Here is a 144,179-nt window from a genome sequence, read left to right as displayed (position 1 = left end):
AACAGTAACAGCGAATGCCTTTCTTATTTTCAACCTCATTACCATGCATCCAAATGGTTCGTTCGGTTCGCCGTCAATCATGCGCCGAGCGCATTTCTTCGGGCCGATGCAGCTCGGGGCCAGCAACAGAGATTCATCTTGCAGCGACGCTCACTCGCGCTCACGGTCAGTCACGGTGGAAATTTTACGATGGAATGTTGGCGTATTTACTACTATTCGCCCTGCTTGCCACAGCACGTGCCAAATGGTTTACAATTGGCGCAAAAAATATTACCCGCCCGTCACACCGTGGGCAGGTGGGAAAAGTAAGCCAGCGGGTGGGGTGAACGCTGGATGGAGTGCGCGGCAGGGCACGTTCAATATGAATTCCTCGACACAAATCCGTCGATGAAAAAGCGCCCCGTCGGGCCGGGTCGGGGTGCATGGTGTTTGGTTTTAGCGATGCGATAGTTTTGATCGGCACTTGGAGGAGGCGGTCGGGACAATACGAAAATAACTTTAAGCCGATCCTTACGTTCTCGGTTCGCTGCTCGGTTTCGACGGCGAGTTCAGAAGGCAGATGGGCAGATTTTGCCTAACAAACATCTAAAACGCGGTGTCGTTGGGTGAGGCAACGCAAGGGGTAGGAGTGTTGTTGTTGTTTTTTTTTGCAACCTCCCCCTTTAACGCGAGATGGAGCAGATCCGCTATCGCGAACGACCGCAAACCGTGTGGCAAGATGTTGTTAAAAAGGGCTGGCAGCCGCGTTGTTGATGCATCCGCGCGAGGGTGGATTTAAAGTGGTTTTGGCCTTAATTTCTCTTTCAGCAAGTGATTTTCTCACTGGTCGAGGTACAACGGTTCTGCGGGTGGTAGTTTGGGATTAACGATTATTTGCAGTCAAGAATATGCATTTGAGTGAGTGTGTTGTTGCTTGCTACTATTTTGCATATGTTTGCTTCACTTGAATGGCAGAAATTGTTATAAATAGGACAAAAAAAAGGATATATTTCAGTCGAAACACTACTAAGAACAACTCATTCAGAGCTCAAATTATATACAAAATAATAAAAAAAATATTTATTAACTGATGTACGTCACTGTTTGCGTCTGTTATTTATTTATTTTCTGTTTTATTTGGATTTTTGGAATCATTTTTTGGTCAGTACTTTACTTATTTTCTGATCAAAAGGGATATTTAAAAAAAAACTGAAAATTGATCGCAGCTCGTTTAATGTTAAATAAGAAAACTAACAAGGCAGTGCTGATCTGGTAGTTTGGTTTTTTTGGATGTTTTGTGTGCCTAATGCCATGAGAACTATTTTAGAAATAATAAAACTTAAAAAAGATAGAAATTAAAAGATTTGTTTTTGTTAAAAATAAAATAGAGTTTCAATAAAGCTATTAATTATCGAACAGAAAACTCGAAACATAAAGCGACCTTAATAATTTATCTTAATTTCTAAAACACTTCACTTCCTTACACTTCTTAGCATCTCACACGCATAATCTAACACTTGTACACAACTTTTTGCAACACACTTCCACACACCAACACTAATAGAACTAGCAGCATCACACGTGGAGGCTCGACCTACTAGCAATCATTCCCAACCGCGCACACCGTTTCCACCGTTACCGCCCCCGGGGTGCAGGACATAATTTTTCATTCCCATCCGCCCGCACCATTTCCTTGGCTTAGCGCATTGGAACACATTACGTTTGCTGCTGCTGCTTCTGCTGCTGCTGGAGGCACGACGGCACGATGTGCTTATAAAATTGGCTCACCGTATCCTTTCACGGTTGAAGGGCAGCGGGCACCGGGGCTGCTGGCCCATGCGTGCCTGTTAACTTATCGGCCGCGTTTAGGAACGGGTTATTTCCCAATTTTTCACGGGTGGGCACTTTTGGCGGTGAATTGATTTGGTTGTTTGGTTTTTCTTCTTGTCAGGAGTTTTGCTCACTAACCACGAAAGCTCACTGTTGGGTGTTTGCCGTTTTCCAATTTCATCACATTCGAAGCCACGCAGCTATCCACGATTTACATTGTTTTGCTTTTATCCTTCACGCACACGCAAATTCACGCACACCTTATGCTTGCTGTTTTTGGGGGATTTTTTTTTTGGTAGCCTGAACTCGGGACTTTTTTTTCCTTCTTCGTTTTGGTTCGTTCCTTTCGCCTTCCGTTCGCGGAATAAAAGCGCGCTATGGTTTTCCCGGGTTTTCTCCCCGGGACCCGCTTTCACGTGAGCGTGGCCGAGGCGAGCACGGCGCGGGAGCGCGTATTGTTTTTCGATTGTCACGGGCCGAGCTTCCTGCGGCAACTGATCTTGCGGTTCGTCCCTGCGTTCGACAGATTCGCTTGCACACGCGAAAGCCGAACTCTCCGTTTGCCGTGTCCGGGAAAAAACCGGGGTACACCCGCCGCACGGTGCGAGCGGTGCGCATGTGTTTGTGCGTCCCCGTTCGGGCATCCGAGCGGCCGGGCGAATCGACCTGCCTACCTTCGTCCTGGTTTGCGTCCTTGCTGGGGGTGCGGTGCGGTCGCTTCGATCTTGGGCGAGCTAGCCGAAGCTGAGCGGGAGGGAGCGTACGAAGGGAGCGAGAGAGAGAAAGAGAGAGAGAGAGCAGCCGAGCGAAAGCCAGGTATACCCTCCAGCTCGCCCCCGGTTGTGACACAGAAAAGTCGCCGGGAAAAAGTCGGACGCTCGATGTTCTCGTTGCTCGGCATCATGTCACACTGCACTGTGTTTGTGTTTTGTAGCAGTTTTTTTTTGAAATATTTTTTATGGTTTTACTTCTACTCGGCACTACACACTTCAATCGCACTGACTCCATCAGAAGAAGGATTCGCATACGTGCGAAGGGAAATGAAATAAAATAAAAAGCGAAACGCGAAGAAGTGAGGCAGCTTGAGAGAGATAGAGAGAATTGTGGGAAAGCCCGAGTACGGTCGCAGGTCCACGTGGTTTGGTTGAAATCGTGGGCCGTACGTTCGAATGCCGAATTGCCGAAGGACGCCGTCAGGCGAACGAACGATAGGCACTGGAGGGTCGGTGGGATTTATTTTTGTTTATATCGTCGATTGGGGTAGCAGTTTCCACAATTCGTTGTGGTGGTTTGGGGTGCTTTTTCATGTTTGGATTTTTTTAAAGCCACCGCCTTTTGGTTCTTTTTTCGGGGCAAGGGAAGATTGGGTGTATGTGTTGCGAATGCCTATACGTTGGTAAATTATTGTGTGTGTCGCTTAAAAGAGCTTTATTGGTTAGCAGAAAAACCGTTTAAAACATTAGATATAAGCAATTTGATTTTGAAAAATGATTGGATTTGTTAAATATTAAAATAAATATTAACGGTCAATTCGATGGTACAGTGGTGCTTTCCGTCAATCCCGATAGAGGACACTATCGAAGTGGAGTCGTGCTGATAACGATCGGGTCGAGCAATCCCGATAACACGAAAATTCCCGAACGTGGCAAAGGTTACGATCTTTAGCCATTCTTTCACCGATCCCCGAACCAAGCGACTGATTTTTTAGCTACAATAAACTAACTACGTTGCTTAAAAAACGCTTGTGTATTTCATATTTATTGTACATTCGGGTGAACGAAAGAATTCTGTTGATAACGTTTCAACATTCTAAAAAATCATTCGCTTTCGATTAATTAATTTTCTCCACATTGTGATCCCTTGCTTCACCCGTTGCCGGCTAATAATGATTCCTGAGGCAAATCGGAATCACCGTGCTGAAGTGAATACAAGACAAATTACTGTGCGAGGAAATAGGTTATAAGGATTACGCGCGTGTTTAAGAAAAGGACTACGGATTAAGTTAAGTTAATTGTGTTGTTTCCTTGCGCATCTCACCCGTTGCCAGCGATATAAAGTTCCTGAGGAAATTCGGAACATAGTTGTGCTGAAGTGAACTTGCAACAGGATAAGTGAACCATACAGAGGACTAATTCGTAGTGCTTCAATAGTTTATGTGAAATTATTACGTTTCGCCAAATGGATATGAAATATGTTGTTTCAATATGTGTTGTGTTGTTAAAGTTGCTTTGGATAATCATTGCAAATGATTTAGGGAGAAGTGAATCGCCATTTCTATCGGGGGAACAAAAGGTCATGCAGTGCACATCAACCAGGCAGGGGATGGCAACCTATTAGTGCGCAAGAAAATATTCAGGCGTAAAAGAGCTAGAAGAAAAATAGCAAAGGATAGTTCAGGCATTTACCCCAAAATGCCAAAAGTATGTGCGGTCGTGAACAAAACACCCAACTGCCACCATCGAATTGTACCAATAAGAGTGTTTGCCTGGCTCGCAAACACTGGGGCCAGTGTTAAATATTAAAATAAATATTAACGGTCAATTCGATGGTACAGTGGTGCTTTCCGTCAATCCCGATAGAGGACACTATCGAAGTGGAGTCGTGCTGATAACGATCGGGTCGAGCAATCCCGATAACACGAAAATTCCCGAACGTGGCAAAGGTTACGATCTTTAGCCATTCTTTCACCGATCCCCGAACCAAGCGACTGATTTTTTAGCTACAATAAACTAACTACGTTGCTTAAAAAACGCTTGTGTATTTCATATTTATTGTACATTCGGGTGAACGAAAGAATTCTGTTGATAACGTTTCAACAGGATTAGTGAATCTTTGTAGCAATTAAGACAAAATGTTATTGAAATAAATTATTTATCAATCTACATAGAGCAAGAAATTAAGGAAAAATAAAAAGAAGAAAAGTCATAGAATGGTTGCAAAATAAAACAGCAAAGTGTTTTTAAAAGCCAAACCAATCACTATTTCATAGGTTTACTTCGAAGACACATGAGAAAATACGATAAAAATAAACTAGAAAAAATAATACACAGCTTATAATGTAGGGCAATTTGCATAACTTTCAGGGTGGTATATAGAAAACGCCTGAACTTATGCAGTTTAATATAAATTTATTGAAACGCCTAAAAGTATGCAATTGATTCAAAACGATAGTTAAACGATACAATTTTCCCCGCTCGGGAAGGCAAATAAACATTTTCTAAACCTTCTCAACACCTTGTTAGCACCACTAAACCAGCTGGATAGCGAAATCAAAGAAAGAAAGGAGAGAAAAAAACAACGAGAATGAGAACAAGATGGATTAAAACCATGCTCCGGTTTGGTATCGTTTGATCGCCACTAGCACTACGAGTGTGCATGTGTGTGTGTGTGCGGTGGTCTTATTTGCTACCACAAGGGGAAACCTTCCCTCCATCAGCACAGTCTCCCCGCTGGCCACAAAATGGCACTCATTCGGTACCACATCCAATTTCGGAGCTGGCAAACGGTCGCCCTCAAACGGAGCAAACCCCCCCCCCCCCCAACAAGGACAATGCCACACCAAACCAAGCGATCGGCAGCTTTCATTGAGCAGCTTTAACTTGAATGAAGTTGATTATCATAACGTCGTTTGGACGGACGGACGGGGTGTAAGTCGGCGCTGTACGATAATTGGGAAAGTCTCCCTTTAACTCCCTCGAGCAAAGTTGCGTTTGGCTGTGTGCATTGTGTTGTGTTGTGGCCAATGGCACGACTGGCTGGAGTGTTTACCGCCGCAGGGTGTACCCGGTTGGTGGCGGTGTCCATTGAGCGTTGGTATAATGTTGCCCTCCACCTTGTTTGGGGTGTTTCCTCTCCCCTTTTGGAAAGCTCACCCCGGGCCAGTAAAGGGCGGATGTTTTGGGCTCGATTTTCAAAGCAGCTTTTTCTTTAAATGTCATCAGCACGTGGAACACCCGGCAGCAGAATAAAACAAAACCAACGCAAACCAAATCATACCCCCGGGCCCTTCGCGCAGCCAGCTTTCGCTGGGCGTGGGGTTTTGGGGCGTGATAGTGGGTGGTGCGCAAACTATGCTCGGGGCAGCAGGAAACCAACCGACGACGCCACGAGGACGAGGACGCATTTTATGACGCCAGCCTTTACGACTCTCGACGGCGAGCTGCACTTTGCCCGGCCGCATCTTGGGCGCTACTATCACGGGGCGGGTGGCACATGCTCAGCCACACCAGATGATTGCCGGAAATGATGAATAATAGACAATTTTATTTTGCCTCGTAGCTGCTTCGCTGCATCGGACGCGGAGTGGTTTGGAGCCGGTAGTGCGGAGCGTGATGGCATGAAGTTGTACCTAGCTACAGCCGAGGCCACCTTACGCTCGGCGTGGGCGTACCATGCGCCTCCACGGTCGAACGAAAGGAACGACCCAAACGCTCGGCTGGGGGTGTGTGTGTGTTTCGCTGAGTAAATATTTATACCATTAGGTGGTGATGAAATTTGAAATAGAAAATTAATTAAAAAACGGCCCCCGGTGTCCATCGGCGGACGCGTGTGTGCAAATGTTTCGGGACGTTTTGTGATAGTTAAACAGGTCCACAACTTACAAAAAAAGGTTATCTTTTATTAAAAATTATCGTCCCGCACAAAACCCCATTTTATGTATATTGGGCATAAGTTTATGCAAAAAGCTTTCGTTAATAGTGTCTGGTAACGGACTCATGAAAGAAGTGCCTGGTAACGGGCTCCCCTTGGCTCATGAAAGAAGTTTGCTGTTGATCACTCACTTCACGAGGCTTTTCATATTACTATAGACACACATACAGTTTTTGTATGAAATATTTGAAATTTAATTTTTAAATATTGTTTTTATTAAGGAGGAACGGTCCAAAAAGGCCGAATTGCATAAAAGAATTGTTTATTGTTTTGAAATAAAAAGTAGGAAACAATTAAATTAAAATTAAATTTATTAACATACAAGCTTATAAGAAAAAATATCATACTGGAAAAATAAACAAATGAAACGCAAATAACCAATAAGACACCAAACAAATCAGAAATAAATAAAAAAAAGGTTATGTTTGACATAAAAACAACAAGACTGAATAAAACATTTGAAAACTTGACCTTATTACATGCGTTTAATAAAAGCTTTCTCTGAACTAACTTTTTATACGTTTCTTTTTTCAAGAATATTGTGGCATTTCGTTCAAATCATGTAGTAAAATTCTAAAACTCTTAACTTCATATATGATTAAAAAACCATAAAGCTAATAAGCTAACTGAAGGGTACAGTTCATCCTTCATCGGTTGCTCTCAATAACTCAATTTGACCGGGACAATAAAGCTTTGGTTTTTTCTGCGATATTTCCTCTACATCCGAAGAAGTTTTGGTTTACAGCAATATTTTTAGAACCTCGAAGAGCATCTTCTTATGTAGATGAACTGTGTCCATAAAAGATTATGCAAACGAAGGGATGTTAACTAAATAATGGTTCTAGAAGGGGGGTTTTAAAGGAGGAAAACATCGTCTTCTTCCCACATTTTCTCAAACCCACGCCGAACCGGAGGAGGGCTGTTTGCTTAGACCTATCTTGGCAAAACATTGAACCATTGAACATGGAAGAGAAAAGTCTAGTCTTTGATTTTAGTTTTTTGAGGCACATTTAATTTTTTTCTTTCTTTTTCCCCCCTCCCGTTCGTTTGCCGTTGGTAGATTCTAATGGCTTGAAAATCGGTTTAGATGTCACTGCTCGTCCGCTTTCACTCGGGACTTGGAGAGCATTCAAGAAACTATAAATTATTTATTTATGCCATTGTTGTCAGCAGAAAATATATGCTCAAAGTGCTGAATCGGTTCGTTCATTCGCCGTCTTCGTAGGCTGCCGAAACACACACACTCACTTTAAAGACAGTTTAAAGTGCAGCATACGTAATAAGTGGCAGTGCAAAGTTTTCCCAGCTGCTATGTGCTAGGCGGAGCGCGTTTATTCCGAAAAATAATATCCCTCCTCCCGAACGATAAACTCCACACGAACAGATGAGCTTTTATGCGCTGCAAATTTGCTCCACCGCGGGTGCAGCTTCGTTCGAAGCTGTTTAATGCACCTCTGCAGCGAGATAAGGTCACGACAAATGACTAAACTTTCCAGCTGCATGGCTGCTTGCCTGTTTGCCTGTTTTGTGTTTGTTGCTGTAGAAGGTGGCAAAAAAAAAAGAAAAAAAAACAACCCTTACCGACTACCTCACTTCACCGAAAACAAACAGCGATCTGCAGGATGGGATAGTATAAATTGCATTTTGCTCACGATGCAGCTTAAACTGTCACGGGGTGCTAAAAAAGGGAGCGACAAAAAGTTGGTTACCATGCGGCAATTAAATGATAGCTCTGGCATCCCTCCATCCCGCCGGGCAGCTGGATTAGAGATGAAACAATCACGAGCCTGGACGGGTTAGGTTTTGTTCCCTTTGGGGTTTTGTATTTTTGTTTTTTTTTCGTTTTTCTAGCCCACTCTCCCAAAATGAAATCAAATATAGGGGAACGTGAACTTCTTCTTCTTTGGCTCAACAACCGATGCCGGTCAAGGCCTGCCAACACACTTGTGGGGTTGGCTTTCAGTGACTTATTGATTTCCCCCCATAGCAGGATAGTCAGTCCTACATATGGCGGCACGGTCTATTTGGGGCTTGAACCCATGACGGGCATGTTGTTAAGTCGTACGAGTTGACGACTGTACCATGAGACCGGCTAACCGGCTAAGGGGAACGTGAACAGTGGGTTGGAAAAACGCCACTCCAACCCACTACGGCTCACTGTCGGCCGTCGCGCAGCAGCGCTGGTTAGCGGAATCGATTAGCGAAATGAAAGCTTTCCCCATTAGGCGTTCCTTATCACGGGAGATGGGGCTGATGGGAGAAAATAAACCTTACGACTCGTGCTGGTGGTTGCGTGGAATTCTGGGTCATAAAAAGCGCAATATGTTAACGCGATAATGATCGGGAGCGGGCATTTTCTGTGCGCCTTTCGAAGGGCTCACTCCCATTTTTTTTCTTTTGCTCTCTTTTCGAAGAAGTCGACGCGTTCAGAACGGAAGATTGTTTAATTCGGGGTATTTGAGGGGTGCGTTCAGAATGATGCCCCGATTGGTGCCCGCGATTTACGACACAAATATTTGGCGATTGAGTCGGTCGTGTGAATCGAGTGTCTTCGACTGTTCCTTCGATGTGTCCATTGCTCAATCCTCCTACGGGCTGTGCGTTATTGGAATTGGCATAAAAGCATCGATTGATCAAAAAAAGCTAAAATGTTGCAATCGTATGAATTGCGGGACGGAATGATACATGTTGAACGAAATTTAAAAAAAGTAATTTGTAATTGTATCAACCATGAAATCTTACTAAAATGTCTCTTCTTAATTAGATATTTTCATTAGCAATCTGTTTTGGCGCCTAAAGATATGCAATAAGATTTTTTAGAATTTGTTAAAGTAATTTTATGAACAATATACTGTTTGAAATGAAGTTAAAACTTATATATTTAAGAACAGAAGCATCAGTAGTTTAATCATACAAAATCATAAATCAAATAACTGTAAATAAATATTGTTTTTGTATCTTCATAGCTCCTAAATGTATGCATTTTGTGCCTAAAAGTATGCATCTATTATCTGATGGTTTTAGCTGAAATTTCAGCCTTTCACATGGAATAAATTCAATATTTTGTTAAGTATTTTTTATACAAAAATGGCAGTTACCTTATTTAGACCTCAACCTTTTTGAATATTACGTATTCTTTTTGAAAATGTATTTTAATATTTTTACTATGTTAAAAAGATCGTTTCAAACGGGTTTGAATCTTCATGACAAAATACTGCAATTATACATTAATTTATACTTATTATAAAATACTTTATTCAATAACAGTCTTTCCCCGAGTTACGCGAATTTTTATTTTTGACAGTTCATATGTCAAATCAGTGCAATTTTCTCCGTTAAAGCAGTACAATCAGTAATGACAGAAATAACCAAAAATCATTATTTATATATTTAGTATATTTCGGCTGTAAAACGTGATATTAGACTTCCTCTCGAACTTGAGGAAAGACTCTACATATAGGAGTTTCTAAGTCACTTTCGAATGTGCACATAATAATTCACCAAGATGTTTTTCAACAGCGGTCAAATGCTGTATTTGCATCATAATAAAATATCAATTCATACACATGATTTTCAACACACCACAAATAACTGTCAGACTCAATCCAGCTTGAGACGTGATGAAAATCAAGTGGAAGAACTGAAACATTATTGTGATGTAAAGACTTGACAGCTGTTGAAGCTTTTGCAGCTTAAGCCACGCAAGCAAATTTTCTTTAATTAGAAATTTGACTTTGATTTAAGTCTTGTGTGATCTAGATTTCCCATACGATGACGATGAGCTTTTTTAATAAATAGTCCCAATTGCATTACTTTTCTGCATGAACGAACTAGAACCGAACCCAATCCAGCGACAACACTTCAATTTGATGAAGGGCCAAATTTTACCCCCACCAAACCCAATCCCGGTGATGCAACCAGGGCGATAAGACAGTGTGATTAGTTCCCTAAACCGCGGGCCGGTTCCCCAGGCATACTAATCATCCAGTGTCACGCACGCATGGTGACAATGGGAGTGTAATCAAATCACCACCAAGCGAGAAGACATAATCCAAACACAATGTTACAGCGGTAATCGATATCGTTGTCGCGGCGCTGTGTAGGCCAGCACGGCCCATTTCCCACAGGATCAAAGCTGTCAGCCGGGATGACAGGTCCGTCGTCTAGCTTAGGTCCGATTAAAGGTAGAACAGGGGGAGTGTGTCTGTGCGGGAGAGAGTTTTTTTTCGTGCTGCTCATTCTCGCTCTGGGTTGGTGAAATGCAACCATCAACCTGGTTTTAATGTTCGCGAGTTAATGGCCAGTGAGGACGGTCTTTGATAACAGGCACACCTTGCAGTTTTTTGTCGGTTGGCTACCGACAGGGTTAGGGTTGGAAAATGTTCTAGCAAAGCAAAGGTGCCACACCTAGGCTGGAACACCTGCCAAGGATAGTGTAATACAGTTAGAAAAATCGAGGAAAGTAGAAAAGTATCCATTTTTGTATTTGTGTGTGTGTCTTCCCTTTTAGACAATCTAATGGATCTGTTTCCCGAAGCTGTCACTAGCTTCGTGATAGGCAATACCAAGGCAAAAGGAGACGTTACTGATGAGCAGGTCATTTGCTATGACTCTGATAGCTTCAGCGTACTGATGTGCTAGATGACAGCCTGAAGGGGGTATGATTTCGCTTCACTTTTATGCTTGCGAATTATGCACATCATTACACTGTTTTGGAAAAATTGCAAGCTAATGGTGTCACTCTCACATTGCTTTTATGATCCAGCAAGTAGTAATGCATGCAACACGCAATCTGCATGTCGTGCGTGATGCCGGTAAAAGGATGGATGAGTCACCCGGACACGTTACTGTAGGTCAATGTTGACCTAACATTGGCGGGACGGTTCGTTTTCCCCGGGCAACAAACAGCTCCCAAACTACATTGTGGCAATATGCGTTTGGAATCGTTTGCTTTACTTTGTCGTCGGGTGGCTGTTGTTTTGGGTGTGATATTTTTATGATCCAGCCATATATTCCAGCAGATTGTGTTTATCGCTGGCCGTAGAAGAGCAGCCGAATCAACATTGTACGCAGTGTACGATTGTGTGCTGGCAGTGAAATGTAGATGAAATGTGGCAGGCAACGATAACGAAGGGTGGCATTTATTGTGCGAGTAGAAATTGTTTCAAAACCATGTAATTTTTATTGATTAACGTGTTTGCGCCAGCCTCAATTTTGAGCATACGTTCGAGAACCTACAATTTTCCAATAGTACACTTAATGTGATGATTTTAGTGGAGTTTGCATGCATTAAGTATTGGCCGAAAACGACACTCACAGCGCTTCTGTTTCTCGACACAAGGAAGTGGCATTTTTTGGAGGGGGGTCCAGAGTTTCCAGGCTCACTCCAAACCGTAACAACCCGAACCCAGTTCCACGCCAAGGTTGACTGACAGTTAGTGGAAGCGCTTGTCGGATGATGATTTTTTCCGTTCCGTGTTTTGACTCGCACGAAACGTATGAAATATTTACAATCGTGCGGGTCTGCGGGAATGAATTGATTTTATGTCGGACGGGTTCAGCCAGTGCTCCAATGAAAAAGCAAAACCAAAAAAATCTCTCTCGTTGTCGGTACGTCACGCTACGCAAGCACCGCGCACCGCAAGGGTAGTGCAGGTTGGGTTGCGCATTCGTAGGTAAATTATAAATATTTCCATTAAGAACAGGGAACTTCAAAATATGATTTTTATAGCGAGCTATCGATTGTGAATGGGAAGTTGATTTTTGTTCTCGTTTTGATAATGGATGTTTCATTGTTTATGTGTGTGTGCCTGTGTTTTACTGCTGTGAAAGGTTGCTGGGTGGAATATTGAGTGACGCACTAGATGTTTAATTTTAAGTTTATAAACTGGACATCACAAGAACATGATAGGCCGCCTTTCTTTGAGATAGAAGGAGGTAATCATATGTTTTTCTTTGCCAACAGCTTGTTGAAGATAATTTGATGTTTTGCTGTTGTTCTATGTTTCATATTAAGGTTATGTATGTGTATGTAATATGTGTATGTATATTATAACTTAAGCTACAACAACATAAGATGAAACGTCACTAGACACTCAATACAAATATTTCAGTTTGTCGTTTTTGCACAAGTATTTTACAACAAATGGTAAAAACACATGACTCATACTCGTGCTGGAATTTATCAAAAAGCATACCTACCAGGTCCTGGAAATTATATCAAAATCATACGGGTTTTGCTATTGATTCCATACTGCTCCTGAAGCTAATAGTGGTCCTAGTACTGCACCTGACGCTATGCCAGCCCGGGAATGGATCTCGATCCTATACCGATCCTTTAATTGCTCACAAATCCGTACTGGTCGTCCAGAGAATCTCCAATCCATGGCAGAACTAATATTGAGCCCATACCGTTCTTCGGCCTAAAAACAGTACAGATTGGTTTTGCATGGTTGGAGGCTAAAGTCCCGGGGCTTGAGAAACTTTCTCAACGTTCATTTTCTCAGGCACTCATCAGTGCATTTCAGAAGACTGCGTTATCAACGTTTGTGAAATCGGTACAAACTCTATTTGAGAGACTTTTGAGAACCGTTGAGAACGTTGACGAAGCTACAATTGGCTATCTGCAAAAATGGGTCATTGTGCTATACGCTTATGGGTAATTACGTTGCATGTTGTTTTCAATGCTATAATTGGCTAGGGTTATAAACATGTGGGACCAAATCCTTTTTTCCTATTTAAAACTCCAAATCTTGATGATGATCATTAGATGTTTTTCTTTGTTTATATGAGAATTTAAATTAAAAAAATATAAAAAAAGTCAGCATTGGTTTGAGACACACGCGCGTAAAAGTGAATATTCGGAAGATCTATTTGGGGTAATTTACAGTTTCGACTCGTTATAGGAGGTCACAACAAGATTCACTCATTGTAAGTGGTCATTTTCCGATACATTAGGGTCACCTGCTTCGGAAAGGTAGTGCCCTAGAGCCAATCATTGGCACTAGTGGAACTGGCCATATGCATGTCGCAGTCGTGTTCTGATAAGTAGTGCGCCGGTTCTAACCGTTGGTTCTTGGCGAGCTACGCAAAGGATGTTAGGAACGTGTGTTGTGGTAAGAGGTGAGACTTATCATCATCATCAACATCATTATCAATAAAGCTGGAGTTACTGTTTTAGGTTCTCTTTAATGGCAATAACTGACGACGATCACTGGCTCGCGAGTTGAGGCCTAGTTTTGAGGTCCTAAGAAACTATAATGAGTGATTGAGTGATGTTTTCTCGGCTTGAGAAAGCCCCATTGTACCGCGGCTTAAGAAGCTGCTGTTTTATTCTCTATTCTGGGTCTTATTTTCAGCTATTATCCCAGTAATGACGATACTAGGTTCGTATGCAGCTCTAAGGTAATCCTATTTCATGAATAACTTAAATATTTTGGCATCGTCAATGGTAAATCTCATGTTGTGGGAATATTTTGTAGTATGACAAACAAATCGCTTTTTTTCACGTATATATTTGTTGCATCAACATATTATGACGCTTCAAAAATCCAAACCAGACATCAAATAATCGCGATTAAATTTAAAGTATTTTTTATGAACATATACCAGAACATATTTTGAATCAAATAGTATAATCTAACGTGTTGCCATGGGCCAAATGTTGTCGTAATGTTGAACATATTTATAACCATAAATTGTGCTTTTTAGTTGACACGTTTTTCCTCACTCGGTTTTGAGCAAAAAAAAAGCTTTCATCAGTCGCCGCCAGATGCGCTAGTGAAAATCGAAACTACACTAGCGAGTACGGACAGTGTCTTCCGGCCTTTAGAAAGTATGTAAAGTAAAAGTTCAACTATTGAATTTTTACTTTACCTCCTAAGCAACAAAAATATAAAAACACGACTAAAATAGGAAAGAAATTCATTTTTATGCTTCACAAAACACTCCAAACTTATTCGGCGTATTTTCCATAGCCAAAGCGGTTGTCATTGTATGGATGTATGATAAGCTCAAAGCTTCCAAGAAACCAAAGCTATCTTTGTGAACAATAAACACTTCCTTTGCTTGCCATACGACATGAAAAATGCATGCGTCCGCTCAAAATGTTTGTATTGCACTGATATCAATCTGTTATACGTATGACTTCGATTCATCGGACGTTCGTTGCGGAGTCAAACGTTTCTCGCAATCCCGGCACAGCGTACAGCTCGTGAACAGCTGATTTTGTTTTGCTTTCCCCACACTCACGGACACCCGGCGTAAAGTGCGCCTGCGCTCTGTAAAACAAATCGCTCCTTCTCGCTCTCTCTCTCTCTCTCTTCCGCTCTCGAGCACACACGCACACACTCGTTCGTGGGGTTTCTTGCACCTTAGTGACCGAAATATAAATAACAGCACACACGCAAAACACACACCACTGGGTTGCTTTCGCCCGCTGGTATGATTATGAGCAACCAAACCTAAATGCCTTTTGGGTAAAATGTGGAGCAAAAACTGAAATCACTTATCACTTATGCATAGCAAACCGAAAGCCCTGCGGGGTTGCTGGGGTACTTACTCGGTATGATGCCATCGTCCAGCGGGGAAAGCCGGTTGTAATTGCGTCGATTCCACCACCGCCGGATACGCCCGAAAACTCGCGAAAAGAGCGCCTTTACTAACGCAACCAGCTGTGACACTATTGCAACTGGGTCCATTACTCAAAGTTAACTGTATGATGAGAATGTTTGTTTTGTTTTTAAATGGTTTAACACTAAAAAAACGAGACTGATCGCACTGCCTGCGCACACTTGATAGAACATGCGCTGATCTCGATAGAGCACTGCTACTTAGGTTCCTGATGTTGTTTAATTTTTTATTCCACACACCCTCGTGTTTACGCTAGTAAGTCATCTTTAATTGTGTGACTGTTGATGACAAACACAAACATCACCAGCAACAGGCCAATTGCGCGAAGGAATGTGGGATACGGCACCAATACAAGCAAACCGTTTGCGTTTGCGTTTGCGATAATTTAATTTGTCACCACTGGACTGCAACTGCAAATGTAGCTGTGGATCAAACGTTACACTGCACTGAAACCGCTGGCTGCACTTTTAGCTGGAGCAAGACGAAACAAAAGCCCTGCTGACTGCGGTTTCTTTTGCGATCGAACGCATCCAAGCGTGCGATAATGGCTCAGTGGTAGTCACTGAATCTTGACGGAATCCGTGGCTCTCCGGGAACCGAGCTGGCGGTGGTTCGATTGCAGCTTATCAGCCGAACACGAACGTTTTACGCCTGGGCAGACGATAGACGTCCGGATGCGGAGCAAAAACGTTCCTGTGTACCGACTGGGGCAAGATAAGAAGTCGCGACTACTAAAGCGACTCAAGCGGCTTGCGCTAGCGGAGAAGCTCGGCATCGGTTCGGACTGGGTAGCGGGATGAAAGTGGGGAATGCTAAGGAAAGTGTATACCAACGTTCATGCTGCAGTTTGGGGGGGTAGTAGTGAACGTACAGTAGGATACTAAGCATTTAAGTTCGAGAAAATGCAAACGCAAGTGATTTTACAACATTTTTTTTTTAGGAATATGTTTGATAATTATTAAAAAAATCATATTTTGTTTTGTTTTTTTAAGGGAAATAAATGTTATGTGTATTGTGATCAACAAACGGCTCATAGTGATTTTCCGCTCCCCTCAAGAGCGCGACATCTATTCGAACGCAAGAAATCTTGTTAGTGCTGCTAGCGCCATCTGTGCGCGACTAGCGGAAACCATAATTTGAAATTTGAGAAGAAGCTCACTAAAGGCCGGGCTACATTGATCGTACTCCGTAGTGTAATTTTTGTGAACGCGTACGCCATCTAGCAGCGGCGGGTTGAAGCTAGATGCTGACATAATTTATCTGTCAAAAAACGTTTTGGGTCGAGGAGGCTATAATTTTACCCAATGATGGATAGAGATTGGAAGATGGGGAAAAATGTTGCCCAGCGCTTTGTATGAATGACGATTTGTCCAGCAACAACAATTAACGGCCTACTTTGTTGCAATTTATGGACGTTTATCAACATTTCCTACGGCAAACAGGTAGCCTGATCGAAACTTGATGAGACACCAAGTATGAATAATTTTGGCACTTAAATTATACCGACATCTAGCTTGCGCTGGTCGCCGCCAGATGCGCTAGTGAATATAAAAATTACACTTGCGAGTACGATCAATGTAGCCCGGCCTTAACGGAAACTAAGCGCATTGAAATGGTGAATAGCTATGGGTTTTTTTTTATTTTATTTTAGTTTTATCCATCGTTTTCAGAAGTTCCCAGGAATTCCATTTACATGTCATAAATCTTTCTACGTTCCAAAGACATTGTGCCAAAACATGGAGCAAGCAAAGAATGATAAAAGTAAAAACCAAACTCATTCACTACACACCCACTCCCATAACCGAGCATGATTTTGTGCACAAATAGGCCACAGAATCAAGTAACTGGCGCGATAGCTTTTACGATTACACCAATCATTGCACCAAAGATGGCATTTCTTTCTGCAAAACATTCGCCGTTCAATCCGCACCCAAAAAACCTTGAGCGGTTCTCGCGATTGGCATGCTGCCAGGCATTTCTGCTGGCATTTTCTGCTGTGAAAGGTAGGTTTTTTTTTTGGCCAGCATGCACCCACCGCAAATTAAGCATGCTTGTGAACACACCATAAAGAAATGGGCTATGGGATTTTTTTCCCCCAGTGCTTCCCTCCATTCATTCACACCACCACCCCGGACGAAAAGTTATGTTGGGGAAACTTTCAATGATGACAGTTATTGGATATTAGAGATGGTGCGCGGTTCGGTTCGTGGGGCTGCACAAAGGGAGGGTGGAAAACAGTTCCATTTCGGGTGGGCAGCAAAATGTATGGCAAAGTTTAAAACTAGCAGAACACAAATCGAACTGAGCACGGCTGCAGGGCGAGTAGAGTGATTTTTTTGTTTAATTTCCTTTAATTATGTTTTTTTTTCTCGTGTGCTTGCAAAACTTGCCCTCAAAGTGCTGAGAGCTCCATTAAGCGTAACTTTTTTATGTGGTGAGAGAAATGGCAGGACAATGAAACAATTAATGCAAGTCGCAACAGCAGGAATTCAGCTGAGGTGTGCGTTGAAGTTCATTATTGTGAATTTTTTTGAAAAAAAAACTAAATTTTCGATAAGCGTTGAAAGGATTTGAGAATTAAATATTTCGGTAGATTCGTTCGTTTAAATTCAACCGTCGAAAGATGTCTTTTAAAAATGTTGCAATAATCCCTACCCATCTAAAAAATTCCCTAAACGCTTTGAGTCAAAACTGAAGCAGCTTGAAGAACGGTAAAGATATCGCGGAAGGTTCCTGCCCGTCGATGTCTGAATGGTAAAATCGCTTAAGATCCTATCACGCGTGCTTTAGTGCGCAACGTACTACAAGAGCTAATCGCAGTGTTAGCCATCGTTTGGTGCGATTTCCATTTTCCGTACACCAGCACATAACAAGTAGGAAGAGCCCTGAAAATTAGCTCCGAAAGCACAATTGACGTCATTTGCCGGCGTGAGCCATCTCGCACCGATCACGCAACACCGAGTGCCGTTGAAGGGATCTGTGCGCCTTCCTCGCTGTGCGCCCTGCCATCGGCTGCTGTCGTACACTGTTGCGAATAATTTCAATTAAAATCTAATTACCCGCTTAAAACGCTCTCATATCGGATGCAAGCGGCTCAAGTGGCTGGTATGAATGAAAACCGGAACCAAACCCCGGGCGGGGCTGGGAAGGTTGGGATGGCAAACGCGTGTGCGTGTGGATGGAAGCGGAGAAGGAAGGAAGGATGGACGAATCGCTCCCGGGACCGGCACCGGGATGGAATAACCGATCATGGTAAATTACGTATTGATTGAAACAAATGTTATTCCATTATGTACGCGCCCGCCGGTGCGTATGCTTCAGCGGTGCGGATGGGTTCCACCTGATGGGAGCGCACTAAGTGCGTAAAGGTATGCAATGTGCAGTACGGCGGTTAAGCTTCACTGAGCTTCGAGTGTGTGTGTGTGTGTAGATCGCGTAACATCGATCTGTGAGCTATTTTTATGATGCATTTATTTGTACTGCTTGCGGGTGATGGGACTCGAGGGTTGTGCATCGCTTTACCCGCTCCAAAAAGCGAGAATTTAAATGCATTGAATAAATGGGAATGCAATGCACAGTGATACGGCGGACAATGCTTGCGCTGAATATGGTTGGTGCATTTGGTCTGCTTGGTACGGCATTTTCATCTGAAAATATTTGGAAGGGTAACAATTTGATTTATTCAAATGTGGTATTGATACATGCCGTTTCATCTATAATGCGTTACATTTTTTCAATCGAGTTTCACAATTAATAATTAAATCGTGGTAAATATGTAGATGATGATTTCACGCACACGTTGTGAAGTGTATGGTCGTAGCATAAAATGAACATAAACTGAAGCGTATGATTTTTTTGTATTTAAAATACGACACAACTTCATGTCCATCTACAGACTGAATTCAAAGTCGAGAATAAAGTAGCTTCAAAAGGTAAATTAAATGCCCCTGTTGTCCTTTTGTTTTAAGTGCATGTTACGCACGGTTATGATCAGTTCATTTTTATTTCGATCTGGATTTAAACTTTTCAAGAGCTACAGCACACAAGAGCAATTAAAAATACCACGGATACCACCATAACAGACTTAACACTGTGCAGACAGGGGAAATATATCTTATAAACTTACACCGAATGTATGACGATGATGCATTGCCCCTCTTCCCACCCATAACCGGAAGAAACTGTACGAATGCCACGCCGGGCGCAGCACCATTGCTTTCGCACTCCTAAACGAGAGTAATTAATTTAATCCGAACGATCTACCTCAAGTTGCTCTTCCTCTCTTTGCGTTGTTGCTGCTGCTAGGGATAGGGCGTAAAGCATCCGGCTCTAATTGTAGAGCTTTTGAGATCGATGTTTGGAGGTTGTTTTCTTTTCCGGAAAACTGATGCTGCTGCTACTGCTGCTGCTGATGCCGATACTGGATAGAGGGTGAAGTAATGGTGAAATGTTTGATTGAGCGGTTTTTTTGGCTCACGGTTTTGCGCGGGTGTATCGCGAAAAACGCGGGGTTTGGGTAATGAACTAATTCCCGCATCGAAAACTTTCTCTGCTCGCAAAACTAGCGTGAAACCTAGCCGAAAGCTATGGTTTCAGGATTTGTCCGGGGAGCTCCAAGGATGAGTAAATGAAAAGTGCTAGGAATATTTTGATTTTCACTAGCGCACCTGGCGGCGGCTGACCGAAGCCGTTTGGTCAAATAAACAATTTGAATCCGCTTCAGAAAATTTGTTATTTTTCCATGTTTTTCCTAAGACTGAAATGGAAAAGCTTTGTAAGTGATAGATAAACATGTTGTGAACATATTTCAATCATTTTCGCATCATAAAACGGTGAAAAAACTAGTTAAATCTGAGATCCGACATGACCATTCCCTCGATGACAAAAAAAAGCTTCCACCAGCCACCGCCAGATGCGCTAGTGAAAATCGAAATTACACTAGCGAGTACGGACAATGTCCCCCGGCCTTAAGAAGCAAACGATTTCAATAACCATTAAAAGTAATTAACCATGAAAATACATGTAGAATAAATGTAAATAAAACAACTTAAGAGTATTTATGGAAAGAAATGACAGAGAGGAATGTAGACCTATGATAAAAAAGAGTATAAAGGATAATTAAAAAAAGTCATCAAGTAAACAAATAGTTAAAAAAATGAGCAATTAAAGCATATGAAGAATAGATGATTTTAATAAGAAATACTATCAATGAGATTTGCAAGAATGAAATAATGTAAAAAATCACAAAACAAAATAAAACTTTGCAAAGAATTAATAAAAATCTTAAGGCCGGGCTACATTGATCGTACTCCATAGTGTAATTTTGATTTTCAGTAGCGCATCTGGCGGCGGCTGGTGGAAGCTTTTTTTGGTCGTCGGGGGAATAGTCATGCCGATTCTCAAAATTAAGTAGTTTTTCTATCGTTTTTTGTTGCGAAAACTGCTGAAATACTTATACAACATATTTATCTATCAATTACAAAGCTTTTCCAGTCCAGTTAAAGTAAAAAACATGGAAAAATAACGTATTTTCTGGAGCGGCTCCAAATTGTTTGGCAAAATGCTTCGGTCAGCCGCCGCCAGATGCGCTAGTGAAAATCAAAATTACACTACGGAGTACGATCAATGTAGCCCGGCCTTTAAAAATAATTACCCATGAAAATAAATGAAGAATAAATGTAAATAAAACAACTTAAGAGTATTTATGGAAAGAAATGACAGAGAGGAATGTAGACCTATGATAAAAAAGAGTATAAAGGATAATTAAAAAAAGTCATCAAGTAAACAAATAGTTAAAAAAATGAGCAAATAAAGCAAATGAAGATTTTATGATTTTAATAAGAAATACTATCAATGCGATTTGCAAGAATGAAATAATGTAAAAAATCACAAAACAAAATAAAACTTTGCAAAGAATTAATAATAAATCTTACCAAATTGAATAATTAAATTTTCCTCTCGTCATTACTTCATATATTATTCCGAGAGTTCACAAAACGTATCGAGCAATGTCGCTGCTCCCGCGCGTACTTTTCTACTTCTAGCACGTAAGTTTCTGCATCTCCTCCACATCCCCTGCCTCTTGCAATCCACGTGCAGCATTTACGCGGGTTGTATGATTTTAGGAAGCAAAATGATTGATTGAATTGATAAATACCCGCGCTTTGATAGATTGAGACAAGCTGATACACACGTTTTACACCCGTTTTGGCAAATGGCCGTTTTGTGCTTCCCGTTTTACCTCTCGATCTCTGCCAAACGCGCTCATAGCAGCAAAAGAGGGAACGAAACTGAGAAACAAACGCAACCAAAAGAGCAACCGTGAGGGACAGGTGACCTTTGTTGCGAGTGCCATGTGATTTTGCGTCAGTCGGTGGTAAGTGGGAAGCGCGCGTACGCACTTTGCCCGTTTGCGTACTTCCCTACGCAACGACACAAAGTAGGCTCGCGTGACAGGTTTGATGTGCGATGCTGACGGAAGTTTACACATGTCATGCTGGGGCCGGCCCTGCGTTCGGAAATCGATAGCCCCGGAACAGGGCCCGCGAAGCACCAACGGTGCGGTGCGGTTGGACATCGATTTCCCGATGTGACGAAAACGGGCGATAGCACGGTGGCTGTGCGCAGGCAAATACTCGCCGGGTGAGATAATTTCCGGCAATCGTACACGCACACAACATTATATCCGCAAACACACACGCACTCACAAATCAACCAGTAGGCTAGGAATCAATAAAAAAGAGCGCAAACCGAAAGACAGGGGAGCAACCATTCGGTTCGGGCGACATTAATTAACATCAATTAGGTTGCGATTTGTTATCAGTTTAGTGGCAGAAAAGTGGCGCTCCCGATGGGATTGTGTTTATCTGTTTTATTTTTCTCTCTCCTCGGGCTGCTTCTGCACACATCATCAACGCTCATTAGTTGATTGTTTATGTTTGTTCAGTGTGTATGGGCTTTTCGTTTGGGTTTGTGCGCGCATATGGTATGAATCATGATGAAGCTACGCACGGATGCTAGGTGGGGTTATTTTTTTATTTTTTCTGCATGATCAAGCCTGCTAGTGATTCATTGTGGGATAATTATTGACGACTTTGCAATTATTTCAATGATTTTTTTTTTTAATTTCTAAATGATTAATCCATGATTAATCGTCCATTCTTGAAAAAACAGGTTCATTTTCAGGTTCCTAGCAGAAATTTAAGGCTACGAGTACTATTTAGCTCTAAATTCAGGACGACGGAATTTAGCTCCAAAGATCCACTACATCTTACAATAAATGCATATAGCTTTCTAAATAACTTTATCGATCTCAATGGTTGTGTAAATTATCTTTAAATGATTCTACGAAGCACATATTGAGGATCAGAAGCTTTTAAGTTATGTATTTATCTATTTATTTTTTACTCGTTTGCCATATTTACATGTTTGTAATTCGTTGTCGCTATATTTTCTATGGTTTAAATTTCAGTTAGGTACAATGTTAACCAGTGCATGTAAAAACTGAAACTAAACTGAAATATCGGTCAGTCTAGGATATATGACTTTATTACTAAATAATAATAATAATTTTCCTATTATGTATGTGAGGTGAGGAGCAATAATAGTGTTTTTTTTATAAACTTATATCAACTTTTCTGCACCGATGCATCATTATTCAGTAGTATATGAATATTTATTTCATTTAATTTTGACAGGAGCTTTAATAAATTCATTCGTCAATCTGTCAAATGTCTTGGTTTTGTCATTCAATAAAGATAAAATAAATAAAATAATGTTATGAATATGATCAATAAAACAAGCTGTCAATATAATGCAAAAAGATGTAAAGAAGAACTCAAAAAATTAAAACAAAGTTACCAAAACACAATCAACGTATTTAAAACAATAATTTTTCATAATAATTGTTCTGTGCCCAGTTCAGTGTATTAGCCTTGAATGGAACCATTTACCATTCAAACACTACGGAACAGGCCAAAGATAATTTCAAACTACCGAATAAAATAAAATATATTCATGCCGTATCTCAAAATTAAGTAGTATTTTCAGTTGAAATACTTGCACAACATGATCAATTGCAAAGCTTTTCCAGTTCAGTTTAAGTAAAAAGCATGGACAAATAACATATTTTCTGAAGCGGCTCCAAATTGTTTGCCAAAATGCTTCGGTCAGCCGCCGCCAGATGCGCTAGTGAAAATCGAAATTACACTAGCGAGTACGGACAATGTCCCTCGGCCTTAACAACAATAACTTCACACAAAGTCCTCAGCAAAACCAATAGCTTCATCGAAATAAAAAAAGATGAATCCAATTAACACATTGCCCTAAAATACTTTATTCCTTTGAAGTAATTTCGAATCAACGACTAAAGATTCGGCAGTTCGTAGCACACTGACGCCCACAAGTGGTGTAGAATTTGATAACGCAGACATACGCCAACACCGGCTGCTGATGCCTGTGTGCAAGTGTCGCCAAATCCTCTTATAAATGATTGACGGTAATGCATTTCCCGGAAAGGTTCATATTTTCCTGTGCTAATGAAGTGATAATGAGAGTTGAATTGAAACTTCTGATATATTTATTTAGAGGTATTTTATGTTGTGACGAGACGAATGTGTATGCTGTTTGAAACAGTAAACTAAAGGATATCAAAAAAATATTGAAAAACGTTTCCCGTTTCAGTAGTAAATGTATCTTTTAACAACACTAAATACAAATTATCATAAAACCATAAGACCAAATAAAGCTCCTCGCTTCCCAACACAAACACCAAATCTCCCTTTCTCGCTCTTTGTGTCTCGCCTTTTCAATACACATCAGCACCAGACCGGCTGCAGACATCATCATAATGACCTCTAATGATCGGCCTCTGCCCGCACCGCACCGAACCTAATGAAGCGGATTTAATATCATCCCAAACAGTGCGCCCAACGTTAGCCGTGATGCAATTTGGCACGCGCTCTTTGCTCTAGCTACCCTTTCGCCTGTCCCGACATGTTGCACGCAGTTAGGTTCAATGCGAATGTGTACGTAAAATGATTGATTTTAAGCTTTGCCGTGTGTATGCTGGACAGAAAATTAATTGAACACAGTGGAACGTTACGACGGGAGATTGTGCTGTGGTATCGTGCAGTACCGCCAAATGGTTCAGCGTTAGCCCGGTACCCTGACCGTGACCACTGAGATGGATGCCGTGCTGCGTAATGATGATGCGCTCTGATTCTTCTTTTCATTTAAAAGCTTCACAAAACGCAAATGCTTTTCCTGTCCCATGGGCGCCAACACACCGGGTTACGTTGGCGGACTGAGTGTCTGGTGTAATGAGTGCATTTAAATGTGGACAGCAAATGGATGCACAGTTAACGAGCTGGCAATGGTTGGTGTATGTGCAACAGCTCGCTCGGGCTTATCATTTGCACAACGAAGGGATGGGGACTGTAATTGAGAGTTAAACAGCTACATTTAAGGATGCATTTCAATAATTACTCTGTTTGTTATGTTTGTATTGGGTGCTACACTTACCTTCCATAGAAAACTCAATAATACGCAATACATGTAACCGAACATTGTGTTTCTTTCATTGTAAAAAAAAAAATGAAACAAACACGAGGAGTGCTTTTTTTTCATAAAAACATTCTCCATTCCTTCGTCTGCTTTATTCCCAACAAAAACGGCCTCTCAATTCCTTCGATCGCTACAGCGGTCCTCTTTTCCTTCATTGCTTCTCTTTGTTTTTCACACATCGCCTACTTTCTCACTTCACACCTAACTTCCTCATAACATTTGCCGAGTGGGCTGCTTCACTGTCATTTTAGTTGTTTGCTTTGCTTACCTGCACTACCACTTTGCTGTGAGAGAATGTGCCATTTAGAGGAGTTGCTTCCGATTCTATCGATTGTGTTTGTGAATTTCTTTCCTCCACTGTTTTCAATTTTCCCTTACTACCTTTGCTTTAGTGTACTTTACATTTACCCGCTTACTTGTTTGTTTTGGTTTTGTGGTTTGCTATTTGTTTTGCAACAGTGTTGCAACATAACATTTGTTTTATATTGAGAGTGTATGTGAGTGTGTGTGTTTCTTAAACTTGTTCTCTTACTTATATTACTTTACACATTGTTACGTTTGTCTGGTTTTTGGTTTGCCTGCTCCTTGCGCTATTAAACAGCCCTTTAATAGGTTTAGTTGGCAAGCATGACACACTTTGATCGGCTTACGTTGCTTTGGTTGAGATTTTGATTTATTATTTAATACTTCTTAGCTTATCGTGTGAATAGTTTGTGCTTTCTTTTCTATGCGTGGTGGTTCGCTATGCTTTTCGCGGTAGTAACAGTTGTTTTTCCTCCCTTTAACGACAATTTTTCCTCTCGGGAGTAGTGAGGGAGACCGTCTTCGGGGGGGGGGGGGGGGGGGGGTAAGCTTTTCATTCCTTCTAGGGACAAAAATAACAAGTAGTTTTGATTTATGCTACAACTTGCTTCCATTGTTTCTTTTGCTGTTTGTGAGTTTTTGTTTCATCCGTGTTTTTCTTCTTCTGTTGTGTGCTAATAACATCAGTGTTGTGTGTTGCTTTTTTGATGCAGTGTTTTATTTAATGTTTCTATTGCATCCTTTTTGTTTGTGTGGATGTGTTTTGCTTTCTTTCTTTTACTTGCGCAACCCTTGCGCATGAGTTTGATGTGCGTTGTGGGATGTTTTATTAGGTTTCGGTTGGAAGAGATTGTCTCGCGGTTTCATACTCGTTGGTTTTTTGGTGTCTATGACACATCCATACACACACACACAAACAACATACATACCTACACACAGTTTTTATTTCTTTTGTTGTTGCAAAAAACGGAAGGAGTCAATTCACGGACATTGAATGCAATCACGGACAGACGGCGCTGGCCGCGGTTTACTTTTCTACTGTTGCCACCATTGATTCATGGTGCTAACACTGGATGGTGTTTACAAGTTGATTTTGGGTGTCTATTTAGGTTCTTTCTATTTATTTCGCAACAATTGTTCAACAGTTTCCGACGCCTAGCTCCTCAGTATGCCCTTCATAAATTAGTGCACATGTATCTCCTCACTCATCTCGTCAGATGTTAAACATTTGCATTGCATTATGGCATAGAAACACACTTTGAGAAACTAAAGTTAAGGTTAGTTTGCTTCAATTAAGTATCTGATTGATCTGCGACGGCTGTGGCAAAATGCCACATTAACTAGACAAAGCAAACTAAAGGCACGCAGAGTAATCGGGGCGATGGAAGTATGAAAGGTAATTAAGGCTTTTAAGGGCTAGCAGTTTGAACCGAACAGTTGAAGTTCTTCCGATGAACATGTTCACAAGAACCAGGGTGTTCTGGTTGTTTGGAAAACAACAATATTTGAAACACTTCTTTTTTGCCTCCCATTTTGAAGCCCTACTGCACAGTGAGTATCTGGTCGGAATCTGGTGAACGCTAACTGCTCTACACAGATGGTACATTTTCAGACAGCCTGCGAGTATGGTGGAGCAGAGTACCGCCCCGCAACATTCCCCATTTACAAAACCCTTTCAATCATATCAACAACATCACACGTGTTATCCAAAATGACACTTTGATTGTACGATGATAGTTTCATGCCAAAACCAAAAAAAAAAAGCGAGAACAAAAATCCACATCGTTTAGTTGCATCAGCTGGTTTGGAGTGGCGGTGCCTTTCAGTGAGGAAATGGCAAAATCTTCGTGTTGCAGGAATCATTTTTCTTGTCCACTCTGTTGACACAGCTGTGGTAAACGGTACCAACGATGTTTGCACCAGACGAACAGTGCTACAGCAATGCATTCGACAGGCGTCAGCAGCAACATTGATTTATAGCAGCCGAATAGGAGTACCATTAGCAGATGCAAACGATTTGCAAACATTTAGGCGCATAGAATAAAACGCCCCAATGTATGCTCGGCTGAAAGTTGGTAGTAGAAGCGCAACCTTAGTGTTTGCAATGAAAATGATGTTTACGCAATTAAAGCATGCTTTTTTTCTTATTCGATAAAACACGCAAACGATTTTTACACGCGAATTAACAAGATAACGACGTTCCAGTGTAATTGGATCGGGGATGTTTGAGGGCATAATTGGTCACGGTGCTTGGGCATTGGCTTCCCGAATTCTGCCTCGGGATGCGGATAGCTTGATTGATTGTTGGTAATTCCGCTCTCAAAACAAAGCAAAAAAAATGCTAAGCCAAAGATTTTGATTAACATTTGTGTTTTTTTAGTTTCGGCCTGCCAGTGGGAAGTATTTGTTGGGCTTTGGTGGAGCTTCTGAGACGCCAACCGCCGGCATTTACCTGCCGGTGTGGTAGATTTGAGCGAAAAGATTACCAGCATTGCGAAATGTGCCTTCTGCTTCGAGTTTTTTTTTCTTATCAAAAAAATAAAACCGTCGCTATCGGTTGGGGACGTGTTTGGACGATTTCGATCATCCCTGTGGGTGGTGTAGGTCCTGGCTTTGTTTGAAGATTTGTAAATTTCCTTTTCAGTATTTGCCTTGACTGTTCAATTCGTGAGCTCGCCTTAGCTGCCCTTTTCATGGGTGGGACGCTGGTGGGCGACTTTGCTCACTTTGCACAATTGGACGGGCTCAAGCCGCGTGTACATAAAAGAATAATAAAATAATAAAAAAAAAACAATATAATTTTGACCGTTACGAACCGCCATCTTCACTAGCGGTTTGATTGGTAGGTACGGTGGGTGCGGTGCTGCAATTGATGCAGGAGCCGTTTGTCCATTTGCCAGCCACCATAACGAGCAAACAGAACTACACGGTGATGATAAATTAGATGAACAAACGCTCGTGACAGCCACCCTGTGGTGCCGGCGGTGCAATTTCGACAAAAGTGATATTTATTCCAATTTCCATTAGGTTCAACGTAAGGTACGTGATTTTTGAGTCTGTGCGCGCGCGCATGTGTGTTTGTGTATTTGAGAGCAAATGGTTTTGTTTTCGATTCTTTGAAATATTAGCAAAGCAGAGCAAATTAATCATATTAAATGTCAAAGCAAAAGCAATATTAAAAATTGTTTTCCTCCCTGTGAGTGCCGTGATTGCCCTGAGGATGTTGTTTCTGTTTTGCAATTTTGATTTTCAGGATTTGTTTATATTTCAATTTGATTTAAAGTTGAATATTAAAATCTGAATAGGACTTTTGAAATTTCAACAAAATTTCATTTTAAATTAATATACTTCAATTATTCTATTATTAATAAAAAAAATTGATAAATGTTACATTTTCTCCAAACTAAGATAAAGATAACGAATATAAATTACATACTTTGCATTATAGTGTTAATATAAATGATAATTAAGCAAACATTATTTTTAATAAAAGCCAAAACATCAAAAATCAGGAGTTGTCTACAGTAAGGTAAATATGCTAAAATTTTTGTTTCAGGTGTTTAAACTAACAAGAAATGTATAAAAAAAATCAAGAAATATATAAAAAGAATATGAATATTAAACAATAAGATACACAAGAACTATATTTCCCATTTGTATATAGTTCAACAAATAAACAAACCAACAAATAAAATTGCTTTTCAGCTTCGTGGTAGGCAAATCAGTTTTGCATTTAACCCTCAGCATTGTATGCGATCAACGTCAACTGTTGCTTTATGCTGAATGGAAGAAAAAGCCCCCCTCAGAATAAGCACATTCGCTACGAAACGAACGACAATGCTCAATTCCACGTATTTGCTGTGGTGCTGAAAATAGTACACACCAGTGAAAAACAGAAGCAGACCTCCCGGCCAGCCGTGACATTCCAGCGCTTGGGACAAACAAAAAAAAAGCCGCATTCTGCTGAGCAATGTCGATGAAATGTCACCCCAAAATGGCCCAAACTGCCGCACGCCGTGGGTTCTTTTGATCTGATCTGACCAACTTTCTCCATCCCTGATCCCTTTTGCCCTGGAGTGATGTTTGGAGTAGCATCACCATCACTTTCACCCAGTGTGCTGTCAAAAGAGCTTTCTAGCAGCCTACCAAAACTCCTACCGGAGGGGGGGAGATAAAAGAGGTAAAAAAATAAACATCTGCAGTCTGTAAAGGTTTCTCCAGTGTTGTGGTTTATCTGTCCGACGATTCGGTACCCCTTGTACAGCGGTTGCCTTCACCGTATCTCCGATAGCGCATGGAGAAATGTTTTTCCCGTTCAATTCTTTCCTTTTTTTTTAATTATTTTTATTCTTCAAAAAGCTCTCTATTGTGCTTACTCGTTTCGTGCAAAGAACGGAGCAGCGAATAGGAGTGGGTTGTCTTTAATATCTTAGGTTTTTATTTATTAAATGAAGCCCAGCAAGTGGGCGCACATCTGTGCTGTCACACACGTGTGTTGACACACTCACACACACGAGTGCAGCCACTTTATGATGTTGTTTTTACGGTACAGAAAACAACCGAAAGCTCCGTGTGCTTGTCTTGCCCCCTCGACAATAGATATATGAACTAATCAAAAGCCATAACAAGGTTAAGTAGGCGAATGAAGTTAAATGACGCTTCGCTCCAAGAGGGGTGGTGGGCGTTTCTTTCGAAAGGGACATATGAAAGGATTCAGCAGAATTTCCATTACGCTACGCGTCTCCTGTATTGTGGGAGCGTTGCAAAAAGACGAAAATTTAAATTAACTCCCGACAATAAATCCCAATCTCGAGCGGCAGCAAACAAAAGAGGATGCGCCGAGAAGTGGCAAAACTAATCTTCAGCTTACCAACCAGCGATGTGCCAACACGGTAACTCATCCATTAAATTGAATATATTGCATACCTTCGCCCAGAGCCTCTTCCCGCGGGTGCTTTTGTTGGGCTGTTGCTGCTGTTGTGCGGGCAAGAAGCACAGGTAAGATGATGAGATTTAATTTTTCTCTCGGTCTGTGCAAAAAGGGAAGCAGCAAGGGTCGAACCAACCGAACAACAGGTCGGTCGGTTGACGGCTTCAAATAGGATCATGTCGTGTAAGCCACGCCGAAAAAGGTTGTGTCCTAGGGAATGGCTCCCTTCCCCATTTCGGGTATGGTGAAGCATCGTGTCGAAATACTGTTGATGTAACGATATGGGTATGATGGAATCCTTTCTACTTCTTTTGTTGTTGTTTTTTGTTGCTTTTTTGCAGCGTCGTACTTTGACCTTTGCCGTTGGTTTGGGCGATTTTGGACGGGAAAGGGAATGGTAAAATAATAATCCATTCCGTTGGCAGCAGTCCGGACTTGCCGACAGACAACCGACAAGCTTCCGCGAGCATTGTTGAAGAAGCAACAACAACAAAAAAAAACTCGATTAACGAAGCTTATCACATACGGCTCGTTAAGACGCTAAGAAGACATTCCATTTCCTTCTGATCCGCTTCCCAGCGACGGGGTGATTCAAATTTGAATAATGAATACGAAAAAGTTTGGCTCGAGTTGAATACGCTCAATTCATGGCAGCAATCGTGGGAATGAAATTCATAATGTGGCTTCCAAATTTTTGACTTTCATTTTCGAGGGTGTTGCTCTAGTCTCCTCTTCATTGCATTGAAGTGTGCGGCATTGATCTTGCACATCATTTTCATTAAATTAAGCAAAAAAAAACCAGATGAAAGCTCACAAAACTGATGGTTGTCTTCACGTGCAAAGACATCGGCTCGGGTTGCAAATAATTCATCGTACATGGGGCAAAAAAAAAACATAAAACATGGACCACCTTGCGCCTTCATACCGCAAGGGAGCAGCGAGCAGTGAGACTGAGAAGACTTTCAAACATCCTTTCATATTGCCCACGGGCCACAGGCGCGCACACACGGTTTCCCCGTACCATTGTGGTAGAACTCTCGTTCTGCCGCTTCGTTTCTTTTCACTTCCTAGCCTGTTTGTTGGTTGGGCAAGAAATTATTTACATGGCACCTGGGTTGGTGGTGTACGCCGTTAGACGTGCGGACCGTGTTCAGCACCGACTCCGATGCCTCCTGGCGGGTGGGGCGACCGAAATACACACGCGCACAGGAATGTTGTAATGTTTAGATGAATTTAATGCAAAAATACCCAAGCTGATTGGAAAGCTAAACATCGTAGCGGACGGTGAGCGGGGTGTGGTTTTGTGCGGAAAACGTAGCAAAAGAAGGATGAGACATTCCTGGAAAAAGAATGCCACGTTGTCGACGACCCACGCGGCTACACCATGTGCCATCCGAAATGGTGAAAGGTGTACAAATGGGAAAATTTTGCACCTTTAAAAGGGGATTTTGTATTATTATGTACGTGATAATTACACAATATTTCATATTTGTTATGATAATGTAATAAAACAAAAATGACACATGTAAATGGGATTTAAATGTCAAAATGAAAATATCGCTAAATATCTTAGTAAATCGAGCACTATTTGAGCAATGCTCGATCAGTTTTCGAACAGTGCTATTTTTTTATTAAAAAATTAATATTTCTAAAACACTTTAAACCATTAAAGATACAATTTATGTCTAAACAATGAAATTCATCAAAGATATTAATTTTGAGCGTCTTTAATTCATTCGGTGCCGTGACCAGGATACACATTATTCCCCCTAAAATGCAACTTGCTTGTAAAACGATACTGAAATTTCATTTGCTTACCCTTTTCCATACAATTCACTGTACAATTCAATGGAACTGCAAACCATAATCGATTTGCGGGAAAGTCACTCAAAACCGCCAGCAAAGTATGAAACCCGGAGCCGAACCACCGTGAGCAACCACCGGCATCCGTTGCTGCGGTTACTTTGAACTCCCATCCCGAATCGAACGAAGGTTAATATCCTTCTCCGGGCTGCTATGTTTTTTTTTTTGGTCCGGTTCAAATTCTTTCCATCGTTACATTTCCCGCCCTCCTTACGGTAAGCTCGAAAGAATTATCCTTTTCCCGGGGATGGATCTTTTGATGAATCAAAATTGGAACCTGCAAGAGAAAGTCTCGTCCTGTCTTGTCAGTTATGTTTTGCTGCTCTTCGTTTTCCTTCAAAGCCGCTCGTTAAAAGCGAACAGCAAAAGAAGAGCGTAACCATGCCTTACAAAACCGTTAAAACCCTGTCAACTTCAGCGATCGGGGTTTGAAAGAGGGGGGAAAAAACGCTGAAAGCAATCCTTATGTTGGGTGTATTTTGCCACTCCCGCACATGTACACGTGTGCCACAAAGGTTCGTACAGCGAGCGGGTTCTGCATTTATTGCCTGCTATTCTTATGTGGCAAATACGGCAAGCTCGACAGCAAACCACCATCACCTCTCCGGAGCGTTTCCGGTTCCGGTGCGTCACAATTCGGTAGCTTCACGATTAACAGTTCGAGCAGACCGAGCAGCGCAGCGAAGACGGGGTCGAAGATTCTCATTAATTTAAGATTTCATGTTCACTTCTTTTTTTGGTTGGCGAAGTTCACTCGACGAAATTGGATGCCTTTCGGCAGGTTTTGTATTGCCGCGTGGTTGGCTATTCTTCCGTTTCAGCCCGTCAAGTGCTCCGTTGGTGGCGCTGGGTCTGCTGTCTGCGTTGCGGGGGAATCGATCCACTTGATTCGAGAGGCACGTGTGCTAAAAAGGGCGGCAAGCCGGGGCGGGTGTATGATTTGTGATATGACAAATTATGGTGCCGAACTTCGAACCGTTTCGAAGGATTATGTCTGCGGTGTTGTTTGTTTTTAGCACACGCGCGCCACGACCGCCAGACGTATTATGTTTGCGGGTGTATATATATATATATATATATGTTTTCTTTCATTTACTGAGTGTGTGTGTGTGTGTGTTTATGTATCTGTTTGGAGTACACAATGCAAGCTCTCGTGTTGCAAAAGCAAACGGAAGCACCCTGTACCACTGCGTGCGGAAGCTAATCGAAGCGTGCGGGAAGCACGACCGGCCTCGCCCCGGCAAGGGTAAGAAGGCGTTATTTTTCGCCACCAAATGAAGTGTGAATTCTTTGAACTCTTACAACCGGATGGTGTAGTATTTGCGATGAAACGATAATAAGTGGAGAAATCGGAGCCATTTTTCCTGCCCGATCACCGCAAAACGCGGGGAAACATGGGGAGTATTGATTCACAGAACCGATGGCGGGCCGCACATCATGGTATGGCGTGTGTGTGTGTGTGGTGCGTCTCGAGATCTCGGCGCCGTTACAAATGAGCAGATCGGGATTACGGCAACCCGGCAGAACAAATTAACACACGGATGAGATGAAATCAGCGGGCTGGCGAAAAGCGTTTGCCGTGAGCCTTTTTGCGTGCGCGCCGGTGTTGAGGCTGATCTGGTGGGCTTGGTGGTGATGGTAATGAAGTAAAACTTTGCCCTTGGGTCGAGCATGAACTTGAGCAGCCGAAGCGATCCCTAGAAGAGGAAGTTGTTGCTTGATGGGAGGATTGCTTGGTTGCCGTGATTAGCGGAAGTGGAGAGATTCGTTGCGATATTGAGATGGAGCAAATTAATTTTTCCCTTTTTTTCATTTTCAATGTTATTTTGTTTGCTTGCTTAGAGAAATAATAAGCATAGATTTATTAGACACCTAGATACTTCACAAATTTCTTGTTTTTTTTTGTGAACAAATGTCTAGCAGAATAGTCTAATAGTTAAACGAATAATTGTTGTATGTGTCTTAGTTATCAAAAATTGATTAAGCATTGTCACCAACCGCTTCCTTAAAATAAGCATATTTTGTTTTAAGGGTTCGTTAGACAGTTTTGTGACTCATAAACATAAAAAATCCGGTCTCGTAGTACAGTCGTCAACTCGTACGACTTAACAACTTGCCCGTCATGGGTTCAAGCCATAAATAGACAGTGCCGCCATACGTAAGACTGACTATCCTGCTATGGGGGGATTAATGAGTCACTGAAAGCCAAGCCTGGGTAGTAGTGGGTAGTAGTGGGTACAGACAGGCCTTGACCGACAACGGTTGTTGAGCCAAAAGAAGAAGAAGAAGAAGAAGAAGATAACAAGGACAACTTAATGATACTTAAAAAAACTTATACAAAAAATTGAGATAAATTACTTATTCCCTTTGTTTTATTTTTATTGCTGTCACAAATGGTGCCGTGACCAGGATAGTAAAACAGTTTTGAAAGCTAGCACAAAACAGGCTTACATGATACATTTTGGAACCATATTAAATCGAAATACTACAACCATGATGGCAAATAAGGATTAAATTATTGTATTAAGTAAATATCTAAGTTCCTTAGGAAAACGGGAACTAAGGAACTTAGTAAATTTCGCTTCTAATGAATACGATTGGATTTAGTGTCCAAGCTAAACAAAAACAATGAATTTTTCACATTTTAAAGGCATATTAAAGCTTCCAAGCTAGTCGCATCCATTAATCAAGTCACTCTTTAAGAAATGTGTAATGCTCGCAGCACGCGTATCACGTTCCTAGTGACACCTGCCAAGAAAACGCCGATTATCTTAAGCGGCCGAGCAGGAATGTGACTTCAATCGAGCAGTGTACATGCCGCACATTGGAAGTATAGTTCCGGTCCACATTCGGAAAATGCGAAAGTTATGCAAAGCACGCGTGTGTGCTTTCGCTAGTGGGGAATTCAGGCTTCAAATGACTGCTCTGTGCGCGTGTGTAAGTGAAAATTTGAATAATGCCATCCAAACACATTCCGCCAGCCCGAGGTGTCGACACAAAGTGTGTCGCCCCAAACTGTGTCGGTCACGTGCCACCAGTAGGCCCTTTCGGTTTCGGTGCCGCGTTGCCACTACACGGTGACACTCAAAAGTGAGCAACATTCCGCGCGGTAATTAATCAAGGAACGTGCGTAATTGGCAGCGAATCAGATTTCGCCTCAGAACCTTCGCCATCATCGTGCATGCTTCGGCCTTCGTTTCGTGCCATTCTAACCACAGATTAATCTAAATTAGTTTTGACTGTTTGTACGCCTGTGCGTGTGTGTGCGTGTGTGTGAGTCGTGATGCCTATTGGAGTGATGTTTGTGTATCTGCTAACCGCACACACGGCTGTCTATCACATCGAGCTGCTTGCATTGCGTCGTGCTGCTCGCTTGCCGGAAAATGGGAATACAACTGGGAAGCGTTTTTAGGTGTTTATTTTCATCGCCATGTTTTGTATTTGGTAAAGGTGACGGTTTTTTTCCTACCTACGGTATCAAAAATATACACATATAGGACTATCTATCAAATGGGGATTTCTTCTAACGATATTTACACTCCCACCACGGTCGGTCACGGTACAAATGATTTGCAGAGCATTATTCTTAGCGCCACCTCTTCAATCTCAGCACAAGTCGAGGTGGAGGGCTTAATGCTTCTCTTTAGTCTAACCCACGGTTGACCCCGTTTCTTTAGTTTATCTCCGTGCAGTAAAAAAAAAAGAATGAGCAAAACCTAAATGACAAAATGTGTAATCCCATTTGGGGGAAAATGTCATCGCACCTTAATGCCGGTGGCGCTGAAAGTGAAAGCGAAAAACACGGGCGAAAAATGCTGTCGAAACCATTACTGCTTCCAACTGGCTATTAGCTTTAACGAGGTGACCATTGTGACCACACGGTGTTTTGTTGTCTGTGGACTAGTTCTCGCTCTCTCTCTCTCTCTCTCTCTCTCTCTCTCGTTCTCTCTTTTTGTATGTCCTTGATATTCGCAAAACCCACCGGTTCACACCAAAACGCACGACGAAGGATTTGTTTACCGTTTTGGTGTGAAGGTGTGGGATGAGCACGGCTGAGCAGTAAATGAATACATGAAGGGGAAATAAAACATCATTCTTCTGCCTCAACATTGCCACCCGGAGCAGAATGGCAGATTGAGCACGGTGGTAAGCAGCGCCCACCCTTGCTCTACACGAAAGTAGGCGAGCTTTTCCACGGGCTTTGCCCGACTCCTGTGTAACGATAATGAGTGTAATGAGTGCACGGCTTTTGATGACCGTTACGTTCGCTGCCATTGCTTCGAATCGACGGCTCTCGACAGAGGCAGGGGAGCGGATTAGTTATTTACGCGTGGCTTCGTAACGTGAGCATCTCGTGTTAATTACAGCCCGTGGAATCGAGCCCTGTCTGTCTGTGTTGAGGCAACGGGGGGAAAGAAATAAAAAAATGAATCCATTCGTCCCAGTCGTCGAAGGCAGCACAAGATGGTGTGCATGTGTATCACGCGTCAAGACGTGCTGCCAGCATGTCGGAATGGAAAATCACATTTTGGGCTCATTTACCGGCGGTTGAGTGTGCACTGTCTCGGGATGCTCTGTTATTTCCACGTTCTGCTTGGCCTTTTTTTTTCTTCCTTCTCTCTCTTCTCTTTCTATCTGTGCTAGTAAGTCGGTGGGTTTTCTTTAAGCTTTACGTTCCACTGCTGCCCGAGCGACGATCGTGTGACGGGCTCGTAATAAATCGGCGCGTGTGCAAGGAGCAAAACACGAGCGCAAAATCACTTTTGAATAAAACGAAAAGCACAACATTTTTGCTTTCATTGCTTTGCTCCCCTTTTGTGAGCCAGTTGGAAGCTCACGCACGGCCGACGGAACGAGCAAACGTCAGCACAATCGTCAAATAATTGTGTTATCAAGCGCCGGCCATCGGTATCAGGCGCTCGCCCACACAGTAGTCGCGGGGTGGGGGTGGGGGGCTCGGAAGGAAAGAGTGGATGGACAGAAGGGAGGATAGACATAATGGTTGGTTAGAAGAAATGAGACGAGATAAAGGGACGATTGTAGGATTTTAGGGCCGGTGCCGGTGGGGTACTGTGAGCGAGCGCGCTGCCGAGGGATTAAAAAAATGTGATTTTCTTCGTGACAGATAAAGCAGTAAACGGCTGCAAGATACGGACACTGGTGCCTCGCGGCGGGGACGAATTTAGTTTTTAATTGTGTTTGCAGCATTCGAATTTGTGAAAAGGAATTGGTTTGTAGTTTGTTTTCACATGTGAATGCTTTCAATTTCAGCTGAGTGAGGGAATTTATTGTAAACTATACGCATTTTTTTATAGTAGACTGCTTATTGTTTTGAGCACTTGATGTTATTTAATTTTATTTTTTTTAAATGGAACATAATTTCGAAATAATAGAATTCAACTTCTAAAACCCTAACATCTACGTGTTTAAAAAAAAAATTTAAAAAAATAACTGCTTACAACAGCTCGAAAAGTGCTCGAATTTCTATCTATCTTTATTTTTCTAATAGGAATTGTTACGGATTCTTTGATTAGTCCAATTAAATTCCCACTCAATGTTCTGATTCAAAAAAAAAACTAATTAGAAATAAACCGCATCAAAAGCGGTTCACATTTACTTTCAGGAGCGAAAAATAATTACCAACTGTGCTCAACCTGTAGGGCTTTTGGGCAGAACAATGTAAGTGTTTTAATTTCACCTCGTCCTAACTACCTCTATTAATTTTCAAAAGCTCTTGAATCGTTCACCTATTAACACCTGTTTTTTTTTGTAAATAACAAAACCGTGGATTGTCTTTGGTGATGCACAGCTGCAGCCGGCACCTCTAAGCTCAGCTGCCTAATTTGATTTGCTTTAATCTGTATCGCAACATTCACGGGCTAATAAAGGCTCAAACACATCAAAGATTGGCAAAAGGTTCGGGATGAGGCGGGACGCTCTTGTTTGTGCCCTCGAAACCTCGAAACTGTCGACGGATGTAAACAAAGAAGTGCTTCACCTCAAACACGCACACTTCAAATATGTAAACATGGGCAGGTGCTTGTCAACCGTCGGGGGGGGGGGGGGGGGGGGGGGGCGAAGTTTCTGTTCCTTTCATGGTAGTTTGTTCCCGGTACCCGGGGGCACGCTTGGGGACACTGTGGTGGAGCACATACGGGGGGAGACTGGGACTGTGTCAAGTGGTGTTTGCTTGTGCGTATGTACACAGCCCCTTTCCCGCCGCGGGGCACTTTCCTATCCTTTCTACAGGCCTCATTGTGAGGCAGCTAAAGTGTTTATATGTACACAGTTTTACGGTGTGAAATTTGTCAATTGCCTTATTAGATGATATGCTTGCTGTTTAGCAAGCAAACACACGTGTGTAGGTGTAGTTTTTTTATTCACTGGACATTTCATGTTTGGCTCTACGTCTTATCTCCTGGTACAGCATCTCTTACTCTAGCACCCGTATTGTTAGAAAAGTTTTAAAGTTTTCTTCTTCTTTTTTTTTAATCTATGTGCTGCGTATGGTTTGCGTATGTGTGGTTGGTGTGGGTTTGTTTGTCCTTTTTTTGTGGGTTTGTTTCATAGACATGGCTCAGGTCTGTGGGTCCGTGGCTGTTGGAAGGTTAAGTTCTATTTGTTTTATTGCTTAAGCAATGTAAGCAAACAGACACACACACACCCACTTCACAATATATACATACAGACTCATTCAAACTGTTGTTCTGGGCAAAGGGTCGTTTTGCCTGTGTTTAATTGTTTATGAGAGGGATTAAAAAACACTCTCACTCTGCGCTTTCCCTTTTTTCCCACATTCTACGGCGATGGACGAACGAAGGCAGCACAATGGTGTGGTATGTAAATGTTATGGCAGGTATTAAATTAGGAAACAGGCTAATTAGCATAAGTAAAGACTAACATTTATTTTAACCCCCAGCAAGAAAAAAACAACCTCAATTTATTAAAACTGAGTGTATAAAACCGTATTGCTCACAAGTTTTCTCCCACTGAATCAAAACGCCGCAAGCAACACAGCCTAACTGACGCTCCGAGGAGTGTTTTTGCATGCAGTTGTAAAACGGTAATAGCTTGCGGGGCCCCGACTAGGCCTCGAATCAACAGGTCTCGCTGCAAGCGTGTGCCCTCAACCGCACAGCCATTATTAATTGACGAAGAAAGTAGAAAGTTTACACCTTTACCCCCTCCCTCCCTTCCAGCCCTGTTTTGCGGTGCAACGAGCAGAAACGAAAACACTTTTTTGCTCAGTCAGCCTGTGTGTCTGTGGGTGTGTGAGAGTGTTAAATAAAATCAAGCCAACTGGCACGAACGTTCTCGGTGCTCGGTGTAAAACTCCTTCGACCAGTGTAGCAGCCAGACAGAAGGCGATTGTTTTGGTGCCGGGCATGGCTTGGCACAAGAACCAGTGCACGAACCAGACCTGGAACAAAATTCATTTATCAAAGTGGCGTTCATCAAGCAAAGTGGTGTTCATCAGGTGAGGTGAAACCACCTGCATTGGTTCCTGGATTCTCTTTGTGCTGGATTGCTTCAACGCTTGATCATGGTTTTGTTGAATGGTTCAAAAATTCAGAAAAATTATGGAAAAAATACAATTACACCTATTTATCTTTGTTGCTATCGTTTTAGGCAAACTTGCTTTTCAATGCAACTTAATACTATAATCCGTAATATTGATTCTTTATCTTCATACTAGCAACAGGATTATACTTTCATTTACGTTCGCTGTCACTACTCGTTTGCAACGGAAAGAAAAACACTAACATCTAGAGGACAATGAAACAAACCTGTCACCGGCAGAAGCAATTATAGCCAATTTGCTATCCAACAGGGCAGTGGTTCCTTCCATTCGTGCAATATTTCATTGTCCTCCATGAAAGGAAAAGTCCTTGGTGACCTTTTTTTGTATGAAGACACCCAGAGTAATGGTGTTGGTGCTGAAGTTGGATTACGTTTTTTATGAAAAAGTCCATTGTGATTCGATTGCATGGTAGCCTGCAGCTGTACGCTATTCTTAAAGCTGAAACATCAAGCAAGCCTGTTAAAATCATAAACTACTAGGCGCCTCCATTACCATGCGTCTCCATGAAGGTACGTTTCTAGTGAACCGAAAAGTACCCGGCGTCTCCATTGGAATTCTCACTGCGCTAAACCATTCCAATAGCAATACTTTTCATAATTTTGCTACCCCTAGATTATGAAGCAAAGCGGTACCTTTTTCTTTTTGGCTAACCAATCAACCGGATAATATCAATTCGGAAAAGAAAATGCGCGAAGAAATCGAGCGACCGTTAACCTAAGGCCGCACGGAAGCTGACTAAGGGATAAAAGGTGGCCCGTTATCCTGGTGGGCGACCGTTGTCCACGGTACGGAAAAGTGGTTTCACGGATCATGGATGAAGTGATTTACCTGTGGCCGGTGTGTGCTGGGTGTACCCGAGCTGAGCGAAAGGAAGATTTAATGGCAATCGCATCGGACTAGGATGGATGAGCTCAAGAGAAAAGAAGAGGAAAAAAAACGCTACCGAGGAAGAGAGAAGCATCCTTCTAGCATGGTCGGTAGGATAATATATGGGCAGGAAAAGGCAAGAAAGTACAGGGAGAGGTGGTAACACGGTGACCGTTAACGGTCAGTTAAGCTTTGTTAGGATAATTTATAACTGATTGAGCGTAAGAGAGGAATGATTTTGTCGGACCTTCTTTCAGCAGCGTCCTTGCAAGTGTAAGGATAATTGATGCAGTTTTGCTTTTCCAGACATTCTGTTGGTGAAGGACACGCAAGAGATCGTAGCAGTAAGTGGAAAAAACAATTAAAATTCCCTAAGTAAATAATTGATTCTATAAACCCCGGTAGTATGATGTTTCTTATGTGGTTGTTTTCGTGGCTTTACCCTTAAGTCATAAAACGCTGGAAAATTAAATTATAATTCCATTCGAAGCAAGCATTTACTCAGTGACATCGAAAAAAACATTCTATTTATGAGGATCAACTTAATTTAATTTCTTTTTTTGCTCTTGTTTCTTCAGAGAACCTATTATTGATGGTGAAACAAGGGACAGAAAAAAACGGAAAAATACAAAAAAGCACTGCAATAGGTGTACAGAATAACACAAAATAACAGAAAAGGCGAAACAAATCTAGCTGACGCTTTCATGTTGCTGCTCCACTGCTGCCCGAGGGCTTGTTTGATTGGGAACAATCTCATCTAATCTCTGTACGTTCTTCGGCCATCTCGAAATACTCAACTGGACCCTGGAGTGGAGCAGGGCTCGTTCGTGTCCCGTGGACCTCGTTCGTCGTTCTAGTGGACCCCAAACCCCATGCGAGCCCACAGTGCGAGCAACAACATCCCGCATGCGATTTGCTTTTTAATAGGCACGAATTGGAACGTGATAAGATTCGGCAAAAATGGGCGACGATCCTAAAGTCAAAATTCCCGGGTAAGCTAAGGCCGGGCGGAGAGCTGGATTTTCCTGCTCACGCTCGGTTTGGTACGGTTACGGCTACGGATAGCTTTATGAGGAGGGAAGGCTGTTTTTCGTTTTTCGTTGCTGTTTGTTTTTTTTCTTCTTTGTTTCGTCCCGTTGACAAGTGGCCCAGCACATGAGATGGCTTGAGTGTGTCATCGCGGGACATTTAAATAGAGATGTGACGTTCAGCAGTTTCATTTGTCTTTAAAGAGGGCATTGTGGTGGTATTCTTTTGTGCAAAGATATTTGTGTCAGCTTCTGTAGTATTGTAAAGGTTTTGTAGAAAGTGTATGTTGATTATCTCAAGTGATATTGTTCACAAAGTATATTGAAATGATGTTATAGGCCAATCAATATTATATTAGAATTTACAATACGATAACTTTTCGTATTTTCAAGATGTTCCTAAATAAGTCTGCAAAAAATGGTAAAAATAATAATCAATACTTTTAAACATTCTCATAAAAACTTTTCACTCATGAAATTCGACTCCGTTTTATGCATTAAAATTTAAAGTATCCTTTGCTTCCCTTTTACGACTTTGAAAATGGTTAAATTGTCTTCCCAGAGCATCGTACAACTTTCACCTTTAAGCAAAAAAAAAAAGACCAAACCTACGATCGATAGGAACCATTTCTTGGAAATTTCTATACCACAGCTGTACCATATGCTGTACCTTCATGTATCAAACCCATGAACCTTGTGTGGGAACCGTTCTCTGCAATCCTCAAAAAATGGCCCAACGGTACAAAGCCGATTCTTCAAGCTGTCATTATCCGAATCGGGGGAGGAAAAAGCCTAAGAATAGAGTCACCTATCACCGATGACGCACAGCACCACCGCCGAACTGCACAGGTAGAACGGAATGCCGTTTTTCGGTACGCCCGAGCAGTACAGGAATGCCACAGCGACCAAGAACCCACGCAACGTCCCAGCGGCAGCAAGGTGAGTGGATGAATCGAAAAGGATACGATTTGACATTTGTGGTTGGAGAGCTGGTATGGTTAAGCCTGAAGTGTAAAGCCTACCCGTAAGTCCCCTGTCGGCTTAGGCGGATTAGTGTTGTCCCGCGAGCAAGTCAAAGACAATCGGCAAAAGGTGTCACCGAGCGCCGGGGAGTTCCAGGAAGCTACCGGAGTGTGTGTCTTCCTTTTTTTCGTCGGAAAATGATAATGACTAGATGCCGGTACTGCTTCTTGGCAGTGTTTCTGGAAGCTAGCTTTCATCTTGAGCTCCTGGGATCGATATTGGTTTGAAATTCAAGCTCACATTTCGTACAATAACCTAATGGCACATTCTTGTGCTAAAACCCGAGATTGGATAAACTGAGTGCAGGTCGTCGAGAGGGGATTGTCTATTTCAAAGTCAATCCTCTTGAAAGGGTATGGGGATTAGATTGCTTCCAGTAGGGTAAGGGATGACCGTACTAACTCCTACATGACAACAGGCCCTGGTCGTAGTAGATTTCCGGACGATACACTTCCTTCTCCATTTAATCGGATTGATTAGTAACAATCACTCGCCAGCTGGCTTGCATACGAGTAGACCGCTTGATTGAACGGAATGGAGTGTATTCATTAGTAGAAACAAGGTTCGTAGTTTTTCCTCCCTCCATTGACAAACAAACAATCGATGGACAACACGAAAGCTCGCTTCAACTTTACTGCACTGATTAGAACACTTCAGTTTGATTAAAGGAGCTGAATCAAAATAAAGTTACTTTAAAGCGCTGAACGTGTATCGCATTGAATGGAATGATCGCATCAGATTAAGATCCTTCTCTTTCCCCAAACCAATTGCTAACACAAGCGCGTTGAATATTAACTGTTTGTATGCGTAGTAATTTACGTTGAATTGAAAGGCTTTTGTGATTAGTTTTGGAGCGTAAAATAAGCGGATTAGTGCGCAATTGTTTTTCGACAATAGGCTTTTCCGTTTGATTTGAGCTCAATGCGTTGGTGTTCGGTTCATTTAGTACACTGCGCTCGGGGAGAATGGTTATTGGGCCTGCAATTTGTGAAGCATTCTAAAGTAATAATCAAGCTTCGGTTACGCTTCGATGGTTTCAAATGATTTCAATTAATGCAGCAACTCTTTATGTGATTGTTCGGTTTAGGACAGGCGTGGCACAAGTTATGCCGCCAGTGTCCCAGGATGAAATCAAAGAAAAAAAAACGGTATAACCAGTTGCCCAGATACAGCGGGTGTATTAATTTAATTTAATTTTATACAGCGCCTGCTTTATATGAACAATAAATGGTATCGACAAAGACGTTCTTTCGCTTCAACGCTCACCGCAGGACTCCACACAGCATAACACGGAGCGCAACATAACAACTGACAGCTGCCAAACGCTTCAGAAAACGCTTTATTGCCGATACCATGTTTTGAATATCCTTAGTAGGCTGCTCATTTATCGTTGAAATGCTACCAACCTACTGCGATGACCGACGGTTAATGAAACGCTTTACCTCCTTTCCCAAGCGTTTTGTGAAGCGTTTGGCAGCTGTCAGTTGTTATGTTGCGCTCCGTGTTATGCTGTGAGGAGTCCTGCCAAGGTCCTTGAAAGAGAACAGGTCGAAGCGCTTAGAGTAAATTGACAGAAAGCCATGGGAAAATTTTGACAGTTAAAGTGAACATTGTTTATGTTTAGCGATGGACGTTGCTATGGAGTGAATGAGAGTTTTGTCCAGCATTTTACATTCAATTCCTGTTAGAATATTTGAAGAATTAAAATCCAATTAGAATATTACATGACTGATACAATCCAAAGATCTCATTTATCATACGTAACCGGGTTATAAGTAAATGACGGTATGCATATTGTACCAGTGTGTGTCGATTGGATGTTTCATTTTACTCTCAGTGTTCAATTGAAAGTAAAAAGGACTTCTTTAACCCAGTTGAACATGTTAAACATTTCGTTTTTCCAGCAGGACCGTTGCAAACGGTAGTGGCTTGTGGTCACGGAATGGCAAACAATGAAAAAGGTTATCAATGTTTCTGAATACAGAGTAGACTGCAATTACTTCTCCTTTATTCTCCAGAAGTGATTGACCGCAAGAAATTTAACCAATATAACCTTCCTAATAGTAAATTCGTCCACTTTTGCGCGTTGACTATTAGCCGTTTGTTTGTAAACACTTTTTCATGAAACTGTCAAAAGCGAGCTGAAAATGGCAACCTAGCAACGGGCTTTGCATCGACCTGTTCTCCTTAATAGATCTTGAGTCCTGCGGTCATTTTCATTAATTTCATAGCCAACTAGACAAAAATAGCGCAATATGAGGAAAACAGAGCGTCGTTTGCTCTCAAATGGCGCGTTATCATTTCTGTTAAATAATTTGACATATTTCTAGAATTGGAATTTATTGCTTGTTGCATCGTAAAACTCTAAGGGGAAAACAGCCTTTTGACAAGAATTTTCAACAATCCAATAGAAAACATACGCATGTTACTGCTTTGTACTCGCTTCATGCTTCAAATACTCACCAACCAAGGTTCCAAGAATGGGTCCAAACATTGCCCAAAATAAACGCTGACCGTTCCTTCCAACGCCTCGAGGCGGAATATAGTCTTATCTACACTCTCACAAACAGTGAGCGTACCGTATCATGGCATGGCTGCGTCGTAAATCGAACGTTAGACTTTCATCTCACGTGATTCATTAAAAATTAACATCTCCCAACCTTAATCGGTGTGTGAGTCTGGGCGTACAAAGCAGCACGCCCTTTCCTTCGTGGCGGAGTTCTTAAATTAAGATGCCCCAAAACCAGCCGGAACATCGTTATCTTCTACGTAGCCGCAACACACAGTGCGAGGTGACGTTTCATGGGCACTGTTTTATGCTTGTGTCCAGTTTTATTGGCCCGCCTAACAGACGTGTTACGCATTTTAATGCCTTCGAGAGAGTACGCTTCCGCACGCTTTTCGGTGGATTCTGGTACGATTGTGATACAGCATGATGGTTTTCGGAAGTGGAGTGAATTGGCGAAGTGATGATGAGGTGGGTTTGACGATTGGCAGTAGTATTGCAATACAGTAGCGATTAAATGGATAAAAGTAAAGAAGATCTGTTTTTGGAGTAGGCAACAGTTAAAAGAGTCGAATCCACTCGGTAAGATTCCGGTAAGCTGCTTAAAGAGTGGTTCTGAAATGAACTCAGCAATTATAATCAATTTCATATAAGACTACGTTTACAGGGATGGAAAATAAATTTGAGACGAACTCTTACTCCAATAACACTCAAAGTTGTCTGAAAATGTACCTTTACATTGCTTTGTATGCATTCCTAGAAGAGTTGGAGTGCTCCATCACGTAATTGCACACAATCTCCCAACGACCAACAAAAACTTACACAATTACACCTACCGGACATGATTGTTTTGACATCCTTTACCATTTCCCGAGCATTCTGAGAGTGTAGGCGATCAGGCGATACCCGCGTCAGCTCCGCTAAACTTAGAATCAGCTCTTGCATGCACTTAACACTAAATCTCTTTGGGCATCTACGATGGTTCCGCAGGGCTAGCCCGCGTTTAGCACTCCTTCCACAACCCCCTCCCTCTGAAGCTTATCGACCCAGAAAAAGGGGTAAGGTTACACTGGCTTAATAAACGAACGTTACGTCAACTATGTATTTCCTAAGAAGCGAGTGCAAAATGGTTGGGCGATGTGACGGGTACGGTACCACCGGTACCGCCAGGTTTTGGCTGGCTGACCTTCGCACACCGCCGCCACCATCCATTGCCCTCGCCTTTTCCCGTTTCTGTGAATGTGTGGTGTGCTTCCTAGCCGACTGTGTCCGACAGGAGATGTACAGTCTCTGCTCGCTGCTTTCGCTTCACTATATTTACACTACGCGGCTATTAGTAGCACTGGCGTTACAGCAGCCTGCCGCTGCTTACATTGTACTTATGGATCACACTTAGGACATTCACGCAGTACACGCACAAACACCGCTCCAAGTGGTGGTGCGATGCGGTGTACACTCTAGTTGCTCTAGAATAGTATAAAGTAATTCGTACACAGCTCGCTAAGTAATTAGTAGTTGTGGTGGTGGCTGGCGGGTTTTCGCACCAGATGGCACCACCGTCCAGCACCCGTCGTACCCGTTGAGTCGCGGCAGCAGCAGACACAGCAGTACAAGATCCGAGCCTCTCTCTCTCTCTCTCTCTCTCTTTCGGGTCCTCTCGTTCTTATCGCATATGCCGCACGCCGAGGTTTCGCGTCCGCCGCAAGCTGTACCTTCGCCCGCAAAGGATGCGCTTGAACGCGTGCCGAAACTCCGGACTGAAGATGGTGTAGATGATTGGGTTGAGCGTCGAGTTGAAGTAGCCGAGCCAGAGGCAGACGCTCGTGATCAGCGGGCTGATGTTGCAGCTGGTGCAGGTCGGCAGCAGGATCGCGATGATGAAGAACGGCAGCCAGCAGCACACGAACGCACCGGTAATGATGGCTAGCGTTTTGGCGGCCTTCCGCTCGCGCTTCGAGTCGGTGGACGACTGCGCTTTCTTGCGCGAGGCGAGCCCGGACGAGCCGGGCGGCCGGGTGGTGGACGAGCAGGACGCCTGGTTGCCGGACGGGTAGGCCATCGAGATGTCCGCCGTCGGCGGATCGATCTCGATCCGGTCCCGCTCGATACCGTTGCCGAGCGAGCCCTTCTCCGGGCTCGTGTTGGCGGAGGAGACGTTCGTGAAGGCGGTCGTCGTCTCGCTGATCGTCGGCAGGGGGCGCCCGATCACGGCGACGACCGCCGCCGCGATGCCGCCGGAACCGCCGGCCACGTTCGCTATCATACCGCCGCCGCTCGCCGTCTGCGTCGCAGTTACCTTCCAGCGGAAACCAATCGATGTTAGTGCCATACAGGAAGCTTTTGCCAAAGGTTCGGGATGGGTCTGAGCAGCCTAATAACAATGGGGCACGTATACAATATATACGCACGTATTGAAAGTGGGACTTATCTAAGGAAAACTGTTTCGGAAACGGTTTTGCCATCACGAAATCAGGAGAAAAGCACACGCACACACACACAGAGAGACACTTACAAAGTAGAGCAGCGGAAGAGTGAAACGAAAGAGCAAGCAAAACGAAAAAGCATACACGCACACGCACAAACACGTACATAGCAGAGGAAGCATTCAAGGGTTAGGGAGGAGAAAGAAGGATTTAAGGACGTGCTGGGAAGGGACACGCGTTTGTGTCAAAGGAAGGCAGCGCAAACGGGTGAAGAATTCGAGCGTAATTCAAACAATAGATGCAGCACACTTAGGGCGGTCAAGACAGTGGCAGGAAGCAAAAGCAAATGTACAAACTTGTAAGCAGCCGATGGACGAAGCATACGAGATGGGGTTCAACGAAAGCAATTGAACGGAAACGCAACGTGTTTGTGTGTACTTGGTGAGGCGTGTTTGTGATGAGTGATAAAAGAGTGTGCACCGGGTGTGCTGTCGAGAATTGTTGTAAGATTGGCCATATTATTGTCTACATCTAAGGGCGCTGAGTTGCTAATGCAGCTATTTATTCTTTTTCTATATATTTCTATAAATTTGTTTCGCAACGGTTGGCAATGCTTGAGGTAGCCGGGTGTCAATGGCCACTTGTAAATAGAACGAAATGGTTTCACATTGACACATTTCAGCGCAATCAATCATGCAGAAATAGGAATGATACAGGAGATGCTTATTAGGCAGTTGTTTAATTGATTTAACTTCAAAATTGGTGATACAACACAATAAAAAATAACCTTTAATATTGATTGGTTTTCTTTGTATTAGCTAAAGAATAGCTTTAAAAAGTGCAAATAAAACGCCTAAAAGTATGCACAGATATACTATGATAGAGCTTGCAAACATTATTTTTCATATTAGAAATTGTTGATGACATTGACTAGCCTGAAACAGCTTAACTCATAAAGTTTCTTAAAACACTGCTTAATTTAATATAATCTGATTGATTTTATTTTATTTTTTCAAACAGACTGATTTTTTTTAAACGCCTTAAAGTATGCAATATGCATTGCAAATTAAGAGATTTTATAGTTTGTTTGTTCGATCAATTACAGAGAATTTGCTGTCAAACATTAAACAAATAATAATGAAATATTCTTACAACATATTCTTCAATTTAAAGTTAATAAAAACATAAAAAAACTTCCTGATTTTTTGTGATAGTAATTTACTGTTTCCAACTTATGCTTCCTACATTATTCGGAAGATTTATCACTCTTGGTTATAACCTCAGCCTAAAAATGATACTTTTTTAACTTCAAAATTTCAAAGCTTGCGAAAGCTTGAATGACGTAACGCTACATATTCTGTTTTCAGAGATTTCTCAAGTATGTTTAACTGTTCTTGTGCTTTAGTTTACTTTAATCTCAACTGTATTGAAAGTACTTGAATTGAGATAAATTAAAGAAAATGAAGGAAATGAAAAGGTGTGGTGTGGACTCAAAGAATGTGGAAACCGGAATCCCAAAAAGATTCACAATTGCTTCAAACCGTCGAAGGGGTAACGATGCGAACAGTTTCAGCAGCAAGAGCGAGCAGTTCAAAGCGGAACGGAACAGTGTAAAGTTCAAAGTTCAAATAGCCGACGTTAAAGGCGAGAAATGAAATGCTTCCCTGACTACAGCTTCATATTTCAGCCCGTTTGGGCGATCGCCAATCAAGAGAAGGAGGTTTTGGGACGGAGTAATTTACTGCAGAAACGAAGCAGATACGGTAGCAACTCCGTTACTTTGACCGAATGCCAACGTGCTCTGTAAGATCCGTGCCCTGATAGACGGCAAAGCGCTGGGATTCTTCGTGTTTTTTTTTCGATTGAAGAAAGTGCAATTGAACATTTTCCCTAGCCAGCCAAATAATGCTTGAAGCAGTTGGCCTTATCTTCTTTGCCTTCGTTCGCTGCTGCCTCCGATTGCTTCTCCCGTTGCTACGGCCACCTAATCCCGCGTGAAATAGTTTAACCCGATGAACTTGATCTAGGGCAATGGGGCTATCTTTGCTTTTGGCGATCCACAGCATGAAGGCTTCCGTCTGAGAGTGAAATGGATTACAGGTTTTTTTAATGTTGGATGGAAGATAATACTTTTCCAACGAATGAATGTGAGTGAGTGGTGAAACGTTACAATGCGATAAGTAAGGACAAAAGACGCGAAGCTACCTTTAGGAAAAGATTACAGAGATAAACCGAACAAACAATACCCTATGCTAAGACGAGGTTCAAATTTAAGCACACCTAACCTGTTGAAAACAATGCGTTGTCATGCAGATTGCATAACTTATGGCGTCTAAAAATTGAAATCGATTTATGCATTGTGCCAAACACAAGTCGTAAGTTGTAAATTGCAGGGGAGATTGCAATATCGCATTCTTACAATTTATGTAACCAGAATGGAAAAATAAGATCACACCGCCTTTGATTACACAAATTTGAATTGTAACAGCTTGTTTTGCAAAAATGAATAATTTAATGTCAATTCAATTGACAAGAATTCGTAACAAATTTTGAAGCGAAAGCAAAAACAAAACGATTGTGAAAAATCACAAAATTGCGAAAATGAAACCAATCAAATTCAATAAAAGCAATTCGCCTTTTGTTTGGAAACTCCAGCCTCAAAAATCCACTGTTAAATTGCCATCTAAAAATTCTTCCTGTACAGCAACGCAATGAAAGCAGTTGAGTGCATCGAACCACGTTGCAGGATGTGGATGTGGTTGAGTTTTTTTTTTTCATCGGAAGCAGCAGGTCGGCCCGAACCGCGGAAACCATCGACGGGCGGTTAAGCATTGTGGAACCATCAAAGCCGCGGGCCTCGGGCACGCACAAACCCATCATTATGTGGGGAACCGTTTCGTTCAATATTGCAAAGCGAATGCTCGTTCACCGTGGTAAAGAATGAGCTCAGCAAACAAAAAAGAAACGCACGAAGCAAAAAGAAAGTATCCACACGCATACCGGAAAGCGATGATAACAGTTTACCGATGTAACGCAGGCGTTTGAGTGGGAGGAAATGTAATAAAACACAAGTACGACTCAGAAAGTGGTTCTTTTTTGGGTGTGTGTGTGTGTGTGTGTGGATGTGAGTTTGTGTGTGTATGTGAAGGACTTAATTGTATTTAGAGGCTGCGAAATATTTTATTCATCGCAGGAATTCGGTTTCCGAGGCGCAACGAAGACTCATTTATTGCATTTTGATGTTTGATGGGAATTTTTGAATTGGACGGTTTCCATCCATGGTGAAAAATGTTTTTTTTTTTGTTTCGCTTGTTACAGAAAAACGAAATAAAGTAAACGACAGTCGTTTTTCAATTATTCAACAGATATTCAACAGGCTCTTTACAAAGTGGCTATGCGAAGAGCTGTACAATTTTTATTGTAATTACGTTCTGTCAAACAATAGTCAAAATATTTAAAAAATTTGTTGATAGTCCATCAGTGGCTTGTTGAATTTTAAAAATAAGTTTTCAAATGATTTGATCCTAACAACATTACTTAATTGTTTTTCTAAGTTTGGTTCTAATTGCGGCACATTTGATTATTATCACGTTTATTAAATTCCAATTGCCCTTCTGAATTGGATTCTAAAGCTTCACTCTCAAAACATCTCCCTCGCTCATTTAGGCGTCTTTTTGTGATCGCAAAGTTATTCTTTGTGAACAAAATTTCAAACCCTTAGAACGAAAGCTCCACCTTAGCGTTTTGAGGACCACGCTCGGGCAAAATTAATTAAGGTGATGGCGTAAAACATTAGCAAAGAGCCCGGCTCATCCGAGCACCTCCCAAAATGGTTCTAGCGAATCCTTTCCCAGCCAGTGGTCGAGTGGTGTGCAGGTTCTGGCAAATGCTTTCGCCAAGGTCGCCCAAGCTTGCTGTGGTTTATCAAAAGATAGTCCTGATTGAATTAGTGTCGGTAATGTTGCCAATCTCCATACCGTGTAGCTGATTTCCGGGCCTAGATTTTGGGCGTTTTAATGAATGGCTTTTTGTGCAAACATAGTTCAATGTACCTGTTTCGGGCGCGAGGGGGAAACAAGTGGAAGAGAAGCAAGCGGTCTTTTACTTTCTACTGGGAGGGAGCGAAAAGAAGCACCAACAACTGTTCCCGAGAATGTCACCCGAACAGGGAGGAAAATGTCGCCTCGCTCGTCTCGCCAAGTCCAATAAGTATAGAGCCAATTAAGGTGACAATGATTGAAGGCGAGCGCTTTTATTGTATCCGCTCCGCATTATGGATAACATAATTTTAAAATTACCAACACACAAAAACCCGGGCCCTCTCTTTTGTTTGCGTTTGAGCGCCATTGTTTGGATGTCGCTCGTTTTGCATTCGTTATCTCGGTTGGCCAACGGCGCCAGCACGCTGGTGAAGAAGCTTTTCATCTTTTGCCTGCCCGCAGTGAAAGAAGAGGCTTAATGGTTTTGTTGATGGGAAATCGTTCAATAATTATGGCATTATGATTTGCAGCATAATGGCTGTAAAAGGTTCTATTGAACTAGAAGTTTTATGGTTAAAAGTGGTGTACTGCGATTAATTTATTGAGTCGTGATCACAATCACTTACAAGCCATCGAAGAAAAAGCTTTTTGATATTCATATAGGAAGATCAATGTTGGTTAATGTTGAATATTCTAATATGCATTTCTAATATTTAAAGAAATAAAAAAAACACTTTAATTATAATCTTACTTACTTTGTTCTAACATGAATAAGGCTAGGCTTTAATAACAATTTTGAAAGTCTATTTAATCTCATGAATGTATCGACTACTGAAAACATACACAGTATAAATTTAACAACACCTCTTTCAGATTCAATAATGTTATTGACAAACCGCAGCATGACTGCTGCGTCCAATGCAGGATTGTTAGCAAAACTTTACGTCTCCTGGGAACATCAATCATAACGACCAGCCCATGGAGTGCAGTGCAGCGACGCGGCGTACAATTGTGGAAGTAAATTTCACCACTGCGCTATGTGTTGGACTTTGAACTACATGAAAGCAACATAATGCGGGTACTGACCACAACCACAACAGGTCTACTGGTGTACTGCATAAACAGAATCCTTCAAACAGTTGCAAAATTATTATGCGTTATGCATACTTTAAAATCGATCGTTTGTTTCAAAAGGAAAAAAAAATCCATAAATTTGTTTTCAACGTACTAAATTAATGAAATAGTACTGAGGACTTAAAATATTTTCAAAAAGCATCCAATGTTTTAATTTTTTTGGTGTTTTTTAAGGACCATAACCGAAGAGTACATCTTCACGTCAAACTACTTTGACATGGAGGAATAAGCTGCTTCAGGCATGCATTTTGCATACCTTTAGGAGTTTTTGTTTTTAGGGAAACAAATGTCAAACACAGATTGAACGTGTTCTCGGAACAAGGCGAAAACTAAAAGACAAGCTCTTGCTCCCAGCGTAGCAAGTAAATTGTTTCCTGCAGAAAAAGAATTGTTTAGAAACATATTTTCTGCTGTGCAACACCATAGAAAAAATGACAAGGCATAACTGTTTCCACACCAGCACAATCAAATCGCATTCTCATTTGAACAGCAAAACAACGGTACGCTTTTCAATTCTCCGACCCCCAGATGATGAGATAACTTGAGCTTTACCTCAGGAAAATGGCGCTTAAAACTATCGTCCACATCACGGTGGAGGTTTGTGCGGGGCAAAGTGGCAACGGAAGCAACCAGTAGAAAACTTCATCGTTTTTCAATCTCCTGCGCTAGCGTGCAGTACAATAGAACTCAATCAAGAAACAAATCGAATCGGGTTTTGCAGGCGGTGAAATTTGCCAGCCCCTGTAGCGTTCGGGTTACGGCGCATCTCTTCTTGTGAGTGAAAAGTGAATGTTCCTGGAAAGGGTTCAGAACGGCTGGTAGTAGACGAGGCAGACGCGCCCAACCCAAACCCACTTGCCAATCAATGCCAATTCAGTGCTGTAAAACTTGAATTGCGTCGCTCTCTATCTACCAACGAAGCACTACGAGCGCGGGAAGCTGTAGGTGCTGGAAAACTTTGCACTTTGTGCACGTAAGTATGGGCAAGAGTATGGGCACAATTTTACTCAACGTATCAAAACCACAAACTTATAAACATGGTAAAAGAGTGGAGGTGAGTTGCTGGGAGGTAGTAGCGGGAAAGGAAATCCATATTTGTAAGAAGGTAGCAAGCAACGGTGAGGTGCAGCATTGATGCAAACAGTGGTTTGATGTGCATGGAAACCTTACCCAGGGCGGTTTGCTCCAGTTATCGGATTTATTTGTTTGATATTAGCATAACTTGGTACGGGGTGGGTGCTCGAGAACGCAAAAAAAATTGTTTTGGTAACAAGCTTTGGCATAGCTGAAGCGCTGCTTTAAGAGCACAAGAAATTGCTCAACCTCAAAGCAATTAAAATCAGATTTTCCATGTTTATTTATAGGTTTGATTGGAAATTTTGTAGCATTTTGGACAAAAAAATGCTATTTCATTAGCTTTAGAACCATCCTTTACTTTAATTGTAACCATTATTTAAGTTAATTTTACCTTGATAACCTATTTTTAACAACTTTTATGTGCTTTGAGGCGCAAAATTTTCACATCATGTCGAAACGAATCGTTAGATATTAATATTTTTATATTGAAAATGTGACAAATATCAAATCGAGCTTCCCAATTGATTTGTTGTATTCAGTGCTGCAAAATGTCATGAATATCACGAGATTTTCACCAAGGAAAACAATGCTGCTTGATGCTCATTGCTGATAGTCAATAAAAGTGCGTCATGACATCCAGAACACGACATGTGAATACTTGAGTCGAACGCGATACTCTGACTGACAAGCTTAACTTAATGCCGGCGCAAGCACAATCATGATTTTTTTCTGGCTGTGAACAGTGCTGCCAAATGCCACTGTTTCAGTCATCAACACTCATGACTGAAACGAAGCTCAAATCAGATCACGTACACAACTGAGATGATCAGTGACGAGACTCAAGCAGTTGGAGTATCAATCACATGCTTGGTGACATTTTGATTAGCTCCCAACTCTTGGTCACTCACTTGGTTACGACATTTTTGTCGGCGATAATCACGACAATCTTGGAATATACTTTGCGCGTGGGCTTTAGCAACAAAATGAGCATGCTTTCTCCCTCTATCTGTTTTAACTATCTGTCGGGTCAAACAGAGCGAGAAAACATGCTCATTTTGTTTCTTGGAACCACTCGCACGCACCGCATATCTCCCATGACCACCGCGATGATCACCGACTGAAAATGTCGCGACCAAGTGATTGAACACGAGTTGGTTGCACACAATGTCACCAAGCATGCGATGGTCGCTCCAACTGTTTGAGGCCCGCCTCTGATCTTCGCAGTAGAGCTCGTGACGCTGAGATGATTTTGTTTCAGCCGTAATTTGTCAAGAATATGTCAGTGACATTTTGCAAAACTGATCATAGCAAAAAAAAGTCGTGACATAGTGACTGACCAAGCGACGGTCGTAAACATGTCATGAGCATGTATTAGTCACACCAACCGTTCTGAGTATCACCACTGATTATCATAATTGAATACGTGACGCTGATATGGATTTTGTTTCAGTCAGATTTTTTTATGACATTGACAGTGATATTTTGCAGCTCTGGTTGTATTAAAAAAATTAAAAACTCTAAAAGTTTAGCCCTTCAACTAATTGTAGATATGTAAACTTAGGCCAAAAAACGTCTTTTGTTGTCGTTGAAAGCAAATAACTTTCAATTGGATCCCAAAAGTCTCAAATCCATCTCAAGTTTAATCCATAGTAGTTGTAATTGAATCACACTACACTATGCGTACTTATTTTTTTTTAGGCTGAAGATGTGTTTAAAGCTAAAAAGAACGCATTTGTTTTTCTACGCTAAAGTTCTCAGTAAATACTGTCACGCATACGCACCACTACCACACTGCGCACTGTAACACTACGACCTACACGTGCTGGGAACGGTGTGCATGCTACGCAAGCTACAGTTTGCCGACCAGCTTTGTCAGCGGAACGCACTATCCGACCTAAGGTCTCTCTATGAAAAGCGCTATGATGTTTGCCGGTTGTGCACTACATCATGACAGCAAAACAAATGTGTTAATGTGGCTGCGAGCTAGGGGAAACGAACACGGGTGAGTTAGCAGTTTTGTGAATGTCGCCGGCAGAGGGCGCTCGCTACGCGGCTACTATGTTTTGCGCTGACAAGCGATTAAGCCACACACACAAAACAAAACAAAAAAACATACACAGACACGGGAAAAAGGGTCAGATAAGTCCCACCGCACGTTATTCCTTCATTTGCTGGTGCTGGCCGATCTCGAACCAACCGCCCCGGGAATGTGCGTATATATTGTAGTTTGCCTTTACTAAGGGGGTAACAACACATCATTTGCCATCACTACAAGCAGAGTTGAGTACAGACAGAGACAGAGTATTGGTACGAACAGAGAGAGAGAGAGAGAGACAGAGATAGGGAAAATAGAGCGAGAGAAACAGACAGACAGACAGTGAGCGTGTTTTTGTGTGCTCCCGTGGACTAGGTCAAGCTGATTGATCTGTCTCACCGCGAGTGCGATGACAAACGGACAACTTGTAAGCTAGCAGTGTAGCAGTGTGTTGCTAACATGAGGCGGAGGCTATTACGGGTGAAACGCTACGACAGTGTGAATAATTTCAGCTACATTGCTACGCACTAGTAAAGGACGTGGTGGTGTAAAAGACCGTTTTACACCGCAGTCGGGTGGATACGTTGACTGCTAAACAAGGGTGTAGCATCGGTACGGAGAGTGTTATTGTGGGTGTCTGCCGAGACGATCTAACAGGGGTAGGGGTACGGATTAGCACTAGAGCAGATTCCTACGGGTACGAAAGGTTGATGAGCGTGTGCTGATGAAGATGACGGGATGAACCCTTTCTGACGGGTGAGTAGTTTAATTTCACACCTTCGCAAAGGGCGTTCCCTCATCATGAGCACACACACGCGCACGCAACACTCTAATCGCTATTACGCAGTTAAAATATACGCACACACACAGAGATACATTCACATACTTTTTTAATCGTTTTAATAAAACAAAATAACTATGTTTTTTGAAATAACGAAATTAAATGTAAATAAATTGAAGAAACATAATATAACTTTGTTCATCTTCTGGCTTTCTTCTGTTAATTTTGTACTTTCAATTGTTGTTGAGCAAACCGTTACGTAAAGAAAGAAAACAAAAATAAAGACAAAACAATCGGCATTTGTGCGTTCAAACAAAACAGGAGCAAAACACGCGCTAAACAAGACGAACACAAAAGCACAAAATCATCACAGGCTGGACTAGAAATTGAAAAAAAAAAAAAACAAAACAAAAACAACCAAACATCCCGAAAACTAAGACGATAATCGGAAAAAACAAACTAACCCAAATACTTACTAAAGGCTTTGGTATCAATTGCACTATTGTTCTGCCCTGTATGTGTGTAAAATGAAGAAAATTAGCGTTTTGTTGTTTTTTTTTTGTTTTTCGTCAAACATATGTTGTTGTGTTTGCATTTTGTTTTCGTGTGTGCGCGGACAACACATCGGAAAAGGTACACAGAGAGTGGGAGAGAGCGGGAGAACGTACATCTCGCGACAAGCAGTAATCGCTTCATAGGTATATCGTTGCGGATGACAAAAAGAAGCTGCAATCCTGCCACTGTAAACGCGTAAAACGAAAGCTTCCCTGTACAACCAACGCAGATAATGGGCCGGAATGGACGGAGAGTGTTGGCGAAAGATGTGCCTTGCCGAAAGATGGCACCATTGCGGAGCACTGTGCGGAACAACCAAACCAGCCGGGGCGGAAAACGTTGAGCTGCGTGAAACGCGAACGCTCCAGAAGTCGAATTCATCGAGCGAAAAGCAACCCACCGCGCTCTGGGCCGGAACACCGGTGTAACTGCATCCCGTGCAGCGCAGCAAATGTGAAGGAATGCTTTGTGTTACTGCTGCTGCTGCTCCTGCTGCTCTTTGATGAAGCAATCGGTGAAGCCTGAAATAGTCTGCCCGTTACGATGGTAATGGTGGAACACAAAACGCAAAGCAGGCGGGAAAGCAGTTAGTAAGCGCGTCATCAAGTGAGCTTTTGTACGGAATGCTCTGTCACACACACGCACACACGCTCGCTACCAGTGTGGCATTGAAATGGGTTATCTCGGCTGTTTAAAAAAAACGCTCACATCTGAATGCATCCACCAGCAGGAAGGAAGTAGCTGACTGGCTGGAGCAGATAGACGAAGCTCTGCCACACTCGGCCTGGTTGGTAGACCGTCTTCAAGAATATCTATTTCCTCCCAAAACACAGAATCACGTGAACGGCCCGTCCTCCTTTAGTGAAAGGTATTGTGAGCATGACAGCACGCGAAGCAAGAACCATTACGTACGTACTTTACGGGGTGGGTTTATGTAAACGAAGTCCTTGGGAAACTTGGGGACGAAAAAGAGGGAGTGAGATACGGGAAAATAAACATTTCGATGACGTCAATCGGTACGGAACGGGTTGGTGCGGTATCAATTTCCAAGGACAATTGGCATTAGAGGGGAATTATTTAATTGTGTTGAAGAATACAACTGAACTTTACTGTAACTGTAATTAACTAGAAGTGATTTAAAACCACAAAAAAATTTGAAAAAAAGATGAAAACATACGCAAAAAATGCTATCACGAGGAAAGCATATGAAGAAAAAAAAAGAAAATTTATCAAAAATGGATAAAAAACACGGCAACAAATAATAACATATAAATTTAAAATATATTCCAAAAACTAAACGAATATAAAAGAGACTAAACAAATTTATAACAAAAACCCAATGGGGAAAAAGGAAAACAAACCTAAACAACAAAACAAAGCAACCAAACGCACTCATAAAAATGAATGCATGCACATGTTTTGCCACGAATGCAAAAACGATCACGAACAAAAGGAGAAAAAATTAATCGTTACCACCCCGTGAAAGCACAACCATGGCACCAAGATAGAAAAGTAAAACATGTACACAAATATATGTACAACTATCTTGCAAATGGTTTCGATATAAAACAAAAATTCCCTCCTTTATCAAGCGCACAAACAAAGAGTAACACACAGCTTGGCTTTCGCGGTGGAGCGTAAGAGACGAGAGAACGAGAGAAACCCAAACAAAGAGATGAAAAAAAGATAAAAATACAGCGAAAAGGAAAAAAAGGGGCGCAACATTCATATCTTTGGCCGAGGAACTATGGGTGGAACTAGGAAACTGTCATCCTCACACTATTTACACACCCTCCCCGTGAGCGCAGAGCAAAACTGCACCGAGAAGCTCTTAAAGTAGCGAATCAAAGTGGTAAAGCTTTGGAAAGAAATGCAGCGCAGACGTTTCGATGTTCGCCTGGCGAGCGTATGTCCTTGTTGCAGGGAAGCACACGGTTAGGTCTTCTGTGTTGGTACGTGTAGAAGTGTACGGTTGAAGGACTATCAGCAACAACATAAAAAAAAATACATCAACAAAAAGACAACGAGCCAACGAGGGAAAGAAAAACACAGAGTACACTTGAGTAGCTGAAACAGTCAATGTTAAAACTCGGCATTGAGGATAAAGGGAAAGAAAACAGTGGAAAATCCCACTTGTAGGAAGGGTTTTGTGTCGCTCGCCTCGCTTTCACGAGGCTTGCGGGAAGCTGTACGAATCAATTTTGGAAATAGCTTTTGGAACGGGTCGAGAAACTCAGCACCAAAAAAAAAAAAGGGGAGTAATGACAGAGCATAAAGGGGTAAGAGTGGGGCTTCTCTTATTAAATTCTTCGTTACTAAAGCAAATGTTCACTGTCATCACGCTCCAGCATGACACACCGAGCATCATACAAAACCAATTGTAACGATGAGTTGTTAAGGACGGGCCATCTGGCAGGGAAGTAGGTAGGTGAGGAGTTGCGAATGTTTTATGTATGTATGTGTGTGTGTGTGTGTGTGTGTGGAAACAATCGAGAAAATAATGACAGGATGCAGTAGAACACATGAAATTTAACGGTACGTGACGTGGTACAAAAATGTTGAAATCGTGATGACAATGTGTGCGCACGTTCGGGAAGAAAGGGAAAGGATGAGATCAAAAACGAACGATACACTATACTGGTGATGACTGTAGTACGGGATTGGATAACGAAGTGGATAATAAACCGGCAGCTACAACCTCCCGGATGGAATACAGAGGTAGACAACGATTCGAATGACGGGAATGGGGATGTTATGGGATGGTATGTTTTTGTTCCGTTTCGAGAGCAGCATTTAATCACAAATTTTAATGAAAATGACTAATGACAACATGGTTGAATAAAATGCGACAATAAGAGATTAAGAGAGAAAAAGTGGAAAAAACAAAATGGAAAAGAGAGAGAGAGAGAGAAAGAGAACAAGAAAAAAGAAAGAAACCAAAAACGAAACACCAAACACATGGACGTGTGACAACGGGGTGCAGTTCGTACCTGCTGCCTTCGACGGATCCGTTTCCGGGCGGCCAGGAATATTCGCCAGTACAGGAACAGTATGACGAGCAGCGGCACGTAGAAGCTGGACGCGGTGGCAAAGATCTGGTAGCCGACGTCCTGCGACACGATGCACTGCAGGTCCTGGTAGACGCGCGTCTCCCACTCCGGGTCCTTCCAGCCGAGCAGCGGCGCTATCGAGACCAGCACCGACAGCGTCCAGATGATGATGATCATGTAGCCTATCCGGCGGGCCGTCCGCTGGTGCGCGTAATCGATGTCCGTTACGGCCCAGTACCTTAGGAAGTAGGTGGGGTGGAGGATGGGATAAAGCATATCAATAGAGTGTCATTTCATAAATACTGTGATAACAACATATCTGGCATCACTCAATTCCGTACCGATCGTTTGTGAATCAATGCTTGCAGCGCATCAATCGGATGTATGCGGATGCTTGAAGAAGCGTCAATTGACTAGAGCTTTTCGAAGTTTAAATGTGAGGGAAGTTCAATAAAGGCATGTCCGCACTGTTGCCTTCTCGAGACATACATTCACAACAAATATGTAAGTCCATGAGGGAAAGCTACGGTCGAGCTACTTCTAGAGCAATAAAAGGAACCACCGTTCTTGAGCCACCGTTGCCTAGCCCACGCTCTCCAAGCGAGAGTGAAGCTATTCTTTCCCACTGGCCAGTGCGGTACATGCATTGGCAAAAATTTGCATACAAATTGAATGCAGAGTACGATATTTTACATATGTTGCTGCGACAGCAACCGACGCTGCAAATAGGAACAGTCGAAGAGCAGCATGGGCGACTAGTGTTGCGTACACTCGTAGGATCGCATTTGCAAGGCGACCACTGTACACACTTGACTCGCTGGCTGAGCGTTGGATGAACTTTTTTTTTTGTGTTCGGCCAGAGTGGACAAGCTTTGGGACAGGATGAACGGTTGAAGTGCACTGAAACGCTATGCGGAAGAGTAATAGTTTAGTTTCGAGTGGTTATATATCTTGTTATATCTTGTTATATCTTGTTATAGTTAAAAGCGCTCTGGAAAATAGCTATCATACTAACGCTTGCAAGCAACTGGAAGGGAAAAAAGACGTGGAAGAGCTTAAATTGCAATTTGTGTACATTTTAAAGTAATAAATGATCCTATATCGTAATACAATACAATGTAAGTCAAAATTTTACGCAACACTTCCCTAAGGCACGAAAAACTCCCAATTGACAGAAGCTAAGTCGCGCTTAACACATACTTTCTTTGCATTTTACATTGAACGCATTGCTTGTCCATCATACTTCCTATATCAAACACTGTAGCTATGAAAAAACAGCAGCAACATGTTGTGCGTTGGTACAAAGTGCACACACACACTTGTGCTGTTGCGTGCCTAATCGCATACGCCCGTGCTACGTACTACGGTTCGCGCGCCACATGTCGCACATAAATATGGATTTGATAAATTATTTTACGATTACGCCGGATAAATTTGCACCACTCTCAAGCTTGCATGTTTACATTAGAGCTTCTCCCCATTCCGGATGATGCATCCTGCACCATTCTTGCGTGTTGTAGATACGTGCATCTGCCAGTGTGTTTTGGTTGTGCATCACGCGCCTTTCAACGGTCCTGCCTGCCGCGGTAAGGAAACTGTTTAACTATCTGCATAATCTATCGCACGTGATTGTGGCGTTGGAATGGAAAAGCACACAACACAATCGGAGGGCTGCAATCTTGCCTGCGATGGCACGGAAGTAGAGCAGCTTCTTATTCCACGACACACCATGCGGTGCGGTATCTTCGCTGATCAAATGTTAGCAGTGCACTTGCTTGGGGAACAGTTTAAGGGCACGATTATGTTAATAGTGTACACGATTCGGCAGGGGCTCGTGCAGAGCTTACGTGTAATTTGGCGAATCGTAAGCAATGTTTGCGATCATTGTAATGAGCTGAAAGCGATTCCTGAAGAGCACGTGCAAAAATGCTAAGGAATCTCAAAAGCATGCGCAAAAATCTCACAGTAACATTAGTAAGAACTTTAGTAACATCAGCTGAGCAAGTATTATCAGCTTTTAATTCCTATGAGGTTCTCTCTTCAAACTAAACGAAAATTTGAAAAAATATGTAAAGAATTTCTGAAAACCAGGGTTATTTTCACATTATATCGAACATAACCCATTCCTTTACATTACAGGCCGCTTACAAAGCGAAGAATGGAAAGAATGAGGTAAAATAAAAGAGATAATAACAGCCCGCAAACTGTGAAGCGATAAGCTGTATACATTCAGGCGTTTTGTATGCATTCAAATGATTTGTATACATTCAGGCGCCTAGTACACATTTAGGCTTCCCTTTATAAAACTCTTCAGGTTTCACAACATTTGAGTTTTAACAAAATGTAATTCCTACATCAAATTGGAACAGAAGATTTGCGTAATCAATTAACTTATATTCAAACTGATAGCCATCGGGACAATAATTCGTTACAGTTTGCGAAACAGCACTGTCTAAAGTTGAGGGCAAAAGTGAACCTTTAAAGGGAACAGGACAATTTCATTACGTCAATATTTTCACCTGTGGTTTGGCGCAGTTCTACAGTATGACTGCACATTACGCCACAACCATCACTGGCGAGGGACTGCAACGTTTGTGGCTTTCACTACGACTCAAACCACAGCACTCCATTGTGCATTGTTTCGTTCACACCTTCACACCTTCACACACAACCTTGCTGCTGGTGCTGCTTTTACTTCCCGGTATGCAGCCCCACTGCTGCCTGCTAGCTTTTGTGTCACCGGAGAGCACACCGGAACACACCGGGGACAATTCTTCGCACTGCAGCAAAGCAAAACGTCCAGCTGTAAAGCTGTCAGTAAAACGCATTAAGATGATGACATAACGATGGGAATGGATGGGCCAAGGGTTCCGGTGTGCAATCGGGACCCCGGGTAGACATTTCCATAATTCCAACACCTTTAGAAAAGGTTACCCTTCCTCTACCCCGGCAGCAATCACTCCACGCCGGAACGAGCCTTATCTACGGGCCCGTTACCGGAGAACCACTCGGCTGTTCGTTTTCCGTATGACAAGTGGTCGTGGTGTGTGAGTTGGCTGCAGTGCTTGATGAACTGAATTCTCAGTATCCTGTTAGAGTTACAATTCCCATTTGAATGCTTCCGATTCGATTGGAAAGTACGGATTTGTAGAGAGCATTACGGTAGCGCTGTGTGTTGGGTTTTATATTTATCACGAATCAGAATGTGGTTTGTATTCGCATTTCAGTTAGGATGTTCATCGCACATATCGTTAAGAAGAAGCGTCAACTGGTAAACGCGTCGGATTTTAGACTTTTAATCATACTTTCTAGATGTATTGCTAGCAGGATGTAATTGAAATGTGTAATTATGGTCGTTGAATTTAATTTTTTTTAAAATGAAAGTTGAACGCAACGAGGAGGATATTGCGATCGACGTGCTGCGTTATTCCTCCTGACATAAAGAGTTCTTTTGATCAGCGTTGGTATTTCACTGTCAAGTACTTCGAAGCTTCGTTATATGAATTCTTATGCGTCCCCGTAAAGTGATTATTATTATAAATAAACAGTTTAATGTTATTATCTGTATATAACTTAAAATTCTTCCTATAGCGGTAACGTCCCACAGCCTACGTGCCGGCTTATACAGTCTTTCGAGACTTATTCATTAAGTTTCCGGATAATCAGTCCTACAGGAGACGGCTAAGCTTGAACGGACGATGGACATGGAAAATGAAGCTCTCACAACTTTAAATTTGGTACCTTGAATAATGTTTGGAGTAGAAAGTGATTGTTTGGAGATTTATTGAACGCCTAATTTATAGGAGTTTTGCTTCATACATTTGAATTATTTTCTCAAAAATACCTTTTCAGAGAAATTTTGATTAAAATACACTTTTAAAGGACTTTAAGTGTTTTGTTTCATTCCAAACAGGCTAAGCTCAATTGTCGATTTTAATTACAAATCTAAGTAGCATTGGAAATAAGCTTAAAATGCAAAAATAAATATATTACGCCCAAATGTATGCAACAAGCATTGCAAAATTTACTCAAGAGCATCTAGTGTCTTGTTGTTTTGCAATGTATCATACAATAAAAGAATAAAATAGTAAAAAACCGATTCAAATGTGGGTCCCTAACGTGAGCAAAATTAAATACATCCATTAAGCTCAAAAAACCGCCAGCAAACCAACAAACACATCGAAGCTTTTCAGCTTATGCACCGCCATCATTTCGCCCGCAAATAGTTTCAGCAGCAGCTTTGCCTATTAAAAGTTGATGTTTTCATTAGTGTAGAGCGGACATAGAGTAAAAGCAACGGTGTTTTGTTTATTACATTCATCATCAGCCAACATGCCCGCGCAATGCTTTTGTCCGCCATCATTAGGCCACGTGGAAACGGCTGACGCTCCTCTCCTTCCAACGCATTAATGTGTTCATAGACGTTACCCTAAAGATCGGGCCAGCTTTTACCCTTGGGTGAACAACAGCAAATCTTTGCCTTTAATTGCATCATCCACCGGCAGCTTAGTGCTGTTATCCTGTCGCTTTATAGTACCCGGCAATTAAATTATCTTTCGCCACGTGCAACGGAATGGATGTTTTTTTTTGTTGCTGTTGCTGTTATGTCGTCTGTGCTCTTTAGAAGATGATTAATTGTATTCGTAGCTGATGGGCAAAGCTGGTACCGTGGTGCTGCTAGCTCTAGCCATCTTTGCTTTAGCATTATTCGTGCCCTTCGTTTGTGTCCGGTTTTGTCACATGAAAACGTGGAACCTGCCCAAAGGGGCGACCTGCTACCCTGATGATAATGGGTGTGAACTACTTTTACCGGAAGAGGCAAAAGCCATACGACACGCTACCGCTAATGGGTCTCGCAAAATGGCGTTTAAAAGGCTATGCTATTTTTCTGTGTGCGTTTTTTAAACTCTTTTGCTGGCGAAGGTCGCCTTACACTCTCGCAAGAATGGGTGTTCGAATCAGCATACAGAGGAAGCGCCAAGCAACATCCGGTACTGTGCTGTAGACTTAAAAGCCTTTCAGTGCTTGCTAAAGGTCAGATAAGACAAGATTGTGCAAGGCATTTCCGTACAAAATGGGGTGCACACAATCGCACAAAAACGCAAGCATTCTAGCAGCCTGCAGCAAATGGGAAAATGTTTGAACAACTCCACAGTTAAAAGTTACCCGCAACCACGGTGGCTGGCAAGTCTGATGCCAACAGTGTATGTCTTTCCCATCGCTGTTGACATCCTTAAAACATCGCTTCCGTGCAAAAATGCATCCGACAAAACTCTCGTCCAGCTCGTTCCATCAAAAGACGCTTACAGCTGTGCTTCTGTTCAGAAATAACTTCCAACATGTGTTGTGCCGCAAGAATATCGAAAAGTTCTTCTGCTGCTGCCGCTTGTGAACGCACCGATCTCCACCGTGGCTGGCTGCATCTAGTGGTGCCACGAGCGGGTGAAGCATTCTTTTGTTGTGCTCGGATGCTCGGTTCAGCAGATGCTCGGCCTGCTACCCCGTGGGCCAGGTTTGCACATCATGCCACTGAATTTGGAATGAAATTAGGCCTTCAACTTTAGCCCGCAACTTGCATGCGTAGAAGACTTCTTGATTCGTCCGGACCAAGCGAGAAGATTTCTTCCCAGCTTCCCGGGCAGGCTCGGACAAAGTTATGCAAAAGTTATGCCATCCCCTGCCGACAAAAGTCAGCTGGTATCAGCTGTTTTTAATGAAAACGGTCAGGGATAAAGTTGGTGAAGCTCGTGGAGTCACATCGGTTTTAGGGGCCCGGGCAAACACTAGCAAGCGCACAGCGAGCACCCCGGAGACAGACACTGACGCGTGGTATGGCGACGGTCGAGCCACACGAGCTCTCTGGACTGAAGCTGAAGTTAATCAGATTAGATGCAAAACTTTCGAGAAGGAATTTTCCCGCCCCCATCCAGTGTTTGCCGTGTGCTTCTGTAGAAAGTCGACTGAAAACGAAACGAGCACACACACACACACGCATCCCAGCAATTTTGGCCGCAGAGATCGAGTTGTTTCAATATCAGCAGGCAAACCGCGAGCAAGTTGTCGGGGAAAGTTTTTGGGCCAGAGAAGTCATTGCACGAAAGGTATTCATTCTAATTATTCCTCGCAATCTCCAGTAAGATAAACTTTGATAGGATTTACAGATAGAGAGCGAGAGAGAGATGAAGAGAAACAAAAGCAAAGGTGCTAAATGAATAATCCAAAATAAAACAATTAGAACCACACAGTACCATGCAATCGTTGGCGCCTAAAGTTAGGCAATGAAATATTTTAGTGCAAATGGAGTTTAATAGGTTTGTCGTTGGGCAGAGTTCAGAAGATGTAGAAGAGCGTGTGCAAGATATTAAATTGAGACCCGTTTTGCAATACGCATTTAATCACAATGCCTTCCCTACAAGATCTCTTGTGTATATCGTAGCGCTCTTAGTAAGATATCGAGCTCTGAAGAATATTACCCGCACAAAATTTCCATATTCATCTTACAGGATGTCTATGCAAAGGATGATTTCTGCACATCTTACTTATTCATGGCCACTCAGGGGCGGCTGCGCGCACATCAAACGAGTCGTTCCCGGAGCAAAGCCACCTTGTCTGAACGCATGTCTCCGATTCAGCGCACTTCATCAGCTGCGTCTTTGGACAGACATCTGAACAGATACGTTGGTTTTGTAAAGTTAGGCTCTGCCTGTCAACTCCAATGACCAACCATGGGCTCGTTATGCGTACCTTGCTAGTAGCTCTCCCCATTTTTTGCTATGCGTCTTCCTTCATACGGCTCACTGCACTCAATCCATAACGAAGACAGGGTTAGAGAATAACACATGCATCACACACGCACACACACATGATGGAACATGATGGATTGGTTCTTTTAGCTACATGAACCTGCCAAACCTACCTGCACGGCAAAGCCGGAAGGTCTCGAGGGAGAGCGTGATACTCGCAATACGTGTATACGGCAACATCACGTCACAGGCAGACTCCTCCTCCAATTCGCTCGAGTGAAAAAACAGACATAACTTCCGCCTCTCCCGGGCAATACACTTGATCCTGCATATGTTAGCAAAAATCATTTTGCCTCCTGTCAATCTACGATCCCTCCTGGGGCGGGGGGCACACAACCGACCGGTGAACAAGAACGGTCGCTGTTCAGGTTTTTGGTCCTTCGAACACGAACACGTTCGTGCAAAAATGGGCAGAATTAAAGATGATATAACGGGAAGATTTCATCTTCTCTGAGTGGCAAAGTGGGTTAAGCGAGCAGGGGGGTGGGGGATGAATGCCCCCAAGTGGGAACCGTTTCAGGCCGTTACAGGTTGTTTGGGTTCGAGAAAATAAACAAACATGGCAAGCCGAGCACTACGTAGGAGCGTAGGCCGGAAACAATATCATGGCAAATCGGGGAGGCGTTTTTTTTCCTTCTCTTTTGCAACAAAGTTGAGTGGGTGGGTTGATCAGGGAAGATTTGAACGAGTTGATTTGAATCGATTTCCTCGCTGCTCGGCTGTGTTTGTTTGCCACTTTTTTGTTTGCTGCCGGGGCAAAAGGCACCTTCGGCTTTGGCGGCTTAGCTACCGAGGATGGTGCTTCAAGATATTGAGATAAAAGAGGTTGAGAATCAATATGGTTGCCGACCCGAACGTCTTCGCCGACAAAGTAAGAAAAGACGGTTCATATCGACGGCAACGAAGAGGAGAAAAAAAACCCCAACAACCGGTAACGCTTCTTAAGGTGTCCAATAAGTTATAAGAAGCGTCGGATGCGCTATACGGAGCTACGCTCAAAAAAGCTCTCGAGAAGATTAATACCGGTTGGTTGTTGTGCCGGGCACCTTTTTTTACCTCCCTCTCCCCACACGCAATAAAGTGTAGCCATCGTTGGTGTGTGTGAATTGCGATTGGCACCGATACAAGAATTCCCCCGTAATGGCTCGGTACGGCATCGGAGCGAGCGAAAGCCAAATGCGCATTTGCACCCGAAAGCCCCGGCCCCGGTAATCGATAGACACTTTGACCGGGCCGACACGGGCGATAGACAGGCTTCGATCGAATTACGGCGAAAAGCACTTACCGGTCCAGCGCGATGGCCACCAGATGCAGGATGGAGGCGGTACAGCACAGCACATCGCTCGACGTCCACATGTCGCAGAGGTCGGCCCCGAGCCGCCACTCCTTCGACACCTCGTACACGGCACCGAGCGGCATCACCAGACAGGCAACAAGTAGATCGGCCACGGCCAGCGACAGTATCAGGTGGTTGGCGACGCTCTGCAGGTTGCGCTCGAGCAGGATGGCCGCTATAACGAACACATTTCCTGGAAACAAAAAGAAGGACACACAAACAGAAAAAAAAGCCAGAGAGTTAGAGAAGAGATGAACCCGTGGGGGTGTGACTTTTTCTTGTGGTGAGTAAGCTAGGGAGCGTACGAAGCGACGAACCCTCCCAGGGACGTCAACGCTTGCGACTTGTGCGGTTTGATTGATGCTGATGATGCGATTGGGCTGAGTTTATGATTATTTTATGAGCGCAATGAGAGTGGAGTCGTTCAATGCTTTTTTTGTGTGTATTTGTTCCAGTTTGCAGCTTCACGCGTCGCCAATCATTGTGTGGCGTGGAAATCTGTTCACCTTTTCCATGCAGTAAAAAATACATGATTGCTGAAATACCGCACCGTCAATCATTTAACCATCAGCGGTTGGAGTTTGCTGCACAAACCACTTCCTCCGTGGTGCGGGTAGCGCAATTTATTTAAAAGGATGTTAACTTAATGGGCTTCAAATTAAGAGGGACAGAGAGAGTGAGGAGTAGAAGGAGAGGAGGAAAGTGAGAGAGAAAGAGCTGGCGATTGAGAATGTATGAAATGGTTGTACATTTTAAATGATTAAATTTCACTCTGCGTTGATGAGCGGAAGTGATTTCATTTGGAATTACTCGGTGGTTTTCACACAATTTTTAAATAATTTGGTTACTTCATGAACTATTCACTTCATTCAATTGAGCAGTGGGGTTTGCTTCTTTCTTAAGGCCGGAGGACACTGTCCGTACTCGCTAGTGTAATTTCGAATTTCACTAGCGCATCTGGCGGCGGCTGACCGAAGCATTTTGCCAAACAATTTGGAGCCGCTCCAGAAAATATGTTATTTTTCCATGTTTTGTACTTAATTCGGACGAGAAAAGTTTTGTAAAAGGTAGATGCACATGTCCTGCACGCATTGCATCCATTTTCATGACAAAAAAACGATGGAAAAACTACTTAATTTCGAGATTCGGTGTGACCATTCCCTCGATGACCAAAAAAAGCTTCCACCGGCCGCCGCCAGATGCGCCAGTGATAATCTAAATTACACTAGGGAGTACGGACAGTGTCCCCCGGCCTTTAGATCCAATCGTCCATCTCCAAATGGCTTTAATGCTTAACCTAAAAAAAGCTCAGCTGTGCATGTTCAGTTTAGAGAATTCTGTATTGTATTCTCAATATATTAAATAGCTTTATCAGTTAATTCATTATACAGTACAGGAGTCAACAAGCCAGCTTGGATTTCATCCTGACGGATGTGTTCAAACCCTCTATCGTTCTCTTTAAAGGCCGGGGGACATTGTCCGTACTCGCAAGCGTAATTTTGATTTTCGCTACAGCATCTGGCGGCAACTGGTGGGAGCTTTTTTTGGTCATCGAGGGAATGGTCATGCCGGATCTCAAAATTAAGTAGTTTTTCCATCGTTTTCCATTGCAAAAATGGATGAAATGCGTGCAAAACATGTGTATCTATGTTTAACAAAACTTTTCTCCTCCGATTTAAGTAAAAACGCATGGAAAAATAACGTATTTTTTGAAGCGGCTCCAAATTGTTTGGAAAAAATGCTTCGGTCAGCCTTCGCCAGGTGCGCTAGTGAAAATTGAAGCTACACTAGCGAGTACGGACAGTGTCCACCGGCCTTTAGATTAGCTATTTCAATTATTTCTAAACGACTCTTGGTACCAATTGAGCCGACTTGACATATTAACTTCCAAATTTATAAAACGACATATCTCTGAATCCGAGGAACAGATTGTATTTGAACTCTTCAAACAAACGTGAAAGTAAATATGCTTTGCTCGTCTTACATGTTATATTCTCCTGCTACATAATTTCACAAAACGAAAGCTTGAAGCCGTCCTAAACCACACCCTACGTCAGTTAAATTCTACAAACTGTTATCGTTTCCATCGGCTTTGCCCACAATTTCCCTAATAACTTTGTAAGGCAACATAAACATAATGACTCTACAATTACCAGGAAACAGGCCGGTCTCGCTCGGTGAACAAAACTCCGAGCAACCGTGCCCAAACCCCGGACACGCTCTCCGATGTCATTGCTTCATCGATCGAGTTTTACCCATCCCTGTGCACACACACACAAACAAACCCAGTGGCAAAGACATTTTAAGCCATAATTAAGAGTGCTTTAAATTGGAAATATTCAGCATCGTCACTTAGTTTTGGGTGTATTTTTCTCTTCTCCTTCTTCCACGAAGCAGCAATGCTTGGCACGTTTTGCTTTTTGCCGTTTCCACGAATTACCCAGAGCCACGAGATTTGGTTCCCGCTAAGTCGACTGGAAAACGCGCACCAACAATGTGAAAGAACACGCCCATCCCTGTGCCGGTGAGCGTACCACGTTGTATTCACGTGGCGCGGGCAGAAGCTGCCCGCTTTTTTTTTCACGTCGAGTCGAGTCTTAAAGCTTGCCTGCGCTGCACGCGAAGCAATAGGGCCGTGGGCTTACACTCGCCCTGTGCGCAGCATTGATACATCAGAGCGTAGGGAAGACAGTGCTCCCAAAAATCGATTCGATTTATGCTAAAAAGCGCCAAATCCTTAAACCCAGAAGCTCTCGAAAGAAGCCTCAATCGGGAGATAAGTTTAAACCGGCACAATGTGGCGGTCCGGCTTTTTTTCCTTTTTCTTTTCTTCTGTCGGTCACGTTACAATAACACGACGGATTAGAGTCCTTCCAGGGAGGGAAGAAAAACATTTCCCCCGCAAAAAAAAGAAACGGGACAGGAAATTGGGGACGGGTGAAACTTATTCAGCAGGTTTATCTGCTTTAAGCGTCTTGATAAAAGGGCAAATGGAGAATAAGAAGAAGAAGAGACCAGAAAAGAACGCCCAGAAACGTTGCCCAAATCTCGAAACGACTATCTTTTCGTTCGCTTTAACACACCGCACACGGCCAGCAATCCGGTCAGCTCAAAAAGGCGAGACCGAAAACGTGACAAAATGGATTATCGTCCAAGGATCCCAACCACCACCGTCCCCATCGTGTATGTGTGTGTGTGTGTGTGTGTGAGAGAGAGAGAGAGAAATAGGGAGAGAGAGGGTGGACGAAGAGAGCAACAGCCAACCGACCAGCGATGGAGTGGCAGCCGGTTCGGATAACTTGCTGACTCTCAAGACATGACCGGTCGACCGGCGTTGGGCGACTGCGACGTTTGATGGATTTTTTGACGAATCCCGAACACGAATTGATATGTGTCCCGGAAGGGGGAGTCCGTCCGGCAGGGCAACGGTAGCGATACCGAAATGTCTGACGGGCAGATCAAGCGACACGGCACAAACAAGAGCCCTGGAGTGGCAGGGGGAGCGAAATAATACTTCCCTAAATGTTTGCCAGCACGGCGAGGAGAAACCAATCAAATCACTCTTATCGCCCCGGTGTCATGGTGAGAGCTTTGGCTGTGCGCTCCGAAACACTGGGTGCGCTATTGTTCAGCTTTCGGGAAGGAGTTTCACTAGTCAGAGGTTTCATTTTTAAACATAGAAAAGGCGATAACATTTTACAGTGTATAAACGAACTGTTACAACTGAAAAAACTCTTTAAATATTATTCAATTTTTTTAAATTTTGACACACTTGATTTATATGTTACTCATGAGAAAAATATTCGATTCCTCTTTCGGAGAATTTGGCCAATGAGTGACAGACATAGTGCAGCGTTGTCGCACCACTTCGAAGCGAACTGCCCGTAATAGAAAGTGTCATCGTTCGTTAGACACGACGGCATCCTTGGTGGCATTCGTGGTCGTAACAGCTTCGTCAGCTGGATGCTGACAGCTGAATGACGTAAATCCGGTAGTTGGAAAGTTGAGCAGGGTAGCACAAATACATAGATGTATCCTTTATTTCAACACTCAAGCAAAAATAAAAAGGAACCTCTGGCACAACATCCGATTGAGTCTCCCTCCCCTCGGTGGGCAGGGAGTGACAGATTTGATAAAGTCTAAATGAAATAGGTTTACTGTGGATGTGGGAGATATGTACAGTTTTGTTTCGTGATAGTAGTGGGGAACCATTTGGCACAATTTAGAATGTAACACTTATCTTGTGTTGCAATTGACGGTTTTGCCCCAAAAAATTGATCGAGTTCTAATATGCAGATTTCAATATACTATTATCATTCAATCATTGCTGGGTTTTCCAATTAACTTTCAGTAGTAAACATTTGCTGCGTTCCAATTAACCACATCACTCTTATATTTCATTTCCATCATAAAGGCTTTTCCAAGTCACTTCATTCAAGATGTTTTTCAACAGCTATCAAATGGTGTATTTGCTTCAAAATGAAATTTCAGTTTCATCACATGATTTTCAACACATTCCAAAGAAATGTCAAACTCAATCGTGTTGAAAATCATGCTGAAGAAATTAAAATTGATTTGGAAATCCCTGTTATAATGTTTAATTTCTTCTGCATGATTTTCAATACTTCAACTGTCTGCAAATGATACTATCCGGCTAAGTCTCGGTAAAAAAATGATGGCAAACAGACCATTGAAGTGTTGAATATCATGCTGAAGATATAAAATTTTATTATGATCGAAATAAAATATTAGAGTGTAGTGGAATAACATTTTTTACGCGGTGAATAGCAACGTTTACATTCGAAAGTGACTTGTAAAATCATGTAAAAAAAACACATACTTGCATACCTTCAGGCGTACATTAATTTTTCTTACTAGGAAGCGAGGCTAACTAGAATAACCTTTGTTGAAGTTTTCCAATATGAAGAATTTGTTAGTTGACGTTAAGTACTTTCAAGTACATGTGACAATATTTGTCATAAATTCTTTGCCAACCAGCGTCCATAAATATCATAAATGTTAGTGTGTGATAACAGATAGCTATTGCTCTATCAAGTGCTTAAATTGAATATGAATACATTTTCCGAAATTTTTGTTCTTTTTTTTTCAACTCTGTCGTTTAAAAACGTCTTATTTTAACAGATAGCTATACTGAAACAACTAACACTGCTTCCATACATCCGAAAGCCGTAAAACCATTGCTTCAGTTTGTTACATTTTACCTTTAAAAACAAATCCCTCATTCCATTCGATTTCAATTGAGCATCGAAAGCACAGCGTGCAAAACCAGCCACTAAAAACAAAAGCGACATAATGGCAGCTAGGTACACGGTAGCACACAGAGTAGCAACATTTCAAACGCATTCTAACTTTTCCAATATGAATCGCTTACAGACGACAGCACATCCTCCCGCGCGATGGTGCTCCCGAGGGTTGCGAAGGAGAGAAAAAGGGGAGGAGTGCTGAGAAAGCAGGCTGAGAAAGTGTCAAACTTTCTAGAAAGCGATTTCATTGCACCCTACTACCACACCGAACCAGCAGGGTCCGTTTAACGTCACCTCCGTTTTTAGTACGCTCCGACTTCGACGCAAAACTTGACCGAAAAGTCGTTCTCACTCGGCGCTCGGACACAGTTTGGGTACACTTTTTAACGACACGCTTTGGAAAGCAGTGTGTGTATGTGTGTGAGTGGATGTGAGGGGATGTCAGCGAGTGTCTAGGGTGTTTCAGTGGGCCGGGTGGGAAACCGTTCGGGATAATTAGTTTATTTGTCTGTTAATAGCTTTTGCAGGTTGTTTTAGTCCACAGCTGTTCGTACGCGGTTGTAGTACGGGGGGACAACTTTCCAGCATGCTCTTAGCCTAGCATCATGCTGGTGATGGTGTATGAAAACGTTCTTGAACGATATAATAAACTTTGATATAAAATGCGCAAATTTAAGGTTCACTTAATTTGCCGTATATTTCATGCATATCGTCATGCAGCAAATACCTTTGCAAACCCCCCTGATTATGATTCAATAAAGTAAAGCAGCTCGTGCAGAATTAATTGAATGCTCTGCCCGCTTCCTAAGAAGTGATTTACTCGTCGTTCTATCAAACACGATCGAAAGTATTACGTGCGATGAAAATACCTTCCTGCGAGAACTGAGAACCGAGCTCTGCTTCATCTTTATGCAATGCTTGCCCCGAGGGTTCGATCAGCTCCACAGGTCCAGCATAATAAATAGTCCCCAGCACGAGCCTAACCCGAAACGCTATTAGTGATGGGTTTGGATAGAAAATTAATTAATACATTGAAATCAAACTTGTCCGGATCATCTCGCTCCCGCTGGGTGCTGGGGACTTGTCCACGTCCTGCCAACATGTATAACACACGCACACACCCCTAGCGAGCATCACTGATCAATACTGTGTAGCGAAAAGGGGATTACATTCGTAGAAGACATGTGTCGTCAAGCTTCTCTCTCTGTTCGAAGACATGACCTACAAGAAAGCAACATTTGCGTCAGTCTTTCCTTGGGCGTTGCGTTAATTGTGGAACGACACCAATTACTGTTTAATTTATTTTTGGACAACCTATTTACGGAATCGAGCTCCTCGGCTAAGTGGACAAACTAACAAATTGTGGGGTTTTGTCGTATCTTAAATGACTTTCTCCTTAAAACCATCGTGTCCCTCAGCCCTCTCGATGGAAAGCTAGTTTACCCACCGAACCCGTTTGAACAATCTAATTACACTTTTACCCAAAAATGCAAAGGATGTATCCTATTTCCTGGTACTGGAAATAGCTTTCTTTCCCAGAACGTTTTGCCGGGCGAAAACACTTCCCACAGCCCAAATCACGCCCTCCAGTGTCCGTTAATAATTAGATCACAATCACCCCGCTAACCCTGTACGAAGTGAAGGAAAAAACGGGTGAGCCCATTGTGAAACATTGAGGTACCGTGTGCCTCCCGGCTAATAACCTGACTCGTGACGTCAGCAATGTCACTGTGGAGGGAAAAAATGATTATCACGTCACCGGTTCCACCCGGGCAGGGCCAGTCATTTCAACCGAACGAAAGCAGGCACCGCTCGCCAAAGTTTCGTGACCTAAAGTCCTATCCTGTTCCTCCCTCCCCGGGAACCAACAAAAGAGTTGCCCAAACAACGACGACAACCAAACCGAACCGAACCGAAAAAAAACCTGACCGGAAGTTTCACCGAAACACGATGTGGGTTGAAGCCCTTCGTTCGGATCCATTAAGCGATACAGTGCGACGAAACACGGTCGAACGGCTTTTTTGCAGTCATCATAAACCGTTTGTCATCGTGCTTCAACTCTTTGGCTGTTGTTTTTTTCTCTCTATCTCTCGCTCTTCTGAGTGTCACTATCGTAAAATTCGACGACTTTCCCGGCCCCGGCAGTGGAGCCGTTTTGCTGCCGAAAAGACAAAAGTTCAACAAGTTATAATTGGAAAAGATGGGTCGCTGTAAATAGGATCGGGCCCTTCGGCGGGTGGGTGACCGGAATTGAATTGTGCTTGGGCTTTTGTTTTTTTTTTTGTTCGTTTTTCTTCCCGGAAGGGGGTTAAGGGCGACTAGGCGAAAACAGCGAACCCGTGGGTGAGATCGTGTTTTGTTCCGGTGCTTAGCGAAGGTGACAGAAGAGAGCCGCGTTGAAGTTTTCCACCACCGCGGGTATGGTCAGCTCGGAGTTTTTGGTTTGAGTGTAGCATTGTTTAAAAATATCCTTTTAGGGACTTCTTTTCATGTTTCCGACCGACACTTTGAGGCGGCTGGATAATTTTAGAAGGTAGCATCATCCAAAAATAAAAGGCGTTCAGTTTTGTTTTCGATTTTGGGGCAAAATTAGGCGCAGGGATGATTAATTTTTGCAACAAATTGTACTTATAAAAATAGTTCTATTTATGCAACTTTTGATTTAACATCATAACTTCAAAAGCTTGAAGACAAAATGATAACGAAAATGATACAAAATATGATGTGATAGAAAAAAAAACGTCCTGATTGATGATAGAAGTATTTCCCTTCATTAAACACAATGATGTACAAAAACAAACTGAACGTGGTGTTTCTGTTGAGAAAACATCACGAAAAAATAGAATCATATTATCCTTAAATTATCCTATTGATTTCATAGCACACAAGTCGTAAAAACATTCACATTGGAATTGCACCATACGTTCACTATGTTCATACCGCGTGCAAGAGCTGATGTAAGAAAAAAACTTACATCCAAATGAAAACCACAGGAACATGACATCGATCGTGTACGACCACGGTTTTTTCCTCTCCTGACCTTCGAAAAACGGTCAGAAAAACAACTCGCGCGTCGGCTCACGATGACTGCGGCGGAAAGTAAAACCGAAACTATGGAAAATCAAATTACTGTCCCGTTTTTATGATGACCTTCAATCAAATTGCTGACGTTTGCAGCGCTCCATTGGTCCTTTACGACCCGTCTGGTTTGATTTGTTGCGTACGTTTGATGGTACTGGATGTAACAAAACATACGAGAGGGACAGTAGAAGGCTAGACAGGAAGAAGGACACAGTACACGAAGGGTAATAGTAACAACACTCGCCATGTCTGTACGGTCAGCTGAAATGAAAAGTGATCCATAAAAGAGGCTAGTGTAGGTGGTCGTAGTAACTGGAACTGGTATTGTTTGTACCGCTTTCCAAGCGCTCGTTTCAGCGAAGGTTTTGTTGGTGATTGTTTCCAGTGATAGGACCCATTGTGAATAACACATTACGAATAGATGTATCGAATAACAGCAGGGTGCTACGAGATGTTACGTCAACTCGTACGACATAACAACATGACGGGTCATGGGTCTCAAAAAATGATTTTTTTAATATTGAGCCTTATTCAATGGCAAAGTTGCGCATACTAGAGTTAAACCTAAGTAGATGCTCAAAAAGTAGCATCAAGAGCATCTTCAATTTCAACTTCAAACAAAACAAAATGCGCCTAAAAGTATGCATTGTACACTGCCTAATAGGATTTGGAGCATAAATGTATTCATATTTACAAGCTTGATAAGTACAAAGGAACTACTTATTCACCAAACTCATAAACTCATTATATTTACGAACAACTGTTGACAAACCCCTTCCGTATAATCACTTTTACTCGGTTTCATCGCGTTCAAGGAACAGCAAAATCTGTAACAAAAATTGTAAGCATCATTAATCCCGCTGCCAATCACTTTTAACCGTCACCAACCGGCACACATCATTCCCTGCAAAAGATCAGAAAGCGCACCTTTACAACTCTCGGAAATCAATCACCAGTGTTTACCTGCACCACCGGCAAACCGTCCAGCAAAAGCCGGAAAGCCCAAGTAAAAGCGAACTTGTTAATCCTTTTCCCCAAACTAATTGCCTATCATTGGAACAAGCTCTCAGGGAGGTTTGCTCTTCCCACAAAATATCCGAAAAGCCTCACTCTTATCTGCCCGGAAACACTACAATCGGTTCAAAACTTCCACCTATTTTAGGGATCGCTTGTCCCACAACAGCACACAAACGAGTGTTTTTACGAAGCGGGAAAGCAGAATAAAGAAAAAACGCACGAGAAGATTTATCGAACAGCATCACCACTGTCCACGGTCGGTTGAGGCGTTGTCGTGTAATTTATTATCCTTCAGGTGACAGCTAGTTTGATGAAGTCCGTTATCATCCGGACAGCTAGCGGTGCCTTTCGATCGGGTGCGTAATGTTTGCAAAACCTTTTGAACCTCCCGACTGGCTGGAATGGAAAGAGAAGGAGGGCAGTGCGATGTGACCGTCCGACCGTGTCTACTTTTACCACACCGGTTAATGATGATGAAGACGAATGTACGCTGCACATCGCATAACACATCGCTAACCCTTCTGCAACGGAGCACAAAAGGACCCGGCGCTGGTTCCTGGCCGGCTTACCCCGACGGGTTGGACGTTGCGAACGTTGCACCTGCTCGCCGGAACGGTGCCGAACGGCGTTTGAATGTGACACCTGTTACCGGTGCCTTGTGTATTATATTTATCTTTACCGTGAGTGTGGGGTGCTTCGGGTGCTGAGCGGACGAGCGTTCCATCTAGCCCGGGGACGTGGGCCTTGGACTGTGTCCATAACCTTGTAATCAATCCTGTTCCCTCGGTGGCGTTCGCACCCAGCGCGTCACCTTTCCAACCACCAGCGGAATAAGGGTATTTTATTTATTTATTATCCATCAAATCCCCCGCCGTGGCGTACCCGCTGCAACAGCGACCGAAAGGATCGACGCACAAAGCGGTAGTGTTGTTTAGTATCGTGCTGTTTTTTTTTTCCTTTTTGCCATTTTTGCTCCAACATGATTGCATTTCCCGGGCCGTGGTAATCAATCTCTATGAACACTGACGCTTTCGCTAGTACACCCATCGCAGTTAGTTGCGGAGTTATGCTGGAAGGATGCTGCCCTAGCCTGTCTGATGTGGCGGTGTTTACACTTTGTAAAGCACGGGAAACCACAATTGCAGTGCAGCACTGGCACCATTATGGTTGAGTGAAGCTTTTGAACATTGCGTACAGCCACACGGCGAGTACGGCTGGACGACAGTTCGCTCGGTTTATGCGTGCAGAAAGAAAATCACTATTGTGTGCGCTTTAGTGTTCGACACGTGTTGCAATGAAATTCCCAAGTGAATTGATACCTTGTTTTGCTGGTTCTATTGTTCATTTGCCCCTCTGTTGTGTGATAATAAGGATTGTAATTAAAAGCTACTGCAAAACTTGCTGTTCCCGTTGTTACTTTAATGCATAGCTTTAATTTTCTAATTAATGCTTTTTTTATTATATTCATTTTTTGCCGCTTTTCCAACCAACGCACACCTCGTAAGCAATTTTCCACCTGTCAGCGGGGGTAATTCGTGTAGCAACTCCACTGACAGCCACTCATCGAGGAGTGAGGGACTCGCTTCGGTTGTGACACGCTTGAGTTCATCTCACCGTTTTGTACCGCAATGCCAATCAATAGCTTGTTGACCCGGTTGGTCTCCTCCTGCGCGGGCTCCGCACGACGCACGAGTGGTAGTAATGTTTCGCACAAATTTCCACGGATTTTTTAATATTGCAGCTGTACCGCGAGGTGCGAAAGCGAGATGCGAGGATGCGCTAAAAACGAGTGACCACACTTGACCAGAGTCAAGTAGGTGGTATACGATCAGATGCGGAATTAGCATAGAGGTAATCGCTTGGAGGGAGAGAATGAGTTCAACAATAAACGATGAAGTTCATTTATTTTTTAGAGAATTGGGGAGCTTTAAATTTATTACAGACTTTAAACAATAACATATAAAAAAGTTTTCTTATTTCTCTTATTTTCTTATTTTAGTTTGAATTCAGACACCGAAAATCGAATTCAAAATTCAGTTATTTTGAAAATGAAACAACACAGCTCAATGCTATTTTTGCAACTGATTTGCATTTCCATTCGCGATTACATTTGAATAACTTTGAAAGTTTAACATTCACAAACAAATGTAAATTCCACCGAAGCAAAACCCCCTTTTCCAAGTGCTCCATTCTTTGAATTCACCACTGTTCCAGGTGAAATAGAATTAAACGATAGTAAAACAGAAAATAATCACTTTCATTCCGGGAAGCGTTACGTTCAGTGGGCAAAGTTCGCGCGTGTGAGTTTGTTGAGGAATTCCAACTCCATGCGCTGGAATCACAAATTATTCACATTGATTCTTGCAATGACCATTGCACTTCCGCTCAATTGATTTACGGTCCATGAATTGCAATCCAACCGGAAGCAGCTGGAAGTAACGACGGCAAGAAAGCAGGAAAAAAAGAAAGTCTCAAAATCCCAGCTACCGTAATCACCCCAAGCAAACCTTATCCCAAGCATGGCCCCGAAAAAAATATACCTCTGGGTTTGCTGGAATACTAGTGCGCTATGCGGTAGCAGAACCGTTCTGTTACATTTTAACTGGAACGCTTTCCGGACGAATTCTTTCATACTTCAGCTCCCTTTGCTTTCCACTCACTACTGCAGCTTGTTCAACTATGTCAGCCCGTCCCGGCAGCACGGTTTGACTGATGGTGGATTTCTTTTTCCCCGAACGAATTAAAGCTAATGCACCGGTATTTAATTTGTGCTGGAAAAGGAACGCTTTCAACGTAACGACCGTTTGCTGTGCCCCGGTGCCGTTGGGGAAGCGAGGAAACTCGTTCGCTCTCTTCGCACTTTGATGTATGGTGTTTCACCTTTTGGAGTGCGTTCACAAGTTTCGACCGTGTTGAAGGGATTTCTGTAGAAATGTAATTTAATTTTCACACACACTATAAATAACGCGCTGCTGAGAAGCGTTCCTTCAAACACAACTGTGTTGAAGCTGTGTTTTAAGCGACAAGCAATCGGCTCAGCTTTACAGCAGTCGACAGGTCGTGATCGTTGGCGGGTTCCGATCGCTAGCAAAGTGGCAAGCAGACCATAAATAATTTTCATATATTGTTCCCTTGGTTTACGATTATTAATGTCATTTATCATGCGAATCGGGCAATGCCAAAACCGGGTCACGGAGGCTTTGTGGCATTAGAGCGGTTTTTGTTGCGGTTGTAACAATTATTAGGTATTTCAAAGAGGTGTGCGATCGAACGACGATAAGATCTTTTTTATTTGTTTTAACGAAAATATTCATTTTTATACTCCAGGTGTTTAAACTCTTTCTTCAATTATTGAACCCAGTGATCTGCTTGATCATAGGACGGTTTCTTATGAAGGATTTTTTCTACCCGTCAAAAGTTCAATCCGGTTCGAAGGACCAAAATTGGCCATCGCACGCTCAGACAGTCCTAGAAGCCCGTTACCTAAATGGGCTGACAAATTGTTTGTTCAACTTTTAATTTCCTTCTATTAATTCGTTCTGCAACAATGGAAACTTCTCGGAACTTTTCGCTACACCCTATACAAAGCCTGTAAAGCACTCAAAAAGTAAAGAAAAAAAAACTTAGCTTCTCAACAAACCCATCCCTCACAGTGCGCTTTTGTGTTGCCTAATGTTTTCTCCCGATGCCTTGTTTTACGTTTTGTTGCGCACACGGAAAAGCGAAACACTCGATACGCTTCATTTCCTAATGCTGCTTCCCGAAGGCTTGGCGCGAAAAGGCGAAACCTCCCCGCCCAACGCCCAAAGGAGCGCGCTGGCCCCGCGAAAATGATGCCCCATTAGGCCATTTATCAATAACTTCTGACATATTCTGGGCAGCGTGGTTCACCCAACCAAGCTGTGGAATTGGATGTGCGCGTGTGCGCTTGTACCGCTTCGGTGAACAGTCCCAAATTGGATGCGCCTGTGCGAACCGGGAATGTCTTTGAAGCACGCGAAAGGGCACCGAAACCACGTGGGCCACCGTATTAAATCTTCCCAGAGACATCATAAATCGTCAATTTCGAGAGCTTCGCTCCATCTATTCTAGCGCGTCCACTGCGCGTCCTGCAACCGGCAGCTAACGAACCTAACCCCTAGTGCCACTAGTGGAGTGGAAAACTCTCGCCTGCTATGCCCGCAGCTAAGCTAATTCTGTCAGTTCCATCGCGCTGCCTAGGCTGCAGCGATCTAATATCATCCGAACCAAGATACGGGCGAGGAAAGATATTGTTCAGTCTCCGCCCAGAGCCGGAGTCGGATCTGGGCAGGAAGCGTTTAACTAAACCCCCAACCCGGTTTGTACGCGTGGTGGGCACTAGCTCTGTGGGCGACGGAAGTTGTGGTATACCTACGGGAAACTTACTTCAAACACCCCAAAAGCTGGGCAGTGTAGCACACTGGAAACGTGTACTTTAACTCTCCATCCGGAGCGAGTCGATTATACAACAGGCAAGCAAAACCCGCACAACTTTGCACGACGATACTGCCATGGTGGCTACGATACAGCCCGTTTCTTGAAAACCACTCCTACAGCCAGCTAGCCCACAACCGGAATAAATCAGTGTGTGCGCGTGCGGGTGGCAGAGGAGCCTTTCAACATTTTAACCATTACACCAAACACGGTTTGGGTGTGTGTGTGTGTGCGTTTTTTAGCCACTTCCCAAACAACGGAACCAATCAACCGCACACACTCTGTGCGGTTCGAAGCGCTGCGAAGTGGAAAGTAATTTAATTTTCGCAGCATAATTGAGGTTTTCGGTTCAGTTCCGGAGACTAAACCGAGGGAGACAACAAGGACGGTGGGTAGAAAGTGTGTAATGATTTTACCGATGTTTTATTAGGCTGCAAGGTAGGGAAAGTTTGCCCACAAGCACAGCACGTATGTACGCCCCTGAGTGGATGCTAATAAAGCTTGAGAAAGCTTTCGCGTAGAAGTGTTTTCCCGAAGAGAAAACGCTTAATTAACTCACATATTGGTGGAAAAATGAGCAAACCCTTCGGTATAGGTTTATAGCTGCCTGTATCCTGGCGCAATGTCACTGTACTACTCAAGAATGGGGAAAATATTGGTAAAAATAATGCATTAAAGCTGAGCTGAGCGGCTTCCTGAGGTGAAAAAGCATGTTACAGACAAGGCCACTGATCGTCTTATTTTTAGCCTTATCACAAAATGCTTATGCCACGTACATTAAAGATTTATACGGAATAAAAAATGAAAAGAATACAAAGTATAGTGATCATCTCGTACGACTTACTGATTTGTCCCGCAAGGGAGCATGCCTCTTATGGACCGTCGCACCTTAGTAAGGACTGACTAACTGGTTGCGTGGTACCAAAAACAGCCTCGAAAACCTGTTTGGGACATCATGTACGCGTAGGATATTACACTAAATAGAAAAAATTATCTAAAGTTTTGCTCAATTTGAATTAGTGCCATTCGACCATAGAACCTTCCACGTCCATATATCATGGTGTTACAGCCTTGGTTCATCGAATGATTAATACATTAACCAACATCTAGGCATAATTTCAGGAATTTTAATGATATGGATTCCTCTTGAAATATGCTCTAAGTTAGTATTATTATATCTACAATATTATGACATGTTTTTAACAATTGTCACAGTCGCATTGTGAGTTATTTGTTAAAAAGAGACATTCAAACTCCCAGCTCATCGTTCAGAATTCGTAGAAATTATAATAAATCAAGAGGTTAAACTACAACAAAACGATTAAAAGGCATACCATAGCATGTGAAGCTGTTGTTAGTTGCCCTTCTTTGTTGACTAAATTTATCGTTTTGACGCAGAACTTGTTTATAGAAGCAGTTCAAGTGTCGAGAATATCCAAAAATGTAACTAGAAAACAGGAACAAAAACACTGGCTTTTGCTTAAGTCATAGCAAAGGACGAAGGCAGAAAACATCTATTTATTCATTTATGACACAGAATGCTTTAGGTTGGCAGGTCACAGCATTGAAACATTCTGAAACCCGTATTCAATTCCAACCGTTGCTCTGAAATCGCTCTAGCACTAGCATTATCACTTCCGGGGAAAACAGGTCCCTTACAGCCACTCACAATAAGCCATGATCCGAAATGGCACATTGACATGAAACACCTTAACGAGCAGTCGCAACTCAATACCCCGGAGATTGCCTCCTTCTCCGTAATGCATGAGATATCAATAAAGTTGTGACTCGTTCACAGACGCATTCACTAACAAGAAAGACAACACATGCACACACACATACATACACACACACACACACATATATAATCTCAAAAATGTTCGTTCTCGGTACGAACACTCCGGTCAATTCTGGGAACAAAAAAGCATTTCCACCCTAACCGATGTTTTGTGAGCGATAGGTACCTTTGGATGGATATTGCACCAGACTCCTGCCAACTTCTCAACAAGCTGACGTTTAGGCTTCAGGCTGTGTGGCGATGAAACCAGGGAAATGTTGCTGTAGGACATCGGAAATAAGCTTATTTCGGCCGGCAAGAGCAACCTCTTCACGTCAATCTCATCACGTAAAGCGGCAAGGTAGCTGTTTGTTTAAGTGACGGTATCATCTTCCCACCGGCGATCACGCTCGGCACGTTAAGTAGTTCACCTTTTCGGTTCACTATCTCGTACCCGTATGAAATGTTCCCGCAAAACTAAACGGCAAATGTCAAACATCCTGTGCATGTGTTTTTGCCTTCAGGTTTCTCCCAAAAGGTTTCGTCTGAAAAATTGTAAATTTACGCAAATTATTCCCAACAGACTCTGACGGGCCCTCCGGTGCTATCTGCCCTGGTTATTAGACATTCAGTACGTTACCCTACGCTTGATGCAGAGCGAGCCGTGTGCTCGTACGTCATGAAATAACAATCACGATAAGAGCCACGATCAGTCTCAGGCTTCCCGCCAGGGGTAGATGCACAACGGTGAGTTGATGCTTCCCCCAAGAGTTTTCGTTTCGTAGTGCCCCGAAACGCGGCAAAACGTGAGACATGTTACAGAAAAGAGATGTACTAGAAGCGAATATTTTGATTTGATTTTAAAGATGATAACGAGTACGAGCTTATTGCTTCGAGCCGTGCCGCACTGGCACGGGCAATAGGTGCAGAAGAGCCTTCCAAGGAAGCAGCACAGTTTCGCGTGCGGGGCAAATGAGGATTTCTACCGCGCCGAGAAGCTTCTACCCAGCAAGGGATGCGTTGAGCGTTTTGGATTCTTTTTTTTTTGTTCGCCTAGACGTCATGATATATGAAGCTTAAAATTGAATTTTAAATTGCATTTATGCTACCCTTAGAGCGAGATTACGTCGCATCACTCTTAATGTGTTAGCGTTATAATTGCGGTTTGGGCCTCGCCGGTTTGTGAGGCACGTGTCGTAGAGAAGTGCACATCATGGAGGGCGTTTTTTTTTTGTTGGCACAGCGGCACGTCTTCACCCAACAGCTCAGTGCCATGTTTTGTCCAATCTCAGAGCCAGCATCTCATAGCGTGCAAGATGCCACGGTAGAGCACACCGGCAAGTCACGTGCTAGCTTCCAAGTACGCCAAGCAAACTGAACGCCCTCAGCCTATGGTGCGGATGTGCTTCCTTCATGCGTACTTCCTAGCGCGTGTATGTACTTCACGTTACATACATCATCAAATACCAAAACATCACCTCTGTAATGGCCCTCTAGCCTCACTGACGATGGAGGGAAATAAATATCAAACACCCAGCAACCATATTCACTTGACACCGAAGCCTCCTAGGTTCCGCACTAGGCAGTTCCCCGACACAGATGACGTCGACGTGGCGCGTGACGTTCCCTCGAAATGGCAATGACTTTGACGGTGATCTTGATGGTCTGTGAAAGCGTGGAAAGCGTTAAGAATATTTTCTTCCCAGCACCAGCACGTTGCTCCAGCTCTGTCAAAAAAGCTCACCCCCGGGAGCATCGCCGCTGGGCCCTTGAAATCCGGCTGCGTGGTTGTAGAGCGGTGCAAGATGGAACCAATGTTATCACCCGGGCACGCGAATACCATCGAACCATCCTCCGACTTGCGCACCCTGTTCCTCTACACTCCAAACAACTTCGGGGGTTCGGCGACAGCAAGGAGCAGTTTGAAGTTGTTCTCTGTCCCACTCGCTCCCGTTCCTCTCTCTCGTACCATCTGTCACAAGCGATGAAGACATCGCGCGGTCCTGGGGCAAGTGCGATGAACAGTGAAATGTAATTCGTCCATCAAAGCTTGTGTCCTTGACTTCCGTCACCGAGTAAACTTCACCGTGCGCCAACCGTTGCGGAAGGGCGCGAGAGGGAAAAAGCTGACGAGAGGGAAAATTTGTCTCCACTTTCCGTGCGGAAGATGTTGTCAAATGAACAAAAGTGCCTCGAAATGCCAAGTTGGTTTACATTACATTTCGTATGTTTTTCTTCTTCTTTTTGCTCTCTCTCTCTCTCTCTCTCTCTCTCTCTCTCTCTCTCTCTCTTATTATTCTATCGCTATCATTGCAGACGAATCGGAAAGTTTACATTGCAGAGAGCAAACAAATGCAAACAAGAAGAAAAAAAAAACAACATTCTGCTACCTTCTCCCATAGAAAAAAAAGTATTATGAACGGTATCGGCAATGTTAACTGATGCGCGTTCGATATTATGATTGGATTTTGGAGTATGCTTCACCAGGCGCGTCTGGCAACCTGGAGGCTCGTGAATGGGATGAACTTGTCAAACCAAATGTAAATATTGTGCTGATGCCAGTTGCGGAACACAAATCATTGCATTTGATAAAGGTGAAAAAATGGTAGCAGAAAAGGATACACTCCAAACATGAACTTGGAGGATATTGAAGAGACGTTACATTTTAAATTTGGCAAATCTAAAATGATGATACTAAATTGAATGTTTATTTACATGCTTTGCTAAGGAAAGTATAAACGCACGGTCCTATTGTTCGTTGAGCTGTGAAGTTTGTGGATCAAATAAAAGTGAGCAACATTAGATTTTTTGAAAGTACTATTTTCAGTATGATTTACAATACAAAAATTAATTTAAATTTCAAATTAAAAGCATTGATTATTGATTCACTATTTCTGTATTTGTCTGTATTACTAAATTTCTTTGCATCTGTATGACCAGAATATACCAAATAGCTCACAAACTTTCTGTGTTTAATGTCACATATGAATTATACAATTTTGTACATCATAGAATTATTTTTCCAACATTATAATATTTTACGTTACACTTTCAAAAATTGATATTTATTTCATTTTATTCCTCAAACATTTTTGAAAGAAAATGATTAATGGCTTTGATTAGTGTTTACACAAATGATGAAATCCATGATGGCGGAACGTTATTGTCAATTGGATATAACTCGGATGCAAGGTGTATGGATATTAGGAGGTGAAGTGCTTCAGAGCTAATTGACATTTCACGACTTGACATAACAATACTGCGTGCTCCGATATTAAAATCGGGAAGGGCTGGAGGTGGGTATAGAAAATAGTATGCGATTCGACATAACAATACTCAACGATGGTGCCAGGCAAACGCGCTAATAATTCACCTTCTAAATAAACACACCTTGATGAAAACACAAGTCTTTGTAGTTGTATCGTTGATAGACTGTTGCGTCCTTTTGCTGCATCTGTTGACCCGAAAGTCATGAATCATTGAAAGCAATATTTCGTGATTTTTGAACTGAACGAATAACAATGGCAAATGTTGTGACATTTATCAATGAATAACTGCTGCAAGCATTTTATTATATTATGCCATCTGAGCAACTACTTTGCAAAAACAAAATATGCAAAAAAAAATCATTCTAGATTTACACATCAAATCATTTCAACGTCGAATGGATCAATTCGAATGGATATAAAATATTACTTTGGAGTTCACTTTCTCGATTGAAATCGAATCGAAAACAGAATAGAATAAAACAGTTTAATACTTTTATCGGAAGTTTCAAAATCCTTTCGAAACCAAATACATCCGTCCGCACAATGCTCAGATCAGTTTTCCCTTTGATGGCGAAATGCTGTTTCTATCAAAACAGTTTCCAGGAATATTTTTCGATTTCCTTCGATCGTTGCAATAAGACAGTTTCATGTAAATATATAACCCGGCGTATAACAATAGACCAGGCTGGTTGGAAACAGTAGGGCTAGGATTCATCTTGATGTCTCCTTTAACATTGGTTGGGTAGTAGAATTATAATTTGTATCATATTTTACCAATTCTTTATATTTACGCACTTTTCAAAACAACAATACGCAGAAAAGTCCCTTTGACACACACAACTTTTATGTTTATGATTGCCTTCTAAACATAACGCTCTCCAATATCTCTCTTTCCAGGAGAGCGCTTCAAGTGACAAAGCACATGGAGTGCCCCAAAGTGTGCCCCGAAGCATGTACCCCTACATTATCTACCAGCACTTACCGATAACGGTCGCGAGGATGACAATTCCCAGCACGATTGCCGTCGCGATCACACGTATCAGATAGATTGTCGTCTCGCTGGCGAGTATATCATCCTCCCCGGTCGGCAGCACGTCCCGCGGATCGACCGTCCCATTGCCGTAGAATTTGGCCGTACCGTTTGCACCGGCGGCGGCGGCCGCACCGTAATTGAGCAAAAAACAGTTGGTACAGTTCCACAGGGCCATCAGCTCGTCCTCCTCGAGCAGGTCGGGCAGGGACAGGGAAAGGCCTGCCGAGGAGGACCCCCGGGCCAGCAGGGATGCGTCGGGCGCGAGCGACGAGCCGTTCGTAATGTCAACGCCATAGTCCGTCGCCACCGTCGCGGTGTAGTTGGACAGCAGCGACTGGGTAAGGTTGTGCACGGTTTCTCCGTGGGCCGTCGGCAGGGTTGCCTCGGACGTGAAGCCATCCAAGGGGGCGGTTGTGGCGGTACCGTACGGCGATGACAAGGCCGTTGAGAGGCCACCGTCCTCGGTCGACCGTGCATCATCGTCGGTCACGGTGGACGACGCTAGCGATGACAGCTGATCGACCACGGTCGTCAGCCGGGTCCGGGAACGGACACTGCTGGTACTGCCAGCGACAGTGCTGGTACTGGCGAACGTGGTGCGGGCTGCTGAGCTGCTGGAATGGAAGGCCGCTGGGGAGGAAACCGTTGGCGGTGAGGCGGTGAAGGAGGTAATGGTGGACGGTTCGGCTGGGCGGAAAGCGGAAATACTAGTGCCCGGCGTCACCCTGGACGACGCGTCCCGTGCGGTAGACCATGGCCAGGCGGTCCAGGCGTGTGATTCTATGGTCGGGCGTGTACCGTCCGTCAGGGCCATAGTTTGTCATACGTTTCGGCTGCTCGCTGACCTACATACATACGCTGCCTGCCTGCTGCCGAATCGGTTTCACTGTTTTACAAAACTAATTACTACGCTAGCACTAATCCGCAAGCACATGTACACACGTTGCTGTAAATTCTTCTTCCGGGCAACCTTTCTGTTTTCCTGCGCGGACTGACCGTGATCACACTAACACTTGGTGCCAAAGCATCGATCACTTTGAAACAGCTATCAATTGCTAACAATACACAAAATACACATACACACATACACAATTCGAATCATCAACACTGCTTCCAGCTGCTTCGGTCACCGTTTCTTAATCCCAGCAATCCATGCCCCAGCATGGTGACGGTGCCCGGTACCGATCGTTCACCACTCTGCACCTTCTTTCCCACGCACACACTCACTCATGCTCTGGCGCACACGCACGCACACACGCACACACTATGATGTCATTTTCAGTGCCTTTCGGCGGAACCGATTGTCCGTAACGGAACGGTGGAATGCTCCTCCGTTCGATCGATCATTACTCGTGGGGCTGTCGGGTGGGTTCATAATGGCGTCGGTACTACAGTTGCACCCGCATTGTTGCACCCGCCGGAGCGTGTAATCGTCTTGCCGCAGGGGTGAACGTAAAAGCCGGCCGAGCCCGGTGCCGTAGCCACGTTAACAGTGTCCCAGCTGGTCGATGAGATGAGCTGCGGCGATCATTGTGGGCAATTTGGGTGGTTTCCGCCTATCGCCGACCACACAATTGACGCCCTAAGGTAGGCACGGTGAACACAATAGCCCTGGAGAGAAGGTGAAAAACAAGAACGAAAGCTGCCGATTAGCTGCCGATGGATTTTGTGGTGTTTGGAGGTGTGTTCGATGGAATAAAATTAAGTATGTAATTAAAGAAAAACATCAGTAACGCGGCTTGCTGTGGCCTGCAGTTATTTAAGTTTGCGTGTATTCCAACAGATGGCGCAGTTTGTTAAAGCTAAGTGACTTTTTGGTAGAAATGATTTACCTTTGAATTCTTTCAATTTTAATATCTGAATGCATGGCAATAGTATTAAAAAATGGAATAAATAATGGATTTTTATGACCATGCGTTATCGATTAATTAAAAATTAAAGACTATTGACCAATAGCTAATAGAGGGATTTCCAGGAGTTCTCATAGCTGTGGGACACTTTATTGACTCTTTATAAAGTGAAATGAACTTAATGTAACGGGAATTGGACTCCTTGTAGAAAAGCATCCTTGTTGGACAAATCCAATAGGAATTTCAAAGAAACCTGTCCAAAAAGGGTGCCATAGACTCCAATTTCCATCATATGTAGTTCACTTCCCGTAAGAAAGAGTTGAGTTGTCCCACAACTATGAGAACCCCTGGAAAATCCTGAAATGAGGTAAATCAACCTAAAAGACTCTAAGTACCTAAAAAGATCCATCGTCTGCGCCATTTTAGCATCATACCTAAAGTCATTATTATTAAACAAAAGGTTCAATTTTTTAAGAAATATTTTAATAATTGTGAAAAATTTATTAAATATTATAATTATAACACAAACTGAGTGTGTCGCACAGAAAGCGCCTTACAGTATACTATTTGCATCACAAAATTCAATTATCATATATCAATGAACATACTATAAGACCGTTGAAGTACATTGCCTGTTTGCGTCTGCAAAAAATCTTTGTTTATTGTGTTTTAAAGGTTTATCTAGTATAGTTCCATCGCATTTTTTAAAATAAACATTACTTTTGCGACCAATATTCAAACGTGCAAGCAAAACTATTACATGCTTCCGTAAATAACGAAACTTTTTCATTAGTTTTGAATCATTTCAATGGTCGTTCAGCCGGATAAAATGTTCCCACGACCCACAAACATTGTGTGTTCCGCAGCACTGGCACGCAATAATTTCAATCCATCGTCGCAAAAAAACATTGGTGCAACCGCTAAAACCGTTCAACCGTGGCGGAATGTGTTCAGGTGGGTTGGTTACGGCTGTGCAGGAATCCGTTCCAGCTGCACTCACGCGATATGCGGTGCAAAAACAAATAACACACAACTCAAAACCCACACCCCAATAGCTAATTCAATAAAAGCTGCCACATTTTTGGGCCCAGTCATGCATTTCAGCAGCTAGGAATATTCCCGTATTTCGCACCGAAAAATGGTTGTTGACATCAAATAATCAATCGGCTAGCGAACGCACCGGCAAAGTGGTGCCAGTTCCGATACCACCCGTCCCGATTCAGATGCCGAGTTGTTGCAAGTGAGCATCCGGTGAAAGTGGTGAAAATAGTAGTGGGGTTTTGCCACTCCACGCGTGTGCGCGAATTCAAATATGCGTGAACCAATATGTCCAAAAATTCATTATTGGAATGAAGTTTGAATTACCTACCACATCAAACGGAAGCAAAACAGCGCATGAAATATTAACAATACAATACTTCAAACTCCCTTTGCTACCGGACACGTAAATAAATTAACGATGGAATCGATGAGTAACAGGTATCGATAATAAAATCGTCAACAAAGCCACCGCTCGTGGCACAGCCAAACACCATCGAACGCAACTATTTGCCTAGACTCGCTTTCGCAATCACGAAGTGCCCCGAAACATCCAAATCGGAAATCGGACCAACTCGATTTAGATAATGTCAACACATGGTGCTGTTTATTCTTGTCAAACCAAGTTACGCGCATAACAGGACGCGTTCCGGTGCGTCACGTGTCGTGGCGGAGGAACATCGAAAGCAGGCGAGAAAATCGCTGCTCGGGTTCAAATAGTTACCCGAACGACTTACCGTCACGAGGGAGAACAAAACCCCATGCGGAGATGGTTCCTGGGGATGGTTCATTAGCTCAATCGATTTGATTATGCTAATGGAAGGAAATCAACCGATAGCTCTAGGATTGGACCGGAATGGCATTCGGGTCCCAGAACGCTGCCACAATGACCGTCTTGTGAGGGGTTGGGTAAAGGAAATCATTTTTCTCCTTTTTTTTATTTTATTTTGCGTGATTACATCTACCATTGCGTTTCGGGTGGTCGTTCTGTTTGTGGTTCACATTTGTTGGGTGAGCCTTTTTTTCGGTGCGTTAACTGAACTACCAAACGAAGTCGTGTGGGTCAACCAGAAATCTCAGCTGTGGGAAAAGAATTTAGGATGATTTATTTCGGAAACGGCAGAACCTTCTTGATTGGAAGGAAAGGCTTCGGAACGTATTGTGACCGATTGGATTAGCAAGTGACGAGGTGACGTGATAAAGTTAACCTGGTTAAAGCAAGAGTAATGGAAAACGAGGAAAGCTGTACAGATTGTACGGTAACTGAATAGAATAATGTTATGATTATTACATTCGTTATTTATATGATAAAATATGTTATGAAATTTATCAACAACAGCCTTGCTAAGGCCATAATACAAGTCATTCAATTTGCTTGCGATTAGTATAGAAATATTGTGGTGTAATCACTTACATCGATGCTTGCATGTAGTCAAAAAACTTTCGTAGCAGATCTGTACAATATCTGTACATATAATGACAACAATAAATGTGCAAATTCCTTAAAATGTACCATTAATTCTTAAAAATTGTCATTTCAACGCTACGCACTTAGCGACCATAACGCCTAACAGTATGCAATGTTGTAGCATCAAAGTAAGTCAAGTTAGAATTTACTTTCGTGCTACAAAGAAACTATCGTTCGCTATAATCGTTGTTTGTGTATACGTTGTTTTGAGACATATTTTTGTAGAAACCTTAGTTCCACGTCATGCCAAACAACCAAACACCGAAAAAACATACTGAAATATTAAATTAACGCTAAAAAAATAAACATATATTTCGTGAAGCTAAAAGGCAACAGATAAGAAAAATAAAAAGCCTACATCGATACGATATAGAAAATTAAATCAATTAACCACTTTGTTTTTGCATCGTTTCAACAGTTTGCTCAACAGACTCCATCATCAAGAGAAAAAAACAACAAAAAATATATAGAAAAAAAGAACCCGACTCTCAGCAAAACCTTGCCACCGCCGTTGCTACTGCTGCTCGTGTGGATGGTATCACACCAACACACGGCTGCACGCAACACGCGGAAGCTGACGTGATGAATTTATTATGATTTTTCCGACAAACTTATCCCTCGCGTCGGAGCATCGGAGCGCCGGAGCATTCGCAGACGTTCGCAGCGGTTCGTTCGTGCTCGTGCGTCCTGTTGACGTTCATGATCTCGAGACAACGGCTCATAAGGAAAAAAAGAAAGATAGCAAAACCCAAGTGTCACTGTCCGAAAATGCAAAACAACTTTCCTCGCTTCATTTCCGATAATGCTTCAGGGTGAAACAGAGACTAGCTGAAAAAAGGCACACCACGCTGTTTGGCGGAAGGAATACATATTTCACAGCAGCCAGACCAAAAGCTCCATGCATACAATAGGGCCTCACAGCTGAGCCAGTACAACACTGACGAAATGTTCAGTTTAATTAAATTCTAAAGCACCCTCATGCTGTGAGCAAAGCTCCACTACGGACGGTTCGAAGGACCAAAAAAAAATGCTTCCATTTCATAGGCCGCCTGAAGCAATCAGGAACGCAGGGAGTATAGAGCGGTTTTATGAGCCTTTTTTTTTGGGGGGGGGGGATATGATACACAACCTCTGCCAATTTTCCGAACCCAATCAGACACACCGGTGTTTCGCCAAAAAGGCGTGGAAGGGCTCAATGCAGCTGAGTAACGTTAATCTATCCTTCCTGCTGTTGCCTAAAACGAAATTCCGCCACTAGCTAGCAGGGGATAATAAAAAGTACACGCAGTGCTTCTATTGCAGCAGTTCACCTAAAGACTGGGCAATTCTCGCCCTGCCGCGGGAGCAGAATAGTAGTCGCACACATTACATTTCCATCAAAAATTTGCTTCACAAAAAAGGCTTCATTGTGTAATCGGAATAGCTGGTGCATGCTATCATTGATAGAGGCATTTGTGTTGAGCTTTTTGCTTCTGTCTGTCTCTAAAATTTTGATTCTGACGTTTGATTATGCTCAGTTTTTTTTTCCTGAAATTTCGCTCTTTTTTGCATGCGGCATGATGAATGACAGGAAATTCTACATTTCACGTAGTGGGAAGTGGAACCGAACCTTTTTCGGGTGACAAATTTATGCAACAGCAACATATCGAATGATTGGATGATCGAATAACCAGACCAGTCATATTCAATCAAGGATTTGTTAGTTTTTTACATGTTTCAGTTGATTTTTTCAAATGACTGTTTCTCTGCTATAAATTGATTGTGGTAAAAAAAAATTATGATTCTAATTGAATACAAGTTGCTCCAATTGAAGCACTTGCCACATTGTAAAGTAATGAAATTCCAACAATAAAACACAAATAATTTTTTTGCAAGCTGTAGAAAATCCAATTCGTTTGTAGAAAGCACTACATTTCCAATCAAAAATTAATATCCGAAATTTGCAGAATGTTTTATTATTAATCCAGCCCCTGACTATTTTCATTTTTCTTCTTTTTTTCTTGTTTGGCGACTCAGCGAATCAATACTCGCAGACATTAATTACCGAAAAAAATTGCGCATTCAATTTAATTGCCAAGAAATTTTATAGCAGTGAGTACTGTTAACAGGCAGACAGGGGATAATAATTCCAATTTCGTAACCCATTGCTTTGCTTTTTTTATCATGGAGGTTTTCTGAAAAATCCTTCGCAAAATTGTGTTACAAGTAAAAATTCATTTTCTCTTTCTCTCTGTTTATTCCCGGTCGCAGGCTCGCTTCAGCTTATCTCAATCAGATCCGAATGGTTTCATTTGCTTAATCAAACGTGAAAAAGCCACATATTTCACGAGTGGGCTTAAATTTGATTCCTAGTAATCATCATTTGAAGTGCAATCGTTTTGCAGATTGGAGTTTTTTTTATTTTTAATTTAAACTGCGCCTAGAGTAAGTCATTTCCGGTTTCATTTAATACTTTTTCAAATCAAATACATTAAGGTAGGATAGAGCTGAGATCATGCAATAAAGATAAATTATACTTAAAATTATAATTATTATGAACAATAATAACAATAGCAAATACAGCGTTGAAAATTTTAAAAATAATTTTTACAAGTCTTACAATTCACACATTGGAGCTGAAAACATCCAATATTTGCGATCATTTGCACCGCATCCACACCCAACCAAAGGATGTAATATGTGTTCTATTTCAGAGGATGCAAAACCGTGCAGTCAATACTCGCTTTTCCACAGCAAAGCTTCTGCTTGCCACAGCAGGTCAAATAAGCGCCCAGCTCTTTAATGAGTTTCCTGTGTTTGCTTTTAATTTGAATCTATTTGAATTTGATCATCGTCTTTAGCCGGGTTTTGCAAACGGCTACGCTACGCTTTCAACATGTCGGCGAGAGAAGACCGCAACGGACTGGTCTCTACCAGAGTGACCAGCAATCGATCGATCGGAGCTGGCAGCTATCTCTGCCGACCGTTTGCTGATAAAACGGTAAAAGCGAACTTAAACGTTACATCCGTCTCCGTCGCCGCTATCGATTGAATTCCGAAAAAACTCAACCCATTCCGATTGTTCCCCACTGTGGCGCCGGACGTTACTGGAGCGTTGCATCGGGCCAACCCCCATCGTGGAATAATATTTGCATCCGTAATGAACACATTTCGGAATGGATAAGTTAACGCGGATAGCTGCACACTGGCGCATGGGTTAGAAAGTGGACCGATTGCATCTCGAAGCGGATGTGAAGAATCTTACAGCTACAATGGCAGCTGTCTCTGTAATGTACCGTTTAAATGTAACATGTGCGATGCAACGGCAACATAAATTTAAATGTGTTTGATTGCTGTTGCGACGGGCGTAACGTTACACGAACATTAACGAATCCTTCCTTTTTGAAGAACTATTGTATACCTGCATACTACAAATGTAATGTATTAATATTGTATACAGTCTCTCATAAAGGAATCAGAATAAAGGATCACTAAATTAGGTAAGTGCTTAGTTGTGAGGAGAGCGTCTTCAGTTCATGTAGTGATAACCTTCTTTTCGCTCACCTCAACTTAAGACTTGACCCAGAGAGGTAATTTCAGTTTTAAGGCCCAGAAAAATGACACAAAATGTCAAAGTGTTAAGCATGATGCTGGATTTTGGGTTCATACAATGAATATTTCTAATATGAATTCAAACAAGAAAACACATACTTATGAATTAGAAAGGAACTAAACCATAGGATATGGATAAAACAACTTGACTAATTTAGACTGCATGAAATGAACTGCTCGAACTACACGAATGAACTTTGTAATGAATTATGTAATGAACTATGGGACAAACGTATACACAGTTGCAAACAGACCGGCGATTAAGGTGCACTCTTCTTATAAAATTTATACTAAGCTAATATATTTCACACATGGTTTGACTTTTTGACCAAAAAAGCATTCACAATGTGGGCCTTGTGAGACGGTACGTTGTCATGATGCAAGATCCATTAGCTGTTCTTCCACAAATCTGGCTGATTTTTATGTACTTTCTCTCTGAAACATTCAATCTGCAAACTACAACTCCTAAAACTTCTTATTTACTGTAGAACCAAACGAAACAAATTCCTGCAATTTTCTGGACGTTTCTTGTCAATTAAAGACGTTGGTAGACGACCAGAGTCGAAGAAATCTACGACGACGTTAACAATCTCTGCTCGAATGCTTTATACCTCTATTTGGAACGAAAAAAGCTTTTAGTAGTATTTTCAATTATGCAGATCACAAAAACATGATATTTCATCGTAAAAATTGCTAAGAACTACCGATAATATCAAACGACTCAAAAACTAACATACTAAATGTATTAAAGTTGTGTTCACATGCTTTTGCAGATAAACATGAAAACTAAATGTAAAATTCACTTTTTAATTTATTATTTTCCGGTGCTTTTGTTAAAGAAGGCACAAAGTTGCTAGATGCTATTGTGCAGTGAATACATCAGCTTTGTGCAATACAGGGTTTCCCACGATTTATTGGTTGGTTCCCATCATTTTTTGGTGGGTTCCCATATTTTTTTGGTGCGTTCCCACGATTTTTTGGTCGTTTCCCAGAATTTGTTGGTCCAATTGTATTGATATCCAATCGGAAAATACCAATAAATTATGGGAACGAACCAAAAATCTATGGGATACGACCAAAAAATCGTGGGAACGCACCAAAAAATCATGGGAACTGACCAATAAATCGTGGGAAACCCTGTAAATGTGAACTACATTGAGCATAAATCAAAGCCAATCAATCGATTAAACTAACGCTATATTCCATGTCTAATTTATCTGAACAAATGCTCCAAAACTGTGGAAAAGCTGTCGAGTGAAAAACAGTTCAGGCTTTAATATGAAATGCAGCAAATTTAAAGTTGCACCACGTAAAGCTGCACTCCTCTCTAAAGCAACCCAAAGAAAATAAAAAAATTAAACCATAAATAGTCGCTAATAAAGCGCAGCTACAGCAACCATCCCACTCTACTAGCAGCGGGATATTATCGCTTACTAGTACACTTGTTGCTAACGGCACTCTGGGACATCTGTTTCTGAGCGGCTCTATCCTTTGCAGACAATCCTTTCCAGCACGCACTGCACCAGGCGCACTATCGAGAAACAATTGCCCTGGGTCGCAAGCATCGTTCGATTGGCGTCGTTTCCTGCTCCGTGCTCGAGAGCCTCACCTATCCACGCACAAAAGCGTTTGCTAATTCGTGCACCGATGCTGACCGGTCGAATCCAGCGGTTGGATCTCACATCCCAAGCGTATAAAATTGTGCAAAAATAGAAGCGCCTGCGAGAAGTGCCCACGAGTTGAAATCGTACCAGGACAGTATGTAGGAAGGCTTGCAATCGATGCGATTGGTTTGCAGGAGATCGCGACGCTTACATTGTGGAGCTAGCGAATGCATTTCATGGCAAATGGAGCTAATTGGCTGTGTTGTTGGTTCACTGGGCAGGTTGTTCAGGATGGTTGTTTGCAAAGTTTCTAGTTATTGCTTTGCATGCTCATAATGAAGCGGAGGGTTATTAGAAGAGTAAATAAGTTCTTCATTTCCGCTGCTTGTCTGCTAAGTCAGTAATTGCATTTGATAATAAAATACAAAAACTTCCTCCAAAAACTCCTACATCCTGGACGGTTATTAATCTAATTTATACAACCTGCTTCACTCTAACTCCCGATCGTTTCGTTACATTATTATTTGCACCCCTTCCATGCAATCGTCCGATCAGGATTAGCCTAGCCGTATCCACTTCTAATATGATTTTATTTACCTACTAGATTAGCCAAAGTTCAATGTCAAGCGCGTGAATTCACTTATCGCTGCCTCGGTTCACCGGTACCGGATTAGAGCTCGCTTTTGTGCACGGCAAAGCGCGCGATAGAGCCATGAATTTGTGCAACTGATGTTCTTCGGTGAAAAGTTTGTAAAACATTGCCCCGCTTCATGGTGGCATCGCGTAATGGCAACGAACGGATTAGACATACATACAGCGTCACGCAAGCTCACGAGAGCTCAACCACACACACCGTCATTGATGTTACATTTTATGTTTATGGTAGCTCGGTGGCTAAGTCGAAAGTGTTTTTTTTTCCTGTACCACCAAAGGCATGGCGGTGATTGGAACAGTGAAGTTTATTGATTCGCTTTATGGAAATTGGTCCGGACTTTCGAACCGATTTGACGGCATTAGCAGCTTTATGAAAATATATGGACGTTTGGATTATCCAGTATCGTTGGAAAGTGTTTTGTTTAAACATTTTATGGATATGGTTTGTTGAGTTTCAAACCTGAACGAGTAGCGCAAGTGCTTTTCAACGATTTTTATTGAAGTTCCTCACAGATAAGTATGAATTGATTCCCATTGACTCCCATGATACCCATTTGGATTATTCTATTTTTCTTATAGAAACTAAAATTAATGTACAAAGCTCATACCATAAGCAGTCAATGGTATAATTAATATTTGTTCTTGTTTCATCGTTTCCAATGATTGATTTTAATATTTTAAGGGATTATTGTACCAAGATTTTTATCATAAAGGTAATTTACTATTGTTTTTTTTTAACTTTATTGCAAGTTTCAGATTTAACGAAAAGGTTTCAGAAAAAAATTGTTGAAATATTTTTAGTTTTACTAATGAACAATGTTTTATAACTGTTCTTCCAACATTTTTTATTATATTTTAAAATTAATTGATCGTTTCCAATACGTTTTTTAAATATCTCACGATTAATTGATTGTTTTGCTATTTTTATTATTTAATTTTGTTTCACAATGTCGTGACGATTACAAAACAAAAAACACTTCCTTACTTTCAAACGTTATCCTGCACGTTTTGCATGGTATTTTTTTTTTAATCTTTTTATGATTAGCCAGTAAGCGACCGTAACATTTCGTTTGGTTGAACAATTATGCAAAAAGATGTTTTTTTATTCTGATTCTGTTCTTGAAAAGCAGTAGCAGTAGCAGTAGCAGTACTGCATTTGTTTTATTTTTTTAATATTTCTTTATTTAAGTTTAAGGGACTAACGTCATAATGAAATAAACATAAATAACGCTACTCTAACCTACCTAATTTTTTTACAAATTACATTTAGAAAATTGAATAAGCATTCAGATTAAAATAAAATATTTTTGCAGCTAGGCCTTATATATTTGTTTTAATATATATATTGCATTATGCAATATAGAATATGTTGTACAAAATCATCTATGTAATTGTTCATATTACTTCACATGGAAAAGTAACTTTAGGATTATCTTTTACCAAAAAGAAAGGAAAAACTCTCCTACAAACAGATAAGAATCACGAGCAAAATCATCCCTACCCTCAAAGCGCTACGATTACGCTGACCCAAAACTATCTTGAAAGCGTACCTCTTTGTTTTCTCCTCTTTCCTGGCTGCCCCGTCCTGCCTACACCACGCGCAGCTCAATGTGTAGCAAATGAAAACATACAATGCACTCGTAAAATAACCTCTCACAGTGTGGTAGTGGATTTTCGAGCCAGCTCAAACCCAACCCCATACAACCCGGGGCCGCAGCTCCACAACTCCCCTCCGTGCCCGCATCACACGCAGACAAAAGAATAAAATAATCATATCCTTTTCTGTCGGGCAGGCAGCCGAAACATCCCACAGCCGTCAAAAGCGGATTAGCTAGCTAGCGGTGCGACGGATGGCGTGCGAATGGCAGCGGTGCCAGTAAAATATTTCGCAACATCAGCCGCCTCCTCCCCCCCCCCCCATTGTCAGCGTCCGGAAATTATTTGTTCTACGCTTTGCTTCTAGCAAGTTTGCACTCCCGTCTTGTCCGACACCATTTTGGAAAGCAACATCTCATCAGTGCATAGTTTCTCTGGCTGGCGAGGTTGCGCACCGTCAAGGGACCGTACTAAATCTGTAATCTTTGCCTATCATTTAAAGCTTCGAAGCGCTTGGAGGTTCCGGTTTTATTTGCGTTTTGGCGCGCCGAGCAATGGCAATCCGGTGGCTCCATCCGGCATGCTAGGATGATGGATCACGCGCCGAACTTAAAATAACACACCACGGTTTCGGGCTTTGGTGGAGCCGCCCAGTGCTTCTGCAGATTACGGAATGCAAATGTAATCCGCACAATTTCGCGCCGGAACCAAAAACCCGGGAGCAGGCGTTGGCCTCACAAAGCTAACAAAGGTTGCTAGGGGGGGAGGGGGGGGGGCATAGGGCATAGAGAAAACAAACGTTTATTGCACACCTTTGTGGCGTTTGCTCTTCCTTTACAGACAACTTCACAGTTGCATACGAAATGAAATAGCCTGCGAAAGGTCTTTCTCTATCTCTCTCTCGTGACGGCACGGAAGGTAATTCGAGGATTACGACTATTTGCCGTGAGCATCACCCTTTCCTATTGTCCTTGGACGCTGCAAGTAGGTATGTGTGTATGTAAGTGTGTGTGTTTTTTTTAGCTCCAAGCAAAACGATAGAAACAAAGTTATCGCACTCGGTCATAAAGCAATGTGTAAGGTAGTATCGGCGGAATGAAAGGGTAACGCTTGCAAAAAAAGGACACTCAAGGCACAAAAAGGCCACACAAAAAAACGACCCAGCCAGGGACATTAGATCTGACAGTGCGCTTTGAGCTGTTGTTCGCGAGACGCTAGTTTCGCCTTCAACAGTCGTTTGTGGTTCGTCACGCTGACCCTGACCATGGTCCGGATTGGTTTGAATCGTTATGTTTTTTTCTTTCTCCTTTTTCTTTGATATTTTGTATCTTTCGCTTGGTGGTAGAGCTGGGAAGCTTGGGTCGAAAGTGAAAAATAATATAAAGCTCAACGACTACAGACCCGCGACCGTGAGCTGCTTTTGAAATGGATGAGATGAACTTGGTTGCTCTCGTTTCCGTTTTTTTTTCACCCGCCACATCAAATGGAAATAAAATATTCCTAAATGCGCTGATACTGACCCCGTGATGCCGCTCAAACGAGCAACATTTTATAGTGCGCTACACCGCGCCAAAACGCTCTAAAACATAAAACCGACCCGCTTGGGATGGAAGGTCTTTTTGTGCAATTTATTGTAAGATTCATGGTTGCCACTGCAATGGTTTTTCTCCTATTCTCTTCGCAGGAAAAAAAAGCATACAGTGAACCTCAAACTGCTACATTACGTCAGCTTTTCTAGGCATACCGTCCCCATGTATAGAGTACGACCACATGAAACAATGCAACGTATTGCCTGTCTACAGTTGCACACTTGCACGCTCGTTTGCTGGTACGCTGTCATAAAAATGGTAGCCCGAACGATGCTCACCAATCGTCCAATAAACTAAATGACCTGCACATATTTTGTGGTTGTATGTAAATTCTCAACCCCCCCCCCCCCCCCCAACACATTTGTTGTTTGTTTTTCCCCTTGCCCGTGCGTGAAATAAATTGCTGCTTCGATATGTACGAAAGACAAACAGACCGGCGATATGTTTAATGCGAAAACAAATTCCAGCATGGTTCTCCCACCAGCCCTGGAGACAGAGTTGGACCTTTTTTTGTTCAACTTATTTTCTTTCATACATCACGCAGCGAACCGAATCAGGCACATGTCATTCCGAAGCCCACGTTACGCCTTGCGCGCGTTCCGAATCCGTGACGTTTTATCTACACGCATACGCACGAAATGTACACAATGGTGCATAAATAAATGCAAGCTGTTGGCATTGTTTTTGTTTTTTTTTTTACTTTTTTTGTGCTAAAGACCGGGCATATATTGTGGGCCTTGGTCTGTTGGGACCTGTTGAACATTTGTAAGGATGGATGTAGCTATAAAGATATTGGTTGTTGTTGTTGTGACATCATGGTTTATGAGAATCGTAAACATGGAAATTTAAATTGAAATTCAAACGAACATGTGTATATTCTTTTCAATAGACCAAAATGAATTACAAGTTGTGACAATGAAAGAAAATGTAATGCGTTTTTCAAGTATGTTTTATAAGATCTTAAATATAAGCCCAAGCTAATGCATTCTACGAAGAACTATGAAAGCACAATCATAAGAAAATAATATTTCTCAAATACTTTCTTTTAAGTTGAAAAGATTAAAAACATTTAAACATATTTTTTTAGCCATATGTTATAGAAAACACAAACGTTAGCCTTTCTTTGCTAAAAAATGACATCCATGAAGAGGATGAAAGTTGTTTTGTCAGGTAAAATAGATTAGACGTTGATTAGATAAACGCCTAATGGTATGCAATTTACAATTCGATGCGTTTTTCCCCAAGGATGAAAAATGTTAAAATTAATATATTTTATCGCATAGAGTAATTTTGCGCAAACAAGTCTCGGGTAGTGCTTTTGTTTTCCGTTTCGATACAATCGTCGCGTGCTGGAAAGGGGGTGGGAAACAAAATAATGATAATGACATATTTTGCACATAATCTGTTGAGTAAAGCAACGGTTTGCCGAATGGGTTAAAATTATTTTCTTTTATTGTAAGTTTTTGCCATTATTTCATAATGAGCATTTTATAAAAATCATAGGACTGTCAAAGGGTTAACATGAACAACCAGCATGTTTTCAAATCGGTTGATAACTAACAAATGTAAGAATTAACAATCTCTAGGCCATGTGAGAGAAATGTTATAGTATTAATTTAGGAGCCTAAATCCTTCCCCTACCTCCAAACTACATCAAACTACTACAGCAATTATCCGCAGGACGCGATACTCGATGTACGCTAATTCTTAGTGCGCGATTGCTCATAATTTGACAGCTTCTAATGCATTTGGAAATATTTTTAGTTCTTTATATATCTCATGCTTTTTGAATTTCTCTTATGTTTAAAAAGCTTATTACATCGATTTTTTATCTTTTGCATATGTTTATCTATATAAATATTTAATTCAAAATGCTGTTTCGATAATTTTAGACCCTCGAACCGGCAGTATACACTTTTTTTCTGTAAGAATCTGCTATACGCGAAAACTTGAGATACACTATTGAGCTCGGTCCCTTACGATAGCGCCATATTGCATAATGAGTGTACTTTATTTCATGCTGTTCCAAGATTTTGCTATACCATGACCTTCGAGGAAATTCAAGCTTTATTATACCCCGTAAATAGCTTCAGCTTCCATCAAGCAATCGAACGATCCTTCCCAACGAATGAGAATGAATATACGGTTTCTTTGTTTATTCTTCTCATAGATTCGCCTGAATTTCTACGAAAGACATGTTTCCAACACAAAACATTTTAATTGCAACTATACCAATTACTACCGGGAAAATATTAACCAGCTATCTATACGCTCACGTATCATTTTCATTGCTTTATTGAATTGCTGCTATGTTTATAAGCGGGAAGGAAGCATATGGGTCCCATTTTTCCCCGAACGCCTTATTATTATTGTTATTATATCCCAAACCCACTCATTATGAACTGATTTCAGCGGTCCTCACCACTTCCTCTCATCCCCACTTCCCAGGCTGATGTTGTTCTCACTCGCTACAGCAAACTGAACACATCACGATGTGCAGGTTAAGGTAAACAAAGCTCTGCACTCTCCCACGTGGCCACGCAAGCAAGCCAAAACAAAGCAATAATGGGATACCGGTGGTGGAGTTGGAGTAGCGAAAAAAAAACAAAAAAGAAGAAAACACCATCAGCAAACCTGTGGCCAACAACGGTGGGGTGCAATTTCCCAACAGCAAATCACTAACACGAACGCATGGCACGTGCCGGTTGAAATGCTAAAGAAACTAACAAATAAAAAAAAATCCTCCATGCCAAGAAGCCACATTGGCGAAAACATAAATCAAATTTCTGTGAACCGTTCCGAAAATGTAATTGATGATCGTTCGGAACGGGGGGGCAAGGTTAGCTGCACCCATTTCTTCAGACACTCTCTCATGCAGCTCTCCCTCCTGTGCGCTCTAGTGTGGTTCTACGCCCTCTTTAAAAGAGTGAAAAAAATCCCAACGCGTCCGCTGCACGGATAAACGAGGAAAATTAATTATGAATGTGGGTTTCCGCTAATGAGCCGACAGACCGATCGGTCAATGCCACCGTGTGAAGCAGACTGTGTGTGTGTGTGTGTAAGTGGGTCTGGGTGTAGCTGAAGCGATCTGCATCGGAATGGAATTGGCATTTTGAAAGATGAATGGAAATTGTTTGCCCAAGGTCAGTTAAACAAATGTATGGAAAACCATTAAACAACAAGCCACACATGCCGAGCCTCTCGCACATCACAAGGCAAATTACAGCAACAAACAAAAAAGGCGTCATTTATGCAAACACAAATGCAACGCTATCAATCAGCTCCATATTTTAAATCAACTTAAGCTAAACAAGCGATTAGCTTTTGGAGCAAACCCCCGCTGGTAAACAGAGATTCGTTCCTACAGCTGCGAATGCACCATCGACCCCACCAGACCCGAGACACAGGCTATTAAAAATGCATCAACCAATCTGTCGCCGTCCGGTCGGTCGGTGGGAGAGGATAGGCCAACATGGCTCGCTACATCTAGCACCGGAGGAGCACAATGAATGTTTTAAAAGCGACAACTTAACAGCTGCCTTGCGATGCCGCTGCCAAGAAAAGGGTACAGACAAGCGTGTCTAATACGACTGAGAACACTGCAGCCCGGCCTTCTTCTCAAGCGCTGGGCTAAGCTAGTAAGAAAACGGTACATGAAATGGCCTGCAATGAGCGGGTAAAACTCCGCTGCCAACAAAAAGCTCAGGTCAACTAGCACAACAGAAGCATCCGGGCTGGAAGGCTACTGCTTCTAATGCTACACGTTCTCCCGCAGCCCCTCGACTTAGCTTCCGAGCTGCTGGCGAAGCTGTTGCTATATTTGCCGCTTCGAGATGGAACATAAATTATGAATGTTTCGTTTCCATGGACCAAATCCATGGAGCAACAGAACTGCTAAAGTTCCCCGCTCTCTAACAGTGCGGAGCTGCTTGTGGTAAGGGGTGAAAAATGAGACACAAGTAAGAGCCAGCAAGACGAAACACTAAGCTTAAGCTTACATTAGCACGGCCCAGGTATGAGTAAAGTACTCGATAGCTTGCACTTAATGGTCGGTGCTAGTTCCAGGAAGCGGAGTACATCTTGCCGATTGTTTCGGGTTGGTGTAAGACAGATTCGAGCACTAAGAATTGGACTGAAGAATGCGCAACGTGTCGAACGTGTCGTGGTGAATGAAAGTACACACGTGGGATGTCGAGGACGTTGGTCGTGGGTTGACGTTTAAAGAAGTGCATTGCAAAAGGCAAAGCAGACTGTATTGTACGCTTGTACAGCTGTGTTGCAAAACAACGCTTTTCCAGCAATCCTTAAAATAACAACATAGCTGCACCACGCGGATGTGCGCCATGCAAGAATGCTTGATGCTTTTCCCCGGAAGCATATCTTGCGTACTTCGACAACCACGAGCAATACCGTACAAAGTTTTACAAGCAATATCGTGATCCCATGTCAAGCTTCCGCGCTGTAATTATTTCCTCTTTCTGAGTGCTTCAACTCACAGTCACCGTTTCGTAAAAATGTTTCACAGTTGTCCACGGACACCCAAGTGCACTCCAGCATCTTTTCCCCTATACCCGTTTTTTTTTTCAAACATATTGCATCATCAAGCTGCGGGGAAACTATTTCACTTTATGCTCCACAACTCCACCACGTTTGCGCTGCGCCAATGTTTTTGACGAAGCAACGGTGCAGTCCCTTACGGGTGTAGAATTTTGAAGTCAGCGCACGAATCGGATGTCTTCTCAAAATGTGACGCAAGGGTTAGCTCCCAGGGGTGCACCCATGCTTCCTCCTCCCGCATCTGCTCCCGGACGCGGCGCTCTACTGCCATATATTGGTTGCTTGCCGTTGTCGGTGACAACGATTGGGACGATGCTTATTGTGACCACACGCTACCCGATGACGCACACGCTGTGCTTGGTTCCCATTTTTGGTGCATTATCCCTGCGGTGTTCAAACAGTGCACTCGCACACACAAGCTGCATCCTAAAGCGGAGTTTCTTGAAATTGGTTGCAGTCCAGTAAGCACAACCCATCCGTAATGGTGCACACAGTTTAATGCTTCACGCTAGTCCCGGGGCCGTCGTCGGTCGCTTTCGCATTCTTTGTTAGCATCGGCATGGACCGTTGCATGGAATGTAAGTGACGCGGGGCGCCAGGACGAAACGATGCAATTTCAATGAGCGTACACACCCTAATTGCAGGATGTGCGTTGCAGCAAGATGGAGAATGGTAAATGTATCTTGCTGCAACAGTGTGTGTGTGTGTGTGTGTGTGTGTGTGTCGTCAGTTGACGTCTGTACGGCAAAGAAACTAGTAAAGTGGTGCTGTATCTGAAGAGAATAATTTATTTTTGCCTAGAAAAAATGGCGACATGGAATGAGAGTTTATTACCTTAACCAACTTCATTTTATAACATTGTTGTTGTTTTAAATTTTGTGTGTCTTGTTTTAAAATAGTCTTAGACTTATAAGACCTTGGTAAGAAAGCTAAATAAGTATGTTAATAGCATGCAACTCGCATTGCAGGTAGCGAGTTGCATGCTAGTAGTTCAGGTTTGAAGCAGTTATTCACTCTCACATTCCCAATATTGGTGTTGAGAAGCACTTTAATTATTAAGTTTATGTAGTTCATTTTGTACATTGTTTTGACAATTTTTACATTTATTTTTTATGTGAATTACAAACCCTGTACAATTGATGCTAAGTAACAGTCTGTTTGGTATAGAGTACAACTCTAATTGGTTTACTAATTACTACTTTTCTCGTAAGTTTTTACAATATGAATAGTGAATTGTTATTGAGCTTTGAAAGAAATATTAAAAAAAAAATCCAATAGAAAAAATCTTATTATTCCATGTTTTTGCAGAGGCACATAACATTTAACTTTCAAAAATCAACATTTACATAGTTACATTGTTGGCAGCATAAAAATTAAAATGATGTTAGAATCAATTTTCCTACCATGGAGTATTTCATAAAAACTTTAGTATCAGTGGTTGATTGCTCTGATTTTCCTAATCAAGAACTCAAGCCAAACTATTGGTCCTATGGAAACCTGCCGAAACAGCAAATTTTAAAGTAAAAATTATTTACAATTTTTTTTGCAAACAAAAACGCATTTATTTGATAGTTTGTAATCTTCGCAAGGAAATGATGTTAAACTTCCTATATGAATAACAAATGAAAAGAATGTTATTTTCACTAATTTTGTAAAATTTCAAGCGTTTAGTTATATTGCCGAAAATAGGTTCACTGACGGAACCTGGCATCGTTACTCTACTTAAACATTATAAAGATAAAGATAAAAAACAAGTATACAAATCCCAACAATGCTGTGGCAAAAACATCAACTTAAAAAAAGGTTAAGCTAAAATTATTTTGACATACAGTACATCAAGATGATTATTAGAAATGCATCCACGTGTATTTTCTTCACTTAACCACTAAGCAAAAAGAGCAAAAAAAAATCAAACAACTTGTTTACATTCATTCAACCCCATTATGCGTAGAAACAATTTTCGATTGAACGCGAACAATTCACGCCCCAAGCGCAAGACTAAACAAAATGCAATCAACCCATCAGTCCCGACCTTGTAGGAATGACAGATTTTCCTTTTTTTTTGTCAGAAACTCGAACCAAATGGCATCGAATATAAATACACACCCACTGACCCACATATGAAACGCAAAAGAAAAAAAATGGTGTGGAGAAAAAAAAAGAATTTCATTTAAAACATATCATTTTGGTACAAAAAATACGCATGATTCGGGAAACGCTTTTACGTGACGTCATTTCAAAAGCAATCCTATAGCAATTCTTGGTAGTCTCAATTGTTTTTTTTAGTAAAGTGGTTGTTTGAAACCCATTTCTTGTCTTCTCTAAAATGAACGGTAATATTATAGCCCGTGATACCATTTCCCAAATACAGCACTGGCTAGGTAATTTGTCTTTTTGAGCGGCCGGACCAGAAAGTCTACAGAACCGAACCGAGTCAATCAAATCAATACCTTCCATTCAAAAGGTACTGCAACCCAAACCCTTATCGGTGGTAAAGCACCGTAAAACAAGAGCAACTCCACAGTCGGTTTACAAACGACTCCCCAGTCGCACAGCCACAAAGCAGGGACAGGCAAAGCAGCACCGAACCAGTGCACGTTTGCGGCGGGGTTTGTGCGGGAGGATAAAAATAGAAATCAATTTCATAAATAATATACGAGCACGCCTTTTCGCTCGCTCGCCAGCCGGCCTGGCCCAAACGGGACTGGGGTTTTCGGTTTCGCGCGCTCTCCAAACCTGCGCCTGCCTGCCTGCCAAAAGTCACACCGAGCACCGGTACCGGTTTCGGTACCCCGCTAAAAATTATGGTTTTGTTACCGTTTTCGAGAGGTCACCGCGCGAACTACCTTCGAACCTTTCGGTGGCTGACGTCGTTGCGTACGGCGCAGCATAAGCATTCGTCATTTGTTATTTACCTGGACAGAGGGGGGCCAGTCGTGAGGAAGGGGAACACGGGACACAAGGGACGAAAATCGTACGTTTCACTCAACCGTAATGAGACCGTAATCAAAAATGGATTCCAGATGGGCCATAATAAGGGTAAGCGTTCTTTGTTTTCTTCATGCCACTCCCCCCCCCCCTTTTTCGACGCTTTTCGGGATCACTTTCCTCCCCCGGGAGGACAAGGTTAGCTGTACCGTACAAGGTTGACGTGTGTTTATCCCAGAATGATTTCATTCATCGCATGAAGCACGTGATTCCTCCGTTTCTGGTATTGTTTGGAGCAGCAGCACTTCGTTGGAAGTCTCTCGGCTGGGCAATGGCAGCCTGTGCACCATGACCCAAACATACTTAAGACAAAGGAAATGGTTTCATCAATCGTTGACAAGGTGTAACCCTCAGGAAGAAGAGGAAAGAAATACTTAAACACTAGAAGTAGCGTAATACAACTATTATTAAGACAATAAATTATTGATTTTTGGTCAAATTTATTTTGTGCCAAAAGTTGTTGTGAAACAATATTGAAAATATTTAACATTTACAAATAAATTAACAGATTCATTCTGTCAGACAGTGGACAGTGTGCTTAACACTACATAAATCTCCTTGTTTATCTTGATGGTTATGTAATGTTTATTGGCATTATTTCTTCAGCGAATTATAAATCCAATTAGTTGTTTTTTTACTTCTGTAAAATATGCCAATAATGTTTTTTTTTTAATCTATTGCTAATATTTTTATGCATACATCATTCCAACTGTTCTTGTGTAAATTTTACTGTAAGTATTTTCTATAAAATGAAATTTGAAACATCAAAAGCTGTATCCAATTCAAACAGTGTTTGGTGTAAATTTTTGAAAATAAGTTAAAAATATATTACTTTCACATGCATCATTAGTGCAAAAAAGTTTGTTTTGGTTCGATGGCTTCACTTTAATTGAAAAAAGCGTTTGCCCTCATTAAGGCTCAGAAGGACGGTAGGTGTTTGACTATCACGCCCCTTCGACAGACGCAGCTGGAAAGCTGAACGGCATCAAAGCAAATCTTCCTTCTCAGCAATAGTAAAGGCACAAGCGCTGGCGGTATACACGCACACATTAAAAATATTTAAGAAAAAAAAGGAGAAGCACAACAAGGTGCTCTCATCAGCAGTAAGAAGAAAAGAATAAAAACAACCCTCCAAAAATCAACTCAGCTCCACATGATTCACAAATAAAAACGATTTAAAAACCAAGCGCACTAGCGAAACAGCGTTCGTTATGAACAATTTTGTAAATAAATACGTTCCATCACCACACGTGTTTCACTTGCCCCACGCTGTCTGGCTCGAAAGGCTGAAGGAAAAACTCTCACCCATGTCCTCCTTTTACCGCCCCCAGCAAATCACGCCTGCTTATGTTTTCTTTTAAATCGCAAGCAGTAGAAGAAAAAACAACACCGCCAGAAGAGAGTCCACATTCCCGGGGGGGGGAGGTTGGGGGGTGAAAACAGAAAACCCCGCTCGCTGTGAAAACTGAAAGAAAGACATGAAACAACAACCGACACCACACACATTCCGGGGTTTGAGCGAAGCGGGATGGTTTGAACAACCATTGGCAAGAAAATTGCCATTATGCTCCATGCAGCAGCCGGGCGCACCAGCCACGCGTGTGTGTGTGTGTGCGGACAGTTGTTTCGGAGTGTGTAACGTTTATTTGCACATTTGGACTTTAAAATAATCATCGTAAATCATATACGCCCAATGGGGTTGGAATTGTTTTTCATGTGGCGAAAAGCGGGAATATGCTCATTATAATGAGAACTGCCCTGTTAAAGCGATAATATGCGGTGGAAGGAAGAAGAGGGAGCGTTTTTTTTTTGTTGTTGCTTGCTTGCTTTGCCTTGTTTTGCTTTATTCACCGGTTACCATGATCGGGCCAGAATGATGAAAGATTTAATGACGACTCATTCCCAAACCGATCGCGGGGCCAAAAAAAAAACGGAGCAAGAAACATCAGTCGATCTGCAGCTACGGTTGCCAATTTAACGTGAACACTTTTCATCCAGCTTTTTCTTTTTTTTTTTTGCTTTTTTATTTCACCATCCCAGCCGTCCAGTAATTTTAATTACCCATCATCAGCGGTGCAAATTGTTTGTAAATAAATGACTCGCCTCTAACGAGCGGTAAAGCGAAGCCGATCTGCGGGTGGGCCATATGGTTTCCGGCAGTGTTTCGGCAGACAAAAAATGGTAAAAAAATCCCCCCCCCCCCCCAGTATGTGGGTTGGTGCTTTGTGTGATGCTAGCAGTAATCGCAGTTGCCAGTGCTAAGTACGTTGTTAACCATGCGCAAAGCATGCGTTGTACGGCTTCTCGCGTCCCGTGTTTACGCAGGAGGTTTGACGCGCAAGGGCACAAGGGCATTTGCAGGGATGACAAAGCGGCTCAATAAATGAGCATAAACAGACTACCAGATGGTGGCGATTTTGGGGATCAAAGGAAAACATGGTCCAAAAGTTAAACGTCCAAAGGAAGAGCGTTCAGAAATTATTTATGATTATTATTAGCCATTTTAAGATGAAAGAAGCTGAGAATGTGGCTCTGCATTGGATTGGGCGGGATAAGAAAGAGCGAAGTACTTACACAGATGAAATAATGTGTATTAAATAAAAATAAATAAATTAAGATAATTAAAGATTGAAGGTGAAATATACATTTTAAAAAAATATATTAAAACGCCTGCATGTATGCAACCGTGATAACGAATTTCGCTTAATAGGACATTTGAGATTGGTAGTCAGGTTTAGTTTTTTAAGGTTGTTTAGAATTGAAATGCGCCAAAATATAGGCAATCTGTTGTACACTTGCATTACACCATAAAATCAATAGCAGCGCCATCTCGAGGCGATGAAAGAACTACTCCCCGCTTCACAGTACCGCCATCTACGTGGTTAGTTATGCAAATCATGGGGTCAAAGGGTGATGTATTGATTAATGATTAGGAAACATTTGTATGCTAACAGAAAGAGGGGGAGTAAACTAAACCATCGTATCGAACCCAAAAATGTAAACATCGCTAATGGTACTTCGTAATAAGTACCCCAAGAAATACAGCCAGAATTCAGTAACCAGCACAGATTTGAAGTTTGCCACCATATTATTCTTTATCTTCATATCACGGTGCTAGTAAATCTTTCAAGAGTCCTTGGCGGGTAGCTCTGGCAAGCACCTTACTAGCGTCCTCCGAAGTACATGGTTACTGTGCTGATTTTTGCTCCCATTGAAACTCGAATCACGAGTTGAAGGTAACTAGTGTAGGGCGCAATTCTACACAGAGATAATGCTAATTCTTGTGAAATAGAAATCACTCATAATTACTTCACTTAGTTCATTATTACCTTTGACGTTCACGCGTTTTGCAAACGGCATCAGTGGACTGAAATGAAAAAAATCGAATAAGAATGTGAGTATTGGTTGACAATAGCAAAATCATTAACAGGATATTTCCTATAGGTATTTTTGCAGTTCCCATATTTCCTATAGGTGTTTTTGCAGTTCCCACGAGTTATTGAGCGTTCCAGATTTTTTTATGTAATTTTTACGACGTTTCAATCCGATGATTCCAATATATCCTTGGCAACGATCCTAACGAATAAATCGTGAGACGAGCGCAAACAATACGGGAACTTATCGTGGGAAACCCTGTAAACATAACATTGCTGCAGGCGCTTGGATATGACCAATTTTCCATTAACGATATTGCATTACAAAAAACACTTTTCACGAACCGCTTATCAAGCTGAGCAGCAACAAAGACCGTGTCATCCCGTGCATCAACGTCCCCATTGCCCAACAACTGCATTCTCTCTGTAATCCCGTACGCCTCCTTTTTGGGTTTTTGTTTGTTTCGCTTACGCCTCAATTTAAATACAATTTATTTCAAACTGACATTCCGGTAGCCCAAATAATGAAAAACTCGAAGGACTGCGCCGTAAGCAAACAAAACTATCGCAAATAAAAATCGCATCCCTGTACAGTGCCAGATAGTGGGCCACCATCACCACCACCGCGCTGTCACCGTTCCGTTGGATTAACAGATCGAATCAATCGAAAATGGGATGCATTTTTCACCGAATACCAAACCGACCCTCGCCCTTCCATCGCATGCGGACCCGGTGGAAATGGAGTTCGTTTCATGGTAGGTTTTGTTTTTCCTTTCTGTTGGAGCAGTCCCTTCTTTTTGAGCGATTTTTCAATAAAATGTATCTCTCAAAGCTGCAGCTCGGTAGTGAATTTTGTTTACAAAAACAAGCAAAATACCCCATTTCAAAGGATGCTCTCAAAAAAAAATGAAGTGCTTTTCAGGAAAAACGATTTCCATTCAATACAAATTTGCAACATCGAATTGAAGCGTTTTTTTTTTTGCATTTTGTTTTCTCAAAAAATCAAATCGATGTGGTGGTTGAAGTGGCGGCAAGCCTATTAATCAAATATTATCCGATTTGTTTTACCAATACACAAATCATAATTTGCTATCGTTTTTCAATACAGCGTTAAAAGATCGATGCAATGAAACACATAACCCGGTATGTAATTTACTTCTATTCAATTTTCCCTCGGCTGGCAATCGATTCATAATTGGCTCGCACCAATATTGCAAAGAATGGTACCGGCAAAAGTTGCCCACCCATTCCTCCGTCTTGCACCAAGTCGTCTTACTGGCAGCTTCATTTCCGTTAACGAGTTGTGCGCTGGCTGCCAGCTTCGTAAACCTTACCTTAGCGCTTCCTCCCCCGGTAGCCGCCGAGTGCAATAAAATGCCATTACGATCCTGCTACCGGATGGAGTAATAGCTTTAGCATCGAGATCGCACCCTGAAGTTCAGGACCACTCCCTTCCCCTGATGTTCATCGGTACGTTAGCTTATCGGTAGTAACGCCTGCCGTGCTGCAGCTGATAGTTATTGCAGGATATTTGAGCTGCAGTCAGTGCAGAGTGAAGGAAGGACCTCGGCCGGGAAGAAGGCAAATAAAAATGCAGCAAAGCCCCAATGTAAACCAGAATCGTAAACCGGTCGTGGAGATGGTGACTACCGGGACCGTTTTTTATTCTTCTTTTCTTTGGCCTTATTTATGAACACACCTTTCTAGCAGCGGGAAGAGAGTGCGAGAGATCCGGCAACATGATTCTTTCGATTCGATCAGTTCAGGTATTTCAACCATTTCTGTTGCATCTCTGCCAGATGTTTGCTCAGCGAGCCAGTACACCCGTCAACATCAAGCTCGTAGCTTGAGGCAAAAGCCTCACAAATCGACAATTTATTGATTTATTATGCGATTTTAATACTCGATGTGGCACACACACACAGATGCACATACAAATAACACTCACACAGAGAGTGCTGCAATGTCCTTTTGCCCTCAACCCTACCTACCGTGCATTCCTGGATGGGATGCAGAGCGACGAGTGGCAACGACTCGAAGATTTCACTGCCTTGCGCTTATCCGTGCCGTGCCGAGACCGTGCACCTGTCAAGGGAAGAGATCGCAGAGAGTGCTCAACAGTGCCGGTGAAAGGCACCATCGAACGTTGTTGTCGTCCGTGTCGTTGCCAGCTTCAGCGACACGCCAGCCAGTGGTTCGAGCCGGTACGCTTGAAGAGCTTTATTGATTTCGTGTTTTATGACTGGTAATTTGATGGATTTCCGTTTCGGGTTGTCCTGGTCCCGGGGCTTTCGTGCGCTGGATGGTCAAGGTGAGTGAGAGCTCTTGAATTTCATTGCTCGGCTTACGATGGCACCGTACTCAAGGGACGTGATGGCATTTTTGGGATATTTTGGGGTTGATATTGAAGGCAGCAAGAGGATTAAAGTTGCGAATTTATGCAGCCAACAGATGTTGATCATTTGAGTGATTTTTTTAATTTACAAATATTTAACGAACAGTAGTTCATTTATCATGGTTTTACTTGCTTTTTTTAATACACTTTGCCAAAAGCACAGTTTTCAATGTTGCCCTTAACAGATTTTATTTAATTAATAATCGGTACAGTCTGCTTCGAAACTCATTAAAGGACGTTTGTTTCAATTTATTCGTAATGCTACTAAACATTCCCATCGCAGTAAAACGCCTCCCATTCATATCGAAACAAATGCTCGGCCACAGATTTTCTGCCACCAGAAATCTTTCGCTCCCGATAGTACCACTCATAAATATTCCTGCCAGCCACGCCATATCGCGCTCGCCAGAATAATTCTCCCGCTGACCTGACGTCACGTCGACGCCGACGTCCGCCATTTCTCAAAAGTAATAAATGTTAATGATATTTGTGACCGACCCGCACCAATCAACGCGCAGGAACGTTGCTTCCCATCTCCCGGAGCTGGCGAGAGTCCCGGCTTTTCCCAATCGGGGAACGTAAAGTTGGATTAATTTGTTTTAGCGACCGGATTCAGCGCCGGATGATTTAAGACCGGTTAATGATGGCGAGAAATATTCGCAGCATAATTTTACACAATTAACGAACTCCTCGCAGCGCACGAAGCCGAGCGCTTAAAACCTTTGCATGCAAACGGGGATTATGGATTTTTTGTTGTTGTACACCATCCCGAAACAGTACGGCGAAGTAGGGTTAAAATGCTGGTTGAGCTCAGTTTATGGTGTAAAAGCAGACAGTTTGCTTCATGGTAGAACAAAATCAATGTTTTTAATTTTAAATTGAAACCCCTCACAAGGGATGAGTTTTTTGTTGTTTTGTACGAAATGTGTATTTTAGGATTTTTTATACATCATTAAAGTTGTATGCTTATAGAAAAGCTATTATTATAACATTACGAATGCGATTTATAATTGCATTTTATTATGTTTTTCTAACCGATATTTTTAATGTTGTGCAGCGGCTAGGCCATATTTATAAATAAATAATATTATTATTTTTAATATTTTGCATAGCTTTAGGCGCTAGTTGATTTGCCAAAAGCAGTCTTTGGAGCCCTTTCCGTTTTAAGTTCGTAGGCTTCAGCTGTTTACAGATAGCTGTTTATAGCCGTTTTCGAGCAGCTATTTAATTGAGTATAATATACAGGTGAGCTTTTCGCAAAATGAATGAATTTAGAAGGCTGATATTTATCACTTCAGCTTCTGAATGAAGATTTTAAGAGTGTTTTGAGTATTCGTCAAGCCTCCAGAAAGCTCGTTGGAGCAAAAGTTTTCAGTCGTTCTGTCAAAAAGTGATATTCAAATTTGGTTATAAAAAATGCTATGAAACCACCTGGACTACATACACTTTGATTCTAGATTCTACCACCTGATCTCTTTAATGCACCTTGGGGTAAATGTAAACAACGCCTTGTTTTGCCATTGTTTCGAGCAGGTACACGAATCTAATTCTAGCTTTGAGGCTAGAATAATCTAGATTGAAAATTGCAGGCTAGTTTTATGTCAAACTGTCAAACTCCATACAAAAAGCTGACTAGAATCGTGAAGGGCCCCTTCATCAGAATTAAATGAAGTTGCAAAATTTTAATTTAATTCAATAACATCAACACTATATTATACCATGGAAATGTAAGCATTTCAGCAAATCTACTCATCTACAAACCAACCATTGAACGTCGCTAATCATACCAGTTCCCAATAGAAGTTTAATTATTTGCTATATTTGCTGCTCATTGCAGATACACAGTACTTCAAACAAAGGTATGAGCGATTAGCATTCCTCATAATCAATGACAATGTAATTCCAGGAAATAGTGATTACTAAAAGCATAAGCTATAAACTTGTTCCAAGAAGCGTCACACAGGCTGTCTAAATTTAGGCGCATGATATTCACCGTGTTGGACCAGTCCCGTGTTACAGTCGCCAACTCGTACGATTGAACAACATGGCATTGGTGGACTCAAGCCTCGTATCGAACACACCCTCCAAATCAGTCTTATAATAATGACTGAGTGCGTTATCCTAATAGAGTTATCCTGCTATGAGTTATCAATAAGTCGCTGTTAATCAATCCCATGAATGTTCAAGGTCGGCTTTTACGTACTACGATTCATGCACCAATTAAGGTCTTCTGGTTAGGATAGAAACTTCTGACTAGGAGCGGGCGAATGTAGTTTTCAATGTGTAATATTTATTGTAACTATACTTTATTTTATGTTCCAATTTGTGAAATTAAACAGTATACAAACGAAACCTTTGTTAAAAAAAATAATTCAAATTAAGTACAATTAAGTACATCATGGTCTGTTTGACTTCTGAAAAACAAAATTAAGCTTTCCTCATAATAAAGTTAAAGTAACCATTAGACATCCTGAATCTAATTCCTACTCGAATCAGACCATTCACGCCATAAATCAGACTCTCAGACGACGCAACAAATCAAAAACACGTGAAACCCCATACGAAACTGACAGCCAGCCAGCAGGCACAGTATCCGACAGCATATCCGACGCTAGAAGAAACTTTTTCCAAACAGAAAGACGCTTCCGTCCGTTGCGTCTGTGAGTCGTTATTAAATACCAGCACTGCATCATGCAGCTCTGCAACTCCACTGTGTCCGCACTGACCGGTGACAGGGATGAAATGAACAACAACGGCTTCCCGCAACCCGCGTAGCAGTGGCAATATTTTAAAACTCGTTTCCATTTCGCTTGCTAACTTTCAATCACGACCGCCCACTATCCATCATCCAGCGGCTGGCGCGAGCCACAGGGAGGGAGCGAAACACGAGTAATGCTTGCTGCCCATTTATCAAAGGTCACCAGCGCGCAGGAAGCTACCGGTGCACCGGCACCTAAGCCACTCCCGAGGCATAACTTATTCAATCAGAGAAAATAGTTCCGTATCTGATGCCGGTGGTAGCCCCGAGCCGGGTCGGGCACTTGCACGGCTGCCATCGGAATGCATTGCACAGTGCAATGCCGTCTGTGCCTGGCTGCTTGGGTACAGCATTCTTCCCCTCGGCACCCCCGGCACGAAATCTGTTTCCCAAGACGATACACACAATGAGCCATTGGACAAGCAAAACATGTGCAACATTAAAATTCCTGCAGCGTTCCTTTGTTCCGCAGTGGCAGCGGGTTGTACGGGAATCGGTACTGGTCGCCCGTACGCTATGCAAAAGCGCTTGCCATCGTTTGGAAACTCGCACCCCTGTTTTGGTTCAATTTTGGAAAAAGGAGCTCACGGGGCCGGCGGTAAAAAATAGAGCAACTCAAACTAAACTCTGCCAGTGCCCGCTTTGCCCAAGATTGTCGAAAAACGGTAAAACTTTAGTTCAAAATGTAACTTTCCCCGTAAACCCCTTCCAACCGCCCAGGGAGTGACTTCGCTACTTGTGGCACACTGCTTCGACCCAGCTCGACACTAAGCCGCTGTATTCCATCGGGAGGGCGTGATGGTGCACGGCAAATGGAAAACGCGTGTAACTGACTAACCCTACCAGTACGCTCTCGGCAGCACGTAGGAAAACTTATTCATATCACTTGTGCAGAAGCTGAAGCCCCCATGCACTTCCCTGTCGGATATTCGGGTGAAGGCCTTGAGGGTGGGTGAAGCGATTGCAGTGCCCGAGCAGATAAGTCCATGTGGGAAATTGCTGAGGTAGCCACAAAATAAATAGGTAACAAACAGAAAAAAAGACTACAGCAACCGGAGAAACAATCCCTTGCACGAAGCCACAAACACAACCACCCCATAAGGCCGGTAGCTTTGGGCAGAGGGCGAGAGAAGGCGGGATTATATGCTTTGCAGCAAAACAAAAAGGAAAGAGCAAGCTGTGCTTGCCCTATTGCCAGGGATGCATCGAACGTTTCCGGATTTACTTTTTATCCATCACGCCGCCTGCCAGTCTGGGGTTGGTGAGGGCGGCGGAAGATTGTAATTCAGCAAAAGTTTGTCGGCGCAACATCGGGTGACATACCGTTGCTGGTGATCTTTTTCTATCTTCTTTTTTGGGCCCCTTCCATCCTGTGCCCCCGAGGGGTGGTGCTTATATTTGGTTTGGCAGAAAGTGCTGAACGGTATTTAAAAAAAGAAGAAAAGAAAAAGAAGGCCATGTACAGTGCATGTCCCCCAGGGTAGGGGTGGGGACTATTTTTCGGCTCACCATGTAGGCCATGATGCTGCGATGCTAATGTATTACATGCAAACCCTCGGGGCTGTGAGTGTGTCTATGTATGCATAGCGATATTGCTACGGGGAGCGAGAGAGAGAGAGAGAAAAAAGGTCATACTTACAAAGGGGCTCGCGGGCAGGCCAGGCGGGTGCTGATCATGTTTTGAATATTTTCTGATAGAGCATGTTTTGTCCTTCATCAATTTTGTCAATGCACGGGGGATCTAGGGGAACTAGGCTTTACTGCCTACGTTTGCGATAATCGATTATTGCGAATGAGACACACACACTTGCACACACAAGGTGGATCCGCTGTAGAGCGGGCAATTAATTTTCCCATTTCCTCTATTCTGGTAAGAATTGCTCTTGAGATAGTGGAGTAATCAAATACGAAAGAAATGAGCTTTTCGTATGATCAGAATGGGCTATTCTTTCGTTTTTATTCAGGCGCAGCAACTAAAATTGTTTCGCAATTATTGTTTATTTACTACTAAAAAAGCGTATTTGAGAGACTTGCTCAACTAAGGAATAATTCAGTTAAGAATTTTAAGCCTTTTAAAGAATGTTACGATTTCTTACCATAGGAAATCATTAAAAAAATGTGTCTTTTGCTGCATTAATCCTATCTGTTCAGCCAGACCATGCACAGTTGACCAGAACAAACAGGCCATACTTCAGATGGGATAGAAACTCTCACATCTGTGTTTGTCATACTTGCAAATAATGAACCAAAAATATTAAACAAAATACACTTTTCGCTACAAAAGATACCTAATTTTGGAACTTATAAAAGCAATATTTTATCCACAAAATAATGAAATGACTAATGCTGACGTCAGCACTATCACGGAAGTACTATCAAAATTTTATATGGAATTAGACAGATAACCTCAGACGTCGAATTGCAATGCGATATATTTGAGTGATGTTATATTAAAAATCCCATACAAATATTTAAACATACGTCCAATAAAGTTGCACCCGATGAAGCACTGACACCAGCCTAATAGTGAGAAAAATAGCCTAAATATGACAGTCTGAAACAACAGTGTTGCCTGATCAAACAATCATGAAACATACAAGTAGCGGGTCGGTCCCGTGGTACAGTCGTCAACTCGAACGACTCAATAACATGCCCGTCATGGGTTCAAGCCTAGAATGGACCGTCCCCCCATAGCAAGGATTGATTATACGGCTGTGCGTGGTAATGAATTAAGTCTCGAAAGCCTGTACAGGCCGAAGAGTCCTCGTAAGACGTTACGCCAAATAGAAGAAGAAGAAGACAAGTAGCGACATCTGATGGGAAACGCTATGAATTTATTAAAAATTCTAATAATTGCTAAAATGTGTATTAAATTACTAATAAAACAAAGAAACTACACATTTTACCAAGCATAGACAATTCGTCCTACCTATAATTCAAACGAAACATAATTTATTTGCTAAAGTTCATATACTAGCCCAAACTTTATAATAATAAATTAAGAAATGTTGCATTCCTAATAATCATAAACAAAATAACAAAATTCCCCGTATATTATTACGCTGCAATCAATTTTCGACATTCGATCCACATTCATCCCGCACTGGAGCAACCATACCAGCGCCGGTGCAACGCTGCTCTACTCCATCCGTTCATCTTAATGGACTACATTACGATAATGCACGTAAATGGAAATGCTATTCAGGCAATAAATCGGCCGACCATTCCTGCAATCAAATGCTGCTTTCCCAAACGCTGGCCAGTAGCACGCAACGTAACACAAACCGCCAAGACGATTGAAGCGAAGGCAAGGGCTAGGCTCAACCTTCAAGCAGCAAAGCCCACCGAACGCGTCAAACATTTCCGGTATTTTGCTTGCGGGTGAGGACCTGCTGTGTATTGCCTTCGCGGTGTGTGTGCAAAGATGCTAACCGCTCAAACATCGAACCGAAAACCAAATGGCAGATCCATTTACATCAGGCAACCGATGCCATGTTTACTGCAACGACCGGACGGCAAGAAGGAAAGCTTCTTGAGCGAGGAAGGCCACACGGCCCTATGGCAGGCTTAGGGCAGCGTGCGGTCCGCGTCCAAGCGGTCCAAGTGGTGTTGCATCCACTTCCGGGCCAGCTTGCCGTGCACAAGTGCTGCACAGATTCGCTCGTGTTGTGCGTAATGCTCACCGTAATCACCAGAAGCCCATCCACCCGATCCAGCACTAAAGTGGAGGAACGTGTGTGTGTGTGTGTGTATGTATCCTGCTGCCATAATTTGCAGATTGCAGACCAAGCTCCCTAACCGACGGGATGGGCACACACATACGGGCGGGTACAAAGCTCCTGAAATGGAGTCGGATTTGGTCGCCTTGCGGCAAACAGGACCACACACACGACCTTTCAGCAACAACGCTGCCGGATGTACATCGTCTGTCGAAATGTGTAGCATGTTGTCGTTGCGGGTGCTTTACATTTGCCTAATCTTGTTTCCTCAACCCCGCAAGCGTGACGCTGATGAGTGATGAGCATGAGCGCCGGAGTGAAAGGGCAGGATTTCTATTAACCCACTGCATCAAATTATGTGCTGTAAATATTTATGACCATCTTCCCGAAACTGTCACGGCTGGCGTCTGTTGGAACCGTGGGTTAGGGTCGCTTGCAGTCTTAAAAACAAAACCATGTACAACCTGCGTCTTCGCTCGAACGGAATTGCTGTCTAAATAATACGATTGTCCATCACGCTCCCCGGGCAAACCCATCCGGAACAAACGAATATTTACGACCCGCCACGGATGAACCACATTCAACCTACTGGGTTCGGTTTATCAACTTTCTCCTAATCGGTGTACCGAAACATCCCTTGCTCTTTCTCTAGCCAGTGTCCCGGTTGTTCGCCCCCAGTGGATATGCTTTTGACAGCTTGTTCGACCGAAAGTCAGACATTCTACCGGCAAATTTGGCATCACCCGACGAGAAAAGTGGGCGTGAGGAAAAAGAAAACAAGCATCCATACACATGTGGAGCCTCTTGCAGCGAAAAGGTCTACATGCCCTCCGAGCCGAGCACAGAAACCTGTACGTAAATGTTCAACCATTGCTGCACGGCCCGCACAGTATTTGCCCTTTAACCTTCTGCACCGGGAGGGCACGTGGAACAGTACCATTGGAATGGAATGAAAAGTTTATGGTTGAGTTACGCCATTCATCCACCGGGGCGCACGGGTGTGAATATTCAATACGGGTCGTGCAACACAATTGGAAGCTAATAAAGAAATACAAACAGTGGGCAGTGGGTGGGGGAGGGCAGATCCAACAAAACAATTCAACATGGAACAGAAGTTCTTTTGCATCGGTAGAGCGATCGAGGGCTGTGCGCTGATAGGAATCGTTTCGTTGCTTCGTGCAGTTTTGTTTTTGCGAATCTGTCAGGCGTATTGTGCAGCGGCAGACGAAAGTTTAATTACGCTTTTCATTGCTGCATCGGGTTGGATTTAATCTCGTTTCTCAAACATATTGGTATGGAGAGCTAGATGAAGCATAAACAGGAATTGTAATTTATGTTCCTGGTGGCGAATTTATGCTGGCTAGTCATATGTTTCATATAGTTATTAAAAACGCCATACACTAATGATTAAATGTTCGTTGAAACCGGATTATTATAAATATGAATATGTTTTACTTATTGCATAGCTTCAGGCGTTTCAGGCGAAATGCTCCTAAATGTTTGCAATAGCTGATATTTACAAAAACTTTGAAATGCATAACTATTTATTATTTGCTATTTATTGTATGTATTCAAAGGGTTAATAATCATAGACAGTGTGTTTGTTCTGTTTTAAATTTGTTTTAGTTAATTTATTAAATTTAAATTAAGCGTCAAAGAATTTCTGTAAATCAGGTTTGTTTTAAATGATTTTGTTAGCGTTCCATAGACTTGAATAGAAAATTGTTGTTTGTAGCTACAAGAAATATGTCTATCTAATGTATTTTTTTCTGAGCTTAGTGTACAATTTGTTTAACTAAATTCTTTACTATGATTTGGCGCAGTGTACTTTGACAAATCTCCATTAGACACTCAAAGAGAAAAAGATTTTCTTCAACGTTCTAAACAACCTTACTATAATGTTAGCCTCATCAATACTCTACAATCGCTATGTTACACTACTTATATAACATTACAACGCATTGCTAGCGACCTCCGTTAACCGATTAAAATTCAAAACAATACCAAACTCACCATTTACAGCAATCCTTCCAGTTCCTTGCTTACACTTGCTCATTACTACCCGTTTCGGTTATTGCAGCACTCACCGGACCAATATTTTAATTGAATATATTATCTTGATTAATGCATTCCCCGGTCCCATTCCTACTGCTCACTACACGCGCCCATAAATCGATGGCCATCATCGTTCCCACGAGCGTTCCATTTTCGTGAACCAGCGTTTCGGAAGCGGTGCGCTGTTATTAAGCTCATTTCTTTTCACCGGCGCTGCTACGAATACGCCCACCAAACATGTTCGAATCGAGGGCTGACACGCGAAAAAGGTGGCAGTGTATCAGGAAGCTTTCCAGGGCAGTTTGTGATAAGATAACGACGATGGGTACATCAACATGATAAGGTTGATTGCTTTTACTGTTGGATGTTGTCTTTTTTATTTTCCTGTTTTATGATTTTGTCCATTAACTGTAACTGGTAACATTCCAGCAAATGATTCCACCTTAAACTAATGTTTTGATAGATATTTGTCCGATTTCAGCACTTTATTATTTTTAACTATAATCACAAATCACAGTTTCACTGTACCACATTTTTGTTACGAAATTTCTGCAAAATCAACGTATCGAATAAATCCCAACGTTAGCAGGAATCGCTCGTACGATTGTTACAAAACGAGAATTGAAATTGTCCCCGGTATCAATTATTGGAAGTTTCAAGAACACTTCTACCACACCGGTACTGATCGATATCGTCATGACCCTTTCGTCGAACTATACACAACCATCCTTTCAGAACAGCAAAGCGCGCTTCTAACTGATACCTTTCCGAACCCGTATTCGCAAAGGGAGCAAAATTGTTACCGATCCGGCAGTCAAACGCTCCTGCTCTGGAAGGATGCATCCACTCGGTACCTCATTGGTTCAGCCCAACAGTACCAAGGGCAAAAGTGTTGCATCGTGCAAATCGGTAACCTCAAATGAGACGCAATAAATCGCTTTCAATCACAGCAATAATTTCAACCCACTTCAACATGTCCGATCGAACGCTCACTTGGCACCGCTCAACGGAACCGCTCACAATCGAACCGGTCGGTGTGCACCAGTGGCGCAAAAGCTACGAATGCTATTTGTCCTAGGACGGTCGACTGGGAAAATACGATACGTTTCGTGAATGGTCTCGAGGGATGTGGCGAACACCTGCCAGTGCGAGTGCCTGGTCGAGCACTTTGTTCATCTACGTCTGGACGGTAGTGTCTAGCGTGGCGAAGGTCAGGTGAGTGTGGTGGAATGAAAGAATCGATTGTTGGTAGCATCGAAGAAGTGACTCTACGGTGATTGTTACCCCTGTGACTCACAGGAATTTTACTCGCGAAATTTATTCGTAGAATAAAATAAAGATTACTAATCTTCAGCAAGATAACAGGAAATATGAAAGAGCGATTCATGAACGAGGAATAATTTTATGACTTAAGATGAGAACAATATCCTTATTTTTAATAAGTTTCCTGATGAATTCATATCAATTAGGTGTGAGATATCAGATGACTTCAGATGTAAAACTCCATATGAACCCCTCAAATAAAAGCAGTAAAGCTCTACAATGATTGCGCTCATCCAAGCGTAGATCTTTGATTTTAATAATCATTTCGACACAGCAGCTATTATAGCAATCACTTCATCCATCTCCTCTGCCTAATCGTCACATCATCAAATGCATTTAATTTACGTGAAACAATAAATTACTATTCATCTGGCAATATGCTGGTAAAAAATCAACAACGAACCCACCCCTATCAACCATTCGCCGCATCATCAAATCCCACCACTATCAATCATTCTGTAACCGAACACTTCATTACGCCACTCACCGTTGCGAAGCCGCCGAGCGAAAGCGCTATACGAATCCTTCCTTCAATATCGCATCAAGAAGCTAAGCCTTTGCCTTTCCTCGCCGAGTGGCAATTCCGCGACGATGATAAGTGAATGTAATTGTTCGAAAGGATTACAATCAGTCCCTGGACTCCCCCCGCCCGGAACACGACACGAACGGGCACCCCGGGCACGACAGCTCACAAAACCGGTGGGCCAAGACGACACATTGTCGCATCGGTTGTAATGAAGATTAATCGATTGGTCCCGCACGGTCGCATTTCGGTGACAGTTTGCCGACTGGAGCGGACTGATGGATTGAGGACCGGGACACGGGTACCGAGAAGAACAAACTGAGCGGAAAATGGATTAGCCGAGTTTGAGCGATTTCAGCGAAGAATGGGAGAACATTTCTATTTAGTACGATTCTGTCATCGAAAAGATTTTTTTTATGGGACGCAACGTAACAAAAAAACAATCAAGTGAAGTGAGTAAAAAAAAATGAATATTTGAATTATTTTAATAAAATCAATTTGCTAAGCAAGTGTCCTTTTTATTGCGCGGTGAGTTATAAACGCCTAAATGTATGCATAGCAATGGTAGTTCCTAGTAGCAAAAATAAATCGATGAATGTTGTCACACAATTTATTAATCAAATAAGCTTTTATGGTAATTACTATCATAAATTTGAACAAAATAAAGCAAAAAAATACTGGAACCATTCTGTTGACAAAACATTTTAATTTATTAACAAAGCTATGTAACGCTTCTACCGATCACACAATGATACATTCTGCTATGCAAAAAGTATAACTTTAGGGGCTTGTTTTGCACTTACACTTACCCATGATAAAATGTAAAATAAAAACCCAATAAACACACTAAACTTATCTTTTGCTGACTATATTTGTTTGTTAAAGAAATACCCTGTAGGTGACAAACACTAGAAGAGAATATTTTATTTATTTTTTTAAATTTTTAATGACAACTAGAATTTTTAAAACATGCCTTATCGCTTTAAAAAGAATGCAAAAGTGCACTATCGCCAACTCATACCAGTCATTGTGAAACGTTCGTTTTAAAGAGCAACTGAAGGACCGTTGACAGAAGTATCACAGTTTGCGACTCGAGACATGTCGCATATACTCATTGCACTGATTTTAGTGAAGTAAATATGTTTACAATGTTCTATGAATGAAATGCATCCGTATGTATAACTATGTTCTGTGACTTTGCATAAATGTTTGGAAAGTTTATTCCATTCTTTCAAACCATCACCGCCACCATGTCGAATGTTCTATTCATTTCTCCTCCTTTGTCGCTTGCTTACTGCCGTCAGTGAACTATCTCACTGACAGTCTAGCACTAACGCCCTCAGTAGCTAAAGTGCACACAGATTGCTACCTTCCGGGCATAAGAAAGCCCCGTATGCTGCCTATTCATTGCGTTTCCCTTTCTAAAACAGGGTCAACCGCTGTTTCACAAGAGCTCCAGCTTTTGACTTCATAACGCTACGCCCTTGTTGGCCTTCAGATTCTTCCCGCACGCTTAATAATAGAGATCGGGGGGACCTTTTTTGTCTTTTCTGGGTATTCTTTTATCACCCGTTTTCCTTACACTGGTGAGCGTTCGGTCCATTTCCTTCGGGCTATAATTCCCGCTAAAGAACCTATACTTCCCATGCACGCATCATTGCATTTTTACAATCTTTCTCGTTCCCTTTCTGCTACATCTTGCCTTTCCTTTCTGCTGCTGCTTTTATTCAAGACCATGGCTTATTAGTTTGCGTTAACCTTTCCCTCCCGTTTTGGTCATACCCCTGTGGTAGGTAAAGGAAAGCACGAACGTAGCATAAAATTTTCCTTCCAAAGTGATCCTTTACCCTGCTATTGTTTCGAGGAAATCCAGGAGGAAGAAGGTGGCGTAATGGGCACGAGAATGAGCAAAGAGCGGTACTGTACATGTGCTGTGCTCTAGATTCTGTTTCTTTTTAAGCCCGCCGGTACGCTGCTTCTTTGCAGCTTCCAGCCGCTGGCGCTGTAGCATTTCCTGGCCGCAAAATAGGTCGCCCAGTATCGATTTTGTCCCGCGGATGTGAGACATCACATGAAAAATGTAGGGTAGACCGCGCTTTTATACAAAACTGCACCACGGATGAAAATCAGCCAATGCAATGCACAAAATTGTACATTTTATCAGCATTTTTGTGTTATTTTATAGAATAAAATTATTAAAGCTGATGGGGACGCCTAGTCTTTTATGAAATTTCCAACGCAGCAATCGAGATTCTGTTCTGTTACTCAAATTGCATTGGATAAATCACGTTAAATTATACAAATAACTTTATCTGTTACATAATTCAAGTTTCTAATAACAGTTTCTAAATCCAAAACCAAGGTATAGTCAATCAAACGCAATCTCTTAATCCCAACAAATAAAAACAGTCAGAAAAACCAAACCTTTTGATTTATTTTTTTACATGATCTATGAGAACAGGTTCATTTATTTTGCCCGCAGTTTGCCTATCGCAAATTGAACGATCACGGACTGACCACCGGCGCCTCAATAATAACCTAAAAACATGAACGAAATTATTAGCTGTCCTGTTGCATCCTACCCGACCCTCGGAACCATCAAAACCATTATGCCAACTTCACTTAACCCTCCTCTTCCTTCCCTCTCCCCGCGATTTTAATCCCTTTTCCATTGTCTTGAAGCCCTTTCAACTGTAAGCCCCGAAACTGCTCCTTGATCGTGCTGTCTGTTCCGGAAGGATGCTGCCGTGCCTTCGGCGAGCGAAACATAATTAATCTTATTTTGTTTCGCTACCTACCGGACCCAGCCTCATTATCGCTCGGTGCCAGTGGAACGTTTTCTTCAGATTTTCCTCATTTCCTTTTGAGTGAGGTTTTTTTTTCCAATAGAAAGAAAAAGCCCCAAAAGTCTCTTTACAGCATGAGGGAAAAAGATAACACAAAAACACAGCCCCAGTTTTGGTCGAATGAAGCGACCCTTCTCTTCCTTGGTGCAAAAGTTTTGAGCCACAACTTTCAACATTTCCTTTGCACAGCACCGCCGTTTGTATCGGGTGGAAACGATTCACTAGCGAACTTTCAATCTTCAACGACAAGAGGCTTTTTGTTCGGAATTTATGTGATAATTTGGTCAAATTTATACATAAGCCGATTCTATGCGCAACCCTTGCCATCGTTTTCTCGAAACCGAAACCGAAAGCAAGCGGATGAACTGGACCCTTTTCTGTTTCGCTTTTCTTTTATTTTTAGTTTTTTTTTTCGCTATAACACAGATGAATGTTAACTCCATAGGGTACAGGAAAGCATTCTCTTTTCCCGTTCATTGAACCGTTGAACGCATAATAATAAGCTGCCTTATTTTCTCTCTACCGCTTGCAGCAATAGGAAAGCTTTTAGGGCTGAAAAATGAATAATTACTTCGGAATTGATATTCGCTCAAGCAGGCAGACGGCAGGCAGCGGGCGTGAAGCACAGTTTTGCATTCATTTAAAAACTTTTTTAATCACGATTAAAACCATCGGTTAATGGTTTTCTGTAGCCACTTGGAGTGTGCTTTATGTTTGCTCAAGCCGTGCGTCACGCGCATTCGCACTGATTGTTTGATTAATCACGAAGAAGGGGTTTAGTTCAGTGCTTTGGAAAACAAATGATAAATTTTATACAGCTTCAAGCAAATGACACGAGTGATAGTTCAAAATCACAAATATGTGTGCTGAAGATGATCAAGATCACTAGCATTAACGTTGAAACGTACTCTTAATATAAAACATCTCTAAGCTACAATTATATCAAAACGCACTAAACCCTATCTGAAAGTACTAATTCGTTTTAGTCACTTTTTACCACCGTCAGGCTAACGATCCGTCACAATAACCTTCCCAAATTGAACAGCGGCTAACCTTTCGGTTTACCACAAACCCCACGGCATTAAAGATGAGAACTTATTATACATCCCTCTCGGAATCCGGCACAAGCTTGGCGATGTTGCTTGTCTACTCAAATGCTTCACTTGCACACTAAACGATCTGCAAGCTTCAAACGGGCGGGAAACATTTCCCAGACCCCATCCCATGCTGTGTTTGGGGCCATATGTAACCAGTTTTATTAGTTCCAGCTACGCTCTAGCAGCAAAATAACCTCACACAAAGCTAACAGCATGTTACGGAAATTATTCGCTCACGTTGTTTTGCCCTGTGTTTCGTTGTTCGAGCAAGAATATTAATAATGCGTACGCACAACAATAACAAAAAGTAAACTCCAACAAGCGCTGTACAAAACCGGGCTCATTTACTTCTTCACACAGTTTGCTGTTTGTGTGTCTGTGACCTTTTTTCCATTTCAGCTACTAGCCAGAATCGAACAAAAAAAGAAGACATATTGTCACCACGCTGTTTTTCTGCCTCCAGTGCTCGAAGCATAATGTTGTATTTTTTACTTTATAAAAGGTCCCAGAAAAGCCGGCCGTCAAATAGGTGCGTGTGTGCACTATAAACAAAGCAACAAAAATCCCACCGTAAAAGGATCGCAATGGCGTGAATTTCATCTCCTGTTGGGGAGAATGGAAAGCAAATAAAAGGCTGAAAGTTGCTTTTCACTACAGCAGCGGTACGGCTTATAGCGCACAAGGTAGGAACGAAAGGCGCAGAGCAAACCGCCACCAAAAAAAACATGAAACCCACAGCGGTGGAAAAACAAATCTTAACCTGTAGCACGTAAATACGTTCTGGCGTGAAATTGATTTTTCCAGACAGTGCCAGTTGTTTGCTTTGTTCATTTTTACCACATTTGCTTTTGCTAAAGAAAACATCTGAAAATAAATGCAAGAAAACTCTGCAATAAAATTCAGGTTAAAACAAAGCACTATAAGCTATTACTTTTCTTCCATGCTGAAAGGAAGCTAGATCATTTGTTCTAATTCCTTCATCTAATTGCAATGGACACAACGTTACACGCACAGAGCAATTTGCCAGAGCTTGCGTCCCCGTTTCAAATGAACAACCATGCGCCTCCACTGAGCTCCTTTTCCATTCAAATTTTATTAAGATTGGCATCCCAATTTCTTGCCCTCAGTTCATCCCAACTCATTCACATACACATACACATACACATACACTCAATTTGCCAAAGCCACTAACTATTCAAACTTTGCTGAAACGTTCCCAACTAGGTCATGTGTTGCCGAATGAGCAGCAGCAGCAGCAGCAAGAGGAACATATTCGAGGACAAAGCGATAAATTCTCGATAAGATCGTCTTGGAGATGGGCTCCAAAGTTCTCCCTCCGACAGCGCAACTTCAACGGTGCTGGCACGCGGAATGGCAACGCAATGGTTTGGCGTACACACGGTAACCATTAATCAACCTTCACCGTCTAACCTTCCTCAAAATGGTGCCTGCCTGACGAACAAGTGATGCGATGTAAGCGAGATTTTAATTAACTTGCTCACATGGCTGGCGAGCGTGTGGAAGCAGAGCGCTAGCGCTCGGCAAAACGGATTTACTTTAAGCTACCCAAATTAAGGTGATAGTGTTGGAGAGGTTTACAGTTTCATATCCTTGGTAGTTTATTAACTTGCTCTAGGTTTAGTAGCAAATGGAGAAGAAAATTAGTATGTCATCTACTAGCAAGACTTGCAGGGATACATCATTATTTCACACATAGTTACTTATCAAAAAAATTAGTTAATTTTTGTTAGATTTAAGATTTTTACTCATAAGCATACTTTAAATTTATAGACTTCTCATAAACTCTCACTTCTATTTAGTTGCACGACACGTGCGAAATGTCGCAAGCTAAGCAGAATGAATCTGCAAAATTCTTGCCATCGCCCTCCCAAGATGAATGTGCCTGTTGCACGCCTTCAACAAGCGAGATGCCAATGTGCACAAACTCATTACGGGAATTAGTTTTACTACGTGTACGATACGTTCCTGCTCGGCAGGGTATGTTTTCCGCTTTTCGTACAATGGAAGAAGAAGAAAAACCCACCGAGTAGGTCGTAAATATCGCTGCCTTATCAAGAGGCACACCAAGATGTCTCTGAGGTCGAGCAAAAAAAACAAACAAACCAAGCATGGTTGTCTCGTGCTTTGCTGACGTCAGTTAGAATGGAGAGACATTTTCCCCCTGCATTAAAAGCACAAGAACGTGGTTCGTGGTATAGAATTTCCTGCGCAAACCGGTCCGAATTTTTCATTCAGTAAGCCAACCGTACACTGCAACCGTGTGCTTTGTTTTCCATGGAACACTTTGAGCATACTTATGTTTTTCAGAATTTCATACTTCACAAACGCAGCTGGCAAGGCCCCTCGAATGATGTACCCGGAACAGCACTCTACATAAAACTGGCACAATTCTTACGAAACTTCCGGGATGTATAACGTGTAACGGTATAACGCGAGCTGCATCTAGCTTGCAGAACAAATCACAGTGAATTTCAATGCAAGCGAATTGTGTTCGTGGCAGAAAGGTAACCAAACGGTTGATGTCTATTCTATTATATATGATGTTGTTTTCTATATGCAAGATAAACGTTCTAGGAATTTTATCCAATGAAAACAAGAATCATTTTGAATGTATGGAAAATCAGAAGAATCATTCTGAATGTATGGAAAATAATTCAGAAAGAAAGGCCTGGAGGAACAGTAAAGAACTTTTTATCTTTCAATCACGTCGATGTGACATGGCCCGGTGAACAATATTTCTCCAGGATGCTCGGTCCCTGGCTGCAGCCTCCCATCCATGCAAACACCCGATCTCCGTCAGGTCTCGCTTCACCTGGTCCAGCCATCGAGTTCACTGTGCTGCCCTGGCAGGCCTTAAATTACATATTTTAAACACAGGTTTTTGTAAAATTTTCAATGTGATAAATCATGATCATTTGCAACGACTCAGCCGTTATACATAGCCATTGCATTGCCGATTGTAAGCGCCACTTCCAATACTTCGTAGAATGCAGAAATTAAATCACTGTTGAATCCTCTAGCACAAACAGTTGAGGTTGCTCCAAGCCTACAGAGCAACAGCGTAGGATTTCATTTTAGGAAATAAATCATGTTCGGGACCCCAGCAAATTTTATGCCATTTCTTCTACGAAGTCAAAAATGAACTGTTTCAATATAAATCTTTGAAATTACATCAAAGTTCTCATTTATTCTAAAAAGCTGATCAGTTCAGTCAGTTCGTATCAGTTACCCTTCTTATTGTTAATTGAACACAGAAGTAAACAGTCGATTATGTTACCAAATAGTAGGTTTCGTTAGGAGCCTCATGAGCGTGGTTCATGTAACAGCATAATGTATAGCTGCTGTTTTCATAGGTCCTCTGATTATTACAGATTTTTATGCTTTCTCCAATTACTGGTGGGTCCATGACTTACAGTAACCCTTATTTAAGATACTTTGTTGACATCTGCCTATCGCCATTTAATCTGCATATCGCAGAAGTATCATCAGATCGAAAAAATAAACAGATCGAAAAATTCTTGTATCCTTTTTCCCCTACGACTCAGTGACATCCTGAGTCATTCCCACTCTGATGTCAGGATGGTTTTACCATCAGAATACAATATTTTGCATTGCTTTAATTGCCGTCCTTGCCGCAGTTATGTGCTTACTGATCACGACAACTCATTCACATGGTAAACCTGCCAAAAACTCACACAAAGCAATCTGTATGGCTTAAGATATCTAGTAGTCAAATTAGATCCTCACCAAATTGTTTTGAAGGAATGATTGAAAATTAGTTTTACTCCCAAATGTAACGAATTTAACAGAGTTCATGCTAAAACAGCTTCTTAAACATGTAGCCACTTTTTCCTTCTTTCCCGCAGTATCGGTCTTTACCCACTAATGAAAAATCCAGTGCTTTGTAGCGCCACAGTCGAATGTAGCATATATCATTGCCTACAAAAATCCTTTTTCCCTTCTTTATACATTCAAACATGCTACCGTTAATTATATTCTTACCAATCCCTTAACTGGCTTACAAACGTGCACCATACCACGCAGCGCATAATTTCCTTCTGTGTTCCACACCCGTCATAAATATAAGCCCTTAATTGTGCTCGAAACCTCAATTCTTTGCCGCCAAAGAAAAGTCATTTCCCGCCGGGCTGCCCAACCTTCTGCCTTCTCATCTTCTCAGCATTCTTCTCTTCTTCCTAGATGGTTTCTGAATTTGCTTCCATATTTTTATGAGCTTATCCCCCCCCCCATGAATGCGTGCTACTCCCTCAATCGTGAGCTAAAAATAACCGATCCATACAGGGGGTATGCGGGGAGTCGATATTCATTTTTCGCTTTTTTTTCGGCCTTATGAAGAAGACCCTTCCAAAGAATATGAAATGAATTGAAAAAAAAACAAAACCGAAATCCTAAACAAATAAGACAGTGCTCCCGATTTGGCAAACCAAACGCACTCACACATCCACAGCACCAAGAGGAAGGAAGCCATGAATGAAGATCTAAATTGTGTGTTTTACTTGCTTCCCCGAAACCATTTGCGCGTACAAAATACTGCACGGGGCCCCTAGAATACGCAGCATACGAAATTCTCCACAGAGCGCAAAACCGTAGAACGTCGGACGAGGCGGCATTCGAGAGGGATAGACAGTTGGAATAAAATTTGCATCTTTTATTTAGCTACCGTACTAACTCTCTTTCTCTGCCTTTTTTTTTCTTCGCCCTTAGTACTGACTTTTTCCTGCGTGATTCCCTGGGCTAGAGGACTCTCCGTGCTCCCTCCGTCTCGGTACTTGATCGAGGTCTTATCTTTCGATGTACTTTCGGCAGCGCTCCCCCACAAACACGTACCAAACAAACCAAAGAAAAAACAAACAAAAAACGGCAATTTCACCAGTTCACCAGGCCGAGCATATTTGCCAAAACCAACTGCTACGAAGGCTACGAATAGAACGCAGGAAATCGATCTTCGGGCGCGTATCGGGTGAAAAACGATATCAAATAACCATAAGGTCGTTTATTTTAGCTTCCCCTCGGCTGTACGCGTGGTGCAAAAACAAACCACGGAAAAACAAAGCAGGCCAAAAATTAAATCAAATAAACCCCCTCGTCGACGCCGAGGTGTGCGGAAGAAATATTGGTTGTCTGTTTGTACTTACAATTTATGCTAATCGGAAATTCATATCGCGACAGATTTTCCCCTGACAACGCTGGGACACCGGCTGCGTGGCGGCTCGAAGCGTTCCACCGATTCCAGCCACCAACTGGCAGGCTCATTTCCGGCAACGATCACATCGATCGCTGCGTTTCTTTCGATATCACCCGTCGTGTTTGTTGTCGTGGTAGTTTAGCGTTTTAAGGTTCCACTAATAATACGTCAAAACTAGCACACCTACTAACACCGAGAAGCACACAGACACAGTACACACTCTTTCTTTTTTAACTCGCCATTTTTTTTTTATAGAAACACCGTGACACAGGAGCGTGTATATTTACGATCACAAATGAACTTTTTCTGTTATGTTTTGCTACCCGCACAAGAAAAGGGATTGCATTGCACTGGACGCGCGTACCACAGCTGCCAGCTGGAGCACTTTTTGACAGCGGAACGCGACGTACGCGCGAATAAAACGTGCCTGCTGTGCGAGTGCTGTCAAGTTAACGCAACGTGACGCGGGCTCTTTTTTAACACTTCAGAGTTGGTACGCCCGTTTCGCTCGCACACACGCGAGCAACGTTTCAGAACCGCGAGCACATGCCTATACTTTAGGAATGGTCACACTTGGCGAGGGTAGCTTCTTCGCTCGCTTATTTTTAATATTATAATTTTATAGTACAAATTTTTTGAGGTAACACCACTACAACACTATTATATTTTCTGTTAATATTCAACACAGCGAGTATATTTATATGTATTTCTTATATTCTTCATTTTAGAACACTTCATAGTAATGAATTTAACATATTTTTACACTTTTTCACCTGTTTTTTTTTCTTTGTACACACCTAATATTTCACATGTTTATCTTCTGCTTTTCTGACATATTCCACATGTTGAGCCTGAAAGTAATATGTTTCGTTATTTACTTGACTTTATTAATTTTTTGTAAAATGTCGCTTTTATTTGTTTCATTTCACTTCCATTTTTAATATCTATAAAAACTTGTTTTGCTTAGCGCAACAACTTATTCTTCTTTTTTTCACATTGTTTTTAGCAGACAGCTCCTGCTGTGTGTGTTCATGGCGAAAAGCGAACTGCTCGGCATCTCACCAATCCGTTTCCCACCCGGAGCGTGCAAATCAATATGAAGAGGGAGAAACTGTTCACCCTCCCTTCCCATTTTTCCTTCATGCCCTGCTTGCATCATTTTATCAACAGCTCGGCCAGCAAGATCTACCGCTAGCAGAATCCTTCTGTAACGGCTCCGGGACAAGCTCCGGGTGCGGCAACCATTATCCAGAAACTTTTCCAACGCCAGCCATTTATTAGTCATACTGGGTTAGCGAAACAGTCGAGTTTTGGTGCGCGCGCGTTCGCTGTGCCTGACGGTGTGTTTCAATTTACCATCCATTTTTCCATTGGAAGTAACAAAAAAAACCACCAAAACGTCTTTTCCATTCCCAAACGCAGCCGCAACGGCAGCGCAGGTGGGAGAAGAAGAAAAAATCGAAACTGCGATTGAAAGATAATTTACGATCACGTACCCATCGTGGGACGGCAAACGTAATGTAGGTAAGCGCATCTGCGTGTGTGTGTGTGTGTGTGTGAGTATGTGGAAAATCGAACCATTTTCCCACTGCGTACTGCGCTTTCATGTGACACATTTTCCCTTCCCTTCTTTTGCACCATTTTCAGTACAGTTTCGCGTCGTATTTCACCTTCCAAGGGGTTGCTGCTTTTGGCAGCTGTACTGAGAATGGTAATAGAAGCACCCAAAGGTGTGTGTGTGTTTTTTTGTTGCAATGTCTAACTGTTTTCTAACACTCCGCTATGCCACGTGAACGCAAGTGAACGTGCACATCGCACAACTTCGCTATCGTTACTGCTGCTACGAAATATATCATTTTCTATTTATCTTTTTCAGTGTTTCATTTTTATCAGCTGCACAGTAGGGTACAGTTTACTTTGTGATCAGAAATCCTTTTTCTGCAAGTGCTTCTAAAAGTTTAAAAATAGAACATAATGTTTAAAAAATGGTATACAGTACTTCTTTCTAGATATCTATAGCTATCAATAGCAATCAACAGCATAATGATGCAAACAATAATGTATACTCCCAGGCAGCAGTTAAGCAGCAACCAAGCATGTAGAATTACGTGAGTGTGCTTTGTCAAACTTTATTGTACAAACAACCCTCACAAACTGTCAAACAATGTAATAAGCTGTTTTCTTTGATGTTCAGCATCCATGCATGCCAAGTCTATGCCAAGCCAAGATTATCAAACCATGACAAAACTGATTGTTTCAACTCATCCAAAATAGTAGCCAAAATACATAACACCGCTTATGTTAACACAGCCATTTAAGTGTGCACCCATTTCGTATAAGATCTTTAGTTGAATACATCAAGTTAATGCTCATAATTCACATAAATGTGTTTTAGTGAATATACATTCTTCAACATTTTATGCTCGCAAGCTAAATGTTTCAGTCTGTTAAATTTGTTGACAAGGGATAACTTTCACTTTATAAAAGTTTACACTAAAACAGATCTAGTGTAAAGTTGATGATTTCCAGCCAATACATACATTTTTGTATGTAACTGTAAAACTCTGTCAAGATCTTGGCTATTAAATTTGGAAATTATCTGTCTCACACTAAATCCCATTTTTTCTGTACTGGGTGAATTTACCGGGCTGTTAAATATCGAAACGAAATATTGAAATCAATTTTATAGACATTAATTCTTTATCTTACGAAAGCATGAATTGCTCGTGAACACTTCTTTCTTCATAAGTACAATTTAATCTCCCAGCGTGTCTCCGACTATGCAAACATTATTATACCCGTCCAAGCCGTACGATTGACTTCAAGGCAAGTGTTTTGCAAACCCTTCCTCCCTCAAAGTGATGCTCCCTTTCCGGGCCCCGTGATTCATCGCAAACATAATCGAAATGTCTTGGCTCTAATGACCCTTGGTTTTACATCCCCATAAATCCACATAGTAATGGAGCACACCGTGCGAGCTGTATTGCTACGGCGTAAAAGCTTCCTCTCTTTCTCTCTTCACCTACTCACCCATCGTGGTGCATTTCCATTTCCTGCACCAACACATCACCTTGAAACGCGCGGGCAAGGAAAGTTTGTTTGTATTCCAAGCTGCGAGCGCCGAAACGTGGCATCCGTCTGGACAACACCTGTGCGGTCATTTGCACCCGCCGAAAACGAACTGCATTCTTTGCTCCCCTTTCGAACCGCCCAAGGTTTTACGGGCGTTTCGTTCGTGCCCTGCATGCAAAGTACATCCTTCCGGGGTTGAGCACATTAATGGCCCAAACGTTGTCAGTTTACAGTGTTTGTTGTAAAGTTGTTTTTTCACTCTCTATCTCTCTCTTTTATTCTCGTTCCGTAGAACCAACAAATGGCAACAATTTTCACACCTACAGCAGGGGGTGACATGCGTCGAGTGTGGCAGTCACTGAACACATACATTCCTTCTCGCTTCCCTCTCTCTCCCCCTCGCTCTTCCTGCTTCTTCCTCCTCTTCTTATCCGAGCTCCGATGTTTCTACCACCTTGCGATCCGCGGAGGGCGGATTTTATGAGTTTTCCAGCAAAAAAACAAAAAGGCAAGAAAAACACATCATCACCACCGAGGAACTCGCATGCTTGGCGACCCGAACAGAAAGGATCCCGTGGTGTGGCAAATGCCGTGGCCGTAAATTATTTTTTAATATTCTATTTATTTACATTTTATCGCTTTTCGCCTACCCTCCCCAGACCCCCACATTCCAGCAGCGGGCCGAGCGGTCGCCCTGGATCGATCGTTCGGATGGCCGGGCGCGCGCTTCTATGTTTATGGGTGTAAAAAGCAATTTATGGAAGCAAATGGTGTTCGTTCGGCTGCTGTATCGATAGCTTTGTGTGGGCGAGCAAATCATACGGAATAATAATAAAAAAAGGCCACTGTAGAGCCGTGTTCAACCGAAGCTTGCCACTTGTCGCCAAACTGTACGAACCTGAGCGAGTGTAATGTAATGTTTCGGCGCTATTATGTAGCAGCACGGTGGGCATAAGAATCAAAGCAATGACGTAAGCATCCTTGTTATGGATATCAGATTTGGCCATTTTTCTCACACCAGATTTGGGGTTTGATTTTCATGTTTTTCTTTCGTTTTTGTTACAATCCTATAAATACTGAACTGTATTGAGCTATTATTAAAATATGTCACGTTCACCACACGAGCGGCGCATTTGTTTTGATCACACAGCAAGATTCATGTCACCAGGCCCAGGCTCGTCGCTACACAACCGCACTCGAATCCCCTCCAATTCCCCACACAGCTTCCTATGTGTGGCCCAAAACTGTCACAAACAGACACCGAACTGGCCAGCACAAATCCCATCGGTACAAATTTTAATGATGTCTCCGATCGCTTCTGGCCGCTCACACTTAAATCGTGTCACAATTTTTGCCACCCACTTTCTCATCCCCGGGTCCACAGCGCCTTTTCACTCTGCACCATTCAGCAAGCAACCTTCTCGATACACATTCACAACATCGCGGGCATTAGGCAAGTTAACGACGATGACGACGACTGGCCCGCGCACGTACTCGCCACTGTGGCTGAATTAATTGCATCTCTTCCGACCGATTAAAAGCAAGTGACAGATCGGATTTGCAGAAAATTTTGGCAAACGACCCCTTTGACGGTGGTGGTGGCTGGTGCAGCGAGCCACATCCACCCCGCCTCGTCGGTGCTTCGGTCGGTTGAACCGAGTGATGAGTGGAACGGTATAAATCAAACCCTTTTCCTCCTGGGCATCGCTGCCGTGCCCGTGTAGTGGCAGAAACGAAATTAATTACACCACCATTTCCACTTCCACTTTGCCACGAACGGATTTCATGTGTACGTGTGTGTGTGTGTGTGTTTGTATGTTTCGACATAAAACACGATCGGTTGTCCCGCCACCGCACACACGCTCTAATGGCGTGTGTCAATTAGACGCTGCACAGTCCCGTCATCATCCGCACTGGAGATCGAGCGATTTGGACAGGAGCGTTGGAAAGTGCGGGTGCGCGTGCCACTCGTCATGTCTACCTCGGCTTACTGTCATCAGTCGGTCGCCGCGCGATGATCACGAAGATCTGTCATCGATAGGCACACCTTGCCCGTTCAGATACAATCGCAACCGGGCCATTGTATCAATCGACCCCATTGATTGTGTTCCAACCACCGAGCTCGTCGGATGAAACACACACACACACACACACCTTCTCAATAGCGGAGGTTATCTATTCACTACACTACACTACACTTTTGCTCATTGTGCGTCACCACCAGTACCCTTTTTTTGTTCGACCGCGGCACACCACTAAACCGCAACGGCACTCCAGCAGCAGTTGACCGGTGGCTGTTCCCACCCACCGAATGTGATAGCGGGGTTGGGGGGAATGGGCGGTAGTGGGGGGGGGATGGTTTGTCCCAATGTAAATGTCGACGGTTGGGCCCCCCAACCAACAACGAACAAATCCAAACAGCACCACCGTTGTTGTTGCGTGTGCGTCCTGCTTGCTGGCAGCTCGAAGACTGAGCGGGTTTCCACACTCTCTCGCAGGACGTTGGAGCCCCCGGATTGAACACACACACACACATACACACGTGCACACAAAGGAGCGAGGAAAAGCGGCTGCTACATACATACCAGCCGGTGCCGTACACAGCTTCTGTGAGACTTGTTTCTAGCGCTCCCTTCAACGGAGAGCTTCAAACGCTCTCTAAAGTCTCTCACGGAGTTATCTTAGTGTGAATGAAAAAAAAAATCGTCTCAGCTGCACGCACATTCGCTTCTTATCAATTCCTACTCTCCTACATACAATCTCATGTTCGCCCTCCTTTTTATCAAACGGCGCTACAGCGGTGCAAGAAAGAGAGCAACCCCGCTTCGGAACAACAACTTGTTGGAGGGAAACCCATTCACACGTGCAGTGAACGTGCGCTGGGTGAGAGACCATTTTATCGCTAAGCAATAAATGAGATAAATTGCTCGGAGCGGATGCAAGAGAGTTGGTTTTGAGAGCTGCTCTCACGGCCGTGCGGGCGTGAGTGAGAAGAGAGCTTAGTGAGCTACCTTCAAGAGCTGTTGTGAGTGGCTCACTAGATGAGCAAACGATAAGTTTGCTGTAGTCGAATTTTGCGCGCTTTATTTTTTTTTGCTGGGGAAAACGATAAGTTACGTTCGCAACGGTATCTTTTTTCCCCGGTTGGTGTGGAAGCGAACGGAACATTCTGCTATGCGTTGATACTGAGCGAAGAGGAATGTACTCGTAGCTACCTGGAGTAGTAAATTATTTATTTTGGACTATTATTTCTGCACAACCATGCGCTGTTTTAAACCAAGCTGAGCTTCATCTTGTTTTTTTTTCTCAAATTTAGCAACTGCCCGTCAAAACACGTTCCAACTTCCTGATAAATTCATCCAAACAAGCATGCCGTTGCTGCCGTCCTCCTTCACACCGTGTCACTTCAAAGTAGCACTTTATTAACTCAAGTTTCCACCGGTTTCCCAGGCCGGTGGTACAATCTTCCCCCATTGTCAGGCGCACGGCACCCGTGCTCATCAAATTACCCCGGCAGGTGATTTTAAAAAGCTGCTCAACTTAACCGCTCCACTGTCTCCACGGATCTCATTTGGGGTGGGTAGGGGTGGACGGGAACCGTGATAATAAACAACAAAGTAAGCTTTTCCTTCCTCGCGTGTCGACACTCCAGCAGCAGCCCACGCTGCTGCACGCTGCTAAGCCCACCATCAACCACCAGCACAAGGATAGATAGTCAAAGTTGCGGAAGCTGCACGAAATGCGCATGGAAAGAACAGAAGGGGGGAAAAAACATCGCCACCACCTTGCTCTTGAGCTGCGAGGAGAGGACAAAAGTTCCTGCACTTGGAAGCGCATGCAGCCGGAACACAAATGGAAATGACTCATCATCAACTTGGCGGTAAGAAAACGAACGACCGTAAAACACACGGGGGAAAGAGCGTAAAACAGAACGTCACACTGCTTAAGACAACGTGCCGAGCGATGCTGCAGCGAAGAACGCGTAACATTATCCACAAGCTGTGCGGGTTTGTAGTGTGCACGGCCGTAAGGTAAGAGGCAAAGTTGTGCCAACTATTTGCCACGCTTGCATTCGAGAACAGTTCTGATTTCAGTTTATGATACTAGGAAGCGTTACCGGAGAAGGTATATGATGTTACAAGAGTTTTCCCGTACGGAAGCTTTCACGTTGTGAGGACATGTCAATGGTGTAGCTTTCCTGAGCAACTCTTTGAGAGGGGTGCTTTTTTTTGGCATCACATTCCATGCACTGTCGGCTGTATTATTTTGTGCAACTCATTTAGTATTTTCTGAACAAGTTTTTCCAATTCACAGTACACCACTTTTTAATTTGTCTTATTTGTTGGTTAGTTTGGAAGTCTTTTGTGAATATCTCATCGTTAGGAGTGATTTGTCGTGTGGATTGCATACCTTTTGGGGCATTAGGCATGATATTCGAATTGAGAAATTATTTTAAATCTAGCTCATATGAAACTATTTTCTTCCTTTTTAACTTTATGTACTAACAGTTAGAGGTATGGGATTCCGTTTCACTTATTAAGGTATTGAATTAGAATAAATTATCCATAACTTAGGACTTATTTTTTCTAAATCTGGTATATTTGGAATTGCTGATTAATTTCCACTAACGTGTAGAATGAATATTTTATTTTTAATCATCAAAACTACCGCTTGATATTGTGATAAGCTATCTGTATTCATCTCTTGAACGAAATCCATTAAAAGCGAACTTCTTCAGAGAACGTTTTATTCGGAAATTATTGAGAATTTTCAGACCCCTTCAAGCAACTAACTCCTAGGAAAACAAGTTATCTCCTCTGTGACTTGTTTTGCATGACACATATGTGTCATATGTTCTTTCATTGCAAGTTGATACAACAATTCGCATGAATTCTGTTTGAAAGTGTCTAATTTCAAAACATTCTATTTATGCAACAAAGCGTAATTTCGTATGCGAGCGCTCTTCATACAGAATTAACAATATTGCAGTACTACTACCTACTTGACTATAGTGTTCTGTTTATATTTAACGTTCCCATTGTAATGCCTATACAACTTCGAACGAATTATGTGATGCTCCAATTCCTTTGAGTGAATTACGCCAATGATTCTTTAACGAACGAAAAAAAACAATGATCTGAGTCACGCATGCAAATATCGATCCACAAATGCTCCGTACAACTCATCGTCTTATTTTTAAAATTCTCTCACACCTGTAGCCCAGCTTCGCACAAAACAGAAGTTTGCGTGAACGATTAATTAGCACAATCTTGGCGACATCCGTGTGTTTGGGAATTTGACAGCATTTCTCCCAGCGTATCGGCGTCTAGAATAGAGTTGCTAAATACGCAAAAACAAATCACTCAAGGTCATACTCGAAAAGAATCGATATAAAAATGAACCACAACACCATCACCGGAATCAGTTGAGTTAATGGTGTGAATTGTGAAGGTTCGGATTTTTTTAAGCACGGTATCAAACAATATGGGTTCTCTTGTTGCTCTGGTAAATATTGTTCTCAAGTTCACTACTACTCCAGCGTAACATTGCGAATTTTAATCAAAACGTTTTATTTTTAGCTTGTGTTATCATTCGTGTCATATTCTAGAGCGTATCAGATCGACATAACGGGTGCAAATGCCCAATCGTACCAATCCATCCAAAATAGTGAAAGTAAGATCGGACACCGATTCGTAGTGGAAACTACACGATTACTAATCAAATCACTTTCCTTTGTTTTCAGACCAATTTAAGTATGGCTACCAAGTAAGGAACGTAAACGATCAGTTCCAGCACAAGCTGAAAAGTGCTGACAACGTAACGTACGGCTGTTACGGCTACACCCATCCCGCTGGCGAAGGTGTGCATCGTACTTTCTTCGTTGCCGATCAGTTCGGTTACCGTACCGTGCTTACCGGTCAACCAACCACCATATATCCTGCCCCCGGAACGAGCCCTGTTTTACGGCAATGGCAAGAGCTTACGTTTCCAGCGGCTTGCTTGGAAAACGATAACGCACAAGGAGCCAGAGCATCTCAAACAGCAAACAATCCTATCGTAGACCGTGGACGCAGTGGTTTAGAGTTTGCTTCTTCCAATCTGCAACCCATCGTAGACTCGTCTGATCGTGGGGACAATGGTATGAAGTTTGCTGCTACCTATCTGCGACCCATCGTAGACTCGTTTGGCCGTGGGCGCAGCGGTTTGGAGTTTGCTTCCACCGATCTGCGACCGATCGCCGTACCGTATGATCATGAACAAAGTGATATACAGTCTGCTGGTTCTGAGGTAGTTTCTGTAACAGAGTCGGCAAATCATGCGGAAAGCACCAACAAATCTAACCAATGTTGGCGTCCTTTGGCTGGCGAGAATGGCAAGTCATTTATACAAACTTTAAGGCCGGGCTACATTGATCGTACTCTCTGGTGTAATTTTGATTTTCATTAGCGCATCTGGCGGCGGCTGGAGGAAGCTTTTTTTGGTCGTCGAGGGAATGGTCGTGCCGGATCTCAAATTTAAGTTGTTTATTCACCGTTTTTTGATGCGAAAATGGTTGAAATACTTGCACAACATATTTATCTATCAATTACATAGCTTTCTCAGTCCAGTTTAAGTAAAAAACGTGGAAAAATAACATATTTTTTGAAGCGGCTACAAATTGTTTTGCAAAATGTTTCATTCAGCCGCCGCCAGATGCGCTAGTGAAAATCGAAATTACACTTGCGAGTACGATCAATGTAGCCCGGCCTTTACAGTGCACGTCCAATGATGCGCGAAGCAATCAGGTGATAACTCTGTTCTATCCGTTCCGAGTTGCTTGCTCCGATATGGAGGAGTTTGAGAAGGAATTGAATTTACTAGTTACCAAATTCGATCGCCAACCGTAGACTTTGCTCCAAACTTCTCTCTAGCTGTAAGTGTTTGTTAAGCTGTCTTTAACAAGATCCGCCGACAGGATCAATCGATTAGGTGATGAGATCGTTTATTCATTCGTGATTCTTAGTTTAAGAGAAATAAAAGTTGTATTTT

At 42.4% G+C, this 144,179-nt stretch overlaps 3 protein-coding genes across 15 annotated transcripts in view; 1 reads left to right on the top strand and 2 right to left on the bottom strand.

Annotated features, from left to right (window-relative positions):
- The window catches only part of LOC121600020 (probable phospholipid-transporting ATPase IA), a 73,383-nt gene extending 57,692 nt beyond the window's left edge, over window positions 1-15,691 (bottom strand). For 6 of the 9 annotated variants that reach the window (XM_041928272.1, XM_041928271.1, XM_041928273.1 and 3 more), the window contains exon 1: window positions 1,464-2,297. Coding sequence is in view for 1 of the 9 variants with exons in the window: in XM_041928277.1 (XP_041784211.1) it covers window positions 15,020-15,158 (139 nt within the window). In the remaining 8 variants the exon portion in view is untranslated. Of the gene's footprint in view, window positions 1-1,463; window positions 2,299-15,019 lie in introns of those variants that run through there. The other 3 variants (XM_041928269.1, XM_041928270.1, XM_041928277.1) reach the window with 2 other exon arrangements.
- A 28,718-nt stretch (window positions 15,692-44,409) lies between these two features.
- LOC121599843 (5-hydroxytryptamine receptor-like) lies at window positions 44,410-139,606 on the bottom strand. Of its 5 annotated transcripts, XM_041927935.1 has the most exons (8): window positions 139,378-139,606; window positions 134,029-134,929; window positions 112,091-112,128; window positions 87,776-89,437; window positions 67,880-68,123; window positions 59,732-60,029; window positions 56,663-56,698; window positions 44,410-47,052 (listed from the first exon to the last, which is right to left on the bottom strand). In XM_041927935.1, the coding sequence occupies exons 4-8, from the start codon at window positions 88,638-88,640 to the stop codon at window positions 46,420-46,422; spliced, it is 2,076 nt and encodes a 691-aa protein (XP_041783869.1). In that variant the 5' UTR covers window positions 88,641-89,437; window positions 112,091-112,128; window positions 134,029-134,929; window positions 139,378-139,606; the 3' UTR covers window positions 44,410-46,419. The 5 variants fall into 5 exon arrangements, with proteins under 5 accessions (XP_041783869.1, XP_041783867.1, XP_041783866.1 ...); XM_041927933.1 differs by lacking the exon at window positions 56,663-56,698 and having other exon boundaries at window positions 44,410-47,127; window positions 139,305-139,606; XM_041927932.1 differs by lacking the exon at window positions 56,663-56,698 and having other exon boundaries at window positions 44,410-47,127.
- A 2,961-nt stretch (window positions 139,607-142,567) lies between these two features.
- On the top strand, window positions 142,568-143,618 carry LOC121599277. Its single transcript, XM_041926983.1, has 3 exons — window positions 142,568-142,655; window positions 142,730-142,823; window positions 142,894-143,618. The coding sequence occupies exons 1-3, from the start codon at window positions 142,635-142,637 to the stop codon at window positions 143,595-143,597; spliced, it is 819 nt and encodes a 272-aa protein (XP_041782917.1). The 5' UTR covers window positions 142,568-142,634; the 3' UTR covers window positions 143,598-143,618.
- The last annotated feature ends 561 nt before the right edge of the window (window positions 143,619-144,179 follow it).

This window comes from Anopheles merus, chromosome 3L (genome assembly GCF_017562075.2).
Source record: "Anopheles merus strain MAF chromosome 3L, AmerM5.1, whole genome shotgun sequence".
Classification (NCBI taxonomy): Eukaryota; Metazoa; Arthropoda; class Insecta; order Diptera; family Culicidae; genus Anopheles; species Anopheles merus.
The sequence above is the reverse complement of the archived record's forward strand: the minus strand, read 5'-3'. Positions and strand labels throughout refer to the sequence as shown.

Coding starts and splice junctions, on each gene's coding strand:
- LOC121599843 (XM_041927933.1), bottom strand. CDS start 88,640: ATGGCCCTGACGGACGGTACACGCCCGACCATAGAATCACACGCCTGG. Junction 60,030..67,879: donor GTGGCCATCGCGCTGGACCG/GTAAGTGCTTTT, acceptor CTACTTCCTAAG/GTACTGGGCCGTAACGGACA. Junction 47,128..59,731: donor GGATCCGTCGAAGGCAGCAG/GTACGAACTGCA, acceptor CATTGTTATTAG/GCTGCTCAGACCCATCCCGA.
- LOC121599277 (XM_041926983.1), top strand. CDS start 142,635: ATGGGTTCTCTTGTTGCTCTG. Junction 142,656..142,729: donor TGGGTTCTCTTGTTGCTCTG/GTAAATATTGTT, acceptor TTTTATTTTTAG/CTTGTGTTATCATTCGTGTC. Junction 142,824..142,893: donor ATCCATCCAAAATAGTGAAA/GTAAGATCGGAC, acceptor CTTTGTTTTCAG/ACCAATTTAAGTATGGCTAC.